The 121,896-nt window shown below is 54.1% G+C and overlaps 7 protein-coding genes, 1 long non-coding RNA gene, 1 other non-coding gene and 2 pseudogenes across 10 annotated transcripts in view; 4 read left to right on the forward strand and 7 right to left on the reverse strand.

Annotated features, from left to right (window-relative positions):
• Positions 1 to 20,427, reverse strand: part of SCART1 (scavenger receptor family member expressed on T cells 1) — a 22,891-nt gene extending 2,464 nt beyond the window's left edge. The window contains 10 exon segments of the mRNA XM_076010365.1: positions 1 to 192; positions 6,878 to 7,192; positions 7,676 to 7,987; positions 8,624 to 8,950; positions 9,614 to 9,776; positions 11,681 to 11,732; positions 13,572 to 13,683; positions 13,736 to 14,048; positions 14,973 to 15,500; positions 20,236 to 20,427. The exon segment at positions 1 to 192 is cut by the window's left edge and continues 114 nt beyond it. Coding sequence (XP_075866480.1) covers positions 1 to 192; positions 6,878 to 7,192; positions 7,676 to 7,987; positions 8,624 to 8,950; positions 9,614 to 9,776; positions 11,681 to 11,732; positions 13,572 to 13,683; positions 13,736 to 14,048; positions 14,973 to 15,500; positions 20,236 to 20,427 — 2,506 coding nt within the window.
• A 2,703-nt stretch (positions 20,428 to 23,130) lies between these two features.
• Positions 23,131 to 23,236, reverse strand: LOC142875756 (U6 spliceosomal RNA). Its single transcript, XR_012923050.1, has one exon. It is a non-coding gene; the product is annotated as a U6 spliceosomal RNA (small nuclear RNA).
• An 8,120-nt stretch (positions 23,237 to 31,356) lies between these two features.
• Positions 31,357 to 32,298, reverse strand: LOC142875625 (olfactory receptor 287-like). Its single transcript, XM_076010366.1, has one exon. The coding sequence runs from the start codon at positions 32,296 to 32,298 to the stop codon at positions 31,357 to 31,359; it is 942 nt and encodes a 313-aa protein (XP_075866481.1).
• Positions 32,299 to 54,530: 22,232 nt separating this feature from the next.
• Positions 54,531 to 55,466, forward strand: LOC142875626 (olfactory receptor 226-like). Its single transcript, XM_076010367.1, has one exon. The coding sequence runs from the start codon at positions 54,531 to 54,533 to the stop codon at positions 55,464 to 55,466; it is 936 nt and encodes a 311-aa protein (XP_075866482.1).
• Positions 55,467 to 58,172: 2,706 nt separating this feature from the next.
• On the reverse strand, positions 58,173 to 63,894 carry LOC142875627 (transmembrane protein 203-like; annotated as a pseudogene).
• A 3,668-nt stretch (positions 63,895 to 67,562) lies between these two features.
• Positions 67,563 to 69,137, forward strand: LOC105861484 (shadow of prion protein-like; annotated as a pseudogene).
• A 772-nt stretch (positions 69,138 to 69,909) lies between these two features.
• On the forward strand, positions 69,910 to 71,230 carry LOC105861489 (shadow of prion protein). 2 transcript variants are annotated; one of them, XM_076009672.1, is made up of 2 exons: positions 69,910 to 70,056; positions 70,640 to 71,230. In XM_076009672.1, the coding sequence occupies exon 2, from the start codon at positions 70,656 to 70,658 to the stop codon at positions 71,085 to 71,087; it is 432 nt and encodes a 143-aa protein (XP_075865787.1). In that variant the 5' UTR covers positions 69,910 to 70,056; positions 70,640 to 70,655; the 3' UTR covers positions 71,088 to 71,230. The 2 variants fall into 2 exon arrangements, with proteins under 2 accessions (XP_075865787.1, XP_075865786.1); XM_076009671.1 differs by having other exon boundaries at positions 69,911 to 70,118.
• Positions 71,231 to 73,078: 1,848 nt separating this feature from the next.
• MTG1 (mitochondrial ribosome associated GTPase 1) lies at positions 73,079 to 92,709 on the reverse strand. The gene is made up of 11 exons (XM_076009670.1): positions 92,541 to 92,709; positions 91,199 to 91,265; positions 89,028 to 89,130; positions 87,017 to 87,097; positions 86,400 to 86,456; positions 86,104 to 86,194; positions 84,369 to 84,430; positions 83,803 to 83,899; positions 83,306 to 83,387; positions 74,748 to 74,860; positions 73,079 to 74,353 (listed from the first exon to the last, which is right to left on the reverse strand). Exons 1-11 carry the CDS (start codon positions 92,650 to 92,652, stop codon positions 74,214 to 74,216), a joined length of 1,005 nt encoding a protein of 334 aa, XP_075865785.1. The 5' UTR covers positions 92,653 to 92,709; the 3' UTR covers positions 73,079 to 74,213.
• Positions 92,710 to 95,349: 2,640 nt separating this feature from the next.
• PAOX (polyamine oxidase) lies at positions 95,350 to 107,538 on the reverse strand. Its single transcript, XM_012746973.3, has 7 exons — positions 107,121 to 107,538; positions 106,147 to 106,633; positions 105,280 to 105,479; positions 102,326 to 102,578; positions 98,633 to 98,745; positions 97,968 to 98,125; positions 95,350 to 95,681 (listed from the first exon to the last, which is right to left on the reverse strand). Exons 1-7 carry the CDS (start codon positions 107,521 to 107,523, stop codon positions 95,538 to 95,540), a joined length of 1,758 nt encoding a protein of 585 aa, XP_012602427.2. The 5' UTR covers positions 107,524 to 107,538; the 3' UTR covers positions 95,350 to 95,537.
• A 1,464-nt stretch (positions 107,539 to 109,002) lies between these two features.
• On the reverse strand, positions 109,003 to 112,056 carry LOC105861474 (uncharacterized). Its single transcript, XR_001149562.3, has 3 exons — positions 111,762 to 112,056; positions 111,511 to 111,669; positions 109,003 to 110,248 (listed from the first exon to the last, which is right to left on the reverse strand). It is a non-coding gene; the product is annotated as an uncharacterized LOC105861474 (long non-coding RNA).
• Positions 112,057 to 112,138: 82 nt separating this feature from the next.
• Positions 112,139 to 119,751, forward strand: ECHS1 (enoyl-CoA hydratase, short chain 1). The gene is made up of 8 exons (XM_012746985.3): positions 112,139 to 112,258; positions 113,428 to 113,625; positions 114,074 to 114,201; positions 115,226 to 115,325; positions 116,043 to 116,147; positions 116,700 to 116,819; positions 117,930 to 117,997; positions 119,333 to 119,751. The coding sequence occupies exons 1-8, from the start codon at positions 112,180 to 112,182 to the stop codon at positions 119,396 to 119,398; spliced, it is 864 nt and encodes a 287-aa protein (XP_012602439.1). The 5' UTR covers positions 112,139 to 112,179; the 3' UTR covers positions 119,399 to 119,751.
• The last annotated feature ends 2,145 nt before the right edge of the window (positions 119,752 to 121,896 follow it).

The following is a 121,896-nucleotide window of genomic DNA, read 5'->3' on the forward strand; positions in this document are numbered from 1 at the left end:
AGATGGTGGCATTCCCGTCCCCAAAATGGCCTCCTCGCGGTGTGGCGACAGCATTGCCACAGTCGAGCTGCTGGCAGAGGACGGTGGCATCTGGCAAGTCCCAGTGGGAGGCGCAGATGGGCGCCCAGGTGTCCTCCACCTGGAGCTCCACGCGGCCGTCGCAGCCGCTGCTGCCGTTGACCAGCCGGAACTCTGGGGGACAAGGTGCAGCCCGTGTGGGTCCCAGACCCGCAGACACTGCTGGCTAAACCCAGTCCTCGCCCCAGACTTGGGAGGGACAGACTGAGGGCAAGAAAGCAGCTTTGCCGAGTGATGTCACCAAAACTTGGGCTGGGGAACACCAAGATTCATCCCTCCACTAAGGCATTGATTAAGCCCGGGAAAACTGTCACAATCAACTCGGTCAGTTCTCTGGAACGTAAGCACAAGCTCACAACAGGGGACGCAAGAGTAAGAAGCTACAGAGAGTGGCTCCACACAGGCAGCAGGTGAGCACCAGGACAGCGTTCACATGGCCTGGCTAAGAGTTGACGGAGAGACCCGTTGCGGAATTAGTGTGCAAAGACTGGGAGGGTCGTGCTTTTCTCTAGTCATTAAAATACGTCTCTGTCCCACTGCTCGCTGGGCACTGTCCTAACTGAACACAGACTTCCGAGGCCACAGGAAAAAAAGAGTCTTTCCAAAGGAGCTTAGCAAAGCTGCTCAACGATTAAGTACAACTCTCAACAAGCAGCAGCAAGAAACCCTGATGGGGGAAAACTGATTTCCAGAGTTGCCGCATTATAATAATCAACATTTCCTGTTTCATATTAAAAAGTAGAAAGCATGCAAAAAAAAAAAAAAAAAACCTCAATAAGGTATGGTTAATCACGGATGGAAAAGATAATAAAAACTGTCCCTGAGGAAGCCCAGTTGTTGGACTCACTAGACAAAAACATCAAGTCAACTGCCTCAGACATGCTCAGAGAGCTAACGGAAGCCCTGGACCAGTAACCAAAGGGTGCCAGGATAACAGTATCTCACCAAATAGAATAAATGGATAGGAACTATAAAAATGAACCAAAAAGAATTTCTGGAGCTGAAAAACACAATATCTGACATTTAAATTTTTCTCGAGGGATTCAAAGAAGAAAGAATTAGGGAACATGAAAATAAGTCAATCGAGCTTATCCAGTCTGGGGAGCAGAAAAAAAAATGAAGGAAAATTAACAGAGCCTCAGAGACTTGTAGGGTGCCATCAAGCATAGCAATGTCCCCATAAGGGAAGTCCTGAAAGAAGAAGCAAGAAAGGGATAGAAAGAGAATCCCAGATTTGGCTCAATACCTAAAGGTAATTACATTGCAATACACTATAATCACTGGGTATATATTGAAAGGAAATTAAATCAGTATGTTGAAGAGACATCTGCACTTGTGTGTACTGCAGCACTACTTGTAATAGCAAAGACATGACAACAACCTAATTGTTCATCGATGGATGAACGGATAAAGAAAATGTGTTTTTACGTGTGTGTATATATACACACAATGTATACAAATATCAAAACATGATGTCCTATACCTTAAATATATAGAATTTTTATTTGTCACCTTAAAAAATAAATACAAATATTAAATTAAATATATTGCTAAACTGAAAAAATTTAGAGAAGTTCAGAAAAAGAGAAATACATTATAATCAAACTGTCAAAAGACAAAGAGCATTGAAAGCAACAGAGAAGTGACTTGTCATCCCTAGTCTCAACAGAGACTAGGGATTCTCAATAAGATTAAAAGCCAGTTTCTCATCCAAAATCATGGAGGCGAGAAGTGAGATAATATATTCAAAGTTCTGTAAGAAAAAATCTGTCAAACAAGAATTTAAGGTCAGAAATATTATCCTTCAAAAATGAAGGAAAAATTAAGACATTCTCAGACAAAAGTTAAGGGAGTTCGTTGCTAGTAGACCTGCCCTACAAGAAACACATAAGAGAATCTTTCTATTTGAAATAAAAGGAGACTAGACAGCAACTTCAAGCCATGTGAGGAAATAAAGAACACCGATAAAGGTAACTACGTAAGTAAATATGGGTGCCAGTATTATTTTGTTTCAGGAATATAACTTCTTTTTTTCTATATGATTTAAAAGACAAATGCACACATCTATATTACAAGTCATACAATATATAAGGATATAATTTGTGATAACACCATAAAAAGGGAGATGGAGCTACATAGGAGCAGAACTTTGGTAAATTTTTGAATTTCTGAAGCTAAATTGGTAATAATTTAAACTGGACTGTAATAAATTTAAGATATTAATTGTAATCCCCAAGGTAATTCTAAGAAAATAATTTTAAAATAGACTAAAAAGAGAATAAAGTGGTCCACAGAAAGAAAATCAATTAAACACCAAAAAATATAATAAAGGAGGGAATGAGGGACCAAAAACTATGTATCACACACAGAATTACTCCAGGCAATTACTTTGCATGTGAATGGATTAAACTCTCCAGTCAAAAGGCAGAGGGGAAGAATGGATTTTTTTAAATGATCTAATTACATGCTGTCTCAATAGACTCACTTTATATCCAAAGACACGAAAAAGTTGAAAGTGAAAGGATAGAAAAAGATAGTAACGCACTGCAAATTGACCAAGGTACTGACAAAAAGAATAAAAGAAAAAAGAAAAAGATAGTAATGCAAATAGTAACCAAAAGAGACTGTAAATAAAAATGTTAAGAGATAAAAAAAATAAAAATAATATTAAGAGTCAAAAAAGATGATTCTATATTAATAGAAGGGTCAGTTCATTAACAATGAATAACAGCTTAAAACACAAATGCATCAAACAACAGAATCTTGAAACACAGCACTGTATACAAAGCAAAAATTATCAAAATCGTTGGAAGAAATAGACAGTTCTGTGATAGCTGGAGGCTTGAATACCTCACTTTCAGTAATGGACAGAACATCCGATGGAATATCAATCAGGAGACAGAGGACTGGAACACCACTGTAAACCCACAAACCTAACAGGCACATACAGAAAAATCCAACAGCAGAATGCACACTCTTCTCAAGAACGCACAGGGAACATTCTACAGGACAGACCATACGCTAGGCCACAAAACAAGTCTGTATAAATTTTAAAAGGTTTAAATCATACGAAATGTCTTTGCTGACCACAGCAAGGAATGAAACTTGAAATCAATAACAGAAGGAAAAAGGAAAGTTCACAAATACGTATAATTTTAAAAACAACTCTTACATAATCAATAACTCAAAGAAGAAATCACAAAGGAAATTACAAAATATTTTTAGATGAATGAAAACAAAAATACAATGTACCAAAATTGTGCAGTTGGCCAGGCGCGGTGGCTCGAGCCTGTAATCCTAGAACGCTGAGAGGCCGAGGCGGGAGGATCATGCAAGGTCAGAGGTTCAAAACCAACCTGAGCAAGAGCGAGACCCCCGTCTCTACTAAAACTAGAAAGAAATTAACTGGCCAACTGAAAATATATAAGAAAATTAGCGGTGCATAGTGGCACATGCCTGTAGGCCCAGTTACTCAGGAGGCTGAAACAGAAGGATTGCTTGAGCCCGGGAGTTTGAGGTTGCTGTGAGCTAGGCTGACACCATGGCACTCTAGCCCAGGAAACAGAGTGAGACTCTGTCTCAAATAAATAAAAAAATAAAAAATAAATTGTGCAATTAAGTGAATGCTCGCAAGAAATGCAAACACCTACATGAAAAAAGAAGAATGAACTCAAATCACTAACCTAAAAAAACTAGAATAAATAAGAGCAAACTAGGCCGGGCGCGGTGGCTCACGCTTGTAATCCTAGCACTCTGGGAGGCCGAGGCGGGCGGATTGCTCAAGGTCAGGAGTTCAAAACCAGCCTGAGCGAGACCCCGTCTCTACTATAAAAATAGAAAGAAATTAATTGGCCATCTAATATATATATATATATATATATATATATATATATATATATATATATAAAATTAGCCGGGCATGGTGGCTCGTGCCTGTAGTCCTAGCAACTCGGGAGGCTGAGGCAGTAGGATTGCTTAAAGCCCAGGAGTTTGAGGTTGCTGTGAGCTAGGCTGACGCCACGGCACTCACTCTAGCCTAGGCAAGAAAGCGAGACTCTGTCTCAAAAAAAAAAAAAAAATAAGAGCAAACTAAATCCAAAGCTATCAGAAGCACAGCAATATAAGGATTACAGCAAAAATAAACAATATAGAGAATAAAAAAGCCAAGAACCAAGGAAATTTTAAAAATGGTTCTTTAAAAAGATTTTTATAAATGGCAATAGGTACAAACTAATGAAGAAAAAAGATGAAAGACTAAATTATTAAAATAAGAAATAAAAGTGGGGACATTACTACTGGTCTTACAGAAATAAAAAAAAAGATTGTGAGAATACTATGAACAATTCTATGCCAACAAACTAGATAATCCAGATGATATGGATAATCCTTAGAAAAACATAAACTACCAAAATTGACCCAGTAAGAAACAGAAAATCTGAACAGACCTATAACAAGAGATTGAATCAATAATCAAAAACTTCCCAACAAAGAAAGGTCAGGGTGCCAGATGGTTTCACTGATGAATTCTACCAAACATTTAAGGAAGAATTATACCAATCTTTCTCAAAATCTCCCAAAAATTAGGAAGGGCAGGATCAGTTTCTAACTCATATGAGGTAAGCTTGCCCTGATAACAAAGCCAGACAAAGAAAACTATAGACCAACATCCCTGAAAAATATTGATGCAAAAATCCTCAACAAAATACAAGGAAATCAACAGCATGTTAAAAGAGTTATACAACATGACCAGGTGCGATTTATCTCAGAAATGCAAGGGTGATTCAACATACAAAAATCAATCAACGGAATAAACCACGTTAATAGATTGAAGAAAGAAAACAATAATTATCTCAATTGATACAGAAAAAGCATTGGACATAATTCAATATCTTCTCATGATTAAAAAAACTCAGAAAATTAGGAATACAAGAGAACCTTGTGAACATGATTAAAGGGCATTTACCAAAAACCCGCAGTTGACAGCGTACTCAATGGTGAAAGACTGAATCCTTTTTCCCTAAAATCAGGAACAAGACAAGGATGCCCACTTTCACCATTTCCATTCAACACTGTGCTGGAAGTTCTAGCCAGAGCAAGTAGGCAAGAAATAATAATAATCGGCATCTAGATTAGAAAAGAAATAACAAAACCATCTCTCTTTGTAGATGGTATGAATATACAGGAAATCCTAAATAATTCATAAATAAATAATTACAGCTAACAAATGATTCCACAGAGTTGCAGGATACAATATCAACACACAGATATTAGTTATTTATATGCTAGTATACTTCTATACACTAGCATTGAACAATCCAAAAAGGAAATTAAGAAAGCAATTCCATTTACAATAGCATCAAAAAATAAAATATCTAAGAATAAATTTACCCAAGGAGGTATAAAATGGGTACAATGGAAACTATAAAACATTGCTAAAAGAACTTAAATAAGACCTAAATAAAAGGAAAGATGTCTCATATTCAAAGATTGAAAGACAATATTGTTAAGATGGCTATACTACCCAAAGTGATCAATGCCATTCCTATTACAACACCAACGGCTTTTTATTTTAAGAAATAAAAAAAAAACTGATACTAAAATTCATATAGATTACAAAGGATCCCAAATAGTCAAAAGCATATAAAAAGAACAAACTTAGAGGACTTTGTTGATTTGACACTTTCTGATTTCAAAACTTACTACAAAGCTACAGTAATCGAAACAGTGTGGTGCATGTAAGTGTAGCCATGTAGGTCAATGCAGTAGAGCTGAAAGCCCAGATATAACCAGAAATGTACCAGAAAGTCCAGAAATATGCGAATGGTCAATTAATGTTTGAAATAAGTACTATGACCCTTCATTGGGGAAGGAACAGTCTCTTCAAAAAGTGGTGCTGGGGACAGGATATCCACCTGCGAAAAGATGCAGCGGTCCCTTCACCCCAGCATATACAAAAACTAACTCAGAATGGATCAAAGACCTAAATATAAGAACTATCATATAAAACTCTTAGAACAAAACATACGGGTGAATCTTCATGACTTTGGATTTGGAAATCAGTTTTCTAGATATGACACCAAAAGCATAATCAACAACAGAAAAAGGGTAACTCCTGCTTAAAAAAAGTTAAAAACTTTAACGCGTCACAGAAACTGTTAAGAAAGCGAGAAGACAACCCACAGAATTCAAGAGAACGTTTGTGGCCAGACTCACAGGGCCACGTGTGGGTGACTCCACCTGGGAAACGTCCAGAGGAGGAAACTCCCGGACACGTGGGGGTTACCGGTTGGGGAGGGGAGGAAAGGAAGCGCTTACAGGTTACGGGGTTTCCTTTTGGCGTGGGGAAAATGTCCTGGAACCCCATCGCGAATGTGGGTTGTGAACGTACTAGATAAATGCCACTGCACTGAACACCTTAAAATGGCTAAAATGATGAATTTAAGCTGCGATTTGTGTCACAATAAGAAAGAAAAGGCGGGACGGAAATGCGAGCTCGCATTGGGGGCATGAACGGGAGCGCCTGTGTCTGTGGGTTCCCCGGGAGCCCGCGCCCGCACTTACTGTGCCCGGAGCGCACGAGCCCCGCGTCCCGGCCGTGCGCGCACCGGCGCCCGGGTCCCCGCCCTCCGTGCCCCGACCCCGCACGCAGCCCAGCCCCGGGAGCCCGCGCCCGCACTTACTGTGCCCGGAGCACGCGAGCCCCGCGTCCCGGCCTTGCGCGCACCGGCGCCCGGGCCCCCGCCCTCCATTCCCCGACCCCGCACGCAGCCCAGCCCCGGGAGCCCGCGCCCGCACTTACTGTGCCCGGAGCACACGAGCCCCGCGTCCCGGCCTTGCGCGCACCGGCGCCCGGGCTCTCGCGGGCAGTGGAACAGCAGCGACTCGTTGCCCGCACAGCGGAAGGCCTCCGTCCACACGGGTCCGGAGCCTCGGCCAAAGCGGGCGCCCCCGGGCATGGACACGGCCGCCCCGCACCGCAGCTCCCGGCACACCACGTGCGCCGTGGCCAGGTCCAGGTCCGCGTCGCAGACGGTGCCCCACGTCAGGCCCCGCCGCACCTCCAGGCGCCCGGCGCAGGGGTGCTCGCCGCCCGCCAGCTGCGCCTCCGTGTGTCCTGCGGGCAGACGCTGGACTGGAGCCACCGGGGCAGGACGGCTCTGCGCCGGCCTCTGGCGTCAGAGGGGGTCCAGAGGCCAGCAGGGGCAGACGTGGGGGCAGGGGCATCCCTCCACTCTGCATCTCCCTGGGGTGCTGGCCCCCACCCCCACACAGATTCTGACAGCAAGCCTCTTCCCCGCCCTGCCTCTGGGGAGACACAGGTCCCCTGGGACTCTGGGTGGGAGTATATGAGCACCCCCCACCCCCCACACTCAGGCCAGATAGGAACCGTGGGCAGAAGGCCGGGACGACAGGCACGGCCAACAGTGGGCGGCTCCAGACGCCTTCCTGGACCACTGCCCGCTGGAAGTGCAGAATCCCGTCAACCACCATGCACTGGGGACAGGGGCTTCCACTCTCACTAAGGCCACACGGTGAGGTAGATGTCATTATCCCCTTTGTTCGCATAAAAAAACTGCAGCCTGCAGAATGTCCCTACCTGAACACACCACATGGGTGTACGTAGGGAGGTCACACTGCTCTAGGAAGTTTAGGTTGATCTTGCAGTTGAAGATGCTGGACTCTGTTCCCTGGCAGGTCACAAACTTCCGCCCCTGGTCCCCAGGGCCCCCTCTGCCGTGGGCTCTAGACCACTGCAAAGCGGAGCCACAGCCCAGCTGTCTGCAGAAGACGTTGGCCTCTTCCTGGTGCAAGTCACACCTCAGGACGTTGCCAGCCGGGTTCACCACCTCGGGGATCCCGGCACAGGGGCTGCCACCCTTGCCCAGCCCGATTTGTTGAAAGGTACCATCTGCTGGCACAGAGGAGAAAGCTGGCCCTCAGAGCCCTCACCCTTGGCACAAGTGCAGGGACTAAGCCTGGGAGCCCCGGCCTGACTGCGTCCACGGGGCCCTCGCAGCTCCCCCACCCCGCGCCCAAGTGCTGGAGCCGTCCCTCCCGGAACTGCTGGCTCCCAGCGCAGCACAGAGAGCGGCCACCGTGGGGGCCCAGGCCAGGGCACCTGCCGTTAGCACACAGGTAAGCTCACTGTGATGATTGATGCTGCGCTTTCTACGCAGCTGGAGTTGGGAGGACCCCACAGAGCTTCCTGAGGTGGCCCTGACGGTGGTCAAGGAAAAGCAGTCGGTGACTGAGTCTAGAAACCTGGAGACCAACATTAACATAAGCGGGAAGGGGGTCCAGGCTCAGAGACAGGAAAGGGAGCGAGGGCTGATCTCCCGAAAGACAGATAAGGAAACCCGCCTCACCTTGCTGTCCTGCGGCAAAAGGACCCCTGAGGAGCCCCGAGGCTCCACGGGGAATGGGGCACTCACATCTGAACCAGACCCACCCTCCTGCCCTGGGGCTTGCCTCAATGCCCCTGGAGTCCGAGCAGAGGATGGAGGTCCCAGGAACAAGAGGGGATCAGGGTCCCAGTCTGACCTACCTGAGCAGGTTATCACCGCCACGCACTGGCACTCACAGCTGGTCAGTGGCTCCCAGGCACCCAGGGAGCACTCCCAGAGTGAAGCCTCCTCGCCCTGGCACTGGGCACCGTGCAGCCAGGTCAGCCCCATCTCATGGGGCCTCAGAACGTACTGGGAGGTTGCTAGAGCAGAGCCGCAGTTGAGCTGTCTGCAGGTCACCGACGCCTCTACCTTGCTCCAGCGGTCCCCGCACACAGGGCCCTGCCGGCCCAGGTGCTGCACCTGCAGGAGGCCCTCGCAGTGGTTTCCACCACCCAGGAGACTCAGGGACTCCTCCCCAGCCAGGCCTTCAGGGACAAGAACACAGGGTGGAGAGAGAAGATGCTGGGAATTTCATTCCGAATTTTCAAGCGTTAGAAAGTGTTGCCTAGCTTTTAATCCAAATTTCCACTGTTATCTCAAATTTCCATACTACTAATACTCTGCATTTTGATGGCATCAGACTGGTTTCTTCAAAGTGAAAGTTAGCAAAAAAGTGAACAAAGAAGCCAGGTAGGCCGGACGCGGTGGCTCACACCTGTAATCCTCGCACTCTGGGAGGCCGAGGCGGGCAGATCATTTGAACTCAGGAGTTCGAGACCAGCCTGAGCAAGAGCGAGACCCCTGTCTCTACCAAAAAAAAAAAAATAGAAAGAAACTAGCTGGACAACTAAAAATATATAGAAAAAATTAGCCAGGCATGGTGGCGCATGCCTGTAGTCCCAGCTACCTGGGAGGCTGAGGCAGGAGGATCGTTTAAGCCCAGGAGTTTGAGGTTGCTGTGAGCTAGGCTGACGCCACAGCACTCTAGCAACAGAGTGAGATTCTGTCTCAAAAAAAAAAAAAAAGAATGAAGAAGCCAGGTAACTAGGTGTGTCCTGTGTTGTGTCGTCCCCACCCTCCCCCAGATAACGTCCTGCATTCCGGGGGGGCTCTGTCCCAGGACCCTGCAAACGGCATCGCACACTCACCAGGAGGGAGGGTCCAGCAGGCCAGGAGCAGGGGCCACAGCCCCAGTGGGGACAATGCCAGGCCTGGTTGCATCTGCAGTGGTTCCCCCGGCTGGCGTCTCGGGGCAGGCACGAGCAGCTCTGCCCCGAACAGGAGGTGGCCTCCGACTCGATGTGACACTTTCTGAGAAGGAAGCCCGTCAGCACCCTCACCGCCCCCCCATATCAGAGCCGCCATCTGTCACCTGTGCCTGAGCCCAGGCAGTGCCCGCAGCGTGTGCTGAGGCCGGGCTGGGCTTCCTGCAGCCGTGCCTGACGCAGCCCCAGGTGTGAGATGGACTGACCAGGAGCCGGTTCTCGGCACGGCTCTGAGGGCCGCGGTGCTGAGACCAGGGCCGGCAGGGGAGTGATGGACTCTCTGTGCCCACATGGAAGGTTGGCTGAAGACCTGAGGTCGTTCCCAGCTCGGTGCGAGGTGTGGACAGAGACTTAGCGATTGGATCAAAATCCTGAGACACGTGCCCGTGACCAGCCCTTGCAAGGGTGCACACCGATCTGTGGGGGCCTGCATCCTGAGGTGGCAGCCAAGTGTGCAAGTCACCTGAATCGTGCTGGTTAGGCAGACTAAGGAACATCTGTACTGTGAGATATAATGGCAACTTCAGAGTGTAATTCTCTTCCTGTGCACATAGACGTTTACTGAAATGTCTGAACCATAATCCCATCTCAGACTGGAAAGGAGTAAAATCGCACTATCTTCTCTGATGACAGTGAAAATTGAGTAGAAATTAGTAACTAAAGATACATCTAAAATTTTCATGTTTTTGGAAACCAAGCAATACAAAATTAAGTAGAAGTCACACTGGAAATTAGTTTGGACAAATCTCACAAATACAATATTGAATCACAGAAAGCCAAACACAAAGTACGCACTTTAGATGCCATTGATATAAATTTTTCATGCAGGCAAACCAAATTTTGGAATTAGAATGCAGGTTGGGGAGGGGTGTGAGGGGACACTTTTGGGATGTTGGTAATGCCACACATTGTCAATAGCGCCCTGGGCAGCAATTCTATGACTCAACTGTGTGCTATGTGGCTGTTTGTTTTCATTGACCTGTAGAGAGCTAAATAAAAGAATTCTAGAACTTTAAAAATGTGTCTTCTATACTTCCCTTGTGTGCCTGCCACATGTCATAATGCACTTTGTTTCTGTTTTTGTTTTTTACATTTATTCCCATTACTTTCTAACATAACTAGTTCCATTTGTCAAGTTTTAACGCTGTTGAGGGCAGGGTCTGTGACTTATCACCAATGCACAGTACAGGGCTGGGCATGGGGGAGGCATTCCTAAATGTTCGGGGAAGTAAATAAGTAAACTGCAGTGATGAAAAGTAGAAAAAAAATGAGCTTCTAGTTTATATTATATGACACAAAAAAAACCTCTAAGTAGTACTTTTGATCTAAAAGAATAGCAAAAATAGTTTAAAATTCAAGTCGTATCAGATAAAAGAGCAACTTTAAGAGACTAAATTCACAATTCTAAGCACCACTGGGTTCAAGGCACTCCCAGAGTCCAGGTGCTGGGAGCTCACACATCTCACTTGCCTGACAGGCAATGCCGGGGGGGGGGGGGGGGGGGCCGCAAGAGAAATTGGGGCATAAGGGAGAAGTGGCAGGGGGCTGGGGCAGCTCCGGGAAGCCTCGGAGAGGGGCCACACTTTTGTGGGGCTGCAAACAGATAAGCAGGGAGGCCAGGTGTCAGCCGCGGGAGGAACACAAGGCAGAGGCTCAGAGTGTGAAACACCATGCCCTGCTCGTGGGGCTGCAGCAAACAGCTGTGCTGCAACAGAGCAGGGAGGGCAGAGCGGGGGTGATGCTGGAGGAGCCTGCGGGCCCGTGCCCAGCTCTGCACAGCCCTTTGGGAGCTTCGGGACCCCTGGCAGCAGCTGCAGTCCCCAGGGGGGCTCCTGGCTCCGTCCCTTCAGGCCCCTTGCTCTCTGTCCTGCGCCTTCATTCAAGACCCAGGTCTTTTCTCTTTTGCTTCCATGCTTGCAGCCTTGGACTGCTGTTGGCTTTCGGACTTACCTTCTCCCCAGGACTTAGACGCACCTTAGATGCACCCCAGCTGCAGAAAATCCTTGAAAGGGAGCGACAGTGAATGGTGCAAATGGATTTAACCAGCCCCCCAGGCTCCTCCTGGCTTTCCTGCAGCCCCCAGGAGCACACAGGACACCTACCTAAATGCACAGTGTGTTTACGTTCCCTCAGACTGACCACCTGTGGCCAGGCTGCGGCTCTAACCGTGGGTTTTGCTGTTGGCCCTGGTGCTGACACCAGGCTGCGGCTCTCTGGCCTCTGGCCACAGTGCTGACGGCAGGCTGATGGCGGGCTGGGCGTAAGAGGTGCCTTGCCCCACTTTCTACAATCCCCCCAGCTCCTGTCTCCCAACTCACATCTTCACTGCAGCCTCCTCTGCTTACAACCCTGTGGCCCAAGTCCTTCAGGTGAATCCACCTGTCCAGTTTTATGGGGATAATGCCCAGGGCTGTCCCCCTCCCCCCAGCACGGCCAGTGTGTCTCGTTCTGTGAGGCCACATCCCCCTCGGAAGAGGAATCACGTCACTGAGACGAGGCCCCAGGACTCAGGCTGTGCGCCGGTTACGAAGGGCCAACCGTCCGCCCCTTCCCACGGTCACTGGCAACGTTGGCTGGAAACTCCTCGCTCCTGGCCCACACCCCTCCCAAGCCATGAACCACACTTGCATCATTCTTGTGGCCTCCCAGACGTCACCCAGGGCTGACTTCCCGAGCAGGAAGGGCAGGCACCGAGATGCAAGGAGACTGGGGCTGATTAGGACAGGGCAGGTGCCCACAGCACACTCAAAACACATCTCGGACTACCTGCTCCCACTTGGATTTCACCGTTGGTCATTAATGTTCCTGAACCTTAAAAAGCTTTTTATTTTTAAGAATTAGCATTCAAAGTTATTGTTCAACATCTTTAGTGGAGAACAGGTGATACCCATTTGGGGACATGCAGGGAAACAAGGATTTATTCCTGGGGCCAGGAGGTTCAGGGGGTGGTGCCACGGAGAAGCGGCCACCCCTGTACTTCAATCACCACTTTCTCAGGGGAGGTTCTCCTATAAGACCTGGTGCCAGGGCTGGTGGCTTCCCACAGAGCCACTGCCCGTGTGGACAAAGGACACTCTTTGCTGTCACCGGCTGCCACTGCTGGCTCTGCCTCTGACCCAGAGTGGCCAGTGCAGGGTTTCCCTCCACTGCGAGGCAGGGAGTTTGGCCACTGTGTGTGGAACAGCAAGAGGGAGGAAGGTGGGGTGACTCCCCACTCCAGGGTGTCCCCACATTCACATGTTGTCCCCTTCCCATGACCAGCTTTTGACCAAGAGAACAGGCGGGGTGAGGAGGGCCCCTCCTGCATGTGACCACGTCTGTGGTGTAGACTCCAGCTGGCCTCGAAAGTGCAGCTGCCGTGTGGACGGAGGGCAGGGCGCTATGAGAGCATTCAGAAAGAAAACGGGACCCTGTCCTGCACCTGCGCAGGGGTGAACTCTGCCAAGAACGTGAGGCAGCCTGGATCTCACCTGGGACTCGGTCCCAGCCGACATCTGACTGCAGCCTGCGACCCTGAGCAGGAGACCTGGCTCAGAAGACGAATGTGTGCTGCTGTGGCCGGGCACAGTGGCTCACACCTGTCATCCCAGCACTTGGGAGGCCAAGGCAGGAGGATCACTTGAGGCCAGGAGTTTGAGACCAGACCCTGTATCTACAAAAAAGGAAAAAATGTGTGCTGTTCTATTGCCACATGGCAATAGAAAACCAACACAGATGGTGAAGAGAAGAAGTATGGGATGTAGGCTTGAAAATATTTTTAAAATGACAATTATCCAGAAAGTTCCATGTGCTGGCAATAGGGGGTCTTCTCCAAGAGCAACCTGAGCTGTGTCGTCAGTACCTGTCCCACCTGGACGCAGGGCTGTCGACCTCCTGCAGTACCTGGAGCAGTGCCTCGGGTGGTCCCGGAACTTCCTGGGCACCCTCGGGGTCTGTGCCAGTTGCTCCTACGTCTGCGGAGGTGGCGAAAGCTCCTGTCAGGGAACGCGGCTTTTTAAGACTGACAAAGCCAGCACGTGTCTGGTGACAGCTGGCGAGGACCCTGTGGGAAGTGGCCAATCTGGGTTTTGGGTGTTTCCAGGTGCGGGCGCTGCCACTGCCTTGGCCCTGCTTCCCCGAGAGGGCTTTGTCCTCTCTTCCCGACGACAGGCTGGATGCGGGCGTCGGACCAACGCTCTGGGGCTGCAGGCTCCTCTGCCACCACCCTCACTGGGCTGGCGGGAGCCGGGGGGCCGGACACAGACCCCAGGGGCAGCTTGGTGCAAGCAGGGGCCGATCTCCCGGTGCGGACGCCAGCCTTGTGGGTGTCCACGGACACCTGGGCCCAAACCGGTCAGCCTGTCTGGCTCCGGGCTCTTTCCCACCAGCCCTTGCAGGGCTGCAACGCGAGTGTCTTTCCATGGGGTCTCCGCGGTCTCCGTGCTGGGGTCTCCATGCGGGGGGTCCCCTTGCTGGGGTCCCTGTGCTGGGGTCCCTGTGCTGGGGTCCCCGTGCTGGGCCACAGCCCCGACGGGCAGGCTCTCCCGAGTGTGGACACTGTGTCACAGAGGGGACGATGCCAGCTGGGGACAGTCTAAGAAGATGGGAGGAGAGATTCAGACATGTTCTTTATTTTGAAATATAAAATGCGTATTAAAATACAGCACAAAATTTTTATAAAAGGAACGCCCCAGAAACCACAGCCCTAGGAGGGAGCAGAGCTCCACGGTGTCTTGGCAGACCCCACCCCCACCCCAATTCAAGACCCCTCCTCCCTGGGGGCACTGCTGTCCTGGCCGGGGCAGTGACCGGTGCCGTGCGTTTTGTGGGTCACACCTGTGTGTTGTCTGCTGCTACAAACCGCCCCCGACCTGAAGACTTGCCATGACGACAGCTCAGTGGTTCCCAGGGTTCTGCAGGTGGACTAGTGTTTCCCTGGGGGGTCTTGTCCCGCTCACTCAGGGGGCCGCAGCCAGTGTTCTGCAAGGTCTGACGCGTGGGGTCCAGGTGCCAGCCCCCACCCGGTGTGTTTCATTCAGGCCTCTGTGGCCTGGTGGTCTCGGCGTCCTAGCTGGGGGCAACAGCCTCGGCTAGGGGCCCCCATGTCACTGCATTCACTGCACTGGTCAAGAGAAGCCAAAGGCCAGCGGGGTCGGGGTGGAGAGCGAGGCTGCGCCCTCGGTGGCATGAGGAGCAGCATCACCCCGCGAAGGGCTCTTGTGTGGGGACAGGACAAACGCCGGGGCCGAATTTGGAAACCCACAGCATCGCCCGCGTGCGCCCCGTGACCGCGAGGTTCAGCGTTCTCGCTTTGAACCCTCAGGAGTGGAATCTGCTCGCTCCCTCGCTGGCAGCCCTTCCCTGGCGTTTCCTGCGTGGGGCCGTCCGCGTGAGCAGCTGCAGGTAGCCGCTGTCTCGCCCCACGTCGCCCGCGGGCGCAGACACTCGACTTCCCTCTAGGCTGCCGGTGGTCCACCGTTCGCAGGTAGCCGCTGTCTCGCCCCACGTCGCCCGCGGGCGCAGACACACGACTTCCCTCTAGGCTGCCGGTCGTCCACCGTTCGCAGGTGTCGCTGTCGCGGAAGCTGCGGCTGGCACGCCCGTGTGCGCGGGGCTGCGCTTCCCGTGCGCTCCTGCAGGGGGCGCTGCTGGGCCGGCGGGCGGGCTCCACGTTTAGCAGGTGGCGCCCCGCCAGTCCCAGGTGTGCGGGCGGCCAGCGGGAGCAGCGGCCCGGCGCTCTCCCCACCTGCTGGCGCCGCCGGCCGCGGTCTCCCGTGGTAGCCCTCGATTCCTAGTTCAGTCGAGCACCGTGAGCACCGTGATTTGTGGGAATTCTTCACAGATTCTTCTATGTTTATATACACCGCCTTTGTCCATTATGCGTGTTGTGAGTCCCTGCTCTAACTTTGTGGCTTCTCCTTTTAATCTTTAATGGTGTTTGTGGAAGTGCTGAAGTTTCTAATTTTATTTCAATCTATTCATGTTTTTCCTTTAATGTTAATGTTTTATGTCACCTATTTTTTAAAAAAAAACTTTCATTGCCAGAATAAACCACACCTGATTTCAATATATTAATTTTTTAATATATTGCTGGATTTGTTTTGCTAAAATTGTGTTCATGGTGTCTGCATGCCTGTTCATGTAATGTTTTTACTGTCATTCATGGATTCAGGTATGAATGTCTATGTTAACCTCTGTTTTTGGAAAATGAATTTATCTTACGTTTCTCCTCAAAGGCCATTTTCCCTGAGTTTGGGACAGCAGGTGTCTGGGTACCTTGGAGGCGCATCTTGCTGTGTCCTGACTTCCACCTTGGCTGAGGGACAGTTGGCTTGCGGGTCCCGGGAAGGGCGTCGGCCGGCTCCCTGCTGCTGCACAGGTCCTCTTTCTCTCGGTGCTCTGTGTGCGGGTGTGATGTGTCAAGCATTGTTTTCGTTCATTCTGTGCAGGATTTACTGGCCTTTTTGGTATCTATAGACTTCTATCTTTTATAAGCTCTGCAATATTCTCAACTGTGGTCTCATCAAACATTGCTATGTACTGAGGACAGACCTTTTCTGTGAGGGTCTGATAGTGCATATTTTGGGCTTTGCAGGTTTCCGTCACAAGCATCCAACTCTGTGGGTACAGTGTGAGCCGAGGAATAGACAATACAGAGAGACACGGTGTGGCCAGGCAGGACACACTCTGCCCCAGCAGAGACACACCCGGCCCGCAGATCTTGCTCTGCCCCTTCTCCTGAGCATCTAATTATCCCGTGCTAGACCTTCCCACTCCATACCTTCCGTATAACTTTCCTGTCTTCCATTTTCCCATCAGTTTGTTTCTCTGTGATTATTTGAGCTTCAAAATAAAAAATTGAAGGGTAAATGACATATAATAAATTGCATATATTTAAAGTGTGCATTGGTAAGTTTTGAGCCATGACCCCTGTGGAATTATTGCTGCAGTCAAGGCAATGAACGTGCCCCCCAACTCCAGTTTAATTGCACCCCTCCCTCTCCCTGCCCGCCCTCCCCTGTGCGTCATAGGCAGCCCCTGACCAGCTTGGTCACCACTGACCTCTTTACATTTTCTAGAATTTTATAGAAATGGAATCACATAGTTGCACTCTTTCATATCAGACTTTTTCTTGCTCAACATAATTATTTAGAGATTCATCTATGTTGTTGCATCAATAATTCATTCCTTTTATTGCTAATATTCCAGTATAAGGATATACCATAATATGTTTATCTATGCACCTTTTTTTTTTTTTTTTTGAATTTTTTTTTTTGAGACAGAGTCTCACTTTGTTGTCCAGGCTAGAGTGAGTGCCGTGGCGTCAGCCTAGCTCACAGCAACCTCACACTCCTGGGCTCAAGCGATCCTGCTGCCTCAGCCTCCCGAGTAGCTGGGACTACAGGCATGTGCCACTATGCCCGGCTAATTTTTTATATATATATATCAGTTGGCCAATTAATTTCTTTCTGTTTATAGTAGAGACGGGGTCTCGCTCTTGCTCAGGCTGGTTTGGAACTCCTGACCTTGAGCAATCCGCCCGCCTCGGCCTCCCAAGAGCTAGGATTACAGGCGTGAGCCACAGCGCCCGGCCTCTATGCACCTTTTGATGGACATTTGAGTTGTTTTCAGTCTTTGGCAATGACAAATAAAGCTGCTATGAATACATACTTACAAGTCTTTTTCAAAATTGTTTTAAAGGCTAGTCAAGTGGAGAAGCAACAAATCTGTGACCAGTTGGCTGGATTAGTTGTCGGCATCACTGCACTCAGAACAGCCACTTGCAAGTCTTTACAAAGATTCATACTATCCTGTCCCTTAGGTAAATACCTAACAGCGAAACTTTTTGGAAAACTCCCAGCTTATTTTCCAAAGTGGTTACTCCATTTGCATTCCTCTCAGTGGTGTCTGTGTGAGCTCTAGCTCCTCCAAAAACTTACCTGCACTCGGCGTGGTCAGTCTTTTCGACCTTAGCCTTAGTTCTACTGAGTGTGTAGTGGTGTCTCATTGTGGCTTTGATTTGCATTTGCATTTCCCTAATAACCAGTAATATTCAGCATTTTTCATGTACCTATTTATCATCTGTATATGTTCTTTGCTAAAGTGTCTGTTCAAATGGTTTGCCCATTTCTTAAAAATTTGGATTTTTTTGTTTTATTATTGAGTTTTATATATCAGTTATTGAGTCAAAGGATACAAGTCCTTTATTAGACATATGATTTGGAAATATTTTCTCCTAGGCTCTAACTTGTGTTTTCATTTTCTTAGCTGTGTCTTTAGAAGATTTTAATTTTGATAAAGTCCAACTGATTATTTTTTCTTTTGTAGATATTGGTTTCGCATTCAGATCTATGAAATTTTTGCTTAGCCCAAAGTAAAATTTTTTCCTCATGTTTTCTTCTAGCTTTACATTTCTTCATATTTAGGCCTGTGACCTGTTTTGAGCTTATTTTTATATATGGTGCAAGGTGTGGATCAAAGCTCATTGTTTGGAGCTCAGTATTGAGTATGAGATTAATTAGGCTTTCTGCAGACGCCTTTATCAGGTTGAAGGACTTCTCTTGTATTCTTAGTTTGCTGAGCGCTTTCTTTAAGAATGAATGACTTTGTTTTTCTGCATCTATTGAGATACTGTTTGTGCTTTAAAATCTGTTCTGTGGTGAATCATGCTGATTGATTCCAAATGTTTAGCAGGTGCCTGGCCGGGCCACGGGCTCCTTGCTGCCACCCAAGTCACACTGGGCGTGTTCCTGACTGGCTGCTCCACCCGTGCCCTCCCTGCCTGCCACCCGCAGCCTGCTTCTCTGCCCTCGGGCTCTCGGTGGGCTTGCGGGTGTCCTGCGTACTCTCCTCTCACCCTATGGCTCATTCTAACGCCAAAATCTCATCACGCCCCTGCTCTGCTGAGAACTATCCAGTGGCTTCTATCTCCTGCTGGGGGCAGTTGCGACCCTGCCCCGAGGTCCCTGGGGCGGGGCCCCTGGCCAGCCCTGCACCCTGCCCTCTGCTCAGCCTGCCCATTCGCCTCATCACAGGCCGTCTTCAGGGGGTGGCCGGCGTGACCTAGCGGGCAGGATGTGGGGCAGATGAACAGCCTTGTCCCCCAGCAGCAGCCTGGGGAACAGAGGGGGCCCAAGAAGAAATCACCCAGCGATCCCTGGGTCCGCACCCCCTGCCCCAGGCCCAGAGCTGAGGGTGCAGCCCCCAGACCCTCCTATGGTGGGCTCCACCTGCCTGCTCAGAGTGGTGGGGCTCAGACTTCATTCAGTCCTGCCTTGGCATTTGCCACCTCCTGACCTCGGGCTGGTCCACTGCAGGGGCACAGGGTGGACCAAGGATACCCTTAAAAGGGGCAAAGGCACCAGGACCCTCTGCCCCAGCACTGGGACCCCACCAGGACCACAGTCACCAGGGGTCTCTGCTCTTTTCCAGGGGGTCCCCCGTGCCTGCCCTTTGCTCAAGGGGGGCAGAGGGCAGCAGGAGGGGACGGGAGGTGCCCAAGACCCGACAAGGGGGTTTCGGGCCCCTACCTTCTGTGCACTGTTAGAAAAGGGACACCCTGGTCACAGGTGATAGCTCACCAGCCCCTGGGAGGAGGGTCAGGGCCCCACTGCGCGTCTGGCCTGGCCTGGGACCCTGGTCCACACAGAGCCAGACCCCTGGGCTCCCCAGGGGCAGGTGTAGGTTTGCTCTGTGTTCCCAGCCCCAAAGCCATTTGATCCATGTCACCTCTATTCATCCACTCAGCAATGTCTGTGGGGCCCTAGCTGGGTCTCAGCGTTGGCTCTAGACTCCAGGCAGGACAGCCAGCAGGCAAGTGTTTGCCTGGGGTGGGGGTCAGGTGTCGGAGGGAGACCTGCAATAAACTAGCACAAGGACAGCTCTGGGGCAGCTGGGATGGTGAGCATGGCTGTGGGAAGTGAGTGCAGGGTGGGCGGGCGGGCCCCAGCCAGCTGTGGGGGGTCTGCAGCACACAGGCCTTGGTGCTCCTGGGCTTTCGCTGACTGGGCAAGCTGCAGGGTGGTGAGCAGAAGAGGGACGTGGTGCCACCTGCCTTTAAAGGCCCCGGGCCCTGCTGCTGGGTGGAGAATGGACAGGCAGGGTCCAGTTAGCGGCTGCAGCTGTGGCCAGGTTGGGGGTGTAGCTGGGTCAATCTCGTGGGCACAGCCAGTAGGATTTGCTGGTGGATCAGATGTGGGTATGGAAAGCTCCGGGGTCAGCAGGATTTGGGGGGCTGGGGGAGTCTGAACGGAAGTCTTGGCTGCCCAGTTCAGAGGAGTCGGATGGGAGTCTGGAGCTGGGCCTGGCCTGGAGGTGGGCGTTCACGGGGGAGGCTGGAGCTGTTCCTTCCAGTCCAGCTTTGGGAGCAGGCAGAGGCACAGCCCCCACTGTGCACCTGCCCTGGGCCACAGCCCAAACCCTCGGGGCATGAGCCAGGCCTGCTGGCCCAGCCTCCTTGGCACCGGGCGCGGTTCCTACACACGGGCAGAAACCTCCCCTCTCAGGAGGTCCGCACCACCTCCCACCCTCCCCGGCTGCAGGAGGTTGGTCTTTGTCAAAAACTCAGGTGGGCGATTTCTCTCCAGTGGCCCCTCGACCCCCACTTCCCAAGCTGCGCACAGACCCTGCGCTGGCTCTCGTCTGGGAAGCCACAGGCGGAAGCCCCCTCGGCCGCTCAGGACAGGAGCGACACCGTATGGCTTCTTTGGGGTCTCCATGGTCTGGTCTTTCTCCTCTGGCTTCTAAACACCCAGCCAGCAGCTGGCTCCACCTCCTGTCTCCGACAAAAGGGAAGGAGCCCCCTTTGTCGTCAGCTGCACCCTAACCCTAACCCTAACCCTCCCCGCGCTGCCACAGGGACCCCACCAGCAGCGGCTGCACCCCAGGAAGACCCCGGCGGCCACTGCTGGGCTGGCCGCCCAGCCCCGTGTTTGGGTTTCCTTGTAAGTCTTAGATTCATTTGTCAAGTCCTATTCCCCTCTCAGTTTAATTTTGGGGAAAATTTACATCTTTATAAGATTGAGACTTCCAACGCATAAACTTGCATGTCTACATTTATTTAGATCTTTCTTTAATGTCACTCAGTTTTCTACATGAAGGTCTTCCACATCTTTCATTAGATTAATTCCTAGATACTTGGTATTTTTGTTGCTTTTATAAGTGGTAGCTATTTTTAAAAATGTCTGTTTATTGCTCATACGTAGAAAAACAATTGACTTTTGTTTATTGGGTGTATACAGTAAACTTGCCAAACTTTCCTAAGACCTTTGCTAACTATCTGTGGATTCTTCCAGATTGTTTGCATTCTGAGTGGCACTGTCTGTGAGCAATGATGGTCTGGACTCTGGTTTTCCAACCTTTGTGCCTTTCTTCTCTCCCTCGCTGCACCAGTTACGAGCTCCAGTGCAAAGTCAGCACAAGTGGGACTTTGCAGTGAGGTGTGTTTTGATGAAGCTCGTTATCAGATTAAGCAAGATGAGGGGAGTTTGCCGTGAGATGTGTTTTGATGATACCGGTTATCAGATTAAGGAAGTGACCTCCTAATTCCAGTTTGCAAGAACTTTATTTATTATCATAAATGGATATTGAATTTCATATTAAAAGTTTTTCATTTCTTAGGGTGATAATATGATTGTTCCCCCTTAGTATTGCAATGTGGCAAATTGTAGTGATTGATTTTCTGATGTTAACTTTTTCTTTTGTTGTTGTTTTTTTGAGACAGAGTCTCACTTTGTTGCCCAGGCTAGAGTGCCATGGTGTCAGCCTAGCTCACAGCAACCTCAAACTCCTGGGAGCAAGCAATCCTCCTGCCTCAGCCTCCTGAGTAGCTGGGACTACAGGCATGCGCCACCATGCCCGGCTAATTTTTTCTACGTATTTTTAGTTGGGCAGTTAATTTATTTCTATTTTTAGTAGAGACAGGGTCTCTCTCTTGCTCAGGCTGGTTTCAAACTCTTGATTTTGAGCGATCCTCCCACCTCGGCGTCCCAGAGTGCTAGGATGACAGGCGTGACCCACCGCACCTGCCCATTAACTTTTCTTAATGCAACCTTGCACTCTGGGGAAAACCAGCTTGGGTGGCAGCAGGGTGCTTTGCACACACTGCTGGTCCTGCCAGAGGTTCTGAGTCTGGAGTTTTCTTTGTGGCAAATTTTTTCTTTTCTAAAAAACAGCTTTATTGAGGTGTGATTGATATGTAATAAACTGCCACACTTAAAGTGTGCCGTTTGATGAGTTTTGACATATGCACCCACCGGTGAAACCATCGCCACGATTAAGATAGCGAACGTCTCACTGCTCCACGGCTTCCTCGTCCCAGCTGGCATCTACCCTCCCTTCTGCTCACTCCTCTTGAAAAAGAACGAAGTGTCAAGACTTAGAATATTTAATTCCAGTACTTATTATACAGCCACACAAGCGATGGCAATGTGGCATTGGTGTAATGACAGACAGGCAGGTGACATGGAGTCCACCAGCAAACCCACCTGTGCACTCAATCAGTGCTCAGCCCCAGGGCAAAGGCATTGGAATGGGGGCAGCAAGGACTTCTGCCTGCTGTGTTAGGTCCACCTGAGAAGAGCAGGAGCCCTGACACCTGCCTCCCACCACAGGCTGACATGAATTTGAGATGGATCCCAGACCATCCGAAGGCTGGAACCACAGAATACCTGGAAGACATATGGGAAAATATCTTTGCAATCTCAGGAAGATGAAGTTTTCTTAAATAAAATATGAAAAGGAAAACAACTGATAAATGGCATACTTACTGTGCAACAGGTTTACGATAAATTATACCTCAATTAAAAAAACCCTTTATGAAGTGTTCGTGCTTGTGTATTTCCAAGCACATGAAAGTTTTCTTCTTACCTTTTTGTAGTTGACATCTCCCTTAATTGCACTGTAGTCAGAAACTATATTCTGTGCGATCTCAAAGCCTGAAAATTGGTTGGAGACTTTAGCCTGATGACACTTTGTTATGGTGAGTTTATTAACGTCTGCACGAGTTGAAACAAGTGTGTATTTGCAATTGCTGGGTGCAGTATCTACAAATGTTTTTACATTCAAGTTTGTTGATCAAGTTTCCCTCCCCCACCCCCAAATCAATAGGTCTTTTATTGCAGCATGAAAATTGCAAATGGGTCTTAGGAATCATCTGTCATCTTCACGCAGCTGGACAACTCTTAGAGCTTATCAGCCTGCTGCACAGCTCCTTTTCCCGGGACATAGATACCATCCCCAAATTTTCTGATATCCTTGTTTTTAACTGTTGTGGCTTGCTGAATGAGAGCAGCTGAATTTGAAACAATCTCACTGTCATTTCCTTCGGGGATCAGCTCATCTTTCTGGGCTCGAGATACTGAACAAGGAGCACCTGGCCTCATCCGAAACCTACAGCTGTGTTTTCACCAGTTGTGTCATATAAAAATACAGAACACTCCGCAAATTTGCGTGTCATCCTTTGCAGGGGCCATGCTAATCTTCTCTGTATCATTGCAATGTTAGCATACGTGCTGCCGAAGCGAGCACTGTAATCAAGTTGAATGTTCATCAACTGAACACACCACGAAACAGCACCTGGACCAGTAACCCGACACGGCCAGAGCCCAGACCCCAGCGCTCCCTCCCGCCCACGGCCCAGGCGTGGCCCTGACCCCGGGACACGGGTTTGCTTTGCCTGTTTTTATTTTGTTTTTTGAATCTTCACACAGAACGTGCTCTCTGGGGTCTGGCTCCTGCAGTCGGCACGGCGTTTGCAGATCCTCTTGGCGTGTGTGGGAGGAGCGCACGGATTCTCACTGCATCCGCGGCATGAACAGACCACGGTTCATCCGTGTCCACTGTGGACGGGTTCTGTGGACGGGCATCTGCATTGTTCCCACCGTTGGGCGGTTACGAGCTTCCGCCTCCTCCGAGGGACGCTGCCCACGTGGTTTCTACTCTGCCGGTCACTGGCTGTCCTGCACGTCACTCTGTCAAGTGAAAACCCATCGTCACCCACAGGACGGGGCGCTGTTCTGCGTGTGTTGTGCTGAACTAAAGGTTCACACACCAGGAAAACGAGCATCTAATCCCTGTAAAGTGCGGATTGTGAGGGGCGCAGGGATGGCTGGAAATCAGTGACTGCAGAGCGGGGGTTGGGGCCAGTCCCTTCTCCTGACTGGGACATGTCCGGGTTACCGGTGTGGGAAACACTGGTGTCCTTCGCAGTTGGGGTTTGGGTGTCTCAGTCGTGTGACGACTCCAGGGTGAGCTCTGGTGCGGCCGCAGACCCCGCCAGACTGAGCAGGCAGCTGCTCCGTGCAGGAAAATTCCACCAAGACCAGGAAATTGCAGCTGCCAAGCCCAGGGGCCGCTCCCCTGGGTGGGGCTGGGCAGGAACCTCGGCCTCTCCCACTCCCGCTGCCCTGGAGGCGCAGCCTGCCCCAAGGGCCTCTCTAAATTGCCTGTTTGACATTAATTGACTCCTCTGAGCTGAACCCCGGAGTGAATTTGGAGTCATGGATGGGGACAGTGCCCACGTCCCTGAAGACTCTGCCTAACGAGCCAGCGTGAACCGCTGGCTTCAAACAGACCCATGGCTGGCCAGGCCCCGCCCTGCCTTCGTATAATGACGCCCCAGGGCTCTTACCATGTCTCTCATCAAAGTTGGCTGGAATCTCTTCGTCAACAGTAGGCTTGATTGGGCACCGGAGGTTTGCGTGCGATTCCCCAGCAGCCCAGGGAACAAGCTTCCCCCAGACCCAGGGTTGAGAATAGAAACCTCTGCTCGTGCCACGCTGCCAGCCCTGGGGGTGCAGGCCAAGGAGGAGGCAAAGGGGGGGAGTCCCCGGGGCTGCCACGTGAGCCCGGCCCAGGGAGGATGGCAGAGCGGGCAGGGCCGCTGCCAGCAGCCACCTCGAGAAGCCAGCGGGTGGCGTCTGCCGTAGGCCTCCGTCCAGAGACCTCAGTAAGACTCATGAACAAAAATGACTTTGATTCCTTAAGAGCTTGACTTTTTTCTTTAGTCGACAGCCGCGGCACGCAGAGGGGACTCAGAGCAGACCCCCTGCGTCATCTGGGACATCTCGGAGTCCCAGGCCCCAGCACTCACATGTTCCAGAACCAGAAAAAAGAATACAAAACACATGAACATAGATGTCAAAATTAAGATTTCATATGAATTTGTGATTTTACATATATACATCTCAACTGGGAACAGAGGTTCCATGAAGTCTGACGCCAAACCGAAACGGCCCCTTTTAAAATTAATAATTACAAAATTAATAAGAGGCCGTAAGGTGGGAATGTGGCAGGGCCTGAACTCTGCACAGGTGCAGCCACGGTTGTCATAAAATGCACATACACCCACCCCGTCCCCTGGCGGCTCGGGACTTGCAAGGCGGGTGGTGGTGAAGACTCTCGGCTGTCTTCACTGCTCCACAGAAAACATCACCCTGCGAAACCTCAGGCTGGTCTGGGGCATCTTCCAGGTTTCCAGTGGACAGGCAGACATGCCCAGACCAGCGGCTGTACCAAGGAACCGACTCAACAGGCCTGGCCACCTGGGCAGTGACTCAGCAGAACACAGTTTCTGAGTTCACCCCCAGCCAGTCAGCAGACCAGCTCAGCCCTCTGCCCAACAAACTGCCTTTAAGAATCCCGCCCCAGGCCGGCTCGGTGGCTCACGCCTGCAATGCTCGAGGTCAGGAGTTCAAAACCAGCCTGAGCGAGACCCCGTCTCTACTAAAAATAGAAAGAAATTAATTGATCAACTAAAAAAATATATAGAGAGAAAAAGTTAGCCGGGCATGGTGGCGCATGCCTGTAGTCCCAGCTACTCAGGAGGCTGAGGCAGGAGGATCGCTTGAGCCCAGGAGTTTGAGGTTGCTGTGAGCTAGGCTGACGCCACAGCACTTACTCTAGCCTGGGCAACAAAGTGAGACTCTGTCTCAAAAAAAAAAAAAAAAAAAAGAATCCCGCCCCAGGCCAGCTCGGTGGCTCATGCCTGTAATCCTAGCACTCTGGGAGCCTGAAGCAGGAGGATTGTTCAACGTCAGGAGTTCAAAACCAGCCTGAGCAAGAGCAAGACCCTGTCTGTATTAAAATATATACAAAAAATTAGCCGAGCATTGTAGTGCATGCCTGTAGTCCCAGCTACTCGGGAGGCTGAGGCAGGAGGATCGCTTGAGCTCATGAGTCTGAGGTTGCTGTGAGCTAGGCTGACGCCACAGCACTGTAGCCGGGGCAACAGAGAGAGACTCTGTCTGGGGGGGGGGGGGGGGAAGAATCCTGGCCCCAAAAATTCCCGGGGAGACGGATCTGAGAACTTCCTTCTGTCTCCTCATGTGACCCTGATGTCCTCCTGAGTGGCGGGCAATGAGCCCGGATGGGCAGCGACAAAACATCCCAGACGGCACACTGAGAAACCGAGGAAACCTTTCTGCGGGGCCAGACCGGAGGCCAGGGCCACCCCGCCGAGCTGGAAGGAGGGTCAGCTTGTTCAGAGACTCAGGCCCTGCACCTGCTGGCCGCCAGGGATGTTTGTTGACTGACTGAAAGTTCTGCAGAGCAAATCTTCCTGAAAAGATTGTGGGAAGCAAGAACGGGCGTAACTCTTAAGATATAAGTGAAATTAGATCACACCGTGACTCTTCCAGTCCCAGAACTAGTGAATGTCCAAGCTAGCTCGCAGACACCTGGGAGGAGGCCCGCAGCCGTCTGGCCGCACCGGGGGCTGACGGGCGAGTGGGCTCCGAGAGGGACGTGGCAGGACCAGGGAAGGACGTCGAGAGACGTCCGAGTAGCGGGGCTTGGAGCAGCCTCCGCGGGTCCATTTGGGGGTGAGGTCTGCACCCCCACAGCGCCGTTTCCCTGGCCCGGGGAGGGTCGCTGCAACGTTCCAAAAGCCTCAAACTTGCAGCCCTCAGCCGCCACGATCCGGGGCTGGGCGGGGCTCCGGGGCTGGGCGGAGCTCCGGGGCTGGGCGGGGCTCCGGGGCTGGGCGGGGCTCCGGGGCTGGGCGGAGCTCCGGGGCTGGGCGGAGCTCCGGGGCTGGGCGGAGCTCCGGGGCTGGGCGGAGTGCGTGGGTCCCGGCATTGGCACCGGGCTGGTCACCACACTCATCCCCTCCTGCTCCCGCAGTACCTCGGCCGGCGTCATGCCGCACGTTGTCCGCCGGCTCCTGGGCCTACGTCCCTGTGTTCTCTCTGCTCCCGTCCCCACCACCCGGCCAGACCGGGACAGTGGACAGGCGTGGGAAGGTGCCACAGCTCCACCCCTGCGTCCCGTGGCACTGAGGGCCGGGGACCCGCCTGCGACCCGCTGTGCCCAGTCAGACCCCTCAGGCCTCTCAGACCGTGTCCACAGCCGGCCCTGGCCTCACCCAACTGGTCTGTCCACACCTGCCCATCTCCGAATGGAGCCCACCCCAGTTGCTCAGGCCAAAACCTGCTCGATTTCCCGCACACCCCCCAGCCAGCCCAGGCAGACCTGCTCTCAGGACACGCCCGGCATCTGCCACCTGCTCCTCCACTCCCCTCCTGCCCAGCGCTCACCGGCTCAGTGGGACTGTTGCAGGGAGCTTCCAACCAGGCTGATGCCCCCCCGCCCCCCCACCCTCAGCACAGCAGCCAGGGGGGTCCTTCGAAACACGAGACAAGTCCGACCCCTCCACCATCACCTCCCACAGGCTCCCATCCTGTTTGAAACATACCAACGCCCTCCTCGTGACCCACAAAGTACTACAGGCCCTGGGTCCCCTCAACCCAACACACAGGCTTCTCAGCTGTTACTCAGACACCCTGGAAGCAATACTGGGGGAGGAGTGGAAGGAGTTGTGAAAATCAAAAGAGAGGGGATGGATGGTAGATGGATGGGTGGGTGGACAGATGGACAGAGAGGTGGCCAGCTGGATGGATGGGTGGGTGGATGGATGGACAGATAGACAGAGAGGTGGACAGCTGGATGGATGGGTGGGTGGATGGACAGATAGACAGAGGTGGACAGCTGGATGGATGGGTGGGTGGATGGACAGATAGACAGAGGTGGACAGCTGGATGGATGGGTGGGTGGATGGACAGAGAGGTGGACAGCTGCATGGATGTGTGGGTGGATGGACAGATAGACAGAGGTGGACAGCTGGATGGATGGGTGGGTGGATGGACAGATAGACAGAGGTGGACAGCTGGATGGATGGGTGGGTGGATGGACAGATAGACAGAGGTGGACAGCTGGATGGATGGGTGGGTGGATGGACAGATAGACAGAGGTGGACAGCTGGATGGATGGGTGGGTGGATGGACAGAGAGGTGGACAGCTGCATGGATGTGTGGGTGGATGGACAGATAGACAGAGGTGGACAGCTGGATGGATGGGTGGGTGGATGGACAGATAGAGAGGTGGACAGATGCATGGTATGGGTGGGTGGGTGGATGGACAGATGGACAGAGAGGTGGACAGATGCATGTATGGGTGGGTGGGTAGATAGACAGATGGACAGAGAGGTGGCCAGCTGGATGGATGGATGGGTGGGTGGATGGACAGATAGACAGAGAGGTGGACAGATGATGTATGGGTGGGTGGGTGGATGGACAGATAGACAGAGGTGGACAGCTGGATGGATGGATGGGTGGATGGACAGATAGACAGAGAGGTGGACAGATGCATGTATGGGTGGGTGGGTGGGTGGATAGACAGATGGACAGAGAGGTGGCCAGCTGGATGGATGGGTGGGTGGATGGACAGATAGACAGAGAGGTGGACAGATGCATGTATGGGTGGGTGGGTGGGTGGGTGGATGGACAGATGGACAGAGAGGTGGCCAGCTGGATGGATGGATGGGTGGATGGACAGATAAACAGAGGTAGACAGCTGGATGGATGGATGGGGGATGGACAGATAGAGGTGGACAGCTGGATGGATGGGTGGATGGACAGATAGACAGAGGTGGACAGCTGGATGGATGGGTGGGTGGATGGACAGATGGACAGAGAGGTGGACAGATGCATGTATGGGTGGGTGGGTGGGTAGGTGGGTGGATGGACAGATGGACAGAGAGGTGGCCAGCTGGATGGATGGGTAGGTTGATGGACAGATGGACAGAGGTGGCCAGATGCATGGATGGGTGGGTGGAAGGGAGATGGAGTCACTGGGTAGGTAATTAACAGCATTGAGATAGGACACAGATGACAGCCACCAACCTCTGCTGTATGAACTCACAGTCCAGCGCAGCATGGACACTGACAGAGAAACACTGCCACACCCTTTTGCCAGGAGGACACCCCGAGTGCTGACTCCAGCCCACAGGTGGCTTGGGATATAGTCAGGAATCACACAGAACAGCTTAGGGGAGGGGGCATTTTAATCACGGGCCCAGAGACGTCATCTTGACCAGATGAACTGGAACAGAAAGCAAGTCCAAGTGCAGCCATGTCCACCAGCCAGAGTGCAGCTTGGGACCTGGGTCACCAACTTGCTCTGGAGGGGGCCTCAAAACCCCGTGGAGTCCTGGAGTGGCAGCCCCACCTCTGGGTAGCCCAGCAGGGTGGTGGGCAGGTCAGGAGCAGGGAGTGACCCTGAGGGGGAGAGGCAGCTGCCCTGAAGCTGCCTCTGTAGAAATCTTCTGTCAATAATTCACATAGCTGATTCTGTTATTCATAAACTTTAACTATCTGTTCTCATAGAGATAAAATTTTGGCTAGCACCTGTCCCTGCCATAGCCAGTGCACTTTAGAATGCACTGGGATGCATATGGCAAATCCACACTAAGTACCTCATCGTTCAACTTTAGCATGTTACAAAACTGACGATGCTGGCCGGTGGCTCACACCTGTCATCCTAACACTCTGGGAGGCCGAGGCAGGAGGGTTGCTCAAGGTCAGGAGTTCCAAACCAGCCTGAGAAAGACCGAGACCCCGTCTCTACTAAAAATAGAAAAAAATTAATTGGCCAACTAAAAATATATAGAAAACATTAGCCGGGCATGGTGGTGCATGCCTGTAGTCCCAGGTACTCAGGAGGCTGAGGCAGGAGGATTGCTTGAGCCCAGGAGTTGGAGGTTGCTGTGAGCTAGGCTGACGCCACGGCACTCTAGCCCAGGCAACAGAGTGAGACTCTGCCTCAAAAAATAAAATAAAATAAAATAAAATAAAACCTGATGATGCTGTGTTGCATTTGCACAAATATAGTTAACAATGCTTATAATTTATTGCAAAGTGTCACTTAAAATAGTAGTGTTAGCACAGATATTTTGCTGATGCAAGATATAATGAAAAGAAACGAGAGCATCTGGATCTGTTAATACCTTTTTTATCTGTGCAATAAACCCTTCAGGTTGTCTTGTCATGGAAGGTGCACCATCTATACATACACTCACTAAATTTACCAAATTCAGTCAAACTTCACCACATTTTTCTTGATATTTGTTGAATTTATTTATTCCCCGTGTTCTGTTTGCAAGAGTGCCCACAGCGAGTAACTCTTCACAGCAAAGAAAATCTTCTGTTGTGACCCAAATGAAGTCCGAACACCTAACACCAAATGAAGTCAGTAGTATCAGTTGATACATCCAAAGTGGTTGAATAATATCTTTTCCTTTTGAAGCAGTGCATAAAGTTGTTCTGTTAATTTGAAGTCTAATTCATGCTGCTGATCAGTTATGGTTCTCCTTGAAAGAGGCAGTTGTTTGTACTTGGAAACGTTATTGGGGTCTAAGCATCCTAAAACTTCAACAATGCATCCTTTCACAATTGCTACATCACTGAATGGCTTCCCTTCCAGCCCCCTCCACCCCGGAGTATAGGAGCTACTTTATAAGTTGCTTCAGTGGCATTATTTCCAGGTCTTATTGCTATTTGAAAGAATTGTCTTTGCTTTTGCTTTTATCTTTTAATTTCTGCAATACAACCTTTAGCACCTCTTCCCCTAAGTTAAAATATTTGTGGTCCTTATGAGTGTTATAATGCTGATGAGCATTGAATTTCTTCAATGTTGATATTGCAGTATCACAAAGCAAGCAAATCATCTTATCTTTAGCAGAAACAAGATAATATTGATTCCTAATCCTCATTTAAAAATCTGTCCACTTCCACAGTCCTGGGGGGTCCGAAGAAGGTATCGGACCTGGTGCGTGTGTCCTGAGGGCCCCACCATGAGGCAAACCCATCCGCTGATCCCAAAGAGCCCAGCTTCCTCAGAGGGGCCTACACACTCGCCCCTCTCTGTTGCACCACTGTGGTTCGCCCCTGCCAGCTGCCCACCCAGGGAGGGTCCAGGGATGCTCTTTCCAACTCGGGACCCCTCGGGAGACCCAGATGTCGGTAATGGTGAGAAGACAGGGATGAGACGCACAAGGGGCTGTCACCCTGAGATCCGGCCCTCCTTGGGGTCACAGGCCAGCCCAGCACCTAGCCCTTGGAACCACATGTGGTGCTGCAGGTGCCACGAGGCGGCACCCCTTGGGTGTTCCCGTTTCTCTTCCAGAATCTGTGTCTGGAAGTCCAGGGCCCAGGCTTCCTCGGCAAGGTCTGTGAGAGGAATAGAAACTCCTCCAGGCCAGGATGGTGGGCATCCCGCCCGCCCCCCACCACCCAAGGACCAGGTCCCAGCAGTGACGGGCGCTTTGTCAGCCCTGCAGAGCGCCCTCCCAGGGGCGTGGGTGCCCGTCCCGCTCACGCCCGTTTCCCCTGCACCGTCCTGCGAAGAGCCGCCTTCACGTCCTTGTTCCTCAGGGTGTATATGAAGGGGTTCAGCACCGGGGTGACGATGGTGTTGAGCACCGTGACGGCCTTGGTCAGGTCCAGGGAGCTCTCCGCGGAGGTCCTCACGTGCAGGAAGATGGTGGAGCCGTACCAGATGAGCACGACGGTGAGGTGGGACGAGCAGGTGGAGAAGGCCCGGTGCCGGCCCGGGGCCGTGGGCATCCCCAGGATGGCGGCGATGATGCGGGCGTAGGAGACCAGCGTGACGAAGCAGGAGCCCAGGATGACGCAGACGGCGATGCCGAAGGAGGTCAGCTCCACCGGGCGCGTGTCGGAGCAGGACAGCGCGATCCAGGGCGCGATGTCGCAGAAGAAGTGGTTGATGGCGCGCGAGCCGCAGAAGGACAGGCGCGCCACGAGCGCGGCGGGCCCGGCGATGGCCGCGAACCCGCTCACCCAGGAGCCCAGCGCCAGGCGCGCCGCCAGGCCGGGCGTCATGACGCCGCCGTAGCGCAGCGGCAGGCAAACGGCCAGGTAGCGGTCGTAGGCCATGGCGGCCAGCAGGAAGTACTCGGTGCAGCCCAGGGAGAAGACGAAGTACATCTGCGCCACGCAGCCCGCGAAGGAGATGGCCCCGCCCCGGGAGGCCAGGGTGGCCAGCGTCTTGGGCACGCAGGCCGTGGTGAACCAGATCTCCAGGAAGGACAGGTTGCAGAGGAAGAAGTACATGGGCGTCTGGAGGCGCCGGTGCGCCGCCACCAGGGCGATGATGGACAGGTTCCCAGCCACCGTGAGCAGGTACATGACCAGGAAGAGCAGGAAGAGCGCGGCGCTCTGGCCGCGCGGCCCCGGGAAGCCCAGCAGGAGGAAGGGCCCCTGCGCCGAGAGGTTCTGGCTGCGGCTCCAGGCCATGGAGCGCTGGGGCGATACAGACCTCCGGAGCTGAACAGGAGCTGAACAGGGACTCAGCGCGGGAGCCCTCCCGCGGGGCTGGGCGCCTGAGGAGCCCGGCCCTCCCCGCTGTCTGTGGGGCCCACTCACCTTGTCCTATAATCCCAGGACCCGGGCAGGCCCAGCATGCAGTGCCAGCTGCCACCGGTCGGCACAAAGCGGATCAGATCACGGGGGACGTGGCTAGCGGTGGTGGCTTGTCACCAGAGGGTCGTCAGTCTCCCATTGTGGACTCAAGCAGCCTGGGGCAGGGCAGGAAGCTGGAGTTTTCTCAAATGCAGTCACGTATGCCCTGATGTTAGCATTTTCAATCAACAGGCCGGATTGAGTCCTCGAGGAACCGTGCCCCCGCAGAGCTCTCCCGACGCAACCACCTCCAGGGGCAGCCCACGTGGCGAGGGCACGGTTCCTCTTGGCCTGGTTTATTTGTTAGCTGAGAACGGAGGGAGACAGGTATCCCTAAAATGTGAATTTTTTTTTTTTTTTGAGACAGAGTCTCACTATGTTACCCTAGAGTGAGTGCCGCAGCGTCAGCCCAGCTCACAGCAACCTCAAACTCCTGGGCTCAAGCGATCCTCCTGCCTCAGCCTCCCGAGTTGCTGGGACTACAGGCATGCGCCACCATGCCTGGCTAATTTTTTCTATATATATTAGTTGTAGGTCGAAATTTTTAAACACTTGTACCACCAGCGCCCCCTCCCGGCCAGAAGCTGGAAGCCCTCCCGGCGTGCAGGGAGGTGGGGCGGCCTCCAGGGGTCTGCGGCGCCTGCCGAGCCTGCGCGGGACCTGGAGCTCTGGGCCGCGCCCGCCCGCTGCTCCGGGGCCACCGGCACCCGACGGGCGACCGAAGGGGTGGCGGGGTCGAGGGGGCGGCGACGCCCTGGCTTGGGGAGCCCGGAGCCCCAGTGAGGCAGGAGGCCACGAGTAAAAGCTCAGTCGCCATAGCAACCTGAAGCATTCCGCGCTCTCTCCCTCTCAGCAGCCGCGCACACGCACGCACCACGTGCACACGTGCACGCATGCACACGCACACTGATCGCACACGCACACACCCCCAGACCAGCCCTCTACTCCCTGGTCTGGAGCACTCACCCTGCTCTGGTGGAGAACCAGCGGCGTCTCCCACCCAGAAGTCTCCTGGCTGCGTCCCCTCCCAAGATCCTCGGCGGGGTCAGCGCAGGTGTCCTTAATCGATGCTCCAACTCACACCTGCTGCACAAGACACCCGCTGCTGTCCCGCCCCTGCCCCCGTGAGCAGGCGGTCTGCACGGTCTACACCTTCAGGCAAAAGCAAAACCCCAGAGGAGTGCCCCAAGCCAGCAGGGGCCCTGACCGCGCCCCTCCAGCTCCCAAGGGCGTGGCCAAGTGGGCAGCACCCTGGAAGGGACACTCTTTTCGGCAGCACACCCCATGACGCCGTCTCCAGAGCCCTGAGTGTCGGGGGCCCTGTGCCAAGGACAGGCCTGGCTGCCTCCTGAACACCCGGCTGGGACAGACCCCCACAGGGACTGACGTGGGCCTGGGGCTCAGGAGCCACAGGCTCTAACCAGCCCTCACCCCTGCTCCCATGGGGTCTTCCTCCATCCCAGTGGAAGCTGCTCTGCTCTGCAATGTGGGGTCCTAAATTGGGGGGGGAGGCAGCGCCATTTTTCCTCAGCCCCGACTCAGGCAAGTCTTGCATTTAGAAAGACGTTGCAGCCATTGCCAGCAACCGCTGCAAAGGCCGAACAGAGAGAAAAGAAACCCCAGCAACGCCCACTCCATCTGGGCCTTGGCCCTCCAATCCCACATTTCCCCTGTTGCACCCTTAGGGGTTAGAATTTCCTCCTGTGCCCCTGGCTTAGTGGGCCCACTCCCCCCACTCTCCCGCCCCATCCTGCTGCACACTGTGTGGGGTGAGGGTGAGGGCCAGGCCCCGCCTGCCTGCAGGGCAGGAACACCCCGGTCCCACGGAACCCTCCCGATCAGCATCTTGCAGGCATCCCCTGAGGCCCAGAAGATGGGATTGAAGTAGGGGAGCTTTGCTCAGGCTTAAAGAACCCCATGTGCACCGGGGGCTTAAGTGGGGGGTCAGGCAGAGTTGAGCCCACCATGAGACCCCCAGGGGTCCAACTCCTCTGGGGGGAATTGACCTGCAAGGAGAGAACCCACCAGCCATAAAGTGACTCAGGGCCGGCCTCGGGCCCTCCTTGGCGGGGTGTGGGATGTGGGGGCCACTCACCCAGGCTCCAGGACTTGGCCCCCTTAGCAGCCTCAAGGCCAGGAAGGTCAGCTCAGGAGGACCCGAGGACCCTCCAGCAGGGACCCGCCCCAGGCTAGGGTGCAGCAAGCTGCCTGGCTGCCTGCTGGCTGCCTGCCTGCTGGCTGCCTCCTGACTTAGGGACAAGGGTCTCCCACTGGCTGAGCTGCTAGCCTCCTGCTGCCCACCTCCTCAGGAGATCAGCCAAGAACAGGTGTGGGGTCGCAGGCTGCTTGGGACACTCTGGGGACACCCAAAACCCTCTCGCCGCTTTGGCTCATCCACGGCAGTGGCCCAGGAAGCACCCTGACCGCCCCAGCACTGGGCCTGAGCACAGTCCCTCAGTGGACCGCCTGGGCTGCGGCCCACAGGATGGCTGTGCCCCAGTGACACTGGCCCTGGTCACTCAGAGAGGCCAGCGCTGGCTTCACCTGGCGCAGACCCCGGGGTGTGGGATGGAGGCTGCCCTGGCCCTGTCAGCACCTGCCACCCCGCCACCCCGCTGTCTTCCAGGGCAGTGGCCTTGGCAGACGGCAACGTCTTCATCGGGGCGCAAAGGCCATCTGCTGATGCGCTGGCCGGGACCCCAGACCTGGGCCACTGGTGCTCCGGCTCCCAGCACAGGCAGCAAAAGCATCTGATCGAGGTGGCAGCGGGGGACCCACCCTGGGCAGCTGCGGTGCCCCCCGCCTCCATGCCCACCCAGGAGGAGAGCACGGCTGAGCACTGTGCCCGGCAGGAGGCCCTCCTCAGGCTGGGGTTACTTCTGCCCTCCACCCTGACCTCCCCTGGGCTCAGGCCTGCAAGGACCTTCCTGCCAATTACTCACTTGGCAAGAGCCTGGCCCTGGGGGCCGGGAAGGGCCCTGAGGGTGGTTCCGGGGTGGCCCCCGCCAGCCCGGGTGGGGCCTCTTGCCCTTGGGCTGTGCCTGACTTCTCACCACCCCAGCCCAACCCCTGAGGCCACGCCCTACACCGGTGCCCACATGCCTGTGGGGGAGCAGAGGGCCCAGGCCCCCCAGGGCATGGTCCGGCTGCACACTGCATCCTGGGTGCTGTCGGCAGATGTTCTGTGCCTCAGTTTCCCCTGCACTGCCCAGGCAGAGTGAGAGGCAAACTGCAGGCTGCCCACAATCTTGACCTCCCCAAAGCCTTCCAGAAACAGCTGCTCCTGCCTGGTCCTCAACCCAGGCCACTCGCTGGAGGTGGGGACCCCCAGCCAGTGGGGACAGGTGGAAGCTGAGACCCATGGAGGTGCTACTGTCGTCAGCTGGTGGCTTTGGGAGGCCAGGCTCTCTGAGCTCCCCGAGCATTGGCCTTGTGGGGACATGAGGGCCTCACCTGTGGGCTCACTGGGGGGTGACTGGAGCCAGTGCTGGGCTCGCACCCATGGGTGGGGCTGTGTGCAGCTAGTCACTCACGTGGGGTCTGGGCCTTGGTGACAGGGCCCCAGCTGCTGGGTGGTGGCCCCGAGAGGTGGTGGGGTGTGCCCCCTGCCCTAGCCCATTTCCCCACCAGCACTTCGGGGCAGTGTCAGCAAAGCAGTTCTGACAAGGCCCTGGGGGAAGGCTGCCTGGCTGCGGTGCCCAGGTACATGGACCCTGGCCAGCCACACTCAGGCCCCTGAGTGTCACACAGCCCTGGGGACTCCAGGGCCACCTCGGAGCCACCATAGCACAGGTACCTGTTGCCTCTAATTGGGAGCTCATTAAAAGTTGGTGCAAGGACTCCCCCAAGGCCCAACAGAGCAGAACAAGGACTCAATTAGTACTCATGGCAGGGGCTGCCACATGTCTGGGGAAACACACAGGGTCGCTTTCTGTTTTGCTAAATAAACTCTGTTTTCCCCAATATAATAACATTATAGGGATTTCAAAGATACAGAAGTAGAACAGGGCAGGTGCAGTGGCCTGTAATCCCAGCACTCTGGAAGGCCAAGGTGGGAGGATCGCTTGAGGCCAAAGTTCAAGACCAGTCTAGGCAACACGGCAAGAACCTGTCTTTGCAAAAAAATAAGAAAAATTAGCCAGGCATGGCAGTGTGCAGCTGTGGTCCCAGCTATTCAGGAGGTTGGGGCAGGGAGACTGCTTGAGCCTGGATGTTCAAGGCTGCAGTGAGCTGTGGTCACGTCACTGCACTTCAGCCTGGATGACAGAGACCCTGTCTCTACAAAAGAAAGGAAAAAAGAAGTTTTTCAAAGCATACTCATGCGTAAAGATTTGATATGCCACTCCTCTTCCATTCCTTGGGTTTATTTTTCCCATGTCCACTTTTAGGGTTCATATTTCTGAACTCTTTTTCTTACTTATCGCACACCAGGCATTTCCCACATCCTGCAAGCTCACTGCAGTTACTCCCCATCTTGCAACCTCACTGCAGTTACCCCCGACCTGTGGTTCGGAGGAGCCTGGGGTTTCTCCACTTGCCCCACATTGGACAGTCAGAGTTGGACACTCTGATTCTCTTTGTAATTCATGGTCTTACACGCGTGTGTTGACCAAAAGCCTTATCCACATTTCTTTTGTTCACTGCAGCCTCCAACTCCTGAGCTCAGGTGATCCTCCCTCCTCAGCCTCCCAAGTAGCTGAGACCACAGGTGTGCACCACCACGCCTGGCTTTTTTCCATATTTATTATAATTCCCTTATGATAGATAAAGAGTGGTTTAAATCTACAATTTCCCACTGACTTAACAACTTTGTGGCAATAAAGCCAAAGGGCCCGTCCCCAGAAGGCGATGCCAGGCTCGGCCAGCACCAGGTCCTCGGCAGGCCACCCCTCCCGGAACCCCCCTTTCTCCACAGATGTGGATGGCGGCAGCCCCGGCCCCAGGAACCAAATCCGATGGTGCACAGTGGGGCTCTGAGCATCTGTGAACACCAGGGGTTAATCTCGTGACCAGTCACGATGGAGACAAATGCACCGTCAGCAATATTCTCAAAAAAGCAAGAGCAAAATACTCGCAAGACTGTGCCAGGTGCCGGCCCCTGCAACAGTCACCCTGAGACAGGGCAGATCCCCAGCGGCTGCCCCTGCAGAGAGGAGATTTGTAAACTGCATCGAGAACCAAGTTGAAGCCTCGGGCCTCCCGCCAGCCCAGGGCTGCAAAAGCTGCCAGGACCCCGCAGAGGCAGCTTGGCGGGGCCCCAGGTCGGGGACACGGTGAGGGCCTCCGCCTGCTCCCGGGGGTCCTAAGCATTCGCCGCCCAGGGATCTCTGGCGTGGCACCGAGTTCACTAAGGCAGGGTGGCGGCTGCTCTGAGCCAAGCTTGGCCCCAGGAGCCAGGACCGGGGGGAGGGCGGAGGGCTCTGGGCGGACACACCTCTGTGGGGGCACTGAGGGCGCAGGAGGGACCAGGTCCCTTCCCTCGCCAGGCCCTGAGGTCACCAAGCTGGTGCCAAGGAGGTAATCGGACCACGTGGGTTTCCTGTGCTGCTGAAACAAACAACCACAAACTCAGAGGCCTAGAACAAGGCAAATCATCTCACAGCTCCAAAAGCTGGAAGTTGGACGTGGTCCCCTGCGCTGAAATCAGGGTGTGGGCAGGGGAGGTCCCTCTGCAGACTCCAGGGCCAGTCTTTCTTGCCTTTTCCCGTCTCTGGAGGCCACGGTGTTCCCTGGCTCCAGGCCCCACCCTCCATCACCAGAGCCAGCAGCACAGAGTCCTCTGACCTTCTGGGGTCACATGGCTGTCCTCTGACCTTTGGGAGTCACGTGACTGCCCTCTGATCTTCTGGGGGTCACATGGCTGCCCTCTAACCTTCTGGGGTCACATGACTGTCCTCTGACCTTCTGTGGTCACGTGACTGCCCTCTGACCTGGCATCACATGGCTGCTCTCTGACCTTCCGTGGTCACGTGGCTGCCCTCTGACCTTCCAGGGTCATGTGGCTCCCTGACTCTCCCCCTCCTGCCTGCCCCTCAGGGCCGCTATGATTGCACTGAGCCCGGGAGATGCTCCAGCTAATTTCTGTTTACACTCACTGACCAGCAGCCTTGATTTAACTCTCCTTGTCCACGTGATGAGCATTTGCAGGTTCCAGGGACGGTGACGGGGACAGCTCGGGGTGCAGCACTGAGGCCCCTGTGCCGCATCCGGCAGGAGGGCAAGCCCGGTCAGGGCTTCCCGGGACATGCCGACTCCCACGACAGTCTGTTCTGTGGCTCAAGGTGACAACAAGACGTGCACCATCCTAGAGTTGTAGGAACAGTTGACAACTCTGCAAACTTTCCCGATGGAATATGTTTTAAAGACACAGTTGGAGACAGGATCGAGCCATGTTTTAATTACGACAGGCAGCTGTGAGGAAAATAATCTCTGTGTTTAAGCTGTCCCGCAAAAAATGCTCATGTGTCACAACTGGAATTCATGATTCCAGTTCATGTCACAGTTGGAATTCACAATTCATGATTCCATACTGCTTCATGTCCGTTGGCTTTACTTTTTAAAGTATTATAAAAACATACACAAAAATACATGCTCTTGTGGGAAAATTTAACAATGGACGTCGCCCCTCACAACAGCTTGGTGTGAACCTTTTCCGGCATTTTCTGTGGGTGTCCTGTTTTAGTCCCGATTGCTCTCACTATCCCAGGCACCCACACACCCGTCCACCCCCCCTGCACGGGCCGCCGGGTGCCCGCGCCTCCCCCTGGGACCCGTGGGACCCTGAGTCGCCCCAACTTGTCATTACGAGCACCACTCTGGGGCCGCCTGTGCACGTCTCCTTGTGAGAGAAGTGGAATTTCTGGGTCGGAAATAATGAGTGCTTTAAATTTCCATAGATGTCACCAAGTTGCCCTTTGAAACTTCTGGCACCCATGTTATCTCTTTCCCATTTGGTGTCATGACAGGTTGTCACATGTCTGTCATCTCTACCACACGCTCTTGCTCTCTGTCAAATCTGCCGTCCTTCTCGGAAGGACTCCGCCCTGCGTGTGCCGGGCAGGCCGCGCCTGGGAAGGGCAGAACCAGAGGCTGGGGAGGCGCCCAGGAGGGAGCGAGGAGGCAGGCAGCACGGCTGCACTCCGCCAGGTGCCTGTGAGCGGGCAGAGGGCAGAGGAAACACTCAGGAGCAAACAGGACTGGAAAGTAACTTAAAAATACACCAGAAATACTTGGAAGGTAGCTCAGCCACCATTAGATATGTAAACCTTAGGCAAAACTTCCCTTATGTGAATGAACTAAACCCTTTAACATCCTCTGAAGTAGGCAAAGTAGGGGAGAACCCACTTAACATAACTTTTAAAATGCAAAGGGCACTGAATCTGCGCTGTGGCCTGCAACAATGTCGTTTTATATGTGTACATTAGGTTGTTAGTCATCAGGCAAATTGACCACGGAGCAATTAGTATTGATCTCGTTTAGGCAAATCTAATTTAGATGAGTTTGTGTGTGTGTGTGTTTCAGCTTTAGCTCGATTTTGGAGAAGCCCATTGTAAATGAAGTCATTTAAGGTGAATTGGCGCAGATCTTGTGTGTTTGTGATGTTGCCTGCAGCTGTGGTTGTGCAGACGGCTGTGTGTGTGTCTGCACCCGCCCGTGCAGGTCTCTGGATCAGGTGAGGGTGTTTGTGCGAGGAAGAAGGAGTGTGGACTGCACATCTTGGGAGAATTAGCTCTCGACTGAACTGGCCTCTTGCTGGTTCCCACCAGGAAAAGCCTTCACTGGCCCGGGTGGCGCTGTCCAGGGTGCTGGCGGCTCTGACCACCAGCCAGCCTGACCAAGCCCTTGTGGCACACTCAGGGCTGGACGGGCCAGGACAGCAGGGCTCCCACGCCGCCCAGTGTGCACCTGGGCTCCTGGGTCCCAGCTCACACTCGGCCCCCAGGGCTGTGGTGAGGCCCCAGAACGCCCCACACTGGGGCCCAGCCAAGCTCCCCTCAGTTTCTGAGTTGGGCTCTGGCAGGACCAGCTGCTGGCCCCCGCATTCTCTACTGGCCCCAGCTGCCTGTGCCAGGTGTCTCCCTCAAGCTCCCGTGTGGCTGGAAGAGCAAGGCTGGCACCATGGAGACCCGTCCTCTTCCAGGCTGGGTGGTCCCGGCCTCCCTGCGCTCAGCCTCCCGGGACTCCCCAGTGGGGAGAAGGAAGCACGGGCCCTGGAGTGAGGTCCTCTGTCTTTGTGAACGACGGTGTATGAAGGACAAAACCTGGGACAGGTGGGGCTCTGAGCAGCGGAAGAGATGGAGGAACCATCCCTGAGAAGCCCTCGCCTGGAAACCCCAAGTTTTACAAGAACTGGTAATCTAAAGCCCTGATGAGAGTTACGGACTGTCTTGGTCCGTTCAGGCTGCTATGACAAAATACTGCCAACACTAGACTGGGCGGCCCATAAACAACAGAAATTCATTCCTTGCAGTGTGGAGGCTGGACGTCCAAGATCAAGGTCCAGCAGATCTGGCGCCTGGTGAGGGCCTGTTCCTCACAGGTGGCACCTGCTATGAGTCCTCACCTGGTGGGAAGGGAACGGGCTCTCTCGGAACTGTCCCAGGGACACTAATCCCATCCACGAGGGTCCTGCCCTCACGACCCAACATCCTGGCAAACACCCCACCTCCCAGCCCAGCACCTGGGGGTGAGGGTTCCCACAGGTGAGTTCTGGGGAGACACAAGCATTCAGTCCGTGGCAGGTACCGCAGGTCGGCTGGTGCGTAACTCAAGTCTTAAGTGCTTGTTTACAAACACCGTTCCTAAAGCAGAACTTGGGACACACCCAACGATTCAGAGGATTCTGGTACATAACTGAGGTAGCAGAGCAGGTGAGTGGGAAGGGAAAGCACTGGTCAAATAACGGATCCTGCCTCAGACCATGGATCTGGCAAACTCCAGATCCACATGTTTTCTAAAGAAGGAAACATGTGAAAGTAAAAACACAACACGCCAATTTACAGGATGCAGCGAAAGTAGTGCTCACTGGGGGAAATACGGAGCAGTCAGGGCCTTTACTTTAGAAGGAAGAAAAATCTCAAGCCGATAAAATCAAAAGACCTTAAGGAACTAGAAAAGGAAGAGTAAACTAAACTCAGTTAGCAGAAGAAAGGAAATAATAAGATTAGAGCAGAGATAAATAAAATAGAGGATATAAAACAATAGAGCAAATCAACAAACTAAAATTTGTTTTTTTAAAAAAGATAAAATTGACAAAACTTTAGCTAGACTAAGAAAAAAGAGAGACACAAATAAGTTAGTCATAAAAAAAAAAGTTGGCAGAGTACTACAAAAAGAAAAAGGATTATAAGAAAATTCCTTGAACAATTGTATGCCAACAAATCAGATAACCTAGATGAGATGGACAAATACCTGGAAACACAAATACCAAAACTAACTCAGGATGAAAAGAAAATCTAAACAGACCTATAACAAGTTACGAAATTGAATCAGTGATCAAAAACCTCCCCTCACAGAAAAACCCATGACCATATGGCTTCACTAGTGAATTCTACAAAGGTTTAAAGAAGACTCAACACTAATCCTTTAAATCTTCCCAAAAATAGGCCGGGCGTGGTGGCTCACACCTGTAATGCTAGCACTCTGGGAGGCCAAGGCGGGCGGATTGCTCGAGGTCAGGAGTTCGAAACCAGTCTGAGCAAGAGCGAGACCCCGTCTCTACTAAAAAAATAGAAAGAAATTAGCGGGACAACTAAAAAATATATATATATATATATATATATATATATTAGCTGGGCATGGTGGCACATGCCTGTAGTCCCAGCTACCGGGGAGGCTGAGGCAGGAGGATTGTTCGAGCCCAGGAGCTGGAGGTTGCTGTGAGCTAGGCTGACTCCACGGCACTCTAGCCTGGGCAACAGTGTGAGACTCTGTCTCAAAAAAAAAAAAAATCTTCCCAAAAATAGAAGACGGAGAAGACTCCGTAACACATTCTATGAGGACAAGAGTCCCTGGTACAAAAGCAGAGACAGCACAAGAAAAGAAAACTACAGACCAGTATCTACAGATATAAGAGCAAAAACCCTAAACAGAATACCAGAAAGCTAAATCCAACAGCATATTAAGAGGCTCACATGCCATGGCCAGTGGGATTCAACATAACACACCACAAACAGAACAAAGGTGGAAAACACGGGAGAGACTCAATCAGCACAAGACGATCACATGACAAAACTCAACATCCTTTCGTGATGAAAATTCACAGCAAACCAGGTATAGAAGAAACGTCCTCAACATGACAAAGGGCCTTTATGAAAACCCAGAGCTAGCATCACGCGTGCTGGCGAAGGACCACAGCTCCACGCTACGGCCAGGACGAGGCCAGGTGCTACTTCTGCCGCGACTCGGCCGTGTCAGACAGTCTAGGCAGAGCAGTCGAGCCAGGAAAGAAATTAAAAGCATCCAAACTGAGGCCAGGCGCGGTGGCTCACGCCTGTATTCCTAGCTCTCTGGGAGGCCGAGGCGGGTGGATCGTTTGAGCTCAGGAGTTCAAAACCAGCCTGAGCAAGAGCGAGACCCTGTCTCTACTAAAAATAGAAAGAAATTAATTGGCCAACTAAAAATATATAGAAAAAATGAGCCGGGCATGGTGGTACGTGCCTGTAGTCCCAGCTACTCGGGAGGCTGAGGCAGCAGGATTGCTCGAGTCCAGGAGTCTGAGGTTGCTGTGAGCTGGGCTGACGCCACGGCACTCACTCAAGCCTGGGCAATAGAGTGAGACTCTGTCTCAAAGAAAAAAAAAAAAAAGAAAAGAAAAGAATTCCATTTACAATAACATCAAGAAGAATAAAATATCGAGGAATAAATTTAACCATGGAGGTGAGAGACTTGCACACTGAAAACTATAAAACATTGCTGAGAAAAACTGAAGACAAATAAATAGGAAGTGGTGACACTACCCAAAGTGATCAAAGTGATCTACAGATTCAATGCAATCCCTATCAAAATTCCCATGGCCTTTTCTGCAAAGCTGTGGAAGCTGATCATCAAATTCAGATGGAAAAGCAAAGTGCTCAAAATAGGCCACAGTCTGAAAGAGAAGAATGAAGTCAGAGGACTCACACCTCATTTCCAAACTCGCTACAAAACTACAACAACCAAGAGCAAGACTCTATTACAAAAAAGAAAAATGGGAGAAAAGTTTTGCAAAGTATGTATCTCATAGGGTCTAGTTTCCACAATATGTAAAGGGCACTCATAACTCAACAACAAAAACACAAACAACCCAGTGTAAAAATGGGCAAAGGACTTGAATAAACACTTCTCTAAAGAAGAAATGCAAATGAGCCAATAAGCACTTGAGAAATGGCAGCAGCACCGTCAGCCCAGCCATCAGGGAAATGCAAATCAAAGCCCCAGGGAGACACGACTTCACACCCCCGGGATGGCACAATTTTGTAAAAGCAGAAAAGGAGTGTTGGTGAGAATGTGGAGAAATTGGAATCCTCGAATACTGCTGGGAGCAAAGTAAAATGAAGTTTCCGTGGCAACAGTCTGGCAGTTCCCCCAAGAGCTAAACATGGAATTGTCATATGATCCAGAAAGGCCATGCCAGGGTGTACCCAAGAGAATGGAAAAGCAGAGACTCAGATACTTGTGCACGAATCTCCACAGCAGCATTGCTCACAGGAGCCACCACACGGGAGCGCTGTGTCCATGGCAGACGGATGGACACGCAGGATGAGGCCACGCAGACAGTGGGGTACGTCCAGCCCTCAGAAGGAGCACAGCACCCTACACCCTGCAACACAGATGAGCCAAAAGCATCACGCTAAGTGAAGAAGCCACACACAAAGCCACAGACAGTATGATTCCACTCACACGAAACACTTGGGTAAGTACATCCGTGGAGACCGAAGGCAGCGCGGTGGCTGGCAGGGGCCGGGGTGAGGAGGGCTGAGTACTGAGTGGTTTTATTCTGGAACTAGATTGAGGTGGCGGCTGAATGACATTGTTAACGTACTGGGTACCACGGAATTGTGCACTTACATCGTTAATTTCACGTTACATGAATTTCACCTCAATTAGAAAAAAGGAAAAAGAAAAGAACGTTTAAAAAGAAAGGAATCCTTAAAAACATTTCCAATAATATATAAATAAATATTATTCGGGTCTCAGAGCAGCCAAGAATTTCCTTTAAAAGAAAATGAATCATAAAAGACAAGACTGAAAATTTGACTGTGTTAAAATTAAGACTCTTGACACCTTTCCAAAGATGACGTTCAGATGGAAAAATGAGAAAATAGGCTCAGCACCATTTGTTACTAAGAAATGGTGGCGGGTGGCTATTTATTTTGTATTTTGGGTCACAATCACAACTGGCTTCTTCATCTTGTTGCTCAAATTGTTCTAGAACTCCACTGGGAGCTCTCCCGGCTGCTTCCTGGGACCCTCCGACACACTCCACCACCGGTTGTGGCTCTGGCTTTGGTGTTTCACTCTTTGAACTCTTCCTAACCTCCTGGCGCTGAAAAATACCTCCGGCTCATCTCGTGTCGATGTATTTCCTGCCACTTCTCCACGGAGCCTGGTGCCTTTCATCGGACGCGATGTCGGAAACGAGGACCTGCGCAGGTGTGCGCATCGCCGCGGGGTGCTGCGGCGTCCAGGCTTCCCGGTCGGCAGAGCAGGGAGCACGTGTGCACGGACACTGTGCACGCACACACACAGACACACACACGCACACACACATCCGTACCGGCTTCCAGACGGAGCCGCCTGTGTCCACTTGGGCTAAATGTGAGTTCACGAGGACTCTCCAGTCTGTCACCTCACAGATCACTCCAGCCTCAGGGGTGGCACCCGTCTGCTCATCCGTGACCCCCACCCCAGCGGGAGGACCCCGCTGCCCCACCCCCATAACTGCTCCAGTCCCGAGCACCTGCAGAGCAGCATCAGGACTGCCAGTCTGCACCGTGGAGGGAAAAAGCTGTAGGAGAGGTAGAAGGAAAGAGCTGTGCGGAGGAGTCCCAGACGGCTGCACAGGTCCTCTCCAGGTTTTGGCTGTAAAACCAGGCTGTCATCGCACAGGGTGGGACTTGACAGGGCAGCCAGAAAACAACCACCAGAGACAGAGAACGTCTCGCGTCAGCGAGCGGCTGCCGAGAAGCCGAGAGCGGCACCGTGGCCCGGCGTGCACGGCCCGGGAGGCTGCACCTCCAGCCAGAGCGGAGGGGAATTGTGCAGAGCCGTGAGCATCCACTAGAGACTTCGGAACACCCGGATTTAGCCTAGCTGGGAGTAGAGCAGCCTGGGAACGAAGTTGCTCTAGACTTGCCGTGCGACGCTAAAAAAGAAGCCTTGGAAGGATCGGTTGATCCCCAAGTAAGTTTACTCTCTGCCAAAACAAAAGACAAAAAAAAACCCCACTCGGTAACTGGAACCCATAATGCCCGCAGCCCGCCACAGCTCGCTGGGCACACGGAGGCGCAGGACTGTACGACCTCGAGTGGGAGAAGCATCTTCCAAGAGGAACGACCTTCCACGGCAGAGATGACTCGAGCAGCCACCGAGATCTTCAAACTGCCCCTACGGATGTTAACGCAGCCAAGGACCTAAAGAAACACAGACTACAATGAGGAGAGAAGATGTAAGAACCAATCTGGAAACTCGAAAACTAAAAATAGAATGTACTAACCAAAAAATTCGCTAGATGGGCCATTGTGTTAAAACTGCCCGCAGGGTTGTTTTGACCAGGGGTGAAAAGACAGCAGACACAGGACTAATGGAGGAAGAAACGGACTCACAGGCGCCGAGAAGCAGGCGGCGCCGCACAGCGCACGAGGCCACGCCAGCAGGGGGACCAGGGAGGGTTTGTGGGAAGGAGGGCAGGGCCGAGCGGGTGCCCAGTGAGCTCGGGTTGTGCAGCTGCAGGGCCTCTGGGCAGTGGCCCAGTCGCCTGGTGCCTGGTCCCGTGGAGGCTCAGGGCAGGTGGAGCGTGGGCTTGGTGTGCAAGAGTCTGACAGAGGCCACGGCTGGGGGAGGGCTCTGGACTGGCTGGTCCGTACATCAAGGCACTCACGGCCACGCGGGAGTCCTTCACTACCTCCAGGAACGAGCTAGGGCGGGGGGCTCTCCAGGGGGAGGCCCCAGTGCCAGAGTGTCAAGAACACACAAAATGCACGTCAGACGCTGAGGAAGAAGGGGTCAGAGTAACAGACGAGAGGACAATCGAAGCTATTCAAACTACTCCAGAGGCTTTCTTTAAAGACTAAGCTATACCCCAGTCTCAGGCCACATGAGACAACATGGAGCAGTTAAAATATGTATAATCAAAGTCCCAGGATAAAAGGAGAGAAAGACAAAGGAGCTGGGAAAAAAAAATTTGAGAAATAGTGACTGAAATTTCACCAAATTTGATGAAAACTGCACAGCGTTTCAAAAACACAAGTAAAAAAAATGGCAGAACTAGGCCGGGTGCAGTGGCTCACACCTATAATCCTAGCACTCTGGGAGGCCGAGGTGGGAGGATGGCTTGAGCTCAGGAGTTCGAGACCAGACTGAGCAAGAGCTAGACCCTGTCTCTACTATAAATAGAAATTAGCCAAACAACTAAAAATAGAAAAAAATTAGCCGGGCATGGTAGCATGTGTCTATAGTCCCAGCTACTTGGGAGGCTGAGGCAGGAGGATCGCTTGAGCTCAGGAGTTTAAGGTTGCTGTGAACTAGGCTGATGCCATGGCACTCTAACCCAAGCAACACAGTGAGACTCTGTCTCAAAAAAAAAAAAAAAATCTAAAATAAAAAATGGCAGAACTAAGAGAAGAAATAAATCCACAAATACTTCAACACTTTTCTCTCAATAATTGATAAAACAAGATGATAGAAAGTAAATAAGGATATAATAAAAGAATTGAACAACACTATTAACTGACTACAACTAATTGACATTTATAGACTATTCCACTCAATAATTATAGAATCTATGTTCTTTCCAAGTGCATGTGGAATACACAATATACCATATGCTGGGCTGTAGCACAGGTCTCAATACATTTTAAAGGGTTGAAATAACAGAGTGTGTTCTGTGACCACAACAGAATTAAATTAAACATTAACAATTAAAAAAATCTGAAAAGTCCTAAATAATGCATATGTCAAAGGAAATATTTTAAAAATAACTTAATAACTTCTACTTCTAGCCAAGATGGACTGACAGAAACTGGATTTACCTCTTACCTGAGAAGAAGCAGACAAAATAAATGAAAAAGTCGTTTTTTTTTTTTTTTTTTTTGAGACAGAGTCTCGCTTTCTTGCCTAGGCTAGAGTGAGTGCCGTGGCGTCCTAGCTCACAGCAACCTCAAACTCCTGGGCTCGAGTGATCCTTCTGCCTCAGCCTCCCGGGTAGCTGGGACTACAGGCATGCGCCACCATGCCCGGCTAATTTTTTATATATATATCAGTTGGCCAATTAATTTCTTTCTATTTATAGTAGAGACGGGGTCTCGCTCTTGCTCAGGCTGGTTTTGAACTCCTGACCTTGAGCAATCCGCCCGCCTCGGCCTCCCAAGAGCTAGGATTACAGGCGTGAGCCACAGCGCCCGGCCAGAAAAAGTCGTTATTAAGACACTGGACAGGCCAGGTGTGGTGGCTCATGCCTGTAATCCTACCACTCTGGGAGGCCAAGGCGGGCGGATTGCTCGGGGTCAGGAGTTCAAAACCAGCCTGAGCAAGAGTGAGACCCCGTCTCTACTAAAAATAGAAAGAAATTAATTGACCAACTAAAAATATATATACAAAAAATTAGCTGGGCATGGTGGCGCATGCCTGTAGTCCCAGCTACTCGGGAGGCTGAGGCAGGAGGATTGCTTGAGCCCAGGAGTTTGAGGTTGCTGTGAGCTCAGCTGATGCCACAGCACTCACTCTAGCCTGGGCAAAAAAGTGAGACTCTGTCTCAAAAAAAAAAAAAGACACTGGACATCAGGGAGTGGAGGACGGCGACTCTGAGGGATGGGAAACCGTGAGGTGAGCCCACGATTGTCCCAGCGTATTGCCCTGGGGGAGTTTTCAGGCAGAAGCCGTGAGTTGAAATGAGCAGGCAGTCGAGGAGACCATGGCAGTTCAAGCTGTCAGGACTAATTGAAGGACAGGGAAGAGCTTCGCAGAGCTAGAATCCCAGAAACACGCAGGGTCCCCCTCAAGTCTTCATCAAAGTACTGATCCTCTTACACAGGTGAGAAAACCACTTGAGTTCAGGGAAAAGATCTCCAAGAAGGATTAGACAAAAACCATACCTGGCCTCACACAGGGCCAGGAAGAGCCAGACTAGAAAACCTCATGATTCACGGGGCTCTGAGTAGAGTGGACAGAGGGTCTTGCCTCAGTTAAGGAAACAATCAGCCCTAAGTAAGCACTGCCCTAGATCTGCTTGAAAACTCTGAAAAGGAAAGCCTGAAAGGATCAAACTGTTTCCAAATAATGTAACTGGCCCAGAACAAAGGTCAAGGACATTTGTAGGAACATAAAGAGACCCAGCATCCCACAGTGTAAATTGCACAATGTCTGGCAGCCAAACAAAAATTATTAGTCATGCAAGAAAAAGCAGGAAAATACAAGTCATAATAGGGACAATAATCAAGTCAATCAAAACCCAGAACCAACACAGATACTAGAACCGAAAGACAAGGACATTAAAACAGTGACTGTAACTACATTCCACATGTTCAGAAAGTCAGGTAGAGACATGGAAGAGATTTTTAAATACCCAAATAAAACTTGTAGAAACAAGGACTATAACGTCTGAGGTTAAAACAAACCAGATGGGATTGACAGCAGATTAAAGGCTGTAGCAGAGAAATTAAAGGCATAGCAATGGAAACTATCAAAAAATGAAACAGAGACAAGCAAATAAATTTTTAAATGAACAGAGTTTCAGTGAGCTGTGGATCAACTTGAAGTAGATTAATATACATGTAACTGAATCAACAAAGAAGAGGAGAGAGAAAAGATATTTGAAGGAATAACGGCCAAAATTTTTCCAACTCTGGAGATAATTACAAACCCATGAGTCCAAGTTGTTCTATGAATCCCAGCACAGGAGACAAAGAAAACCACACTAAGGGACATTACAATCAAACTGCTCCGGACCAATGATAAGGAGATAATCTTAAAAGCGACCAGAAGAACAAAGATAAATATGACCACAGATGTCTCATTAGAAACAATGAAAATGAGAAAATGGAGCAGCACCTATTAAGCAGTGAAATGAAAAACAAAAACTGTCAACCTAGAATGCTATATCTATCAAAAACTAAAGTAAAATAAAGACTTTTTCATACATACAAAAGCTGAAAAATGTATCACTAGCAGACCAACATTATGTGAAATAATAAAGGAAATCCTTCAGGGAGAAGGAAAATGATACTAAATGGAAACATGGATGTGCACAAAGCAATGACAAGCACAGTGGGTAAGAAGCTTATGAATAAACACACAACACTGCTCCTTATTAGTTAAAAGACAATTGTCTGTATAACCAAAAATAATAACAATGTATGTGGGATTTATAATATGTGAATATAAAATCCATGATAGGCTGGGAGCGGTGGCTCACGCCTGTAATCCTAGCACTCTGGGAGGCTGAGGCGGGCGGATTGCTCAAGGTCAGGAGTTCGAAACCAGCCTGAGCAAGAGCAAGACCCCGTCTCTACTATAAATAGAAAGAAATTAATTGGCCAACTAATATATACAGAAAAATTAGCTGGGCATGGTGGCACATGCCTGTAGTCCCAGCTACTCGGGAGGCTGAGGCAGGAGGATCGCTTGAGACCAGGAGTTTGAGGTTGTTGTGAGCTAGGCTGATGCCACGGCACTCACTCTAGCCTGGGCAACAAAGCGAGACTCTGTCTCAAAAAGAAAAAAAAAATCCATGATAACAGTAGGACAAAGGCCAGTAGAGGAGAAGTGAAAGCATGCCGCTGTAAAGATTTTATTAATATTTGTGACAAGATAAAATAGCACTTGAAGGTAGAGTGTGATAAGTTAAAGGTTTATACTAGCCCTAAAATGAAATAAAAATCAGACAGGATAAATTGTAACAAAACAGTAATGTGGTAGATTTAAATCTAACCATATCAATAATCACATTAAATGTGAATGGTTACATATCCCAAATAAAAGGCAGAGATTGTCAGATTGGATAAAAAGGCAAGACCCAACTATATGTTGCCTACAAGAAACACAATTTAAATAGAAAGATACAAATAGGCTTAAGTAAAAGAATGGTAATAGATATATCATGCAAACACTATTGGAAGAAAGTTGGAGTCAATATCAGACAAAGTGAATTTCAGAGTAACAAATATTACCAGGGACATAGGAAATAAATTCATAATTATAAAAAGGTCAATTATTTGAAGAACAAAACAACACTAAATATATATGCACCTAAAAACAACATTAAAATACATGCAGCAAAAAACAATATAACCTCGAGAAAAAAAGACAAATGCACAATTAAAAGCCATAGATTTCAATGTCCCTCTTTCAACAAGTGACAGAACAAGTAGACAAAATCAGTAAGGATATAAGAAATTGAACATCACTGTCAACCAGCTTGATCTGACTGACATCTTTAAGATGTGGCACCCAACAACAGCAAGTGCACATTTTTGGGAGGTGAACACAGATTGGTTACCACTATAGACCCCAATCTAGACCATAAAATAAATCTCAAATCACAAACAATTCAAGTTTATACAAAGTACTTCTCTGATCTCAATGCAATTAAATAAGAAGTGGATAACAGAGAGTTATCTCCAGACAACCTCCAAATATTTGAGAATTAAATAAGACACTTCCAGATCATGTGTCTATTTATATAATGGCACAAACACTCAACACCCTAGGTATGCCTCAAAAACATTATGCTGAGCAGAAGCTGGAGACAAAAGAGAAGGCACTGTGCGATTCCACTTATGTTTAGAACAAACAAAACCAATCTGTGAAGAAAAGAATCACAAAGTGGTTTCCTCAAAGTGGGAGTCAAGGACTACCTGGGCCGGGCATGCAGCGGGATGTCTGTGGTGAAGGGAATTTGTATCTGACCGGCTCAACTCACATATGCATTTGTCAAACTCAGCACTCAAGGTGCATTCGCTTCACTGTGTAAATTGCGACTAAATAAAGAAATTTAGAAACAAATATACAAAGAACTCCAACAAATCAAGTAAGTAAAAGATGACACCATCGGGAGAAATGGACAAAAGATACGGGCATCTCACGGAAGCAGAAACACGTGGATACTAACCGTGTTAAAAGAAGCAGGGAATACAAATCACCACCACAGTGAGTTACCGGCGTTTGCCCACTATGTTGGCAAAGATTAAGAATTCTACCACACCGCCTGTTGAAAGGGGCGGGGGTTGGATGGCAGATGTGTAATTAGTACAGCACTTTGGGAAAGAACTTGATTTTTTTTTTTTTTTTTTTTTTTGAGATAGAGTCTCACTCTGTTGCCTGGGCTAGAATGCCATGGCATTAGCCCAGCTCACAGCAACCTCAAACTCCTGGGTTCAAGCAAGACTCCTGCCTCAGCCTCCCAAGTAGCTGGGACTATGGGCATGCACCACCATGCCCAGCTAATTTTTTCTAAATATTTTTAGTTGTCCTGCTAATTACTCTCTATTTTTAGTAGAGATGGGGTCTTGCTCTTGCTTAGGCTTGTCTCTGACTGCTGACCTTGAGCGATCCGCCTGCCTCGGCCTCCCAGAGAGCTAGGATTACAGGTGTGAGCCACCGCGCCCGGCCGAACTTGATATTTTCTTTCAAAGTTTTGTGCAAAGGTCAACCTCAGCACCCTGGTTCTTAGGTGTAGGTCCAAGAGAGGGGTCTCGCAGGGCCAAGACCGGTGCATTCGTAACACCGCAGGGCGGGAGACAGTCCGGCCTCCACGAACAAGGACGGCGTTCCTGAATGCGGTGTGGTCACCGGCGTCAGAATCCACCGGGCACAACTGCTGGGAGGAGGAAAAGGCTTAGTAACATAAAGAAGCAAGGCCAGGAAGAGGACACAGCACACGATACCGTTTGTCGTGAAGTCCAGACACAAGCAAAACCAGGCCGTGTGTTGTGTGTAGTTAAAATGCTTTAAGCAGCAAGAGCATCCCAGAGAGGGGGTCCCTCCCATCCCAGAGAGGGGTCCCTCCCATCCCAGAGAGGGGGGCAAGGGAGGTCGTTCGGTAGCAATTGTCTAGGTCTTGTGCTGAGGGTAGGCGTATGTGTTCATCGTGTTATTTTATAAATAAATGAACAAATAAATGCCATGCATAGAAAAGCAATAACAACGACTTGGGCGTTCTGAAAGTTTTGGCAGCACTCGGCCCCGCCCCAGCCTGGGGAGGCCCCAGGGGCAGAGCAGGTGCCCGCGGGGCGCCTCCGCAGATTGCCCTGGGAGTCCCACCAGAGCGAACTCGCAATTAGCGTCCTCCGGGCCGGGAGCGGCGGCGCGGGCGGGGGGGCAAGGCCGCGGAGGAGCCTAATAAAACCCCTGGGCCCGCGGGCCCCGCGAGAGGCGGCGCTTCGCACGCACCCGGCGCAGAGACCCCGCACCTTCTGCGGACGGAGGTCGGGCTTGCGCGACCTTGGTCTGGAGGCGAAGGGCCTGGGGAAGGCGACGAGGACCGACGGCAGGTTCCCGGGAACCCCGACACGGGCCGCCCGCAGAGGTCGGACCCGGCAGGAGCCCCGCTGCGTTCAGGCCCTGAGCGCCGCCCCGCGCCCGCAGCCTGGGGGTCCCGCCCTGCTCCGCTGCCCGCCGCCCGCCGGGGCGCCCCTCCTGCTGCCCGGCTGGCCCGGTCTCACCTCCGGGTGCTGGGGTCCGCAGTCCGCTCCGCACCCGGCCTTGGCCCGCGCCGGCTTCCCGGGGCTCCAGTCGTGCGCGCCCGCGGACACGCGCCCTGGGACCCCCGGCGCTCCTGCGGCCGCCGCCGTCGGGGGGCGCCTCTGAGCCGCCTCACTGAGGAGTTCACCTTCCCAGGTGAGGAGAGGGACCCTGGAAGGGTGGGCTAAGGGAACCCCCCGCGGTGCGAGCACAGACAGACCCTCTGCAGAGCGGGCGGGAGCGTCTGGGGCTCACCTCCCCCCGGGGGGCCGGGCTGTCCAGAGGAGCTGCTGCTGCCAGCCGCGCCCCTTCCCCTGCCTCTGCTGAGCCCCCACCGTCCACCCACCTGCCCTCGGGCACGCAACTGCAGGCATGGCTGGGCACACAGGCCGGTTGGAGCCTCCAAGCCACAGCTCCGCCCCTGCCTCAACTGCACCCTTGCAGGAGGAAGACCTCGGGACCTAAAGGTGGAGGAGCCTCTGCAAACACCCCCCTGGCTGCGTTCGCCCCTGCAGGGCGGCCTGCCACCAGGTGCTTCCCCAGGCATGAGGGGCGGCTGGCCACAGCAAGCAGCATGAACCAGCCCTACCTGGATGAGGATAGGAGGAGCCCACACCGGGCAAAGCAGGTCTTTCCTTGTGCTGTGTGAGTGCACCGGGGGGCTTCCTTGGGGGAGGGGTGAGTTGGGGGGTGCACACCAGCGTGGGTGTGTGTTCACCTGGGGTACATATGCACTAGGGGGAGGGTGCGTGCATCTGGCCATGTACCTGCATGTTGAGGCAGGTAAGATGACGCAGCTCAGGGCATACAGGTGGGTGTGTAAGAGAGGCGTAATCTGCTTACACGGGTGTGTACAGGTCCCAAGGCCCCTGGGCCAGGTGTCAGCTCTGGGTAAGTGTGCATGTCGCCCTGAGAGGTGGAGATGGCAGATAAGTTCTGCTGCAGGTCCCAAAGGCACACAGTGAGAATGCTGTCCTGTCCCTGCCTGTGCACCTGGCCTGTTCCAGGAGCCAGGGAGGGAGTTCCACGGGTCCTCAGGCAGCCACGCAGGCATGGCAGGCCTCGCCTTTGAGACCCCAGAAGGGGCTATGGGCACCAGGGTTGCAGAGGGCCTGGCCCCAACACACACCGCACCTGAGTCTCTGCTATTCCAGGGAGCTCAGAAGTGGCCTCCCCAGCCAGGGAGGACCATGAGCAACTCCAGCGGCAATCTGGTGACAGAGTTTGTCTTGCTCGGCTTCCCGGAGCTGTGCCATCTTCGAGGGCTCCTATTCGGGTTGTTCTTCACCATCTATGTGGTGACCGTCCTGGAGAACCTGGTCATCGTGGGGACCATCCGAGCCAGCAGTCAGCTGCACACGCCCATGTACTTCTTCCTGGCCAACCTGTCGGTGCTGGAGATCCTGTACACCTCGGTCACTGTCCCCAAGCTGCTGGCTGGCCTCCTGGCCCAGGTGAGCACCATCTCCTTCCCTGGCTGCCTCACCCAGCTGTTCCTCTTCCTCTCGCTCGCCTCCTCCGAGTGCTTCCTCCTGGCCACCATGGCGTGTGACCGGTACCTGGCCATCTGCCGCCCACTGCACTACCCGGCCATCATGGAATCGAGGGTCTGCCTGCACCTGGCCCTCAGCGCCTGGCTCGGTGGCTTTCTGGCCTCCTTCGTGTCCACGGCCCTCATCTCCCGCCTGACGTTCTGTGGCCCCAACGTCCTCAACCACTTCTTCTGCGACATCTCCCCCCTGCTGCGGCTCTCCTGCTCTGACACCACTGCCATCGAAATGCTGGACTTCGTGGCAGCCCTGGCTGTGCTCGCAACCTCCCTGCTGGTGACCGCGGCTTCCTACGCCCGCATCCTGGCCACGGTGCTGAGGATTCCAAGCGGCGCCGGCCGTCGGAAGGCCTTCTCCACCTGCGCCTCCCACCTGGCCGTGGTGGCCATCTTCTACACCACCACCACCTTCATGTACGCCCGGCCTCACGCCATCAGCTCCTTCGACCTCAACAAGCTGGTGTCCGTGGTCTACTCGGTGGTGACACCCCTGCTCAACCCGGTCATCTACTGCCTGAGGAACCGCGACATCAGGGAGGCCCTGGCCAAACTCCTCCGGGCCCCCGGCCCCTGCTGAGCACCCCTGCAGGATCCCTCTCCCCCTCTGCTCTGCCCACCGGCACTGCCCACTGCCCCGGGCAGGCCACAGCCCTCTCCGACCAGGGCCGCCAGCCGGCCCGAGCTGCAGAGAGCACAGAGTGGCCACAAATGAGAAAGCCTCCGAACCAACAGGGGAAGGGCCAAACAGACCCTAGACCAGGGCTTGGCCCCTCTCCCCGGGGGGTGTCAGAACCTGCACAGGGGACAGCTCCTCGCCGCAGGTGGGAGTCTGCAGGAAGGCAGGTGGGAGTCCCCAGGAAGGCAGGTGGGAGTCCGCAGGAAGGCATGTGGGAGTCCGCAGGAAGGCAGGTGGGAGTCCCCAGGAAGGCAGGTGGGAGTCCCCAGGAAGGCAGGTGGGAGTCCGCAGGAAGGCAGGTGGGAGTCCCCAGGAAGGCACGTGGGAGTCCGCAGGAAGGCAGGTGGGAGTCCCCAGGAAGGCAGGTGGGAGTCCGCAGGAAGGCAGGTGGGAGTCCCCAGGAAGGCAGGTGGGAGTCCCCAGGAAGGCAGGTGGGAGTCCCCAGGAAGGCAGGTGGGAGTCCCCAGGAAGGCAGGTGGGAGTCCGCAGGAAGGCAGGTGGGAGTCCCCAGGAAGGCAGGTGGGAGTCCGCAGGAAGGCAGGTGGGAGTCCCCAGGAAGGCAGGTGGGAGTCCCCAGGAAGGCAGGTGGGAGTCCCCAGGAAGGCAGGTGGGAGTCCGCAGGAAGGCAGGTGGGAGTCCACAGGAAGGCAGGTGGGAGTCCGCAGGAAGGCAGGTGGGAGTCCCCAGGAAGCCCCCTCTCCACTGCCGCTCCCCCGACAGGGAGTCTGGACGGTCTCTTGGGGGGAGCCTCGCTCAGGGCCAGCCTGCAGGCCCTACCCTCAAGCCCATGGCCACCTGGCAGGAGGTCCCAGCCCCCAGAGCAGACCCTGAGACCAGCCTCAGCTGCCTCCCAGGTCAGGGAAGGTCCCCAGCCAGGAGGGCAAAGATCACCACCAAACAAACACAGGTGCCGCCTCTCCTCAGAAACAAGAGTGTTGTTTTATTTGGTCCTTTTATTTAAAACGTATTAGGTCTAATGAATAGATGAGACACCGTCCATGGTTTTTCTGCCTTTTCTGTCTTTTCTGGTGCTTGAGGGCCAAAATCGAGTGAATCAAGAACTCTCCTCCCTACTGGCTGTCACCCTCGTCATGGAACTTCTCTCTGCAGTCATGGCCCCCCACTGCAACCGCCCCCGGCGTCACAGCCCGCCCCACGGTGCATCTAGCACATGTCCTTGGGGATAAATATATTCAAGAGATGCATCATGATGCATCGTGCTGTGTGTGAGAGTTTTACATTTATGTCAACGGTTTTGTGCTATAAATCTACTTTCTTACTATCTTTGTTTTATGTATTTTGAGATTATGTGATTAAGTGCATACAAATTTAGTGTTGTTTTACTATCTTGGTAAATTTAACCTTTTGTCATTAAGAAGCATTACTCTTTGTCTCTAGTCATGCTTTTTCCCTTAACCATTAAGTCTTAAAGTCTACTTTGGCATTAATACAGCTATATCAGCTTCCTATCAGTTTTATTTGCATGATATATATTTTTATCTGTACCAAGTATTCATCAATTACCTGTTAGCCTCTAACAATCTCTCCACAGTCAGCTCCCTGACGCTGGAATGGAGATTTGGCAAACCACATATCCGCTCTGCCAGCTCCTTCCTCTTTCTGTTGAGAAGCAGCTGTGGTCTTATTTTTACTCTTTTGTGGGTAATTTGGGTTTCCCCACCTCTGGAATCTTTAAGATTGTCTTGTGCTTGGTTTCCAGCTGTCTTGCCTAGATAAGCTTCTCTTTGTACTTATCACACTTTGAGTTTGTAACACTTCTAGAACTCATGACTTAATTTCTCTTATCAGTTTTTGGAAATTACTGGCCATTATTTCTTTAAATATTATATCTGCCTCATTGTTTCTCCCTGCTTCCTTGGTTCCACAGTTACACAGCATGCCAGAGCTTTCTGTAGTGTCCTCTCTGCCTGCAGCATCCTACTCTGTGCTCTTTATTCTGAATATTTTCTTCTGATCTTCCACACTACTAATTCTCTCTCTAGCCATGTCTAATCTTCTGTGTTTGAAAATGTACTTTTTGGTTCTAGAATTTCCATTTTGTTTATTTTCTACCCATTCTCTACCAAAATTCTTAATCTTGATTCAGTCCTGTGGACATGGACCTGTTCACACGTGAGTGTCAATGGTGTCCTCGTTCTCTTGGACTGTTCTCTGTCTACTCCTTGCCCAGACTGGCTCATGTTATTACCATGGCTTTCCATAATGTCTTACTATCTGGCATGCTGAGTCCCTCTTTGACCTTTGTCAAACGTTTTAGTTATTTTAGGCCTTTATTTTTCCATATAGACTTGAGAAACTCTTGGGTTCTTTTTTTTTTCAGGGAAACATTCTCTTATTTTATTTTCATCTCAGCAAATGTTCTTATTTGGCATCTGACTGGCATCAAACCGCAGACCTCAGGCCAACAAAGCTGCGCCACTCACAAACTTCCCGTTTGTAGATGCCAATGCCATGAGCATCAGAGCACCTTAGGGAGACCTAAATCTGTCTCAGGTGTGCTAATAGTGCCAGCCACAGGTGGCGAAAAAGTCTGTGAAATTGCAGTCTTTGCTCAGATAGGAAGCCAAGCCGCATCTGGACAGCAGGGTTCTTTTCTCAGGTGACAGATAAGCAGATCGGGCCCTAATGGTGCTGTTATTCAGCATTCTTCTGTCTCTAACTCAGTTGAAATGAAGCAAGGGCCTGTTCTCTCCCACAGCACAGGGGAGGAAGTACAAACTCATTTACACTTTTTAGACCTAACAAAGACAGCTAACAAAGTCTGGTCTGGACTTCTGGATGGAGCAGTGAGTTCTTAGGTTAGCCTTGCAGGCTGGAGGAAATACTCAAAAGCCCAGATTGGCAGCCTTTGTACAGGATTCCTTTCCCAGGACCCACAGAGAATACTCAAAGCCCATCAGGACATTTTACTCATATTCAGTTTCCGAATGTCAGAGGAGTTCAGAAATGTCTGGCCAGGAGCCCTTCTCAGGATCTCAATTCAGGATTGCCTACTCAAAGCATGAAATAACAGGAAATACGTTTTGAGGATTAAGGCTGTCCTTTTAGCCATGCTGAGGAAACAATTTCAGACATGACTGGTACAGGGGAAACTGGGCACTCAGCGGGCCACAAGCAGGCGTTGCCTTCAGATCAAGACCTCTTTGCTGGTGCCGTGCAGGTAGGGCCTCAGCCAGAGGTCCAGCACTCTAGCGGCCCAACTCTCTCTCTGTGGCACCTCGGAGAGAAGAGTGGACGCGACAGGCGCGGATCGCGAGCAGCCGCAGGAGAATGAAGACCGGAGACGTGATCAGGCCGAGCCAGAGCTCCCAAGTCTGCCCCTCCAGTTTCTGGCACAACAGCGTCTCGAAGACGAACTTAAGGCTAAGGACGGTGAGGATCCAGGAGAGGCGGAGCACGGCCAGCTTCTTCTCTCCATCCTGGAAGAGGCGCTCAGACACGATCGTGGTGGGAGCACTGCCAGCCTCTTCTCTCCATCCTGGAAGAGGCGCTCGGACACGATCGTGGTGGGAGCACCGCCAGCCTCTTCTCTCCATCCTGGAAGAGGTGCTCGGACACGATCGTGGTGGGAGCACGGCCAGCCTCTTCTCTCCATCCTGGACGAGGCGCTCGGACACGATCGTGGTGGGAGCACGGCCAGCCTCTTCTCTCCATCCTGGAAGAGGTGCTCAGACACGATCGTGGTGGGAGCACCGCCAGCCTCTTCTCTCCATCCTGGAAGAGGTGCTCGGACACGATCATGGTGGGAGCACCGCCAGCCTCTTCTCTCCATCCTGGAAGAGGCGCTCAGACACGATCGTGGTGGGAGCACGGCCAGCCTCTTCTCTCCATCCTGGAAGAGGTGCTCGGACACGATCATGGTGGGAGCACTGCCAGCCTCTTCTCTCCATCCTGGAAGAGGCGCTCAGACACGATCGTGGTGGGAGCACCGCCAGCCTCTTCTCTCCATCCTGGAAGAGGTGCTCGGACACGATCATGGTGGGAGCACCGCCAGCCTCTTCTCTCCATCCTGGAAGAGGTGCTCGGACACGATCATGGTGGGAGCACGGCCAGCCTCTTCTCTCCATCCTGGAAGAGGCGCTCGCACACGATCGTGGTGGGAGCACCGCCAGCCTCTTCTCTCCATCCTGGAAGAGGTGCTCGGACACGATCGTGGTGGGAGCACTGCCAGCTTCTTCTCTCCATCCTGGAAGAGGCGCTCGGACACGATCGTGGTGGGAGCACTGCCAGCCTCTTCTCTCCATCCTGGAAGAGGCGCTCGGACACGATCGTGGTGGGAGCACCGCCAGCTTCTTCTCTCCATCCTGGAAGAGGCACTTGGACACGATGGTGGTGGGAGCACCGCCAGCCTCTTCTCTCCATCCTGGAAGAGGCACTTGGACCCGATCGTGGTGGGAGCACCGCCAGCCTCTTCTCTCCATCCTGGAAGAGGCGCTCGGACACGATCGTGGTGGGAGCACTGCCAGCCTCTTCTCTCCATCCTGGAAGAGGCACACGGACACGATCGTGGTGGGAGCACTGCCAGCCTCTTCTCTCCATCCTGGAAGAGGTGCTCGGACACGATCGTGGTGGGAGCACTGCCAGCCTCTTCTCTCCATCCTGGAAGAGGCGCTCGGACACGATCGTGGTGGGAGCACTGCCAGCCTCTTCTCTCCATCCTGGAAGAGGTGCTCGGACACGATCGTGGTGGGAGCACTGCCAGCCTCTTCTCTCCATCCTGGAAGAGGCACACGGACACGATCGTGGTGGGAGCACTGCCAGCCTCTTCTCTCCATCCTGGAAGAGGCGCTCGGACACGATCCTGGTGGGAGCACTGCCAGCCTCTTCTCTCCATCCTGGAAGAGGCGCTCGGACACGATCGTGGTGGGAGCACGGCCAGCCTCTTCTCTCCATCCTGGAAGAGGCGCTCGGACACAATCGTGGTGGGAGCACGGCCAGCCTCTTCTCTCCATCCTGGAAGAGGCACTCGGACACGATCGTGGTGGGAGCACTGCCAGCCTCTTCTCTCCATCCTGGAAGAGGTGCTCGGACACGATCGTGGTGGGAGCACTGCCAGCCTCTTCTCTCCATCCTGGAAGAGGTGCTCGGACACGATCATGGTGGGAGCACGGCCAGCTTCTTCTCTCCATCCTGGAAGAGGTGCTCGGACACGATCGTGGTGGGAGCACTGCCAGCCTCTTCTCTCCATCCTGGAAGAGGTGCTCGGACACGATCGTGGTGGGAGCACTGCCAGCCTCTTCTCTCCATCCTGGAAGAGGTGCTCGGACACGATCATGGTGGGAGCACGGCCAGCTTCTTCTCTCCATCCTGGAAGAGGCGCTCGGACACGATCATGGTGGGAGCATTGCCAGCCTCTTCTCTCCATCCTGGAAGAGGTGCTCGGACACGATCGTGGTGGGAGCACGGCCAGCCTCTTCTCTCCATCCTGGACGAGGCGCTCGGACACGATCGTGGTGGGAGCACTGCCAGCCTCTTCTCTCCATCCTGGAAGAGGTGCTCGGACACGATCATGGTGGGAGCACGGCCAGCCTCTTCTCTCCATCCTGGAAGAGGCACACGGACACGATCGTGGTGGGAGCACTGCCAGCCTCTTCTCTCCATCCTGGAAGAGGCGCTCGGACACGATCCTGGTGGGAGCACTGCCAGCCTCTTCTCTCCATCCTGGAAGAGGCGCTCGGACACGATCGTGGTGGGAGCACGGCCAGCTTCTTCTCTCCATCCTGGAAGAGGCGCTCGGACACGATCCTGGTGGGAGCACTGCCAGCCTCTTCTCTCCATCCTGGAAGAGGCGCTCGGACACGATCGTGGTGGGAGCACCGCCAGCCTCTTCTCTCCATCCTGGACGAGGCACTTGGACACGATCGTGGTGGGAGCACGGCCAGCCTCTTCTCTCCATCCTGGAAGAGGCACTCGGACACGATCGTGGTGGGAGCACGGCCAGCCTCTTCTCTCCATCCTGGAAGAGGTGCTCGGACACGATCGTGGTGGGAGCACGGCCAGCCTCTTCTCTCCATCCTGGAAGAGGTGCTCAGACACGATCGTGGTGGGAGCACCGCCAGCCTCTTCTCTCCATCCTGGAAGAGGCGCTCGGACACGATCGTGGTGGGAGCACTGCCAGCCTCTTCTCTCCATCCTGGAAGAGGTGCTCAGACACGATCGTGGTGGGAGCACGGCCAGCCTCTTCTCTCCATCCTGGAAGAGGTGCTCGGACACGATCCTGGTGGGAGCACTGCCAGCCTCTTCTCTCCATCCTGGAAGAGGCGCTCGGACACGATCGTGGTGGGAGCACGGCCAGCCTCTTCTCTCCATCCTGGAAGAGGCGCTCGGACACGATCCTGGTGGGAGCACCGCCAGCCTCTTCTCTCCATCCTGGAAGAGGCGCTTGGACACGATCGTGGTGGGAGCACGGCCAGCCTCTTCTCTCCATCCTGGAAGAGGCGCTCGGACACGATCGTGGTGGGAGCACGGCCAGCCTCTTCTCTCCATCCTGGAAGAGGTGCTCGGGCACGATCGTGGTGGGAGCACCGCCAGCCTCTTCTCTCCATCCTGGAAGAGGCACTCGGACACGATCGTGGTGGGAGCACCGCCAGCCTCTTCTCTCCATCCTGGAAGAGGTGCTCGGACACGATCCTGGTGGGAGCACTGCCAGCCTCTTCTCTCCATCCTGGAAGAGGTGCTCGGACACGATCGTGGTGGGAGCACGGCCAGCCTCTTCTCTCCATCCTGGAAGAGGCCCTCGGACACGATCGTGGTGGGAGCACGGCCAGCCTCTTCTCTCCATCCTGGAAGAGGTGCTCGGACACGATCCTGGTGGGAGCACTGCCAGCCTCTTCTCTCCATCCTGGAAGAGGTGCTCGGACACGATCGTGGTGGGAGCACCGCCAGCCTCTTCTCTCCATCCTGGAAGAGGCACTCGGACACGATCGTGGTGGGAGCACGGCCAGCCTCTTCTCTCCATCCTGGAAGAGGCGCTCGGACACGATCGTGGTGGGAGCACCGCCAGCCTCTTCTCTCCATCCTGGAAGAGGTGCTCGGACACGATGTGGTGGGAGCACTGCCAGCCTCTTCTCTCCATCCTGGAAGAGGTGCTCAGACACGATCATGGTGGGAGCACGGCCAGCCTCTTCTCTCCATCCTGGAAGAGGCACTCGGACACGATCGTGGTGGGAGCACCGCCAGCCTCTTCTCTCCATCCTGGAAGAGGCGCTCGGACACGATCGTGGTGGGAGCACGGCCAGCCTCTTCTCTCCATCCTGGAAGAGGCACTCGGACACGATCGTGGTGGGAGCACCGCCAGCCTCTTCTCTCCATCCTGGAAGAGGCGCTCGGACACGATCGTGGTGGGAGCACCGCCAGCCTCTTCTCTCCATCCTGGAAGAGGCACTCGGACACGATCGTGGTGGGAGCACCGCCAGCCTCTTCTCTCCATCCTGGAAGAGGTGCTTGGACACGATCGTGGTGGGAGCACGGCCAGCCTCTTCTCTCCATCCTGGAAGAGGCGCTCGGACACGATCGTGGTGGGAGCACGGCCAGCCTCTTCTCTCCATCCTGGAAGAGGTGCTCGGACACGATCCTGGTGGGAGCACTGCCAGCCTCTTCTCTCCATCCTGGAAGAGGCGCTCGGACACGATCGTGGTGGGAGCACGGCCAGCCTCTTCTCTCCATCCTGGAAGAGGTGCTGGGACACGATCGTGGTGGGAGCACCGCCAGCCTCTTCTCTCCATCCTGGAAGAGGCACACGGACACGATCGTGGTGGGAGCACCGCCAGCCTCTTCTCTCCATCCTGGAAGAGGCGCTCGGACACGATCGTGGTGGGAGCACGGCCAGCCTCTTCTCTCCATCCTGGAAGAGGCACACGGACACGATCGTGGTGGGAGCACCGCCAGCCTCTTCTCTCCATCCTGGAAGAGGCACACGGACACGATCGTGGTGGGAGCACCGCCAGCCTCTTCTCTCCATCCTGGAAGAGGCGCTCGGACACGATCGTGGTGGGAGCACGGCCAGCCTCTTCTCTCCATCCTGGAAGAGGCACACGGACATGATCGTGGTGAAGTAGGTGCTGAGCCCATCAGCCGCGAAGAAGGGCACGAACACGTTCCACCAGGAGAGGCCCGGGGCCAGGCCGTCCACACGCAGTCAAGCAGCACGGAGAGCACCGACAGGGCCAGCAGGTGTACGAGCATTTCGAAGGTAGCGAACCCCAGCCACTGCACCTGCTGATGGAGTGAGAAGAGCATCTCGCTGGTTTAGCCGGGCTGGGGCCCAACAGATCGTGCCTCCCGCGGGGCTGAGCCTCCCATCCCTGGGGGCCTCGGAGCCTGCCGCCACCACTGCGCACAAGAGGTGAAGAGCGGCCCCGCCCGCCCCGGCCCTCAGGCCAGGTGTGCTGCCGATTCCTGGGCCAGGCCCCAGACCCAACACTGGCCACTGAGAAGTCTGCCTGCCGCGCACAGACGACATGCCCCACCCGGCCACTCTTGGGTTCTGTACTAGTTTGCTAATAACATAACAAAGTGCCAATGATTTTGTGCTATAAATCTCCTTTCTTACTATTTTTGCTTTATGTATTTTGAGATTGTGTGATTAAGTGCATACAAATTTAGTGTTGTTTTACTATCTTACTAAATTTAACCTACAGATAGTAGGTATAGATAGCAGCTTAAACAACGGACATTTATGTCCTCACAACTTGGCAGGTGGTTCCTCCTGAGGCCTCTGCCCTTGTCTTGTAGATGCATCTTCCCTGTGTCTTCACGTGGTCGTCCCTCTGTGGGCGTCTGGGTCCTAATCTCCTCTTTTTTTTAGACAGTCTCACTCTGTTGCCAGGGCTAGAGTGCCGTGGTGTCATCCTAGCTCACAGCAACCTCAAACTCTGGGGCTCAAGCGATCCTCCTGCCTCAGCCTCCCGAGTAGCAGCGACTACAAGCATGCGCCACCATGCCTGGCTAATTTTTTCCTATATATTTTTAGTTGTCCAATTAATTTATTTCTATTTTTTAGTAGAGATGGGGTCTCGCTCTTGCTCAGGCTGGTTTCTAACTCCTGACCTTAAGCGATCCTCCCGCCTCGGCCTCCCAGAGTGCAATAGGATTATAGGCGTGAACCACCATGGCTGGCCCTCATCATCTTGTTCAGGACAATTGTCAGATTGGATTAGCACCAACATCAGTGACCGCATGTAACCTTAATTACCCTTTAATAACGGCCCTATCTCCAAGTACAGTCACATTCTGCAGTCCCAGGGAGTAGGGCTTCAACGTACGCATGGGGGGCGAAATTCAGCCCATAACAGATTCTTTTAAAAATTATGATGAGTTTTTTTATTGTAATTTTATTAGATTTATGGGTCAATTTGTGAAGAACTGTCGCCTTCACAACATGAAGCTGCCCTGTCCTTGCTCCCTGCACCCGTGCAGATCTCCTTTGTGTCTCTAGTAGCTGCTCATGTTCTCCTCGGAGGCCTTTTGCACTGTGCAAGGTTGATTGTGGTGTTGGCTGCTCCTGAGACCGGCATATTATTTTACATTTTCCTGCTATTTCTTGTTCTAACAGAGAAACCCCACCATCTTTCATCAAGTCTGAGACTCACATCTGGCTGCAAGTCACAAAGCATCCAGGCGGCAATTGCTTAAACAAACGGGACAAGGCCCAGCACTCAGCAATACGGGGTGACGGGGCCGCCCAGCTGTGTCCCGGGGACCCGCCCAGCCACTGACTCGGGGCCCTGCGGTGGCCACCCCGTCCCAATCCAGGCAGGGAACAAGGAAAAAGGACAAGAGCAGAGAGGTTCTGCATAGCCCCTCTTCTTCGTGGGGACAAAGGCCCTCCCCGGAACGGCAGGCACACGTGTCCTGTGGCCCCCCCAGCGGCGGGGCAGGGAGCAGGTGGCCTGTGGGGGTCGGGGCAAGGTCTGAGCTGCAGCCACGGGACCCACCTGCCCTTCCACGGCCACCTTGTCTCTGCCGGCAGCCCTGCCCACCCTGTGTTAAACAGAAGTGGTAAAAGCAGGCGAGCTTTTCTCGACCATACTTCTTAAAAAATACATTTAAAGGCCCCCCACTAAGTACTTCTGCTGACGTTCACTTTTACCGAGTAAATTTTTAAAAATCACTTCTATGACTCGTTTTCTTGGCATTTTACCCCATAAATGAATGTTGATTAAAATCAATACTTTGTCTTCTTTTTTGGAGAAAATCATATTTTCCCCTTTGATCCACTCATTGGCAAAGTACATCCACATACTTTTTGTGAACTAAAATGCTCACCACCACCCCCAACCGACTGACTGAATGGACCCCCTCGAGGCCAAAGGAATATTCTAGGGCAAAGTTGCCTGCCAGGAGGAGAGAGGTCAGACCTGCCTTATCATGCCCCCCTCCCTTCTTGGAGACTTCCTTTGTAACCCATTAACAGGCCTAAGGGTATGCAAGACAAACCTGCAGGTCCTCAATTTATGCAACAAATGGTGGCTTACCTCTGGTAGACAGTTTATGTGAAAACATTCCAAGTCTTTAGACAAAGCTTCATGTATTTAGCCAATTACAATCTAAAGAATCTTTAAACCCACCTATAACCTGTAAGCCCCCGCTTTGAGATGGCCCTCCTTTTTGGGCCAAACCAATGTATGCCTCCCACATATTGATTGATGGGTTTACCAGTAACCCTTGTCTATAAAATGTATAAAAACCAAACTGTAACCCAGCCACAAGGAGTCCACTTGCCCAAGGCCTCTTGGCAGTGGCTCCGGGTCATGGTCCTCAAATTTGGCTCAGAATAAATCTCTTTAAAATTATTTTGCAGAGTTCGGATTTTTTTTTTCGTTGACATTTGTGATACAAAACCACCCTGAACATGACTTCATCATGCGGTACTTTTCGACGCACCATTAAATTCATTTTGTTACCATTTTATTCAAACATAAAAAGCCTAAGTGTTTCCTGTGCTTCCCTCACACACCTTCACACATGCCGGCCACATCTCAGGACAGGCTTCAGAGCCATGAGGCCAGCTGAGAGCCTCCCTGGCCCTTTCCCACCGTGTATATCCATGATTCTGCTTTGTCTCTGTCCTCACCCCTGGAAAACCCAGATTCAGCCCAAAACTGGCCCCCAGGGTGCCAGAGAAATTTCTTTAACTTTACAATTCAATACTTGAGGGGTTTTGTGGGGGTATTGCAATAATTTGTTATCTCAAAAATTCTTTTTTAGTATTTTTATTCCTTCATCACAGTGCTTGTTCTTATTTTACAAATATATTATCTCCCCCAGTCTCACTGAGTGTCCCCAAGTGGATGGGTGGGGACAAGGCCCAATGTCCACAGGTGAGAAGGGAAAGAGGGTCCCTGAGGCAGGAGCAGACCCTGGAAGGCAAGGTGGCCCCATTTCAAGAGAACCCAGGTCCAACCAGGCAGAGCCCGGGACACACCTCTTGGCTTGGACAGTCAACTTACAGGTGACCCTGCTGTGAAATGGCCATAGGGAGGCCACCTGGTGGGGCCTGAACAGTGGATGAGGCCTGGAACAGCAGAATCACCATAAGGGCCCCAAATCATGGCAAGTGGGGGAGGGGCCCACACCCCCTTGCCCACGGGGAAGGGCACAGACCTGGGAAGGGGGCCTCCTGGCTTGGGGCCCTGGACAGGCATCCTCGCCCCAGAGCATAGGCGCTAAGAGGTGGGCGCTGGGACACATCCAGGGGGTGGGGATGAGGGTGTGAGAAGAGGGAGGGAGGGGCCTGGTGGGGGAGGGGAGGAGGAGGCAGGGGATGATTGAGGAGGAATGAAACGCGGCGGGCCGGTGCCACCGGAATAGGGCCCCGTGCGCCCTGGTGACTGGAGAGTGGGAAGTGGGGTGGGGGCTGGTGAGGCAGTGGATGGTAAGGAGGACGGGGTGCAGCCAGCAAGGGGGCCGGGTTGGCGAGCAGGGCCGCGCCCTCCGCCGAGCCCCACCCATCTCCTCCCACCCCGTCTCGCTGGGATGGGCCTCGGCGACCGCCCGCCCCCAAGCCCAGGGCGGAGGCCTCGCGCAAAATCCGGCGCCGCGGCTGGCGCTCGGTGAAGGATCTTCCCTGCAGCAGCCGCTCTGGGCCGCGGTTCCGACCCGAGTCCGCTGCGGGTAAGGCCCGGCGGTGGGGCCCAGTTGCGAGCCGGAAGCTGGGACTGCGCCCGCGGGCCGAGGTAGAGGCGCGGCGTGGGACCGGCGGTGCGGGGCGGAGGGCCGAGCCGTTGGCCTGATCGCTGCGCCCGCAGCCGGCCCAGTCCTTGGTCAGGCTGCTGGGCCGGGCGGCAGGAAAGGCGAGGAGCGCGAGGCGGGGACTGCAGGGGTGGTCCACAGGGCCCAGGCCTGCCCGGACCAAGCCCGAGCGGTGTCACCAGCCGCGCGTCCTCCGCGCCGCTGCCCTGGCCCGTGCCCAGTGCGCGCTGCCCCGCCGCGGGCCCGGAAGGCTCGGAGCCAAGGCTCTGAGGGGTCCGGGATGCCAGGCCCAGGCACGCGGCCGGTCCCTTCTCCGGACCCTGACCTGGGTGAGCCCCGGGTCCCGGATGCCAAGCCCTCCAAACGCAACGCCCCACCCCCGACGAGGCGGGTCCACCCAGAGAGCATTTGTGCAAAGCCCAAGGAGCCCTGTCCCCAGGCTGAGCCCCCTGAGCTTCATAGCTGAGGTCCGTTTCCCTCTTCCTGCAGGTTTTGCCCCACGAAGATGAACTGGGCAGCCGCGACCTGCTGGGCTCTGCTGCTGGCCGCTGCCTTCCTCTGCGACGGCAGCGCAGCCAAGGGCGGCCGTGGAGGGACCCGGGGCAGTGCCCGGGGAGGGCGCGGGGCGTCGAGGGTACGCGTGAGGCCCGCGCCTCGCTACAGTGCCCCGGGCTCCTCCCTGCGCGTGGCAGCGGCGGCGGCTGAGGGGGGCGGCCGCGGGCCTGGCAGCCGGGACAGGCTGGAGGAGGGCGTCGGGGCCCAGGGAGTACGGCCTGGAGGAGGACGAGGACTGGGTGCCTGGTGGCAACGGGTCTGGAACAGCCAGGAGGAGGGCGTCGGGGCCCAGGGAGTACGGCCTGGAGGACGACGAGGACCGGGTGCCTGGTGGCTACAGGACGGGACGGGACATCACCAGCTACCCAGCGTGGACTTGGGGCACAGGGCCCAGGACGCGCCTCTGCCTGCTGCTGCACGGAGCCCTGGGCGCCCTGAGGCTGAGGCAGCCCTAGGCCTGGCTGGGCTCCCGGTCCAGATCCGGCCCACAGCCCACACCGTCACCCAGGGCGCCCTGGCCCACTCGAGAGGCCACTGTGCTGAGCACGCCTGCCCTTGGCTGCTTAGGCACTTGGGGCCCACAGCACTGCCTGGACATTCTGGCCAGGGGGCAGGAGCTGCAGCCTCTCCCACCCATGGACCTGCTGTCCCCCAAAACAGCAGATTCAGCTCAAAACTGGACCCTGAGTTCTCTGCCCTTCTCTCTCGCATTTGCTGTCTTTTGTCAGAGAAATTACCTTAACTTTACAATTCAATCCTTCTGGGGTTTTGTGGGGGTTTTGTAATAATTTGTTATCTCAAAAATTCTTTTTTAGTATTTTTTATTCCTTCATCACAGTGCTTGTTCTTATTTTACATATACATTATCTCCCCCAGTCTCTCTGAGTGTCCCCAAGTGGATGGGTGGGGACAAGGCCCAATGTCCACAGGTGAGAAGGGAAAGAGGGTCCCTGAGGCAGGAGCAGACCCTGGAAGGCAAGGTGGCCCCATTTCAAGAGAACCCAGGTCCAACCAGGCAGAGCCCGGGACACACCTCTTGGCTTGGACAGTCAACTTACAGGTGACCCTGCTGTGAAATGGCCATAGGGAGGCCACCTGGTGGGGCCTGAACAGTGGGTGAGGCCTGGAACAGCAGAATCACCATAAGGGCCCCAAATCATGGCAAGTGGGGGAGGGGCCCACACCCCCTTGCCCACGGGGAAGGGCACAGACCTGGGAAGGGGGCCTCCTGGCTTGGGGCCCTGGACAGGCATCCTCGCCCCAGAGCATAGGCGCTAAGAGGTGGGCGCTGGGACACATCCAGGGGGTGGGGATGAGGGTGTGAGAAGAGGGAGGGAGGGGCCTGGTGGGGGAGGGGAGGAGGAGGCAGGGGATGATTGCTGAGGATTGAAACGCGGCGGGCCGGTGCCACCGGAATAGGGCCCCGTGCGCCCTGGTGACTGGAGAGTGGGAAGTGGGGTGGGGGCTGGTGAGGCAGTGGATGGTAAGGAGGACGGGGTGCAGCCAGCAAGGGGGCCCGGTTGGCGAGCAGGGCCGCGCCCTCCGCCGAGCCCCACCCATCTCCTCCCACCCCCGTCTCGCTGGGATGGGCCTCGGCGACCGCCCGCCCCCAAGCCCAGGGCGGAGGCCTCGCGCAAAATCCGGCGCCGCGGCTGGCGCTCGGTGAAGGATCTTCCCTGCAGCAGCCGCTCCGGGCCGCGGTTCCGACCCGGGTCCGCTGCGCGTAAGGCCCGGCGGTGGGGCCCAGTTGCGAGCAGGAGGCCGGGACTGCGCCCGCGGGCCGAGGTAGAGGCGCGGCGGGGGAACCGGCGGTGCGGGGACCGGCGATGCGGGGAGGAGGGCCGAGCCGCCGGCCTGATCGCTGCGCCAGCAGTCGGCCCAGTCCTTGGTCAGGCTGCTGGGCCGGGCGGCAGGAAAGGCGAGGAGCATGAGGCGGGGACTGCAGGGGTGGTCCACAGGGCCCAGGCCTGCCCGGACCAAGCCCGAGCGGTGTCACCAGCCGCGCGTCCTCCGCGCCGCTGCCCTGGCCCGTGCCCAGTGCGCGCTGCCCCGCCGCGGGCCCGGAAGGCTCGGAGCCAAGGCTCTGAGGGGTCCGGGATGCCAGGCCCAGGCACGCGGCCGGTCCTTTCTCCGGACCCTGACTTGAGGGAGCCCCGGGTCCCGGATGCTAAGCCCTCCAAACGCAACGCCCCACCCCCGACGAGGCAGGTCCACCCAGAGAGCATTTGTGCAAAGCCCAAGGAGCCCTGTCCCCAGGCTGAGCCCCCTGAGCTTCATAGCTGAGGTCCGTTTCCCTCTTCCTGCAGGTTTTGCCCCACGAAGATGAACTGGGCAGCCGCGACCTGCTGGGCTCTGCTGCTGGCCGCTGCCTTCCTCTGCGACGGCAGCGCAGCCAAGGGCGGCCGTGGAGGGGCTCGGGGCAGTGCCCGGGGAGGGCGCGGGGCGTCGAGGGTGCGCGTGAGGCCCGCGCCTCGCTACAGTGCCCCGGGCTCCTCCCTGCGCGTGGCAGCCGCGGCGGCTGCGGGGGCAGCAGCAGGGGCGGCCGCGGGCCTGGCGGCTGGAACAGGCTGGAGGAGGGCGTCGGGGCCCAGGGAGTACGGCCTGGAGGACGACGAGGACCGGGTTCCTGGTGGCAACGGGACTGGACGGGACATCTACAGCTACCGAGCATGGACTTCGGGCACAGGGCCCGGGCCTCGCCTCTGCCTGCTGCTTGGAGGCGCCCTGGGTGCCCTGGGGCTACTGCCGCCCTAGGCCTGGCTGGGCTCTGGGACCAGATTGGGCCCACAGCCCACACCCTCAGGCAGGTCCCTCTGGCCCACTCGAGAGGCCACTGTGCTGGCCACCCCTTCCTTTGGCTGCCCTTAGGCTTGGGGCCCAGAGGGCTGCCTGGGCATTCTGGCCAGGGAGCAGGAGCTGCAGCCTCTCCTACCCACAGACCTGCTGTCCTCCAACCTCCCCAAGTCCGTCCCCAAACTCCCTACTTCCCTCCTACCAAGGACCAGCAGCCCTGTGGGCTCCAGGGTGTTAGGGTCCTCCCCAGCCAGAAAGGCTGGCAGCAGCCTGTGGCTCCTGTACCAACCAGCCACTTGCCCTCCACGCTCCAGAGCTGCCCAAAGGAAGGTGCCAAGACCAGGCTCAAACCACTCCTGCTCCCTGGCCCTGCCCACAGACAGAGCCGACCCCAAGAAGCCACCCTCAAGCTGGGCTGACTCTTCCCCAGCAGCAGACAATGGACCAAAGGAATCCAGGATTTGGGGGAAAGGGAGGGAAGAGAATGTGCGCTCCAGTTGTGCAGAAAACGTTCGGTGCTAACCTCCGGCCCAGAAGAGCAGATCCTGAGGGTTTCACAACCCAGGAACATTCCCACGCAGGGAAACCATCCATTCCAGGAATGCCTGTCTGGGCTCCCAAACTCGCCTGCCCACGGAGGCTACCTGGGCCTTGCCAGACAAGCCCTCACTCGAGGCCGTGCCCCCTTCTCTGGGCAGGCTCCCTGCAAGACCCACTGCCAGGGGCGGTTCCCCCCTCCCTCAGGGCCTCTTGGCTCCAACCACTTGAAGCAAGTCAGTTTCTTGGGACCCATTTTGGGGAAGGAAAAGAACACATTCCAGAGCTTCCCACTTCCTTTGAACTTCAGGTTCCCACTCGGGGTCACACAGTTCTCACCTCTACTAAAGGTATGGAAACTGCCAATCCCACGCAAGAGCCCTCCCTGGGCACAGCACGAGCTGCGAGGCTCCTGGTCTTGCCAGCAGGCATCTCCCTCTTGGAAGCAGCTGACAGCCTGGTTGGCAGAGGCCAGGAGCTCAACTGAGACCCATGGGCCACCCACAGCCACCAGCAGGTCCTTGGAGCAAGGGTGACCACAGCAGTGGGGCCAGCACCCAACAGGTGCAGCCAGAGCTAAGAACCAGCCTCGGCTCAGCAGCAAGGAACTCACAGAAGGCTGAGCCCCCTTCACCACTGAGGGTGGTCTGACAGCCAAGGGACATTCTGAGGACAAGGGAGACACCCAGAATGGCCTTCAGGAAGCGCTGAGCTAGTCCTGACAAGGCATTTTACGTCTCTGTGCAAAAGACCAACCCTTTGCTGCTCTGATGCCTGCTAGCCTGGCTCACTCGGTGGAGCTCAGCACCGCAGGGCCTCCGCTGTGTCAAGTTCTCTACGTCTCTAACCACCCACCCCAAGGTAGTGGCTTTTCCCAGGGCCCCGGCGCCCTGCAGCCGTGGGATCTCAGCCCTCCACTCTCAGGCACAGCTGCCTGCCCCCTGGATCTCCCAGCCTTTGGACTCAGCTGGTGGGTACCAGCATCAGGCTGGCACCGCCCAAGGGCCTGCCAGCCTCTGCTCTCCCCAGCACTTGGGTCTGACCAGGTGACGGTCTGAAAGCTACTGGCAAACCCTGGACCCAGCACTTTCCTCCAAACATCGGGGCCCTAAGCCGCAGGCGGCAGCTCCCCACAGCTCTGCAGGTCCACACTGCCAGTGTTCTCTGGGCATCAGCTGCTCCTCCATCCCTTCCAGACCAAGCTCAGTGCCACCAAAGACCAGCAAACCGGGGACAAGCCCTGCCCAGGGTCCTCAAAGGCAGAGGTTCTGCCATTTCCCTCAAAGGAGGCAGGAGAGTCAGAGGTCCCAAGGGCAGGGAGACCCACTAGAGCCCCCTTGGCTGCTCGGACACCCCGCTGGACCCCCACACACCACGTGGCACAGGAGCTGACGTAGTTCTAGACACTGGAAACATCCTCTTCCGTGACAGTTTATTTGGCACAGCCATGGCTCCGTGTACGTCCTGCCCAGGCAGGGTTCCGGCAGGAAGAGATGGTGCTGGGGGTCATTTCAGGCACCAAGTGTGCAGGGCATGGGGCAGCCACATCTGGAGGGGCCAGCGGAAGACACCAGCCAGCCCCAACGGGATACTTATGCAAGACAAGAGGCGGGACACCCACGCAAGACAAAGGCTGGCTGCACACTGAGCACCAGCAGAGACACAGCCAGGCCGCCGCTGGACAAAGATGAGGCCGGAACTTCCGAACAGCCGGCCCCAGCCCCAGTAGCACTTCCAGAGTCTGCCCCTGACACAAGCCCACCAGCCTGCCCCGGCCCTTTCCGAGGATGCAGGTTGGAGGCCGGAACGTTCCTCAGACTCCTTCAAGTGCAGGTGCCCTGGCTGGGAGGGCTCCGCAGCTCCCCCCAGCCCTGAGGAAGCACAGACCCACTGTCCCGTCAGCTGGGAGGTGCTCGGAGGCCCGGGGTCTCCACTGCCCACACCAGGCGCCCTCCAGCCCGTATGCAGCAAAGCCATGTGCAAGCCCCCAAGGAATGGGTCCCAGGGCGCTGAGGGGAGAGGCCAGTCCTTGGGCTTTGCTACTCAAAACCCCTTGTCCCTGTCTGTGAGCACATTCGCTGGTGTGTGAAATAAACTCTCTGCTGGCACCGAGGCTCCCTGGTTGTTGGGGGGCAGGTCTCCAGTCTGAGAACCTGACACGAACCCTGGTTGCCAACCCACCTGTTTCCCATGTTCCAAGTGTGAGAGGGGCTTCAACACATATGGGCCCAGTCTGCAGGGCTGTACAATTCATTGGCCAATGAAGATAGGCCTTCTAATGCAGAACTTTAAAAATGACAGAGTACAGCTTAACTCAAGAGACACTGAGCAGGAACGTCACTGCTGGACCAGGCACTCGGGACACTCAGATGCTGGCAGATGCCCCTGTAACCAGGAGCCGGCCAGGTGCGGTGGGGCCAGGAGCACCACGTCCCTTCCTGCAGCAGGGACCTGAGTCATGGTGGCTGGCGTGGAGCTTCTGAAAAGGGGTAGGCTGTCGCAAGCCTCAAACACTCAGGCCAGGCAGGTCTGGGAGGCCACATGCCCAGTTCAGGGGTCTGTCTCGGCCAGGGGGTGGCCCCGCAGAACATCCAGGTCCAGCATCACGGGGCCCAGCTGCCCCCTGCGGAAGGTCCGAAGGAAGTCTCGCGCTGCCTCGGGGTAGTTCGGCCGAATGACATTCACATCACCTGGGATGATAGGGTCTGCTGAGGAGGGGCCTTCAGGGTGGGCCCTGCCTGAGGGACGGGCCCTAAGGGACCCCAAAGCAGCATCAGGGCAGCCTGGGGAACCTGGCATCTTCAGGAAGAACCTAGAGCTCAAGCCACGTCACCGGGAGCCTCCAGAGGCCAGAGAAGTAACAGGGCCCAGGGCCAGGGCCAGAGCCAGTTTTTCCCCCTGGAGCCTGGGCCAAGCTCCTTCCCCTCTAAACCTCCCATTTCCCTGCCCCAAGAGCCATTCCCTGCCCCAAGAGCCATTCCCTGAACAGCCATCACATATCTCTCTCCCTGCCTCTTCTGAGGATGTCGGGGAGTCCCCACCAGGTGTCAGGGTAAGGGCCCCCGTGTCTGCAGCCTCACTCACCTGTGCCCGTGAGCACCTTCACCTTCTGCATCTTCCCCAGCTTCACGGCCACGCTCTTCAGCACACGCTCAATGTCGTCACAGGGGGCACCCAGGCCATAGTGCTGCACATACCTGCAGGCAGGGCCCGGTCAGCACTGCAGGCCCAGTACTCACACCGCACCAGGGCCAGCTCCTCCCACCTAAAGGCCACCCCTGGCTCCACAAATGACGGCCAAGCACCACAGGGGTGACGGCCACCTCAGGCAGTGCCGTGGGGGAACTGGGCCCTATGGGGGAGCTGCTGTCCCACAGTCCCCACGCTCTGTCCCGTGTGGCCATGGCCAGAGCTCTTGGCTGCCGTGGGTGACATAATGGCCATTCACATGCAGCGGGCTGCACCCATCCTGCCCGAATGCAGGGCAGGCCTCTGCACAGGCTCAGGCCCTGGACGCTCATCTGCTGCAGAGGATGGCACTTGGCAGCTCCTAGGCAGCAGGATACCTGTGCTCTCTCCACCTGCTGGAGAGGGGATCGCCTGACCAGCGTTCCCTGCAGCACAGCTGACCAGGTGCCCACCCTGCTGAGCACCACCCATGGTCCCCACAGGCACCCCATGCCCCACAACGCAGGGTCTCGGCAGACAGGCCTGAAGGGAAAGGCCACGCAGAGATTAGCAGTGAACACGAACCTGTCGTGAGCCCCGGCACCAGGAGACTGACCCGCACCCAGCACTCTCCCAACCTACAGATGGGGGACCTGCCTCAGGCTCCCCAGAAGACAGGCTCGGCCTCAAGCAGGTGGCACATGTGGACCTGCCAACACCCCTGTGGCCCAACAAACCAAGACAGGAGCCCTAAGAAGCATCAGATCCTGAGTGATGCACTGTCCCAAAAGGTGTCTAGGAGGCCTCAAGTCTGAGCTCTGAATCAGATCCCCAAAGGGTCCCCTGGTGCTCCCTGTCCTATCCCTGGTGCTCCCTGTCCTATCCCTGGTGCTCCCCGTCCCGTCCCTGGTACTCCCCGTCCCGTCCCTGGTGCTCCCCGTCCCGTCCCTGGTGCTCCCTGTCCTATCCCTAGTGCTCCCTGCCCCTGGGCACTCCCTGTCCTATCCCTGGTGCTCCCCGTCCTATCTCTGGTGCTCCCCGTCCCGTCCCTGGTGCTCCCCGTCCCGTCCCTGGTGCTCCCTGTCCTATCCCTAGTGCTCCCTGCCCCTGGGCACTCCCTGTCCTATCCCTGGTGCTCCCCGTCCTGTCCCCGGCGCTCCCTGTCCTATCCCTAGTGCTCCCTGGCCCTGGGCACACCGTGTCCCCAGCACCCCCGAGCAGCTGTCCCAGGAGAAAAGAGCAGCCTCAAGACAGCTCTGGCTGACCACACCCCAGACCTGCCAGAGCTCCTGAGAGGACCAGACTGTTTCCAAGTAACTGTCCCAGAACAGAGTTCAAGAATGTCTACAGGAATACAGATATCCATCACCTAACAGGGGAAAAATCAAAATGTACAGCATCCAAGCAAAAGCAATCGAGCCTGCCAAGCACAAAAGTAGACACACAATGAGAAGAAAAATCAATTAATAAAAACTGACCCCCACGGACCCATATGGTAGAATTCAGATTTGACATGAAGCCAGTTAACTGCATCCCATGTGGTTATAAAGCAGAGATACAAAAGGTATTTCAAAATGATCCAAACTGAACTTCTAGAGGTGAGAACCATGAAAGACACCTGGATGGAACGAATGCTTAGACGCTGCAGAAGAAACACATGAACCTGCAGACCCAGCACCAGAAACGGCAAACAGAAGAAAGCACACGGGCGGTGGCGCAGGGCAATTGGCCAGGACCTGGGCACGGGGTCCGGGTGGACAGCAGGGGCAGGAAGACACTTGTAGAAATAATGCTTCAAAACCAGCTACATTTGATGAAAACTGCAAAGCCACAGAGCCAAGAAGCTCAATGAACTACAAGCACAAGAAACACAGAGAAAACTGTACCAAGGCCAATCATAATCAAACTGCTCAAAAGCAGGGATAAAATCTCAGAAGCAGCAGGGGAACAAAGACAAACATGAATTTCTCACCAAAAATGACCTAAGTGAAAAAGCAACACGGGCCGGGCGCGGTGGCTCACGCCTGTAATCCTAGCTCTCTGGGAGGCCGAGGCGGGCGGATTGCTCAAGGTAAGGAGTTCAAAACCAGCCTGAGCAAGAGCGAGACCCTGTCTCTACTATAAATAGAAAGAAATTAATTGGCCAACTAATATATATATACAAAAAAAAATTAGCCGGGCATGGTGGCACATGCCTGTAGTCCCAGCTACTTGGGAGGCTGAGGCAGGAGGATTGCTTGAGCCAGGAGTTTGAGGTTGCTGTGAGCTAGACTGACGCCACGGCACTCACTCTACCCTGGGCAATAAAGTGAGACTCTGTCTCAAAAAAAAAAAAAAAAAAAAAAAAAAAGCAACACGTGTGCAGTACTAAAAAAACATCAACCTGAAGTGTCGTGCAGGGGGAAAACACCTCTCAAAATGAAGGTGAGATAAAGACATCTTCACACAACCAGAAGCTTAAAAAATCCATCAGATCTGCATTATGATCAATACTAAAGGAAAACCTGAGGAAACCTGGGTCTACACGAAGAAATGAATTACACCACGATGGGTAAATAAATATACAAGATTCTTTTCTTACACTTTTTGTTGCTTTAAAGATGATTATATAAACCAAAAATAATAAAAGTATATCTGGACCTTATACAATTTTTAAAGGTAAAAATATATGATGATGGTGGCACTAAGGTTAGGATGAGAAAAACAGAAATATATTATTATGAAGTTATCACTTAAAGATGTACTATGAATCCCAAAGCAACCTCCCTTCAAAAAGTTATAGGCCAGGCAAGGTGGCCCATGCCTGTAATCCCAGCACTCTGGGAAGCTGAGGAGGGAGGATTGCTTGAGGTCAGGAGTTCAAGACCAGCCTGAGCAAGAGCGAGACCTCATCTCTACTAAAAAAATAGAAAGAAATTAGCTGGACAATTAAAATATTTATATAATATATATATATATACACACACACACACACACAAATTAGCTGGGCGTGGTGGCCCATGCCTATAGTTCCAACTACTAGGGAGGCTAAGGCAGGAGGATCACTTGAGCCCAGGAGTTTGAGGCTGCTGTGAGCTAGGCTGACACCACAGTACCCTAGCATGAGCAACAAAGTGAGAGACTGTCTCAAGAAAACAAAAAAAGTGAAAATAAAAACAATTACCACTTACAACAACATCAAAATACGAAAGAGTTAAACAATAGGGAATGATATCACCAAAATGGTGAAGTAGAACCAATCTGGCTTCACTCCCCAACTCCTACAGAAAACCAAAACCAAATATCCAGCACCAAGCTTACCACCAGCAATGTTCCAGAACTCAAACCTGAGGATGTGATGTTCCCAGGGCCACAAAGAAGTGAAAACCTCACAGCAAACAGTGAACTGCAAAGAACTTCAAACAAGCACACTCAAAAAAACCCAAAACAAGCCAGACAAAGAAGACTGGAATAATAATCCTTCAATATGGAGCCACAGGAATATGCCCACAGGAAACAACAGCAAACAGACCTGTGACCTCCCCAAACAGAGAAAGCCAGCAGCCAGCAACTGGCCCTAATGAGATGGTAACACATGAGCTCTCAGAGCAAGAATTCCAAAGAACAGTTCTAAAGAAACTCAGTGAACTCCAATAAAACACAGAAAAACTTAAAACTTTATCAGAGAAATTCAACAGAGATTGAAATAATGATAATTTAAAAACAACAAACAGAACCAAGAATACATTTGCTGTTAGAACTGATAAATTCAGTAAAGATTCAAGGTACAAAAACAACATACAAAAATCAGTACCATTTATGTATACCAATAGCAAATAATCTGAAAAAGAAATCAAGAAAACAACCCCACTTACAATATCTACCAAAAATATAAAATACCTAGGAATAAATTCCATCAAAGAAGTGAGATCTCTATAAGTAACACTATAAAACACTGATAAAAGAAATTTAAGAGAACAAGAAAAAAAAAGGAAAGATATTCCATGCTCACGGATTGGAAGAATATTTTTAAAATGTCGATACTACCCAAAGCGACTTACAGATTTAATGCAATCACTGTCAACATACCAATGACTCCACGCAGCAGTGAAAAGGGACGAACTACTGATGCAGGTGACAGCACACTGCAACGTGTCTGCACAGTGACACGCCACGCAGCAGTGAAAAGGGATGAACTACTGATGCAGGTGACAGCACACTGCAACGTGTCTACACAGTGACACGCCACGCAGCAGTGAAAAGGGATGAACTACTGATGCAGGTGACAGCACACCGCAACGTGTCTACACGGTGACACGCCACGCAGCAGTGAAAAGGGACGAACTACTGATGCAGGTGACAGCACACTGCAACGTGTCTGCACGGTGACACGCCACGCAGCAGTGAAAAGGGACGAACTACTGATGCAGGTGACAGCACACTGCAACGTGTCTGCACGGTGACATGCCACGCAGCAGTGAAAAGGGACGAACTACTGATGCAGGTGACAGCACACTGCAACGTGTCTGCACGGTGACACTCCACGCAGCAGTGAAAAGGGATGAACTACTGATGCAGGTGACAGCACACTGCAACGTGTCTACACGGTGACACACCACGCAGCAGTGAAAAGGGACGAACTACTGATGCAGGTGACAGCACACCGCAACGTGTCTACACAGTGACACGCCACGCAGCAGTGAAAAGGGATGAACTACTGATGCAGGTGACAGCACACTGCAACGTGTCTACACAGTGACACACCACGCAGCAGTGAAAAGGGACGAACTACTGATGCAGGTGACAGCACACTGCAACGTGTCTACACATTGACCTCCACGCAGCAGTGAAAAGGGACGAACTACTGATGCAGGTGACAGCACACTGCAACGTGTCTACACAGTGACACACCACGCAGCAGTGAAAAGGGACGAACTACTGATGCAGGTGACAGCACACCGCAACGTGTCTACACAGTGACACGCCACGCAGCAGTGAAAAGGGACGAACTACTGATGCAGGTGACAGCACACTGCAACGTGTCTACACGGTGACACACCACGCAGCAGTGAAAAGGGACGAACTACTGATGCAGGTGACAGCACACTGCAACGTGTCTACACAGTGACCTCCACGCAGCAGTGAAAAGGGACGAACTACTGATGCAGGTGACAGCACACTGCAACGTGTCTACACAGTGACACGCCACACAGCAGTGAAAAGGGATGAACTACTGATGCAGGTGACAGCACACTGCAACGTGTCTACACGGTGACACACCACGCAGCAGTGAAAAGGGACGAACTACTGATGCAGGTGACAGCACACTGCAACGTGTCTACACAGTGACACGCCACGCAGCAGTGAAAAGGGACGAACTACTGATGCAGGTGACAGCACACTGCAACGTGTCTGCACAGTGACACACCACGCAGCAGTGAAAAGGGACGAACTACTGATGCAGGTGACAGCACACTGCAACGTGTCTACACATTGACCTCCACGCAGCAGTGAAAAGGGACGAACTACTGATGCAGGTGACAGCACACTGCAACGTGTCTACACAGTGACACACCACGCAGCAGTGAAAAGGGACGAACTACTGATGCAGGTGACAGCACACCGCAACGTGTCTACACAGTGACACGCCACGCAGCAGTGAAAAGGGACGAACTACTGATGCAGGTGACAGCACACTGCAACGTGTCTACACGGTGACACACCACGCAGCAGTGAAAAGGGACGAACTACTGATGCAGGTGACAGCACACTGCAACGTGTCTACACAGTGACCTCCACGCAGCAGTGAAAAGGGACGAACTACTGATGCAGGTGACAGCACACTGCAACGTGTCTACACAGTGACACGCCACACAGCAGTGAAAAGGGATGAACTACTGATGCAGGTGACAGCACACTGCAACGTGTCTACACGGTGACACACCACGCAGCAGTGAAAAGGGACGAACTACTGATGCAGGTGACAGCACACTGCAACGTGTCTACACAGTGACACGCCACGCAGCAGTGAAAAGGGACGAACTACTGATGCAGGTGACAGCACACTGCAACGTGTCTGCACAGTGACACGCCACGCAGCAGTGAAAAGGGACGAACTACTGATGCAGGTGACAGCACACTGCAACGTGTCTACACAGTGACACACCACGCAGCAGTGAAAAGGGACGAACTACTGATGCAGGTGACAGCACACTGCAACGTGTCTACACAGTGACACGCCACGCAGCAGTGAAAAGGGACGAACTACTGATGCAGGTGACAGCACACTGCAACGTGTCTACACGGTGACACACCACGCAGCAGGGAAAAGGGAGGAACTACTGATGCAGGTGACAGCACACTGCAACGTGTCTACACAGTGACCTCCACGCAGCAGTGAAAAGGGACGAACTACTGATGCAGGTGACAGCACACTGCAACGTGTCTACACGGTGACACGCCACGCAGCAGTGAAAAGGGACGAACTACTGATGCAGGTGACAGCACACTGCAACGTGTCTGCACGGTGACACGCCACGCAGCAGTGAAAAGGGACAAACTACTGATGCAGGTGACAGCACACTGCAACGTGTCTGCACGGTGACACTCCACGCAGCAGTGAAAAGGGACGAACTACTGATGCAGGTGACAGCACACTGCAACGTGTCTGCACGGTGACACGCCACGCAGCAGTGAAAAGGGACGAACTACTGATGCAGGTGACAGCACACTGCAACGTGTCTGCACGGTGACACGCCACACAGCAGTGAAAAGGGACGAACTACTGATGCAGGTGACAGCACACTGCAACGTGTCTGCACGGTGACACGCCACGCAGCAGTGAAAAGGGACGAACTACTGATGCAGGTGACAGCACACTGCAACGTGTCTACACGGTGACACGCCCCGCAGCAGTGAAAAGGGACGAACTACTGATGCAGGTGACAGCACACTGCAACGTGTCTACACGGTGACACGCCACGCAGCAGTGAAAAGGGATGAACTACTGATGCAGGTGACAGCACACTGCAACGTGTCTACACAGTGACACGCCACGCAGCAGTGAAAAGGGACGAACTACTGATGCAGGTGACAGGGACGAACTACTGATGCAGGTGACAGCACACTGCAACGTGTCTACACAGTGACCTCCACGCAGCAGTGAAAGGGATGAACTACTGATGCAGGTGACAGCACACTGCAATGTGTCTACACAGTGACACGCCACGCAGCAGTGAAAGGGATGAACTACTGATGCAGGTGACAGCACACTGCAACGTGTCTACACAGTGACACGCCACGCAGCAGTGAAAAGGGATGAACTGATCCACGTTACAATGTGCACAATTCTCAAAACAGTTATGCTGAGTAAAAGATGCCAGACATGGCCTTTCTGTTAAGACAGGGGGTCATTTGTTGTCTGTGAACTTATCGTACTTTACTAAATAAACTTCACCTTGTGCTTGCCTCAAGAAAAAGTAAAAAGAAAGGCACCAGACAAAAGAGAGGACACCCTATATAATGGCGTTAATTTGCAACTCTAGAAATGCAGCTCAGCCTGCAGGAAGAGAAAACAGGGGCTGCCTGGTTGTGGGGAGAGGCAGGAAGGAGTGATCGCAAGAGCACGAGAAACTCTGGGCTGCGGAATGATCACTTTCTGGATTTGTGTGTTGGCTGTGTGTTGGTTGATACATCCGTATGTCCAAACTTACCTAATTTTAAATAATGTACGTATTATTGTCTATAATACCTTTATAATGCTGTTGTGTTTTTTTTAAACTGTTATTTTCATTTATTTTATGTTACATCTATTCCCGTGCCTTAAGTTTTTGTTTCTTCGGTTTCTTCTGGGATATCTTTTTCTTCTGTGCAACCTCCTCTTCTGGTTTTGGAACAATTTGTTCCTGTTCAGTGAGGATCATCTCGATGTGCCGGGGGGGCTCATGTAGGGATTAGTCCGACCATGAGCTCTGTAAGTTTGGCGACGCATCTTGGGTGCTTTGTTCACCTGGATATATGCTCAATGACCAGAGAATCTACATCCAAATCCTTAAGTTCAGCATTACTCTCTGCATGTTTAAGCATGTGCAGCAAAAATTCAGCACTCTTTTTTGGGCCACCGACCCTGTGTCCAGCCCCACTGTTTGGCCTGGGCACACCTACCAACTCCACCATTGTAACGTCAGAATGGTATACACTGTTTCTTTAAAGTGGTACTTCTTTAAAGTATCTTTCAGGTACTTGGTGGCTCTTTGTATGTGCATGCCCTTGATGGCCTGGGCAGTTTCACGAGTGTTCCTGAAGTGAACACGAAGATTTGAGCCTGACTTGCATGATTTTGTGGGGTTTTCTGGGTCAAGTGAATAGCGAGCCATTTTCACAAATCCCCTCAGGCTGCTTGAGGGGAAGAGGACTATGATGCTGTTTTTTAAGAAATTACACCTGACCAGGGAGAGAGAAGGAAGAGGGGCCCTACTGGCCCCGCCACCACTCACCCGAAGAGCCGGTGCCTGTTGAGGGTGTAGAGCAGGTAGTCGGCCATGGTTTCCTCCCCCACCAGGTGGTCCAACACGGTTCCTGTGAAAGCAGGCAGAAGTGAGCGGCTGAAGACAGCCGGCTGTCTGTGCTCGAGCACACCACCCAGTCTCAGCCCAAAGACAACCTTGCTCCTAAGGAGAAGGCCACACGGGGACTCTTCCCTGGGGTGGTCCTGGCCCCTGCTCCCACCTGGCACGTGTCGCGGCCACGTGACCTTGTGACCTGATCTCACTGCCCTGTCTGTCTGTCTAATGCAGAGAGTGAAGGGTTCTCCCCCGTGGGACAGGGTCAGAACAGTGACCAGCACACGTTATCTGTGAGCTATGGCAGCTTTCACCCTGGGCTTGGGGAAGTGTCTGGCAACAACCAGGGCAAAAGCGGTACCAACTGCCGGTCCAGGGCCCCGTGCCCAAGGCAGCAGGTGGAGCCCTGACGGTGGGGCAGACGGGCTCACCACACAGGGCCAGCTTCAGGCCCGTCTCCACGCTTTCGATCCGAGGAGCCAGCACACCAGGCGTGTCCAGCAGGAATATCAGTGGCCGCTCAGAGACCTGCACAGGCACAGAGGGCACGACCAGGTCACAGGCAGCCTCTCACACCAGGCCCGAGCTCCAAGGAAGGCACCTGGAACCCCCGTCGTGGAAGCATCACTTTCACCAAGCTCTAGGGTTCCCCACAGTATTAATATGCATATTTCCCACTTAATGCGGAAAATAAATAAAAGCCCCCGTCTCCTCCCACGGAGAACAAAGGGGATGCAAGGAGGGCGGGCTCCAGCTCTGCCCTGCCCGTGTTGTGGCCCTGGGCAGGGGGGCTCTGCCCACTTGGAAATGGGACAACCAGAGTGCTGCCCTCAGGTCTGGCCTAAGGACCTGGGCAGGGCCTGGCGCATGGAAAGCACCCGGTGGGGACACCAAGGGGAGGAGGGGGAAGGTGTGGTCAGAGGAGGGCAGCCACATCGTGAGCTCAGCAGGCACCACCTGTGGACGCCTGTGCTGCTCTGGCCACCAGGGACCCCACCTGAATTCTGGACATCACAGCTCTGGTGATCCCAGGCTCGCCACCCACCCTGGCGGCTTTCCCTGTAGGGCAAAAAGGGGGCTGTCAAGTGTACAGTAAACACATAAGCTACAGAACGAGCAATGAAACATCTGTACGTGCCTAACACGTCTGTTGATCCAAAACAGAACCAAGCTTCCCAAGGCTAAAATTCATTCCACATTCAGTCCCAAAAGAGCTCACAGCACGGGCACGTTCAGGCTGCCTAGAGGTCAAGAGGCTTCAACAAATGCCAGAGCTGACCTCCCCCCATGCTGGCAAGGAGCTCCCAGAGCTGCTCCTCCCTCCTGCACCTGCCCCGCCCCCTCCCGGCCCAGGCCCTGCCACACAGCCTGTGGAGCCGGCTCCCGCCCAGGAGCCACTTGGGCTCCAGATGCCAAGGGTGCCCTGGACCCAGCTCAGGGCGTGTGCCAAGCACGGACCGCTCAGCCGCTATCAAACCAACGCCAAAGTAATGGAACACAAGTGTCCATGGACAGATGTGGCCAGTACACATGACAGAATATTATTCAGCCTTGAAAAGGAAATTCTGGCACAGGCTACAACAGTCAAGTGTTGTGGACGTTGCACTCAGGGAAATAAGCCAGTCACAAAAGGACAGATACCGCGATTCCTGCACGAGGTGGTTAAGAGTCGCAGAGACGGAGCAGGACGGGGTGGGTGCCGGGGCGAGGAGAAGTGGGTGGGAAGTGACTGCTCAGGGTTTCGTTTTGTTTGGCTTTAGAGACAGGGTCTCACTGTCACGCACTGGAGTGCAGTGATGTGATCACAGCTCACAGCAGCCTCAAACTCCTGTGCTCAAGTGATCCTCCTGCCACAGCCTCCCAAAGTGCTGGGATCACAAGTGTGAGCCACTGCACCCAGCTTGTTTATGTTTACATTTACAGTTTGGGGTCATGAAAAAGTTTGGAAAAAATAGAGTGTGCTGGCTGCACAACACTGTAAATGTACTTAATGTCACTGATAAAAAATGACACACTTGAAAAATTTTTCTTAGATGGCTATGACTCTCCAATTAGCACCAAAAATACCTTCTTTGTAAAACAATAGTTCAACATAGTTTAAGGCCTTTAGATTTGAACACTGTGAACAGATTTTTAAATGTATGCTACATTAATGTGAAAAACAAAGCCAATATAGAACTGAATTAAAATTTAAAATGCTTAAGGAAAAAAAAGAGCAGAGGACACAGTGAGTGACAGTGGAAGGGCTTCTGCTTTGACTCAAAATCTGAAAATAAGCCTGAGAGGAGAGGCGCGCCCATGGTGCCCAGGTGCTGAGAACGCAGCTGCCCCGGGCCACCACCCGCAGGACAGGCCCGACCACACCTGCTCATAGAAGTCGGCCTCCCTGCCAGACAGTTGAACCCCATCAACTCCACCACACTGTGAACTCTCTGATTAAAGGGATTTAAATACATGAAAAAACAAAATTTTGTCAAATTTAGAAAAGTCATTCTTCTATCAAAGATTTTAAAGGAAAGAAAAATCAGATGCATAATTTACAGCAGACTGCCTCTCCCACCATCCAGCACTGGCTGGACTGCGTCCTACTGGGTCCTTTTGGTGGAGAGGGACAGCCCCCAAGGTGCTGTGAGTTTCCCTCAGAGCAGCAGCGGGAGCCTGGCCACGCTCCCCAGGCCCATCCTTTCCAGGAACAACGGAGACATCCAGCCGCCAGCCATGGGCACCCGTACCTTTCCTGAGGTGCTGCCTCCTGAGGGAGTTGATGAGGGAAGACTTGCCCACGTTGGGGACCCCGATCACCATGATGCAGTACTCCAGGTTCTGCGGAGGCGGAGGGAGGGTCACAGGGCACACCTGGGCCACTGCAGCCTCAGACCCCAGCCCAACCCAGGCAAGGGGGCCCCCAGCCCAGGCCAGTTCAGGGAGAAGGGAGGTCACGGCACAGCCCTGCCGACCAGCGGGAGGACGAAGTCGGGCCTCCCCACCAGGCCCAGCCACATCCCCGCTCAGGGCCCCACCAACCAACCTCTCCTCGGTGGTAGCGGCAGCTGTTCCCAATCAGTTCCGTGACCACTGGGATGACCTGCAACAGACCAGCCACTCACAGAGCCCCTCCGGTGTCTGCCGGTGCTCCGACCAGCGCCTCCTGCCACCTCACACACCCAGGTCATGGGCTCCAACCTCCCCTCTCATTCTTCAGTCAAGAGAACAAAGACCCCACATCCAGGCTTCTACTTGGTAGTTCAGAGGGAAACCTGGCTTCTTCCTTAATTTCTGCTACACTCAAGCGTCCGGCATTGGGGACTTTGGCTTTGTCCAGATCACAGATGTCAGAATGAGTCCCGGGGTCAGGGACAGCCGTGACTGTAACTACCGTCTAACAAAGACGCATGCCAACCGTGAAATTCTGCCAAACACAACTAGGGAAAGTAAATTCCCAGACTTTCCAAGACCCTGACCCCTTACAATCCCACACTTCCCGCTATCTGAAAACTCACCCCCCTGACGCTGTGCCCCCAGGGGGACCCCCCAGCACCCATGTGGCAGCTGGACACCAACACCCAGGATCTTTTCTGAAACTCCGCTTCTTACCCCCGACACATACTGAACCAGAAACATTAGGGCGTAAACAAAAAGGCCTACCTGCTTGACATTTTCATCCTTTACACAGTTGGTGAAAATGACATTTTTTAGGCCTTCTCCTTCTAAGTGTTGCAGAATTTTCTGAAAGAGACAAGACACTTCCATTTTAAATACTGAGTGAAAACACAGGTGGGTGACACATGCCATTCAAGGGTCTGAGGTTGAAGGTCAGCTCTGAGAGGAGTGTCCATGTGCTCACACCCACTGCAGGCTGACACCCTGGCCGCGAGGAGCTGGGACCGAGGCAGACATGGGCACAGGCAACAATGGCCCCAGCGGCCAGGACTGGGGGTTCGGAGGTGCACAGCCGGCCCCCTGCTGGCCCCAGGGAAGGCGCCATAGAGGACAGGAGGGAGCCCTGAGCAGGGACAGCGCCCTCGCAGTCCAGGCCCCACCAGGGGTGAGGACGCAGCAGACACAGCTGCCCTGGGGACGTCAGCACCGTCTGTGCTCACAGCAAGGGTGAACTAGGCTGCTCGGCAGCTACCGCCAGCACTGAAACCACAGGGTGTGGGTCTTTACTGAGTAATCACACTGCTCTCGTACATTCTGCCTTTCATAAAAGGGACTCGGCTTTAAACCAAGGCTTGAACCCAATCTGATTACAGAGTACAGTATATGCAATGCTGGAAAAGCCCCAAAGTAAACTGAGGCTAACATAAAGTTACTATAATAGCTTTAACATTCAGTGAAGTCAGTGTAAAGCTGTATCGTATTTTTAAAAATCAGTGTTGTATCGTTTGACCAGCTCCTGACCTAAAACTATGATCAATCCTTAAATCAACAAAAGTCATTCAGTTAGTTTTAATTGTTTACTTTTAGTTATATGTTACCATGACTCAAGTTGAGACCAAGCACACCAAAAGCACGCATGAAGCCACTTGCTAAGTGGACAGACTCAGCCAGACCCCTCCTCAGGGAGGCAGACGGCGGGGCCGCCCGGACACCTCCGTCCTGATGCTGCAGAGGCACCTGGCATTGCTCTTGCCTCCGGACCAGGGGAGACAGTGCTGTGCCTCCATACTAGACAGTCACCCCTAGTCCACAACACTAGCATTTTAAGGGCAGAAGTAGCCTCAACTAATAGAAGCAACTAAGAGCATCTGTGATGATAAAGAACTAAAGCTTCAAAAGCAGTGAAAACCAATCAGATCAGACATGTGTGGCTGTCACATGGGAAATGCCTCCTGCCGGGACTCTCAATGAACAAAGCAACTCTGTGGCATTAGTAGATAACGTTTCCCTGGAAACCTGTGTTGTTGGGGTTTAAGTACCTTGAATGTACCACAGTGAACTGAGAAACCTGAAAGGCATTATTGCTGTGGCAACAAAAATTCTACACCAAACAACTTTTACAAAACTGGCTTGAATTCAAAAGATTCTGGTACCTACTCTTTGAAGGATTTGACAACACAGCAAGAAAACCAGAGATGAACACTTGAAAGATGACATTTCCAGAGTGTTCATGTTTCTTTTTCTCTAGATGCCTTGCCCAGGTCTACCTGGGTGTAGAGAAACCCCTGAGCTAATCCACCATCCCCCAGCCAGCCCTTCCAGCTTTGGGCTCTCACGGTGTGCATTCAGCATTCAGCGTTTGGCATTCAGCAGCCAGGCCCAGGCCACACTGGCAAGCCTGACGCCTGGGGCACTGCAGCCATCATGAAGACCTCAGACCAGACCAGTGGCCACTTAAAGTAATTAAAAATTCAGTAAAATGTGAAAGTCACATGTGGCAAGAGCCACATGTCAGGTGTTCGCAGCCACACGTGGCCACCACATGGGACAAAGTAGACAAAGAGCAGCTCCACGGCCAGCTCCACTTGGGCTCCAGCAGCACGAATGACCCGCCCCCGGAGGTGCACACACCGTGGGCATCTGGACGGGAAGTGACACGTGACCATGCTGGAACACTCGCACAAAGCCTGGCCTGTCTGGGTAACTGACACTGAGGGAGCCGAGCAACCCTCCAGCAGGCACAGAGACCTGGGAAACAGCCACGCTGCCCGATTACCTGCTGCTCCGTGAGATCCGCCAAGTCCATTTTGTTGAGGACCAGCAAGTGAGGCTTAAGCCCAAGGGTGTCCTGAAACAGAGGGTTTCGGCCTGAAAGTGGGATGTGGCAAAATTAAGGCAAAAACTGCTTCAAATCTTTACCAGCCAATGAATTTATTTTTCCTTGTCACCCAGATTGGCACCACTGTCAGAAGGGCAGAGAAGGAAGCCCAGGCTCAGAGCAAGGACAACGGCCAGCCCATCCTCACATCCTAAGAGCTGCAAAACCAATTCCAAGTCTGCCCTCCCGACTAGGGAAAGGGCACCTTCCTCACCACCACAGCAGGCCACGTGAGGGTCCCAGCTACCCAGTGGCAAAAACATAAAATGAAGTTCAGAGAAAGGTTTTATAACTAAGTCACACTGTTTGGTTGCCATGATACATAAACTCAAAATCAATGATCTCATCATTCAAAAAAAAGTGCCTCCGGCTGAGTGCAATGCCTCATGACTATACTCCCAGCACTTTGGGAAACTGAGGAAGGAGGATCACTTGAGGCCAGAAGTTCCAGACCAGCCTGGGCAACATAGCAAGACCCCATCTTTACACAAAAAGAAAATTAGGTGGGTGGGGTGGCACGCGCCTATAGTCCCAGCTATTCAAGAGGCTGAGGCAGGAAGATCACTTGAGCCCAAGAACCGGAGGCTGCAGTGAGCTATGATCGTGTCACTGCACTCCAGCCTGGTCGACAGAGCAAAACCCATAAAAAGTGCCTCCCATAAAGTCCTAACTAGAATATCTCAAGCCACCACTGCCACCCTCTGTGACTACTAAGGACACGAGGGGTGTCTGCCACCTAGGCCCAGCAGCTGCACCTGCAGGTGGGCAAGTCTGTCCTTCCCCATAGAGACTTTCCTTGAAGATTCCACCTCCTGACTACCTTCCTCAGTCCGCCTTCCCTCCCCACCAGCCAGGAGCCCCTATCTCACATGACACTAACACAGGCAGGAGGCAGCTTTTTGTCTCTATCCTCTGAGCCCTCTGCCTTTCCTGGAGCTACATCTCGCCTATCAAGCCCAGCTGTGACGTTCCCAAGGCTTCTCACATGCCCCACTGTAGGCACCTAGTTAAGCTGCTGGGTCCCACACCACAGAGGGACTTGCTGTGAGTCACTCATCCCTCAGAGGCCAACCCTGTGCTCATTCAGAGCAAGCCTGGAGACTCCTCTCCTCAGACATCAGGGCCACCACACAGGTTCTGGTTCTTGCAATATCCTAGAGAAGGCAGACCAGTGACTGAAGAATAAATGTCCTCTCATCGCATATAGTAAATAATATCTACAGGCTTCATTCTTTAAAATAATTAAATAATTGCCAGGAAACACTTTTGAGCAGCATGAGATATTACAAGAACTGATATACTTACAGCCTACAGCAAAGAAATCCTACATTTTATTGCAAACAACCTTTTGAAACGCTGAAAATGGTTCCTCATCCTCCACTATTTCCAGTACGTTCCAGCAGAAGCTGCAGCCACCCACTTAACTAGCTGTGCCTAGGCCAGCACTGTCTAAGGGTTTAGGTCTGGTGTATCTTCCCCACACATTTCTGTGGTAAACAAGGCAGGCAATAACAACTGTAAGACCACATTTCCATTACATAAAGTGAATCTAAATGTTGCTCAAATACAACAAAAGCAATGTTTGAGAAGTATACCGTCAATGAACAAATCATGACCTCTTGGCAATTCATGCCTCAAGCACAAGAGGAAAACCCCATTTGGCAGGAACATTTAAACTGAGGTTCACGTCCTATCTAGAGAATTCTACTGCTGGGCTGTGCCAGACAGCTTGGGTGAGCCAGGCAGAGGTCGAGATGAACAATGCTATGTATCAATGCACAACTTCAAAAAACAAGCTGCCTGGACCGCACACCAGAGATTCTGATGAACTGTTCTGGGAAGGGGCCCGGAAACTGGTATTTTTAAAAGCCTCCCCAGGTAATTCTAACATGCAATGAGAGTTGAGAACCACCGTTTTAAATGCCAATTAAGAGGTGAGGCTGCTGGCCACCATGAGGGGCTGGCCAGACTAGGGCAGGGTCCAGAGAGGAGGAGGCCAGACAGCAGGTGGCAACCCAAGCAGGCTCCTGCTGCCTGAGGAAGAGGTGCCACCCCTCACTGTGAAGGATATCCGGGCATCATGGACCTCGATGATGCAGTCCACCAGCTTCAGGGAGCTCTGCATCTTCTTCAGCCCTGGAAAACAGAAGGACACCTAAGCAAAGTGACTCGCAGCCTTTCAAGAGCAGCAGATTTAAACTGAACGGTCCAGAACAACACCCCACCACAAACAACCTGAAAAGACAACATGTGAGTGAAGCACGCTAAGTAACAATAACTGGTAGCCATCTGCTGAGTGCCCCCTCCAAGTCCCACACCCATGGCGGCATGGCAGAAGCAGCACACAGCCCTGCCAGAGGGGTGGCAGCATGTCAAGGCCAGGTCCTGTTTCCATCACCTGACACTTGGGTGACTCTGGGTGGAATATTTAACTTGTGTGGGTGTTGGGCTGGACTGTACAACAAAGCAACGCTGGCACATAAAGCCCCTGGTGCCCTGTGGGGACGACAATGCTTGCACATGAACACGGCACTGATGTTCCCCAGCCAGGAACAACACACGCAACAGTGTCAGCACTGAGGACACCTGCCATCGACATACGTGAGACATCACATCATCCCTCCTCTTTCCAATCCTCAGGCCCCCACACCAGAGAGTCTCCCCTCTTGAACGCCAGCTTGCAACTTTCCAAGGGGGCAGCAGTGTGGCCACCGCAACACCCAGTAGGGCCAGGCACGTCCTAGATGTCTCGTGGGGCCGAATTTTGACAAACAGTAACGAATTACCAAACATTTAGACAGGGCAAAAAAGGAGTCCGGATATGTTTTAAACGTGTTGCGAAGATACAGCTGAATACTTTACAACTTGAAAGTCACTTCATACACACTATTTCATTTATTCCTCAAAATAACTTTCAGAAAACTATGCCTTTTCTAAAACATGGGGAAACAGGGTTCAGGAGACTAAAGGGGCAGAAGGGACTTGCTAGGAACTGAGACGAGCCCGGTCCACTTCCCACGGCCCACCCTCCCCCAGCCCCCGGCCCCTGAACCGAGGTCAGGGGTTGAGCAGGCTCCGCGGAGGGGGCGGGGCGCTCGTGCCGCCTCTGGAGCAGTGGCACACAGACCGCGGGGCGCGGAACGGGCGCCGGGGCTCGGCCAGCCGGGGCGGGAGCTTTGGGAACAGGGGTGGGGAGCAGAGGTCCAGGGACGCGGGGTCGAAGAGCGAGAGTGGAAATAGCACTTCCAGGGGTCGGCGGTGGCGGGTAGGGGCTCCGGGGACGGGCGGCCCAAGGACGACCCCCGCCGGCCGGCTCGCGGCGACCCGGGGAAACGAGCCGCGGCGGCCGAGCCTCCAGCACAGGCGGAACAGGGGCGCCGCGGCTGCGGGCGGGACCCCGCCGGACCTCACCCTTGGCCATGTGGCCCGGGAACCAGCGGGCCACATCGCGCCCGTGCACGGAGAAGTTCTCCCGCCAGCCGGCCACGGCGGCGCGGCACAGCACGCGCGGGGACAGCCTCATGGCGCCGCTGTACCGGAAGCGCTCCTCGGCGGACCGTCCCCGGCTTCCGGCGCTCCGAAGTTCCGCGGCTCGGCTTGCGCGTGCGCACAACACTGCCCGCGGCCGCGCGAGGCCCAGGGTGGGCGGGGCCCCGAGTCGAGGGCGGTCGCCGGGGTCCCGGGCTCTGCGGCGTTTCTTCGGCAAACTGTCCAACTGTTGACATTCAGTACGTTTTGAAAGTCCTGGCTTTCCCTTAAGCATGTCCTGTGTATGTTTGCGACAGAACTCAGCAGTTCCTGGCAACGTCGGGTCCCTTTTCACAAACGTGAATTAAAACGTCCCATCATTTTAAGTTCACCTTGTAGATGCAGTATCTTCATTTTCATTTCAAGTACTTCAGGTTTTAACGTAACTGAAATAAAATTTTAAGGCTCACCCCCCCCCCACCAGCTGACTGAATGGAGCCCCTCGTGGACAAACGAATATCCTAAAACTAAATTGTATGCTTCCCATGTATCGATTTATGACTTTACCTGTAACCCCAGACTCCCTGGAATGTATAAAGCCAAACTGCGACCCAGCCACAGCGAGTCCAGCTGCCCAAGGCTTCTTGGGTGTAGCTCCAGCTTCGGGTCATGGTCCTCAAATTTGGCTCACAGTAAATTCTTTTAAAATTATTTTACAGGCCAGGCGCCAGTGGCTCACGCCTGTAATCCTAGCACTCTGGGAGGCCGAGTCGGGCGGATTGCTCGAGGTCAGGAGTTCGAAACCAGCCTGAGCAAGAGCAAGACCCCGTCTCTACTATAAATGGAAAGAAATTAATTGCCCAATTAATATATATATAGAAAAAATTAGCTGGGCATGGTGGTGCATGCCTGTAGTCCCAGCTACTTGAGAGGCTGAGGCAGGAGAATTGCTTGAGCCCAGGAGTTTGAGGTTGCTGTGAGCTAGGCTGATGCCATGGCACTCACTCTAGCCTGGGCAACAAAGTGAGACTCTGTCTCAAAAAAAAAAAATATTTTACAGAGTTTGGCTTTCTTTTTTCCGGTTAACATGCATACCCTTCCAAATACTGACTGCAGTTCTGCTAATTAAACCTGTTGATACCAGGCCAAAACGTGCTCCGACAGGTGTTGACACAAACGCAGTAAGACCCTGGCGGACACAGTGGCTCCCAGGAGGGTGCCTCTAAGGCAGCTTTGAAACAAGCTCCTAAAATGCCAATGTACAGATTCTCAGTACAAAGATATTATCTTTGTGGCTTTGTTGCTCCTAATCCTCCTAATACTTAGCTGTGAACATGCCTGGGTTGGGGATAGGGTTGGAGAGACACGGAGGCTCCCAGGACCAGGACCCCGTCCCGGCTCCCAACGTCTCTCCCACCCAGAGGAGGCAGCCAACGTCTTGCCTGCCTTTGTCCCTCTGGACACAGAACGGAAGAAACCCTAAATGTTAATGATAAAGATCTTTGCACTTGCAGGAATGCACTTGCATTCCTTCACAGTCCTTGGACCACAGAACCACAATAAACCCTGCTGAATTGCGGTTCCTCTCAGCCATCTGGTGGGCAGGTGTCCCCTGCAAGCCCAGTCCGGTGGCACAGCAGCACACACACAATGCTGAGAGGGTCAGGCTCAGGGAAGGCTCCTGGGAAGGGGAGGGGTCGGAGCCCTGCAGGTCCAGGCTGGGGTGCCTGCGCGGAGGGCATGAGCCTGGCTCTGTTGCCGGAGAGGTCCTGAGAAGGGCCCAGGCCCAGGTAGGGCAGGACCCAGACTGGCCTGAGATGCTGAGGCCAGCGGCTCCTGTACATGCCCTTGAGCAGCCCCACACCTGGGGGGGGCGGCCTCTGCAGGGATCCCTTGCCTTCCTGGGAGAGCCAATCTCCAGATACACCGCCCTCCCCTCCAGGCCCCTCCAGGCCTCAGTGCCCGGGAGGGCTGCCCAAGCTCTCAGCAGCCGCAGCAGCGGGCAGTTACCTACCCAAGTCTATGGTCTGTCCTCGCAGCTGGGGAAATGGGGGCAACTGGCCATTCCCTGGGCGGCTGTGAGGGTGCAGTGAGAAGAGATGGAAGGGCAGCTGGTCACAACACTGGTGCACCCCAACACTGCCTGACACCCCAACACTGCCCAGCACACCCCAACACTGTCCAGCACTCAACATTGCCCAGCACACCCCAACACTGTCAAGCACTCAACATTGCCCAGCACTCAACATTGCCCAGCATCTGAACACTGCCCAGTACCCCAACACTGCCCAGCACACCCCAACACTGTCCAGTACCCCAACACTGCCAAGCACATCCCAACACTGTCCAGTGCTCCAGCACTACCTGACTCCCCAGCTCCGCCCAGCACCCACACGCTCCCATGCCTGCCGTACTCTGCAGGCCTCACCATCTACTCCCTTTCTCTAGGGAGCCTCTTGGCCCAGGTGAGGACGGGGTGCCCCTGCACACCGTCTCCCCAGTGCACCATGTGTGGGTGCAGCGTCTGTCCATCAGCAGGGAGGTTTTCAGCCACACTGGGCAGCCGTGATGACCACCTGGGGGCACCCTAAGGCATCATGGATGAGGGGCATCCACAGGACCTGGGGTGTGCAGGGGGGCCCCAGGGAGGGTCAGAGACACAAGGCCCGGTGCTGACCTGGGCCTGAGGCAGGATGAAGACAATGGCAGCAGATGCCTCAGCCAGAGGCAGGAAGGACGACTGCAGACACGGTGACCCCTACGTGTTTTATCTGCGAGGCGGGGCCCTCAGTGCAGGGTCCTGCATCTGTGTCAGGAAGACTTTGTGGTCAGCCCGAGGACTGCCATTAACAGGCCCGACCCAAGCCAGACTGAAAGTCGTCTGTCAGAGGAAAGGAAGGCCCAGCCTCCCCAGCACCGGGGCAGAGCAGGCAGGGCCAGCTACATTCTGGGCCTGGGCTGCCCCACCTGCAGGCCCCACAGACCCAAGAGGCGGTCGGCCTCCCTCCAGCCGGACAGCAGAGCCCCGTGCGTCGTGGAGTAAAACGTCCGGTGTGTGGCTTCCCCCGCGAACAGAACCTGCAGCTGGGAAGAAGAGCCGCGGTTAGGATGGGGACTTGACTTGGGTCGCAGAGTCTGGGCCGAGAAACACGCATGCACTGACTCACACAAGCAAACCTTCAGGCGGGCGTGAAAAGGAGCCATTGCACCCTGAGTGCTCAGGTGTGAAGCAAACAGGATCACGTCAGCACTGATAGTGATCCCGCCAAAATCACCGAATCCCGTGGCAGGGAGGGTGGGGCAGAGCTCTGTAGGCAGGGAGGGCAGAGTGGGAGGCAGGGAAAACCTCCTTGCTCTGGCGAGACGTCAATGAGCAATGCTGAAACCCGGAAGTTCAAGGAGACACATCTCCAAACAGGCAAACTAAAGGGACCACCGGGCACTGCCTGAGTATCGGGTAATATTGGGGAATTATTGTCAACTTTTAAGTGGCAAAATAGCACGATAGTTATGTGATTTTTAAAAGAGTGTCCCTATCTTTTAGAGATATGCACCAAAACATCTGCGGTGAAATGACATTGCCTGGGAGACATACTTAATGACAGGGCATGGAAGAGCCTGGCTGGGACCCAGCCAGCGTCTGGGGTGGTGCCCGAGGCTCCGCCTCCTTTTGTGTACCTCTGACATTTTCCATGATGTTTTTTAAAAGTGGACATTTCAACATGGTTTTAGATACACAGTAAACTCATAGACCAGAATCAGCTGGAAGCAGAGTCTGGGAAGGGGAGCAGCAGCTACTTGTTTTATTTTATTGTGTTAGCCAGCACTGTGGAACTCTCTGGCTCCTAAAGCTATGTGTGTGTACAATTCTGACAAAAACAATACGTTTAAAAATTCTGTTTCAGGCCGGGCGCGGTGGCTCACGCTTGTAATCCTAGCACTCTGGGAGGCCGAGGCGGGCAGATTGCTCAAGGTCAGGAGTTCAAAACCAGCCTGAGAGCCGTGCGCGGTGGCTCACGCCTGTAATCCTAGCACTCTGGGAGGCTGAGGCGGGCGGATTGCTCGAGGTCAGGAGTTCGAAACCAGCCTGAGCAAGAGCGAGACCCCGTCTCTACTATAAATAGAAAGAAATTAATTGGCCAACTAATATATATATAAAATTAGCCGGGCATGGTGGCGCATGCCTGTAGTCCCAGCTACTTGGGAGGCTGAGGCAGCAGGATTGCTTGAGCCAGGAGTTTGAGGTTGCTGTGAGCTAGGCTAACGCCACGGCACTCACTCTAGCCTAGGCAACAAAGCGAGACTCTGTCTCAAAAAAAAAAAAACAAAAACAAAAAACAAACAAAAAAAAAAAAAACCAGCCTGAGCGAGACCCCGTCTCTACTATAAAAATAGAAAGAAATTAATTGGCCAACTAATATATATATATATATATATATATATATATATATATATATATAAAATTAGCCGGGCATGGTGGCTCGTGCCTGTAGTCCCAGCAACTTGGGAGGCTGAGGCAGTAGGATTGCTTGAGCCCAGGAGTTTGAGGTTGTTGTGAGCTAGGCTGACGCCACGGCACTCACTCTAGCCTAGGCAAGAAAGCGAGACTCTGTCTCAAAAAAAAAAAAAAAAAAATTCTGTTTCAGGCCTGTAATCCTAGCACTCTGGGAGGCAGAAGCAAGAGGATCACTCAAGGTCAGGACTTCAAAACCAGCCTGAGCAAGAACAAGATTCCGTCTCTACTAAAAATACAAAGAAATTAATTGGCCAACTAAAAATATATAGAGAAAAAATTAGCCAGGCATGGTAACTCATGCCTGTAGTCCCAGCTACTCGGGAGGCTGAGGCAGGAGGATTGCTTGAGCCCAGGAGTTTGAGGTTGCTGTGAGCTAGGCTGACACCATTAGCACTCTAGCCCGGGCAACAGAGTGAGACTCTGTCTCAAAAAAAAAAAACTCTGCCAGGCATGGTGACTCACGCCTGTAATCCTAGCACCCTGGGAGGCTGAGGCAGGCAGATCGCTCAAGGTCAGGAGTTCGAAACCAGCCTGAGCGAGAGCCCGTCTCTACCAAAAATAGAAAGAAATTAATTGACCAACTAAAATACATATATACAAAAAATTAGCTGGGCATGGTGGCGCATGCCTGTAGTCCCAGATACTTGGGAGGCTGAGACAGAAGGATCGCTTGAGCCCAGGAGTTTGAGATTGCTGTGAGCTAAGCTGAGGCCATGGCACTTTAGCCCAGGCAACAAAAGTGAGACTGTCTCAAAAAAATAAAAAAATAAATAAATTCTTAGTTTCCAAAAGAAAATGGCTTCTGAGCCTGGAGGCCCCTGTACTGTAGCCAGAGCATGGGGCGTGTCACATACCTGGGCGTGGGTGCCGTCCGCAGGCAGGGGCTGAGCCAGCAGGTCCAGGTCGTCCCCGGTGCTGCCCACGGCCACGTAGCTGTAGGAGCCCCTGGTGTACGGGGCGCTGTGCCAGCGGGACCTCAGCACACTCCTGGGCGCCGGGAGCCGGGGGTTTCCTGGGCCGCAGAGACGCAGCAGGTTAGCCCAGAACTCTCACCTGCATGTCTGAGGTTGGCTTTGCATTTTATTTATTTATTTTTTTAAATTTTATATATTATATACAATTTTTTCTTCTTCTTTTCTTTAAATCTGAACGTGGTTAGGAGGGCTTTGCATTTTAAAGATTGAGCAGTTCAAAATGAAAGACACCACCCGGGAAGAAAGCTCTGAGCACTCTAAGAGGCACCGGCACTTTCTCTGAGCCTCAGCTTCCTCCTCTGTAAAAATCTGATGAAGGACAACTGCACTTGTGTTGGTGGCGTGTTTTGGAAAAAATAAATAGAAAGTGTTCGCAAAGCCATGTTAGTTCCTCAGAGAACTGCTACGGACTCCAGGAGGAGGAGGGAGAATCGTCCCTGGAGATGTACAGAGCCCAGCTCAGCTCCTCTCTGCTCTGAGAAGGTTAGTTCTTGCACAGAGACCGGCCAGTGCTGGCGAAGCAGTAACCCCTGTGCGCTGAGTACCTGTCACTCTCCGGAGCACCTGGGTCAGAGACCGAAGCACTTCTTCATCCGACAGCGTCTCCATAAACTCCGACTCGAGCCCAGCGATGAACCCGCAAAGAACGTGGGCAGACCTGGCGGAGAGACACCACTGAGACAAGCTCCGGCCAGCCCAGCGCTCCACCACCTCTCAGAGAGGACCCAGCAACTGTGCCACCCCGGAGCAGTCCCCAGGCGGCGGTTCTCAAAGTGGGGGTCCCAAGACCCGTCAGGGACCCTTGAGGTCAGGACCATCTTCGTTACACTAAGGCGGCATTTGCTTTTCCACTGCATCAACGTTTTCACCCGTGAAAGAGCAAAGGTGGGCAAGCTGTCCCTCAGCGAGGAGGCAGTGACACAGGCCAGGCCAGCACGTGTGCTCACCACCACACACAGGTGCCGGCTTTGACTCTGCTTGAGAATGTCCATGACGAATCAGTAAAAGCCATTAATTTTATTAAAGGTTCACCGCTGAGTATTTGTGTTTTTAATAATCTGTATTAAGAAGTGGGAAATAGGAGCCAGGCACAGTGGCTCATGCCTGTCATCACAGCACTCTGGGAGGCCGAGGCAGGAGGATCACTCGAGCTCTGGAGTTCGAGACCAGCCTGAGCAAGAGCGAGACCCCGTCCCTACTAAAAATAGGAAAAATTAGCCGGGCATGGTGGCACATGCCTGTAGTCCCAGCTACTCGGGAGGCTGAGGCAGGAGGATCGCTGAGCCCAGGAGTCTGAGTTGCAATGAGCTGGGCTGATGCCACGGCACTCTAGCCCAGGCAACAGAGCGAGACTCCTTCTCCACAAAAATATAAAATACAAAAGAAATGGGAAATCGGTGCAAAGCACTTCTGCCACGTGTGGTGTGTGACGGGCACGGAGGACACACCGTGTGGGACATGCACCCTCCCGGGGTGCTGGCCGCTTCTCTCACGGACAAACACTGGCACACAAGCCGGCCTTCAGGCTGCGGTCCGTAGACATTGTCTCAAAAATGAGCAAAGTGTGTCTGCCACAGGAAAACAACCAACAAACAGTCTTTACTGGCAATGAGAAAATTTAAGCTTTCAAGCAAAAATAATTTTAGAAAGCTGTATCTGCCACTAACAGCTTAACAGCTTCCCAACATTGGGAGATTTTTCTGAGATCAGCGAAAACATTAATAAATTTAATTTTTGATATTATGTAATGAAATGTATCAGCATTTGGAAGACTACATGAACTACTATTTTCTAAATGACCGAAATCATGGATAGGTAAAAGATCCATTCAAAGTGCAAGACAGACAAATGGATTTCAGCACAACAGAGCACAAAAACTTCACCTGTCTGGCCTCAGATTCCACATTCAGCCAGTCTTTAAGAGAATGCAATACCACCTCTTGAGTCCCGGTGCAGTGCCCACGATACCCATTATCAACTGAAAAACTAGACATTATTCCCTTCTTCCAGCTGCATATCTGTGTAGGTCCAGACTTTCTTCATACACGTCAACCAAAATAAAACATCACAGCAGGATGAGTGCAGGGGCAGCTGTGAGAACCCAAACATCTTCTATGAAGCCTGACAGTAACCAGATCTATAGAAAGGACAACTCTGCCACCCCCTCCTTAAATTTTGTTTGAGAAAATATAATTTCTTTTTTTTTTTTTTTGAAACAGAGTCTCACTCTGTTGCCCGGGCTAGAGCGCTGTGGCATCGGCCTAGCACACAGCAACCTCCAACTCCTGGACTCAAGCAATCCTCCTGCCTCAGCCTCCCAAGTAGCTGGGACTACAGGCACATGCCACCATGCCTGGTTAATTTTTTCTATGTATTTTTAGTTGGCCAATTAATTTCTTTCTATTTTTAGTAGAGACGGAATCTTGTTCTTGCTCAGGCTGGTTTCGAACTCCTGACCTTGAGCAATCCTCCAGTCTCAACCTCCCAGAGTGCTAGGATTACAGGCATGCGGCCTATAATTTCATTTATAAAAGGTTATTTGGGCCGGGCATGGTGGCTCACGCCTGTAATCCTAGCTCTCTGGGAGGCCGAGGCGGGCGGATTGCTCGAGGTCAGGAGTTCGAAACCAGCCTGAGCAAGAGCAAGACCCCGTCTCTAGTATAAACAAAAAGAAATTAATTGGCCAACTAAAAAATATATACAAAAAATTAGCCGGGCATGGTGGCGCATGCCTGTAGTCCCAGCTACTCGGGAGGCTGAGGCAGGAGGATCGCTTGAGCCCAGGAATTTGAGGTTGCTATGAGCTCAGCTGATGCCACAGCACTCACTCTAGCCTGGGCAACAAAGTGAGACTCTGTCTCAAAAAAAAAAAAAAAAAAAGGTTATTTGTGCCACCATGGAATGGGTTGTTATTATCTCAAACAATAAATAATTTCCCAGTTTTAATTTCTCACATGGTAAATGGACGTAACCCACATAAGCAAAGTCTCTTCAAGACTCTCAATCACCTTTAGGCACATAGAAGGGACATGACACCACACAGTCCGAGAGCCACTGCCCTGAGCCACAGACAGCCCCACGGAGGCACTGTTGTCCCGCACATCCTAGCAACAGAGCAGGGGCCCTGGAGCAGGTGGCCAGGCGCCCCAGCCACCCACTCCACCTGTGACCCCGGCTGGCCTCCAACCCCTGGAGCGTCAGTTTTCTCTTCGGTGCAGAGGACCTCAGTGGCTTCCCTCCTTCACTGGCTGCAGGGCAGCTCTGAACCTGCCACCTCCCGGTCAGCAGGTTGCTCTGCCATCCTGAGCCTTTCAGGCTAAGAGCTTGGTCCCCTCTCCCACCTCAGCTCCAAGGGGAAATGTAGAATTTTATCTGCTATCTGACTGCAATATGCTAACTTTGTGGGGTTTTTTTCTTTTCTTTTCTTTTCTTTTTTTTTTTTTTTTGAGACAGAGTCTCGCTTTGTTGCCCTGGCTAGAGTGAGTGCTGTGGCGTCAGCCTAGCTCACAGCAACCTCAATCTCCTGGGCTCAAGCGATCCTGTTGCCTCAGCCTCCCGAGTAGCTGGGACTACAGGCATGCGCCACCATGCTCGGCTGATTTTTTCTATATATATTAGTTGGCCAATTAATTTCTTTCTATTTATAGTAGAGATGGGGCCTCGCTCTTGCTCAGGCTGGTTTTGAACTCCTGACCTCGAGCAATCCGCCCTCCTCAGCCTCCCAGAGTGCTAGGATTACAGGCGTGAGCCACCACGCCCAGCCTAACTTTGTGTTTTAATTTTGCTGGAAAAATGGGTTCCTCCACCCGCTGTTGCCCCTGGTACCTTTTCCAAATTAGCACCTGTGTCCACAGGTGTGCTCTACAGGCGAGTGGGGCTTCAAAGTGAGTGGGTCATCTCTGGGTCTACAATTCCATGACTCGTAAGGAAGGTTTTGTTCAATGATTTCCTCTTGTCTAAGAATTGTCTGTCCCCACGTTTCAAATTTCTTCTGGATCTACAAGCCCTGGCTTCCTACAGAATCCCAGTAAATACCTTCTCCCTGGCTGAAGACTGAATGTGCCTACCAGTGCATGGGGACGTCTGAGCTCCAGGTGCATCTATAGCCAGCGCCTTGGGGGCCACTGGGACCCCCACCCGTAAAACCCTCCAGATTCACCTGGCAATGCACTCACACGCTGCTGGGTCCTCAACCAGACTGAGCCCCAAGGAACCGGCCACACGGGGAGCGTACGTACTCAAAGCCAGGCAGGACCAAAAAGCCAATGAGCTTCTTGAACCAGGCGTCCTGCAGGGAGGGGGCAGCGTCCTCCAGGGGTGACGAGTCCTCCCACACCACCTGGATGATCTGGCAGTCTGGCTCCCAGAAGGGCTCCTCGAACTCCAGGAAGATTTTATTGTTGGTCCCAAAGCCTATCTTCCGGATTGCTTCTGCCTTCTCGGTGGGCAGTGGTGGGTCAAAGAAGGTGTCCAGATGTTCCTTAAGGAAACCTGGAATTCATAATCGGACTCGGCTTATACCACATAAAGCTCTTGAACAAGAACCGGCAACTTGATTCCACTCAAGGAGTCAGAGAGGCTCCCAAACATGCCACCACCCCAGGGCCCCTGTTCATTCAGGGCCGGGACCCGGAGACAAGGCTGGCAAGGCTGTGCAGGCTCGCAGTCTGGGGGAACCAAAACTGAACTGGAGGGACACAAAAGGCCCAGTGTCCCCACCGGTCACCACCCCACACAAACTGCTCTGCGGGGACAGCTCGTTCCTGAGCCTCTGCAAGCCACACTGCTGGCAAATTCATTTAGAGTAGCAGTTAAATGCACAGGCTTTATCCAGAAGCTACACAAAAAATTAGTATGCATTGTAAAAAAACAATAAATGTAGCCCAAAGGCAGACAGCAACAGGATGAACAACAAAACACCATGGGATGGGCCGGGCGCCGTGGCTCACGCCTGTAATCCTAGCACTCTGGGAGGCCAAGGCGGGCGGAATTGCTCGAGGTCAGGAGTTCAAAACCAGCCTGAGCCAGACCCCGTCTCTACTAAAAATAGAAAGAAATGAATTGGCCAACTAATACATATAGAAAAAACTAGCCGGGCATAGTGGTGGGTGCCTGTAGTCCCAGCTACTCGGGAGGCTGAGGCAGGAGGATTGCTTGAGCCCAGGAGTTTGAGGTTGCTGTGAGCTAGGCTGATGCCACGGCACTCACTCTAGCCTGGGCAACAAAGCGAGACCCTGTTTAAAAAAAAAAAATTTTTTTTTTTTAAATTAAAAAAAAAGAAAGAACACCATGGGATGAAGGACTTGCAGCGCAAGGTAACACACCAATCTCCCTGAGATACAGGAAAGTCAGTAAGAGAGAGAGGAACCACCCACAGCACACCAGGCAAAGATTGTCAACAGGCAGCGAGGCTGGGGACACAGGCTCCCGGCACCCGGCCTGCGCGGTGGGCCGCACTGCCTTCCACGGCAGTCACTGTCCAGATCTCTGATCCAGCAATTCCCACTTCTGGAATTTATCCAGCAGTTATATTCACACAAGTGCTTTTAAATGCACATGTAAAACATTGTGTGAAATAGGAAAAGTGAACATCCACCTAAATTTCCATCTATCTATCTGTAGATATATATATATATATATTTTTTTTTTATTTATTTATTTTTTTAAGACAGAGTCTCACTCTGTTGCCCGGGCTAGAGTGCCGTAGTTTCACCCTGGCTCACAGCAACCTCAGACTCCTGGGCTCAAGCGATCCTCCTGCCTCACCCTCCCGAGTAGCTGGGGCTACAGGCATGCACCACCATGCCCAGCTAATTTTTCTATATATTTTTAGTTGGCCAATTAATTTCTTTCTATTTTTAGTAAAGACAGGGTCTCGCTCTTGCTCAGGCTGGGCTCGAACTCCTGAGCTCAAGCAATCCTCCCGCCTCGGCCTCCCAGAGTGCTAGGATTATAGGCGTGAGCCACAGTGCCTGGCCTCCAGCAATATTTATTAAATAACAACATGTACACAGAAGAAAACACTGTCTCAGTGTGAGGTTCAAATGCCATGAGGAAAGCTGGCTCCTCCTGAAACAGGCCACACTTGTAACAATGTGTCTGTAACAATGTATCTGCTGACCTGTCCCCAGGGGCACTTAGCAGGCTCCATAAGTACCTACAACAACCATGAATGAACAAAGCCACCAGTGGTAAAAAAAATAAAAATGGGCGAGGTCAGGAGTTCGAAACCAGCCTGAGCAAGCAAGAGGGAGACCCCGTCTCTACTAAAAATAGAAAGAAATTAATTGGCCAACTAAAAATATATAGAAAAAATTAGCTGGGCGTGGTGGCGCATGCCTGTAGCCCCAGCTATTCGGGAGGCTGAGGCAGGAGGATTGCTTGAGCCCAGGAGTCTGAGGTTGCTGTGAGCTGGGCTGATGCCACGGCACTCACTCTAGCCTGGGCAACAGAGCAAGACTCTGTCTCAAAATAAATAAATAAAAATAAAAATAAAAAAGACAGCTATAGATCCCCATGTGCGGATTTGGAAAGGAAAAAAACGCAAACTGAGCGCCGTTAGCATGTCCAGTGTGGTTCCATCCGTGGGAAACAGCAGCCTCCCCAGCCTTCGTGCCGCCCCAGAGTGGGGGGGAGACTTCACCACACCCCCTCCAGGTAAGCCTGGCACTTGCTGGCATTGTCAACTGCCTACACGTTCAAACCTGTCGGGCCGGGCACCTCCTGCAGCTGCCTGAGAGGTCGGGGAGATAACTGGGCAGAGACGAAGGTGGCCGCTGCGTGACAGGCACGCCCAGTCAACGTGACACCCACGCCCAGTCAACAGCAACCGTCCTGGCAACTTTGTTTTCACCTGTCTCCACCTTTTATAAAACTGTCATGTAACTTCTACTCAAAGACTCGTGTCTAAAGCACCAGATCTAGAATTAAACATTGATGGCTCGGTCCACAGATCACGCTGGGCCTAACCCCAGACGAGGTTCTTGTCTTTCTGTCTCCAAGGCAGTGCAGCCATGCTAACCTCGAATGCGGTCCCGGCCTTTCCGGTCACCCCTGAGGAACAGGACACCCTTTACTTCCAAGCGGCCACCCCGGAGCCGATGGAGGCAGGTAAGCAGGGTCAGGTCAGAGGCCAGCGGCCCCTGGGATGTGGGGACCAGGACTGAAAATCCCACCAGAAAGCTGGTCCTACCTAAGGGCACGGTGACAATGACGTGGTGCGCTGGGAAACGGCTTCCGTCCTCACATTCCACCAACACCGGGAAGGTCTCCCCGGGCAACGCCGCCTCCTGGAAGGCCCCCTTCCAGTGGACGGTCTTGACCGGCTTGTTGAAAACCATCACATCCTCGGGCAAGGAGGCCACCATGCAGTTTGTGAGTCCTTGGTAGCCCCTAGGAGACATGGAGGTGGCTTACAGGACCAGTCCCTGCGAGGGGAAGCCTGGGGGAAGTGAGCCCTGCAAGCTCCCACATCACAGCCACCGACCGGGCTCCCTGGGGAGCTCTGGCCAGCTGGGGCTCGCGGGCCAGGCCACTGCTCCACCCTTGTGGTCTGCCTGTACCACAGGAATGTCATCAACACCTGCCTTCCAGGCTAATGGGAGGATTAAGTGAGCTAATGAACAGCAAAGCCGAGGTAATCACCACTACTCCCGACTCCCACTCCTGTTCCTTCCCTACCCCTGCCCTGGGGTGTGGCACTTCCTGAGCCCTAAACGCCCAACCCCTGGGCAGGAGCCTGGGAGCCGAACACATGTGGTCCCGCCTGTGCCTGGTCCGGGGCAGCCACCCTGCCCCGAGGAAGTGGTCATTCCGGCCCCTCTCCAGTGGAAGCCCCACATCATGCTTGGCTCATGGGAGGCCTCAGGAAATACAGAAGGAAGTTAGCATTGCAAGACTTCTTTCTTTCTTTCAACTGCTCTTTTGAAAATAACGTATTTTTTTTTCTTAAAGGAACAAAACCAATTTTCCCAGAATGGGGAGGGCAGACGGCCTGTCCCACTCACACCTCCTCTGCCTCCCAGAGCCCCTGGGCTGGGCAAGCCAGACGGAAGCCTACCCCGGGAAGGTGCAGTCCAGCCCAGGCAGCACGCTGTACTCCCCGAAGGGCGCCAGGGCCACCAGGTCCATGCTGTGGGTGCCGCTGACGCAGCATTCCAAGTTGAAGAAGGCGTTCAGCACGGCCAGCTTGAGCTTCTTGGCGTCCTCGTCCCCTGTCCAGCTGGCCGCCTGATGGCGGATCTCCCTCTTGAGGAACTCCCCCACGCTGGGCACTGGGGGCTCGGTGGAGTGCAGGAACTCCCGTGTCCGGTCTATCAGTCTGTAGAACAGACTTGCCATCTCTGCCACCAGCTGGAGGCTCACACTGGCCCCTGAGCTGGCGTAGCTCGCAGAGGGCAGGCCCGGGTGACCCCCGGCCTCCACCTGCTGGTTCTCCTCCGACAACTCCTTCTCCCCCAGCAGCCCGTACTTGGCGGCCAGCTGGAATACGGGGTTGCCCTGGGAGGGTCCATGGATCCAGTGTGCGCCCACCTCCACCACGCCACCTGGGAGGGCACAGAGATGCCGCCTGGAGGTCTGCTCCCCAGAAAGGTCAGCCTCTGCCCTTCTCCTGGACCCCACCGGGCCTCCCCCCCCAAGTGTGCGAAGAAGAAAGGCTGGAGGGCCTGACTGTCCCCAAGGGCCGGCCCGTCGGACCAGGTTTAAGGTGACACCTGGAAAGGGGAGTGCTGGCCTGCACCTGCCCTGGAAGGGCACTTGTAGGGACGGCCTGGAGGGGATGAGGGTGCCAGGGAAGGGCCCGGGGCTGAGGGGGGCACGGGTGGGGGCGCAACGTGGCAGCTGCCGCGGGGTACCTTCCCGGGCAGGCGCCTCCTAAGTCTGGGCGGCTGAGTTTCGGGGAGGTGAACCTTGGCGGACGAACTCGCTCGGGGAGCCAGGCAAGGCTTCGGGGTCGGCTACCCCTGGGTGCAGGGCAGGCCGAGCGCGGGCAGAGCCGGTTGGGTTCCGGCAGGGGTGGGGAGGGGCGGTTACCGAAGCTGCGCTCCGAGCGGATGCGGCCCCCGGCGCGGGCCGTGGCCTCCAGGACCCGCGGGTGCGGGATGTCCGGGTGGCCGCAGAGCCTCTGCGCCGCCGCCAGCCCCGCGATGCCGCCGCCCACCACCAGCACCCGCGGGCCGCCCCTCGACTCCATCGCCACCCGGACAGTCCCCGCGCGTCCCCGCCGCTTGGAGGCCCGGCGCTCCGGGAGGAGGCCGGAGATGGAGCGGGAGGCGGAGCAAGGGACGCCGACCAGGCGCCCGGCGGGCAGGGGCCGGGCCGGAGGCGCGGATGCGGGGGGGCGGGACAGGGACCCGAGCGGTCCCTTCCGGCCTGCGCGCGCCCTCGGGGCTGGCTCACCGCCCGGACCGTGCTGGGCGGCCGTGGCAGCGCGCATGTCCCACGCTGTCTGCGCGCAGAACCCCGGCGGTGCAGGGCCCACGGCTGCCGGGCGGCGTGGACGGGGGTCCAGCGGAGCGGGTCGGGCTGGCCGGCCGGGCGGGCGGCGTCTCTCCCAAAGAAGACGCGGGAGTGGCGACGAGAAGGCTCCTCGCTCCGGCCTCAACTTCCTGGTTCAGACGCGCGGACAAGTGCTTCGCGCGGGGACCCCTCCGCGCGCCGAGGGTCGCGGTGCGGTGGGTCTGGGGGCGGCATGGTGTCAGGGGCGGGGCCGGGGAGAGTAACGGTTCAAGGGGGCGCTGTGAGCCTCCAGGCTACGCCGCTGTGCCCTCCGAGCGTGTCTGCGCACGCACATGTCTGCGCGCCCACAGGACGTTACACATTAAAGTACAAAGTTGAAGGAAAACAAGGGCAAGTGGAAGAACGTCCGGAGGCCGGGTGCGTACTCACGCACGCTGCCTCGCTGGAGAATTCCTGGAACTCTGGCAGGTGTTTTCTACTGCTCCGCAGTGCTGGGGACTGAGCCTCCCGCCTCTGTGGGAAGGGACGGCGGGGGCGCAGTGGCCGGGGCGCAGTATCGGGCGGCGGGGGCGCAGTATTCCGCAGCGAACCTGCGCTCTGTCCCTCCGCGGGGAGGGCCGCCCGCCAGGCCAGTGAGAACCCAGGGGCGCGTCCCAAGGCAGCAGCGCCACTCCCACCTGCAGGTGCAGGGGCACACGTATCAAAGAAACACCTCTGGTCCTCCCCCAAGAACAGACTCAGCATGACATCCCAGACTGACAAGGGGCCAGCCCCATCGAGTCAGAGACAAGTGACAGCAAGTGTGGGGTGCGGCCGCCTGGCCCTTGGTCACCTGTTTTGCATGAGTGGGCCACGATCCCTTAGGGGAAACATGACCCCCTCCACCCCGCATCTGCTGCCTGAAGCAAAGCCCCTGGCTGGGCGAGCTCTCCCTTCAGAGGTCACCAGCAAGGCAGGCTGGGTTCCCCGAGATCCAGCTAAGCTGGTGCCCATGAGTGTCACTTGCTGATGCAGCCCTGGCATGGCTGGGGATGTCCACGGATGGCAGCTTAAACACTCTTTGGGGTCCCACATTCCACAGCTGTGGCTGCTGGCCTCAGTTGGGTATGCCTAAGGGTGGGGCCCACTCCCTAACGTGACAGTCTGAAGTCCAGCCGCTGGTCCCACCCACTGCCCAAGACTCGGCAGCACATCACCCTGTGCACGACACGATGGGTCTGGCTGTGAGGGACCCCAAGGTGACACCCTGACCTGCTCTAAGACAGAAAGCACAGGGGACTGCAGCCAGTCCTGAACTATTCTGTGCCTGAGGCCACTAGCTGGAACACAGGGAGGCAACCTTGTTTCCATGGACTGAAACAAAATCACGTGTTTCTCCTGACTCCTGGGGAACACCTATGGTGGTCACAGCTGCAGCGACCTGGTGATACTGCCCATGTGGCTTAACCAAATCAGGTTTGTTCACTTTTTAAAAATAGCTTTATTGATATAGAATTCACACGCCATACACTTCACCCATATACAGTGCACGCAGATTCAGTGGTTTCCAGTGTAGTTTTATGAGTTTGTGCAATCAAGTTTAGAACATTTCCATCATCCCAAAAAGCAACCCTGTGAACTAAAATAAAATCTTAAGGACCTCCCCCCACACCAGCTGACTGAATGGACCCCTCTTGGCCAAGAGAATACCCTAAAACTGAGTTACTGACTCTGAGAAGGGAGGTCAGACAGGCCTCATCATGCCCCCCTCCCTTCTTGGAGACATCCTTTATAACCCATTGACAGGCCCTAAGGCCATCTGAGTCAAACCTGCCAGTCCTCAATTTACACACAAATGTGTATAGCAGGTATCTTATCTCTGACAAACAACTTATCTTAAAACATTCCAGCCTCAAAGCTTCATCTCTTTAACCAATTACAAGTCAAAGAGTCTTTAAACCCACCTAAAACCTGTAAGCCCCCACTTTGAGATGTCCTGCCTTTTTGGGCCAAACCAATATACACCTTCCATGTATTGATGCATGACTTTATGTGTAATTCCTGTCTCCCTGAAATGTATAAAAAACCAAACTGTAACCCTACTGACACCACTTGCTCAAGGCTTCTTGGGCGTGGCCACAGTCCTCAAATCTGGCTCAAAATAAATGACTTCAAATTATTATACAGAGTTTGGGTTCTTTTCTGTTGACAGCCCAACCCATTAGCAGTCACCCTCATCCCCCCTTCCCCTGGCAACCACTGGTCTACTTCCTATCTCCATGGAGTTGCCTGTTCTGGACATTCCATGTAAGTGGAGCCACAGAGCATGTGGCCTCCCTGTCTGGCTTCTCTGACCATGCTGCAGCGTGTCTCGGCGCTTCCCTGCTGTTCAGGCCTGAATCGTGCCCCACATTCACTGCAGCGCATCCCACTGTGTCTACTGTATGGATGTACATTTTCTTCCTCCACTCCTGAGTTGATGTACCTTGAGGTTTTTTCCAGTTTGGGGCTATTATGCATAGTGCTGCTATGAACATTCACATACAAGTTTTTGTGAGGACATTACGTTTTCATTTCTCTTGGGTATACACCTAGGCCTAAAGTTGCTGTTTAACCTTTGGAGGAACTGCCAGACTGGTTTCCAAAGCAGCTGCACTGTCTTACATTCCTGCCAGCAGTGTGCAAGGGTTCCAAGTTCACCAAGTTGTAACACAGGAAATGGCCTGGAAAAGAAAAAAAACAAGAAAAATATTTTCTGTCTCTTTAAAACATCCTCCACTCCTTTTTGAGAACTAAAATCTGCACCCCTGCCTCAGGCCACTGGCTGGGAGGGGCACGGGAATGTCCTTTGCTCTTTGTGCCACAGGAGGTGGGACAGATCAGAACTGTCAAATGTAGAACAGCAGTTGCCTAAAGCTGAATGGCCTCCCTTTAAAACTTGATTTCTGCTTTTGGACAGGAACTTTGGATTTGAGATAGGACGCCTCCAGGACAAGTATGGAGCTTTGTGTAACAACATCCTCCCAACTCTTATTATCTTTGTCTTTGTATTACAGCCATCCCAAAGGTATGAACCAGCACTTCAGTGCGGCTTTCCCCAAAGACTAAAGATATTCAGCACCTTTTCCTGTGCTTATCAGACATTTGTGTACCTGTGCTGGAGAACTGTTCAACGCTTTGCCCACTTTTTAACTGGGTTACCTTTTATTACTGAGCTCTAAGAGTTCTGCAAACAAGACCTTCATCAGCTGTATGACCCGCAAAGCTGTTCTCTCATTCTGTGGGTGTCTTCTCACTATCTTGACGGTGCTCTTTGAAACACAAAAGCTTCTAATTTTGGTGAAATCCAATTTATATATATTTTGCAGTTTGTGCTTTTGTCCCTAAAGTCCTTTACTGAGGACAGCAGTTGACGGACGTCAACACCAGCCCCGGGCTGTTTAAAACACTTGTGTTTGAGCCATTTCATTTGAGGCCTATTTTTTCCTGTGGTCCAACCCTGTGGTCCCCAAAGTTTTTTGGCACCAGGGACCCCTTTCATGGAAGTCACTTTTTTGTTTGGGGGGGGCGATGGAGCTCAGGCGGTGACACAGGCAATGGGGAGCGGCTGTAAATGCAGACCAAGCTTTGCTGCCACCTGCTGCTGTGTCCTCCGCCCCAAATAAGTTTCATGAAAGACAATTTTCCACCACGGGGGAGGGAGAGGTAGTGGAGGGAGGGGGCGGCGGGGCTCCGAGGCCTGGTCCCTGACAGGCCGCAGATGGACCCTCGCCAGGGCTGGGACCGCAGGTTTAACCTGCACTAACACGTAGGTGCTTTCAGTTAGGGTTTGCAGGTGACCTGTTTGTATTTACGTGAAAATGCCTTTACCCGTAGTCTAGGAAAAAAGCTTTCCTAGTGTTTCATTCTGGCTTTTTTTTAAATTTTTACTTATTTTTATTTTATTTTAGTGTATTATAGGGATACAAGCGTTAGCGTTACTTACATTGCCCATGTCCCCTCCCCCCTATCATTCCGGTTTGAATTGAATTATTTTCTTGAAAATACAAGCTCTGCTTTTTCATTTCATCTCCACCCTGGCGTCGGCAGCCTCGGGGCAGGATGCAAATGGAGGCCTCATAGTATGTGTCCATAAACTTAAAAGCTACGAACGAAAATAACACATGAATCAAAATTTCGCTAATTTTTAACGTTTCAGTCATAAGGTATTTTTATAAAAAGGAAACGGTCGCTCACCTGTCGCTCAGTAGCTGCGCAGGTGCCGCACGGGGCCATCCGTGCGCGCCTGCCCGGCCAACCTCGGGGTGGCGGGACGGCGACTTTGGGGGGCCGCGGTCCCTCCAGACGAGCCCAGGCTGCGCGCCGGGGGGCGGCCCCGCACTGGGTCTCTCCCCGCGCATGCGCGTTTCTGCCCTCCCCGCCCCCCACCCGGCAAACGCGCCTGCGCACGCGGGGGTCGGGCTCCGGGAGAGTGGGCGGTGGGCGGGGTCGAGTCGGGAGCGCCCCGCCCTCGGCCCCGCCCCGCCCGCCTCCGCGCTGGTCTCGCGAGGCCCGCCTGCTCTCGCGATGCCGGCCCGGGGGCGGGGCGCGCCCTGAGTGGCGCGGCCGGGGGCGGCTCCGCGGGGCGGGGCGGGGCGAGTTGTCCGAGGGCGCCATGGCCGCGCTGCGCGCGCTGCTGACCCGCGTCCCCCTGCGGGCCCCGGCCCGCCCCGCGCTGCGGCGCTTCGCCTCCGGTGAGTGCGGGGCCCGGCACCCCCGGTCCCCGGCACCCGGGCCCTGCCCCTGCCCCTGCGGGCGCCCCGGGGCGCAGGGCGGGCCCCGCCGGCTCGCGGGGCTTCTCGGCTGGGGCGCAGACGCCGCGCGCTCTCCGGCCTGCCGGCGGGCCGCGCGCCGGCCGCGAAGCCCCCGTGCCCACCGCTCAGTCCCCGCGCGGGGCCCTCCAGCTGCGGGGGCGGCGCTGTCCGCGTCGCGCAGGACAGGGGCCGGCAGCGCAGGCGCGTTCCGCCCCCGGCGCCTCGTGTCCGGGCCCTGCGGGGCCAGTGCCCGCCCCGCCCCGCCGCCCGCTGTCCCGGGAACCCGGGCTCCGCCCATCCCCCCGCCAGCCGGGCGAGTGTCCCCTGCAGTCCGGCCACCTGCAGCCTTCACCGGCTCCAGCGTCGGGGGAGTGTTTGGCCGTGCCTTGGGGCTTCCATCCTCTTCCGCCTTCACCCCACACATCCAGTGGACTCCCCAGTCGTGCTGGTCTCACCCCCACGTTCCCCTCGGCCGTCATTCTGCACCCGGCCTGTAGTCGGTCGTTCCTGGGTCTGCTACCCGGCAGGCACTTGGTGCAAAACACAGCACGGCCGTGATCCCTGTAAAGAAACTACCCCCCAGGACGCAGACGTTCTCCTTTGTCCCTTCAGGTGAACTTTCTTCCTCTCTGCGTCCACTGCCTGCTCCCAGCCCCAGGCTGAGCTAGCCACCCCTGCCGGTCGTGGCAGGCACCCAAGAACGAAGCTGTCCTTGACCTCTGTCTGCCTCCCTCCTGGCTGTCCACCCAGCAAGGCTGGAGCTCCATCCTGGCCGCAGCCTAGGTCCCCGCACCGCGCCGTTGTTCCTTGAAAGAGGGCATTTCTCTGTCCCTTGCTTCAGTGGCGTCCTGGGCGTCTTTAGTGCCTTGTCCTGGGAGGAGCTGACCGCAGCTCATTAGGAAGAGGAGAGCCGGGCAGCGGCAGGCTGCGTTCGATGCTGGGGATTAGTCTTAACTTCAGGAAACACACAAGTGTGAAAGCGGAGAAGGTGCCCAGGCCTGTGAGTGGCCGGGGCCGTCACTCTGCATCCACTGACAGGGCACATCCCTCCCCCACCTCCCAGGTGGATACCTTTGTGAGTGGACAGCCTTTCTGCCTTCTCTCCCTAGGGGCTAAGTTTGAGTACATCATCGCAGAGAAAAGGGGGAAGAATGACACCGTGGGCTTGATCCAGCTCAACCGCCCAAAAGCGCTCAACGCGCTTTGCAATGGACTGATTGATGAGCTCAACCGGGCACTGGCAGCCTTCGACGAGGACCCGGCTGTGGGAGCCATTGTCCTCACTGGCGGAGACAAGGCGTTTGCAGGTGTGGTGGGCAGCAGCGGCGGCCCCCTGGTTTTGGGGGGATGTGGGGGGACAGTGTGGCCTGTGGGAGGACAGACCTGCACTCTGTGACAGCAGATGACTGCTGTCTGGTTTACTTACATGGAAAGGGGGGTGCACGTGGGAACTGCTCAGGTGTGCAGCTCTGTGTCATTCAAGGTGAGTGTGGGCTCTGCCCGCCAGAGAGGCTTATTCAAAGGAACTCAGGTCCTTGACAGTCTGGCTCTGTGTGTGTTAAGGGTGTAAGTGATGGATAAGTCTGGTATCTCGGGGCCCACCTTGCACCTGTCACCTGTCCCGTGGCCCTCTGTGTCACCTCGTTGGGACACACACATCCCCGGTGCCTGCATGTGGAGCACTCGATGGCTCCCGCTGGGTCAGGGGATACAGGACTGGTGCTCTGCTGACTGGAACCTCATTTCCGCTGCTAGCTGGAGCTGACATCAAGGAAATGATGAACCAGACGTTCCAGGACTGTTATTCTGGCAAGTTCCTGAGCCACTGGGACGAGCTCACACGGGTCAAGAAGCCCGTCATCGCCGCTGTCAACGGCTACGCGGTGAGAGTGGATGCCGAGGTCTCTCGGTGCTTGAGGGAGTTGTGCTGGTGCACGTGGCATGTGACAGAGGGTTTCACGGCGAGGAAACGTTTCAGCATCTGGTTTTTTGTGGGTGTTCAGCTGCTGGCTCTGCCCAGCACGCAGATGTTGGCTTTGGCTCTCGCATAGGGTTTTAACGCTGTTCTGACCCAGGCTACATCCACGACCAGTTGCCTTTTCTGCCGTTGAGAGCCGGTCACGTGGGCTGCTTGGAAGTGCCAGGGCTGGTTTTGCCCGTAGGGAGGCGATGCACCGCTGTCACATTGTGGTTTGTGGTGACGCTCCCTCTTGTGTAAGCCAGGGGTCAGCCGGTAAAGCTTCACTGGCAGGCTGCTCCTGTCTGGACGTGTTCTCTGTGGCCGTGTGAGCCAGGGCCACAGAGTGAGGCAGTCACAGCAGACTGTGGGACCCTCAAGGCCGAAAACACTCACTTTCTGGCCCTTTGCAGAGTAAGTCGGCCAGCCCCTGGTGAACAGTGTCATCCCTCATAGATACATCATGACAGTTAACTAACTTTGTGCCACTGTAGTAATATTTGCCTTATGCTGGGCTGTCTCATTTCAATGGAAAATTTAAACAGTGATTTTCTTTCTTTCTTTTTTTTTTTTGGAGACAGAGTCTCGCTTTGTTGCCCAGGCTAGAGTGAGTGCCATGGCGTCAGCCTAGCTAACAGCAACCTCAAACTCCTGGGCTCAAGCAATCCTCCTGCCTCAGCCTCCCAAGTAGCTGGCATGCGCCACCATGCACGGCTAATTATTTCCATATGTTTTTGGTTGGCCAATTAATTTCTTTCTATTTATAGTAGAGACGGGGTCTCGCTCTTGCTCAGGCTGGTTTTGAACTCCTGACTTTGAGCGACCCTCCCGCCTCGGCCTCCCAGAGTGCTAGGATGAACAGGCGTGAGCCACCGCGCCCAGCCTAAACAGTGGTTTTCTGACTGGGTTCCCTGGTAAGACGGCCCTCCTGACACGGATGTGTTCTGCAGCTTGGCGGGGGCTGTGAGCTGGCCATGATGTGTGACATCATCTACGCTGGCGAGAAAGCCCAGTTTGGACAGCCAGAAATCCTGATAGGGACCATCCCAGGTAAGAGTGACGCCGTCTCTGCTGTAGACCCTTGAGGTGGTTCCTCAGAATCTGCTCACGTCTGGTCCCTGTCTCTCCACACGAGGCCGTACGTGACCGAGCTCAGAGCGTGGCCCCCGGGCCCCAGGCCGTGTCCTGTTCCTGCAGTCAGTGTCGGGAGGGGCTGCTCACGTGGCTTCTAACCACGTGGCTGCTGCCCCTGATGGGTGTCCCTGGCGGAGCCTCAGGTCAGGAGCCTGGCAGAGAACAGGAGACCCTGGGCTGGCACCGAGAGCACTGCCTGGTGTGCCTGACGCTCCGTCCACGCCCATCTTACTGGCCACGGAGGTCCCGTGGCCTCACCCGGTCCAGCGGAGCAGGGAGCCAGACCCCGCCACCCAGGGTCCAGCTGGCAGACCCGGGAGGAGGGCTGGGTGCTGCAGGGCGCTCAGGGCAGCACGGGCCTAAGGGAGCGCAGAGCCCCGGGATCAGGGAGACCCGGAAGCTGCTGGAATGTTTACAGAGAGTCTGGGGAGGGGCCAACCAACAGAGCCGCACACCTCCGTCCTGAGGTCGGGGTAGGGGAGGCACCAGGTGTGGCACCTGGGCCTGGAAAGGGGTTGCCCTGAGGCTTCTGGGCCCCTGGCCTGCCAGCCCCTCAGAGCTCGCCCCAGCGCATCCGTGGCGTCTTCCTGACTCACCGCGGCGCCCGCCGTGCCCGGCCCCTCTGCCCTGCAGGTGCGGGCGGCACCCAGAGACTCACGCGAGCTGTCGGGAAGTCACTGGCGATGGAGATGGTCCTCACCGGTGACCGGATCTCGGCCCAGGATGCCAAGCAAGCAGGTACAGGCAGGGCTGCCGCAGGAGCAGGTGGAGCCCCGGGCTCTGTCCAGGTGTCCCTATGGGTAGTCACACAAGGTTTTGAGTCCAGAGAACCGAGTGGCTTGGTGTGGCTGCGTTTTGTTTCTATGTTTTGAAACATCATACATACAAAAGAGTAACTAAACCTACGCAAAACATCATACGTACAAAAGAGTAACTGAACCTACGCACAGGTGACAAAACGATAACATGACGGCCCTGTTTCCCAGAGCCCGGCGTACGTGGGAGCATCTCCAGGCTCCTTGCAGACCGGGCCTCCCCCTGCCCTGTAGCTGAGACCTCGGTCTTGTGTCTGGCCATCTCTGCCATCCGGTGCTGAGAAGAGCATGGTCCACGAGTCTGAGCACAGTGACCACACTTCTGAGGCCACCCGGCCCCCTCGGGGAGTGTGGGCACCGTCCCCTGAGAGACCTGGCACTCTGGGGCACAGTGCTCCCAGATGGTCACCAGGACCCAAAAAGAAATAACTGGTGCTATTTCTGCACACCATTCACCACCTTGTTTGTGTTTTAGGTCTCGTGAGCAAGATTTTTCCCGTCGAGACGCTGGTTGAAGAAGCCATCCAGTGTGCAGAAAAAATTGCCAGCAACTCTAAAATCATAGTCGCGATGGCCAAAGAGTCAGTGAATGCAGGTAGGAGCTTTTGCCGGGAAGAAAAAGGGGGGGGCTCTCCAGGGCTGCAGAGGGAGAGTCCTCAGGGCAGGCTGATAGCTGCACCCTGAGCAAAGGCAGCAGGATTCTCAGTGTTTCAATACCAGCCATTCGTAGAGTTCTGGTTTCTGGTCACTGACTCGTATGTTCTGAAGTGTCCTGAGCTCCCCTTTGTACCAAGGCCAAGAACTGGGCCAGGCCTGGGAGGTGACAGGCACAACGCTAGGCAGGGGCATGGCCAAGGGGGAGCCACAGCCGTCAAGCAGAACCATGGTCTTGCTCATGGGACATCGGGGTACCCCCAGCCTGGGGCTGCAGGTGCAGCCCGCACTCAGCCTGCACGGACACCAGAGCATCCCCGCCAGGGCAGACGCCACACTGTGTGTTCCCGGTCTGGGTTCCTTCAGTTCTCTCTCTGCCAGGGGAGAGGCTCTGACGGTCCCCCTGCTCAGAACTGCCTGAGTGTTAACACAGCAGTTCATCAGCATTTGCAATGAGATTGTCCGTTGCTCAGTGTTCCCTGTTGAAGAGACAGCCCAGCACAGGCGTGCGTGACCTCGGGCAGGTGACTCGGCCTCTCCCAGCCCGTTTGTCTCGAGCATGGCCGTCCCCCAGAGCCACGCTGTTGGCGTCACGCAGAGGCGCTGATTGCTGGGAGGCAGCAGCACAGTCGTGGCTGAAAGCATCACCTGCTGTCGCCCGGTTCCCCCAGGAGGCCCTGGCTGCAGGTGTCTGGACGGCAGCACGCCTACTTTTCTCTAACCTCAGGGTCGCGCTGCTCCACCCTGCGGAAGAGCCGGCCAGAGTGAGCCCAGCACACTCGTTCCTCGGTCAGGCTGCCGTGTCCTCCCTAATTACTTTCCTGTACTCTCGTCGTTGGACAGTTTGCTGTTTCCCTTCCGTCCACTTGCTCATGCCTATCCCGTGTGTGGTGCCCGGAGCCCCTGAGCAGGGAGGTGCCTGGCGGGTGCCCGGGGCCGGGCTCCCCGCCACTCTGGGGCAGGGCGCAGCCGTGTGTATGGTCGGTGGAGAGGAGTCCTGCACTCCCACACCTGACGTCTGGGTTCTTAACTCCGGGCCTTGCTCTTCCAGCCTTTGAAATGACGTTGGCAGAAGGGAACAAGCTGGAGAAGAAGCTCTTCTACTCGACCTTCGCCACGGTGAGTGAACGGCGCCCGCAGGAGAGCCGGGCGTGCTCTGGCGCGCAAGCTGCTGGCGTTTTTCTGTTGATTGTGTCATTAAATAGCATTTCCCCTTGGTCAGGACTGCTAGCTTCCCTTTGGCTGGCTCAGGTGTGTCTGCCAGTGGGTCTTGAGCTAGCCGAAAAGTACAGCGTATGCAAGTTCAAAAGCGTGGAAAACTTTGCGGGGTTATTTCCTTCTATAAAACATCCGTGAGTTCCACCTTCAGCAGCTCCTTTGTTTAAAATGTAGTTTAAGCTGGGTGCAGTGGTGCACGCCTGTAATCTCAGCTACTGGGGAAACTGAGGCAGGAGGATCGCTGGAGCCCAAGATTAGAGTCCAGCCCAGGTAACATAGCGAGACCTCCATCTCTTAAAAAACAAAAGAATTACTTTTATTTTATTTTATTTTTATTTTTATTTTATTTTTTTTTTTTTGAGACAGAGTCTCACTTTGTTGTCCAGGCTAGAGTGAGTGCCGTGGCGTCAGCCTAGCTCACAGCAACCTCAAACTCCTGGGCTCGAGTGATCCTTCTGCCTCAGCCTCCCGAGTAGCTGGGACTACAGGCATGTGCCACTATGCCCGGCTAATTTTTTATATATATATATATCAGTTGGCCAATTAATTTCTTTCTGTTTATAGTAGAGACGGGGTCTCGCTCTTGCTCAGGCTGGTTTTGAACTCCTGACCTTGAGCAATCCGCCCGCCTCGGCCTCCCAAGAGCTAGGATTACAGGCGTGAGCCACAGCGCCCGGCCAGAATTACTTTTAAGTGTAATTCATTTTACCTGTAATTTATCTAGATCATTGCAATTATTTGGAATATGGTTCAAATGTCTTGGAATACTATAATCTGAAGCTTTAGAGCAATATTTTCTAAGATTTCTGTCAGTCACTTACAGGAAATAATTTTTCTAATTGCCGTTATAGTTAATCCCTTTCATCACAAAGTCATATCGAGGTGTTTTATAAAAGAAAGACTAAAGATGGGCCGTCTCTTCAGGAGGCAGTGCAGAGGCCTGTGTGTGCTCAGCACAGGAGGGTGAGGGTGTAGTTGAGTCCTGATGCCCCGTGACCCTGAGGGTGGGCCTGGAGCAGGGCACGGCTCGGTGAGTGGCCCGGGGTGTGCGTCTGAGGTTCTTTAGATGAGTTGCTTGGACACGCATGGCGGTTCCTGGGTGAACCGGTGCCTAGGGGCAGTGACAGGAAAGTCCCATCCCTGCCCAGGTGAGTCGGGAGCCTGGAGAGAGGTGCTGGCAGGTGTCGGGGCCCATTGGGGAGCCCGAGTGTCCACCATGGCCTCTCCCTTCCCCAGAATGACCGGAAAGAGGGCATGGCTGCGTTTGTGGAGAAGAGAAAGGCCAACTTCAGAGACCAGTGAGAGTGGCTGCGATGGCCTCACACCTCTGCCTGGAGGAGAGCCAGCTGTCACTTTGGGAAGGAAGTTAAGTGTCCTCTCAGGGCAGCGTCAGTTGTCACCTCTGCAGCTGCGTGGAGCACGGCCAGCCGGCCTCACCCAGCCGGGGGAGGGTCCGGTCTGGAGTGCCAGCTCTCCGACCAGAGCCTGTTCTAAATGGAGGGCCTTGCTGAGGAGCCTTCAGCACGAGCAGTGAGCACCTGTGTTCAGGTGGAGGCGGGCCTGGCCTGTGCAGCTGTGGCCGGGGCTGCTCGGGAAACACGCCGTCTGCCGGCTCTGCACAGATGCCCTGCTGATTAAAGTGACGCTTCCGATCACACGGTGCCTTCAGTCTTCTCTAGAGGCTGAATATTCTGTCACCTTAGTTGTCTCTTAAACTTCACTTTTTCAATGTAAATGAAAACATTCAAACTAAACAGAAGTTTGTACTGTAAGCTGCCCACGCCACAGTCCCCAGGAACCACTGCGAACTGCTGGGCTAGTGCCTTCCTAGAGACCTCCTTGTGCCCACACACGCATTTCTGCTCATGCACACACATACATGCACTCTTGTACACACATGCACTCATGTACATGTGTACTCATGCACACAGATTTCTGTACACGTGTGCTCATGTGCACTCGTATATGTGTGCTCATGCACACTTGCACTCACACACATGCTTACATACACAAACGCTCATGTACACACGTACCGTGTACACAATGCATTTGTGTATATATACTTGCATTTAATGCACACACGTGCTTATACACGTGCTCATGTGCAAAACACACATGCACTCATGCACACGTGCACATGCATGTGGTTCTTCTGTTTTCTTTTTATAGAAATGGCATCCCATGCCCACTTTTTTTTTAATTAATTCTTTTTTCTTTTAATTATTATTTTTTTCCTTCTTCTCACAAGAGGAATTAAAGGCTGTCCCATGCCCACTTCTGCTGAGTCCTTTCCACACAGGGGCGCACCGTGGTTTCTTGCTCCTGTCACAGGAGCCCCTTACTTCCTGTTTACCTGTTCTCTGTTTGCTAACACACACCTGACATGAACCTGCCGTGTTGACCGTTGTAAGTGCTCGGGTCGGGGCATCCAGCACAGTCTTGTGCAGCTGTCAGCGCCGTCCACTGTGCCTGTCTGTCTGCCCAGGTGGAAGCTCTCCCCACCCCACACTGACCCCCAGCCCCTAGCAACCTGTCTGTGGGTTTGACTACTCCGGGCCTTGTATGAGTGGGATCATGTGCTGTTTGTCTCTGTGTGTCAGGCTCATTTCACTGAGCACATTGCTGTGGCCTGAGTGTGTCCCTCGCACCCCAAATTCCTATACTGACACCCTAACCTGGGCCACAGTATAGGGGGTGGAGCCTTTGGGAGGAGGTTGGGTGCCCTCGTAAAAGGCCCAGGAGAGCTCTTTTGCCCCTCCCACCATGGGGACGCAGGAGAAGGTGCTAAACTAGGGAGTCCTGCGAACTAGGAGGTGGGCCCTCACCTGGCGCTGACCTGCCGGCCTCAGGACTGTGAGAACCAGGTGTTATTGTTTGAAAGCCACAGCGTGTGGTGCTGTCTTACGGCAGCCTGAGCTAAGACACAGCATCCTCAAGGCTCAGTCACGGTGTGTCACGTCAGCCTCTTGTTCCCTTTCATTGCTGAGCATGTTCCTACCGGCCTGACGTTTCATGCCAGGAGCATGCCGCAGTCCACTCACTCCCGTGGTGCTGGGCGTTTAGATTGCGTCCCGTTTCTCGTCATCAGAGCAGCCATGGTGGCGCTGCGGTGACCACTCTACTGATGTCCCACTCCCGCGAAGCACCCTGGGCCTCCCGATGCGAGTCGCCAGCAGGAGGCCAGGCGGGGCCTCCTCTCCGGGCCTCTCTGCTCTCCCAGTCTGGGCGGGACTGCAGTTGGGGTGCTCGCTCAAGATGCGCTCCCAGAACGGCCAGGCCTGAGGGAGGCCCTGGCGTCCTCTGTCCAGTGGGCCCCAAGACAGAGGTGCCAGTGACGGAAGTGCCCGGTGCATCGGCCACAGGAGGTTTGCAGGCCTAGAACACGGAGCGACACCCTGGGAGACGCCACGTTCCCACCAAGGTTCCTCTGGTGGCTTTGGGCTCCAGGAGGGCATTCCCTGTCTCCTGGTTGCTGTGCAGTGGCGGGCGGGCACCCGGTGGCCTTGGAGACTGGGTGGCCGAGTGCCCCCCACCCGTCACAGGAACCTCTTCCCCCATGGCACACTCCTGCCATTCGTTCTCACCTCACTGCCCAGCCCTCGGTCTCAGACTCAGTTCTCCAGCAGGTGTCAGTGGATGGAGACCCACGTCCCACAGCCTGGGGCCATGAGTAGAGGGGACAGTCGCTGCCCAGGGTCAGGGCTGCCAAGCCTCAGAGCAGCCTCAGGGTAGCGGGCGGGCCAGGAACCCCAGGACCACCACCGGCCATCAGCACCAGGTGGCTCGGCTGGTGCAGAAGC

This window comes from Microcebus murinus, chromosome 14 (assembly GCF_040939455.1).
Source record: "Microcebus murinus isolate Inina chromosome 14, M.murinus_Inina_mat1.0, whole genome shotgun sequence".
NCBI lineage: Eukaryota > Metazoa > Chordata > Mammalia > Primates > Cheirogaleidae > Microcebus > Microcebus murinus.

Coding starts and splice junctions, on each gene's coding strand:
- LOC142875626 (XM_076010367.1), top strand. CDS start 54,531: ATGAGCAACTCCAGCGGCAATCTGGTGACAGAGTTTGTCTTGCTCGGC.
- MTG1 (XM_076009670.1), bottom strand. CDS start 92,652: ATGAGGCTGTCCCCGCGCGTGCTGTGCCGCGCCGCCGTGGCCGGCTGG. Junction 86,457..87,016: donor AGGATGAAAATGTCAAGCAG/GTAGGCCTTTTT, acceptor GGTCTGTTGCAG/GTCATCCCAGTGGTCACGGA. Junction 83,900..84,368: donor CTGTGATGTCCAGAATTCAG/GTGGGGTCCCTG, acceptor GTGCCTGTGCAG/GTCTCTGAGCGGCCACTGAT.
- ECHS1 (XM_012746985.3), top strand. CDS start 112,180: ATGGCCGCGCTGCGCGCGCTGCTGACCCGCGTCCCCCTGCGGGCCCCG. Junction 114,202..115,225: donor CCGCTGTCAACGGCTACGCG/GTGAGAGTGGAT, acceptor TGTGTTCTGCAG/CTTGGCGGGGGCTGTGAGCT. Junction 116,148..116,699: donor CCAGGATGCCAAGCAAGCAG/GTACAGGCAGGG, acceptor TTTGTGTTTTAG/GTCTCGTGAGCAAGATTTTT.
- LOC142875625 (XM_076010366.1), bottom strand. CDS start 32,298: ATGGCCTGGAGCCGCAGCCAGAACCTCTCGGCGCAGGGGCCCTTCCTC.
- PAOX (XM_012746973.3), bottom strand. CDS start 107,523: ATGCGCGCTGCCACGGCCGCCCAGCACGGTCCGGGCGGTGAGCCAGCC. Junction 106,634..107,120: donor CCGCTCGGAGCGCAGCTTCG/GTAACCGCCCCT, acceptor GTGCCCTCCCAG/GTGGCGTGGTGGAGGTGGGC. Junction 98,746..102,325: donor TTGGTCCTGCCTGGCTTTGA/GTACGTACGCTC, acceptor TCTCTCCGCCAG/GTCTGCCCACGTTCTTTGCG.
- LOC105861489 (XM_076009672.1), top strand. CDS start 70,656: ATGAACTGGGCAGCCGCGACCTGCTGGGCTCTGCTGCTGGCCGCTGCC.